The following is a 144,179-nucleotide window of genomic DNA, read 5'->3' on the forward strand; positions in this document are numbered from 1 at the left end:
TCTTTTCTTGGCTTTAAAACGGAGCAGAATATTGTGGAAACTAGACTTTCGACGTTTTATCCCATCATGTGACAAACAAGACGCAAACCCTGCATCCCGGGTTGCTGATTAATCACTTATTAAGCTGTCTCTTTTATGAAGTATCTTGAAAGGTTAGAATAATCCACTCTTAACTTAAAGGTCATATCAAATTCTGTGTCCTTTTGCTGCGGAATTATTTGCCCTCATTTGAATAAATGCTCAGAGAATTGTTCTCTGTCAAACTGTCAGGAGGGAGCAGCAAATGGGTCTGCTGCAGTGCTAAAGACGAGGGGGAATTCCACACCAGCCTCCACTTTATATTGTTTATTTCCCTCCTCCTCCTCCTCCTCCTCCTCCTCCTCTCCCACACCCACAGAGAAAACTAGCACTTTTCCCATACATCGCGGCACTAAACACACACTGACCCGTGGCAGTAACGCTCACGGTCGGCCATAAAAAACTGGTAAATGAAAAGCTTGACTCAGTGCAACAAATGACACTGGTGGGATCGGGTTCTTTTCAAGCGTGTTATGAAAGTTATTTTTAGGCTTTTTCTCTGCCACACAATGCCTCATAAAAAAAAACAAAGAAACAAAAAAAAAATCGGCTTTTGTGCTCAGATCTCCCTGGGTGTGGGTATCGTAATACATGTGACTTCCAATAAATGATGTAGAGTACGGGATGTACTGTAAGAGTGCCCGGTTATTTGAAACTGAGATTTCAGTCAGGAGAGACGAGGGAATGAACAATGAATATGTTCTAGATGAAATGGAATAATGTGCTGAACGTCTTTAAAGAGTCTTTGACATTAAGAGGGAGATGAGGGCTTCTTCTTCTTCTGAGCAGTGACTCTGGTGGTGATGATGGTAGTTGGTGACCTTATGAGACTAATGATGGAGTAATAATGATGGATCAGATGAGGCTGCAAAGGCTTGGTGCTAATGGGGAGGTGCCTGGTAAGGACACAGGGACTTTGTGTGAAATATTATGTATAAATGTAAATTTTGTATTGATTTGGATGAGAAAACACAGTTACAGCCATAAATCAAATGTGTTTCTCTCGATGGTAAAGAGGCTAAGACGTGTGAGGTGCAGAACTTCTCGCCCACATGTTAACTGATTAAATGTGTGTCCACACTCTCTCCACGTGGCGTGTGACTCGCGACTCGTTTAAACTCGCAAAAATTAAAACTTCTTGCCTATTTTTTTCCACTTGAGTCACATTGCATCTCACTAGCAATTAGTATGACCTTTCACCACAGTGTCAGCGTCTATGTTTGTTTTAAAGTAACAGTCCTGTGGTGTTTTCACTTCCCTGATTGCATTTTTTTTGGGTGAAATATGTGCATATGACTGACCCTGGTATCTAGTTCAGTATTCAGAATGTTTTAAAGTATGTTTTCTTATTTTCAATGGCAAAATATATACACATGTTGGTGTAGTAGCACTTTTGCCTGTGCAGCAAGAAGACCAGGGTTTACAACCCAGTCAGGACAAGGGCCTCTCTGCATATACGAGTTTGCATGTTCTCCCCGTGTGTGTGTGTGGGTTTTCAGACAGGCAGAATTAGGGATTAGCCAAATTGGACACTTCATTGTGAGTGTGAGAGTGAACGGTTGTTTGTCTCTATATGTGGCCCTGTGATGGACTGGCGATCTGTCCAAGGTGTACCTCGCCTATCGCCCTATGTCAGCTAGGATTAGCAGCACCACACGCGATCCGCATGTGGAGGTTAAAGCGGTAGAAGATGAATGAATGGAATGAAAAACATAGCAGAAGGTAAACGGCAGCTCCACAACAGGTGTGAATGGAGATATGTGAACTACAGAGCTATCGATCAGTTGCTGCTGCACACACACGAGTGTCAACCCGTTAAGGGTGCTTTCACACCTACAGCATTTGGTTTGGTTCGTTTGCGTAGGTGTGAATATAATCTTGGTACTTTGGTACGCACCGAATCAACCGGTCCGAGACCTGCCTGAAGGGGTTGTCTCGGACCGCTTTATCTGCCCTACTTTGGTTTGGTTCCTCTGGTGTGAAAGCAACCAAACCAAATGTGACGAAACCGTATAGTTTAATGCATTATGGCTATTGGATGAGATATGGGATTACGTCGGGAGCGCCGTCCTTTGCCCAGCGTCAATCCCCACCGGCCTAGCAAGCCATCGATCAGCTCCGGTGACCGCGACGCTGACGTTCCGCAGCAAATCAACCGCACCCGGTGGAAATCGGGGGTTAGTCTGGTTCTGGTGCCGATGGTCTTCGCAGTCTATTTTGGGTGGTTTAGAACTATGCACATGTGAAGGCAAACCATACCCAGGTCTGTTGACTGAATTGTACCATTTTTCTGACTGTTGCCGACCAAAGCAATCGAACTATAGGTGTGAAAGCGCCCTAAGACTCTTATTGGAACAGCTTAGACATGGATTGTGTGTTTTACTTTCACCATTATACTGTGCAATCATCTAAAACATCATAGAGCTATTTAAGCTTAAACGTTGTTTATTCCTACTTCGAAACAAGTTTGCCAACAATCAAGGACGAACCTTCTATTCCCTCCAAATATCTACATCCTCCGCCGCCTCCTTGCCGCGTGTATGTAAACACAGAAGTCACTGTTGCCCCCTCAGCCTCCACAGTAACTAATCACTGAGACAGCGTGGCCGTGCCCTCTCATTAACACGCTGTACGCTGAAAGCACCGCAGCTAATGACTCGGCGTCGCCTGTTACACATATAATAGTCTTTGATGCTGTAATATCTGTGACACCTGACACAGCTGCTGGTTGTCTCTGCAGTGAAATGTGTTGCGGCGTGAACGAACGGTGGAAGAGTGATGTTTCCCGCTATGCGCTAACTAGCTGCTAAATAGCACTCACTAGTTAGCGAGTGCGGATTCTGTGCTTTTCTCGTCCATGAACAGAAGAGACTGTACACATGCAGAGAGCTGAACTTAAATCCCCTCTCTCTCTCTCTCTCTCTCTCTCTCTCTTGCTTCCCTCGCAGTGCTCTCCAAACAATACCTATACTGTTCCAGACACTTCACATCCCATTCGCTCAGATGCCGGCGCTGTCGCTTCACTGTGGGCTTTTTTTTTTTTTTTATAGCGCTCGCTGTCTTGTGCTGTCATGTCGCTTGGCCCGTATGGCCGCGCGGAGCTCATCTAATTCCAGCTTCCCCTCGCTTTTCCTGAACCTGACACCGTCAGCCGAAGCACGCGAAAGGATTCACGTCAGCAGAAATTTCGCAAAATGATTGTGTAGCTGAAGGTGAAATTCTGTTAGGAACAGGCTCATGAATACAATGAACGTTCCTCAATGTGATGTTATTGACAAAAGTCTGTTTTTGCAATGTTGCACCTGCTTTTTGAACGTTGTCTATTGAAGTCTTTTGAATTGTCTGGTGCTGTTAGAAACAGACTCAATATCTCTGTCTCAGAGTGAGATGTAGCTTATTGACTGTCTGAGTAATTCAATCACACATAATGTCCCAGAGGAGACGGTGTGTATGTTTGCAGTTGTATATACAGACATGTATACAATACGGTTACATTTTTGGTCGCCGAGGGTTTGGTGTGCGTGTTTTCGTGCCTTTTGTCAGTTTCCATGTGCAGACCTGAAAGCTCTGCATAATCAGCCTCCTGGCAACAAGTTAACAGAGAACCACTGAGTTCTGTTGCGTCTGTTCATCTTCAAGGTCCTGTTGCCCCGGGTTACTGGTTGCTAGGGGAAGGATGGACAGACTGGCATCACCAGAGTGCCAGTGAGGCACATGGGCTCTCTGCATTCTGATTGATTCACTATTCCGTTTTTTCCTGAGAGCTGTCTGATTTTTATTTTTTTCCTTTGATGAGTAAAACAGCTACAGTTTTTCATCTGAAAATTCATTTTTATGAGTTGTGTATTTACACTTGTTCAACTACTCATGAATACAAATGAACTCAGGCACGTAGACATGATCGAGACAACCCGCTTAATTTCAAACTGAGCATCAGAATGGTCGAGTGAAAGAAAGGCGATTTAGGTGACTTCTTTGTGACGTGAATTAGATCTGCTCCTGGCGAAAATGCCGTGTTGATGCCGCAGGTCTGAGGAGAACGGCCAGACTAGTTCAAATAGATGGATAGAAAGGCAACAATAAGTTGAGACACACAGAAGACCATCTTTAAACGTGCAGCATGTCAAACCTTGAAGACATAGACCACAGCAGCAACAGAAGTCCACACCTCTAAGGAAGTGGCAGGTTAAATGTCCAATTTGTGTGAATTAGTGACTTTTAATGGTGCAGATTACAACAAATGGAGAACTTCTATTAGAAGATTACAACTTCTATCTAGAACTTCACCCTATTGACACGGAACTATATTGTTCTTTGTTTGCATAATAATTTACCTCTTTAAAAGGCAACAATACACGCTTCCCTAAACGATAATTTGCGTAAATTACATATAAAATGTTTATTCTAAGTCTGCGAAAATCAAACAATTTTTGTTTTTAATTGGGTTATACACTTATATACACACACTCTGTCAATAAGCCCTCTTAAATATTACACACAGGACATTTAAATCACTGCCAATGAATGAGTTTCGCAGAATATTGATTCATCTACAGGTTCATGGTCCACCAACTATGACCTGCAGATGGTTCGAGTCCAATACCAGACAACATGGAGAAGATGGAGCTAATTAATTGATTTTAAATATTCAATACATCAAAAACAACTGCTTTGCTCGCCACTAGTTGCGTTGCGTACAAAACAACGTGCTGTGACGACCCCGCCCACGTTGAGGAGTAATGGAAAATGCCTGATACCAAACCGAGTAGAGTAGGGTTGGGTAGTGCTAGAACTGTGTCATGGAAAAAGCGTAAATAGTGTTAAATAAAGATGCTGCCTAAACAGGGTGTGTTCTATCGATATAAACAGGAAGTAAGCATGCCGTTTCATCTTCCTCCTTCTCACGTTCAAACTTTCTCTTCGATCGGAATTGGCAGCTGACGAATTGCACGTGCAGTAATGACCGAAGTTCCTGTTTGTTTGCAGCACTCGAGGTCGTGTTCTTTATTTGCGGGTGATTGAATGACTTTATTATATTAATTTATTATGATGACAGTTAAGTGCATAAGTAATCATGATGATCCACAGGGATGGATGTTGTCTTAAGTTGTGTTGTGGTTCTAGTGTGTGTGTGTGTGTGTGTGTGTGTGTTTGTGTGTGTGTGTGAGCAAGAGAGGAAAGGAGTGGAGGTTTGAGGCGCCAGCAAAGAGGATATGTCTGGCAGCTGTGTCATTTTACAGAGTAAAGGCTTATGGGAGCATTACAACAAATGAGCCGCTGGACACACACACACACACACACACACACACACACACACACACACACACACACACACACACACACACACACACACACACGGACACGGCTTTCCCTCTAAAAATGCGTTTGCGTGTTAAAAACTGTGAGTGAGCCTGTGTGTAGAGTGTTCACCGCTCGGTTGATGCAGTGACTGGCCGACCCCTGGCATCTACAGCAGCTGTGGCACTGCTCTAGTCTCTTTTGTTGAAATGAACACAATGACATGAAGCCACATCATGCAAGATGAATGTGTGCATGTATTTTAAAATACTTTGTTTTTTTTTTTTCGTGATGCGTAAACACAGGTTTCTAGCCTTCAATAACATAAAATACAACATAAATTTACCTCTTTTTTCCCACTCGAGCTGATCAAATATAATACTTTAATAATATCAAATATTTAATCATATATTTAACCCTATAAAGCCCAAATCATTAAATAATGGACAGAAAAATCAAATTCTCTGAAACTGGAGCCTTTATTGGTCCTTCTGAACAAACAAAAAAAAACAATTAAAACATAAATGTCCATATAGGAGTTTTAATTTGTATCATATTTGATACAGCGGGTCACAATGATAAAAGATATTTTTTTTCTTGAGCAAAAATACACAAAAAATCAAAAGAAAAACAATGCAGCAATGGAACTGGCAGGGTGGAAGTTTGGAAGACATAACATTTCAGTTATTTTTACTCATTTTGCCGTGCACAACCTTTTTATTCTGAGTGATGGTAGGCTTGAAAACAGTTGTTCAGACAAAGATGCACTCTGCATTTCTCACATATGGTGTTATAGGGTTAATATAGAAGTACACAGACATAAACACACACACATAGACACACTCCAGTGAAGTTCAGAGTCAGTCAAGGTTGTTTTACATCTGTCAAGAAGACGTCTCTTTGCATTCCTAAGGCTGATGTTATGCACCGTCATTTTTTACAGCCTGTTTCATTGACGGTGCTGCTTTGGTGTGACAGGGTCTACTGAGCTCTAACAAGGCCCAGGGAGGACGTTCAGCCCATGAACATCAGGAGTGTTGTTAACAAGCTTCCCTTGATCCCCCGAGTGTATGTCAGATGACACACACTCGTTCACTTCACATAGTCTCTCTCACATGATGGCATTAATCTGTGTGTGTGACTCGGAGCATTCTTTAAAATTCCTCTGAAGCCATATCTAAAAGTCATTGAATCAGTAGCAACTGGGCGCCTCATAGATGTCTTCACGATGTTTCCTCTCTCATCCATGAGGCTTCTTCACTTCTGAAAGTTGGTGGTGAAACCTGAGAGTAAAACCCTTAAAGTTTCAATTCCTGACCAACAAAAAATATATATATTTTGTCTATGTCTGGTTGAAATTGTACAAGATGAATTATCTCAAAGTCAGACTAACACACCCAGATTAGGGGATTGGGAGTTAGAGATCAGTTTCCCCCCCTAAGATGGACTCATGCTGGCCTGGTCACCTTACACATGCTCCACAGTTTCTACCCGACGCTAATTCCTGGAAATAGAAGAAGAAGAAGCAGCCAGGAGACAGAAGAATAACACTGTGAAATTCAAGCTGCTGGGTCTTTAGACTGAGGAGGACACTGATTTTATTCTCTTTTATTCTTAACTGTGACCTGGAGGAACGAGAAATCGACACAGATACACTTTGGACCCACAGCTTTCACACTCATATTGTGAGAATGAGTGAGTATAGTTATATTGTTTACTGTTACTGATTCAATTATGGTCATTAAATATTCATGTTGATGGTTTTTACTCACAAATTATATATTTTCTGTGTTTACAAATGTCAGTGTTATGTTATCACCCTTCACTATGTCTTAAAGCTCCCATAGAACGGAATAGAACGGTGAGATTTCAGTTTGAAACACCGCGGCTGACGAGAGCTTCAGCGAGGAGAGATTTCTATTGGCTCATTTACAGCAACTAGGATAAACAGGTTAATGTATGAAAGTAGACCTCCATAACTCACATATGTGTGATAGGACAACTCTATGGGAGCTTTAAAATACACATTTAAAACCTTTAATTGGTAGCTTTATGGACTAAAGTGTCAAACATCACAACAATCAGTGTTAAGTTAACAGATATTTTCTTTCTCAACCAAGTGATTGAACATGTCTCTAAAATATATGAGAAAAAATACTTTTTCACTGTGTCTTTTTCTGACCAACTGATGGTTTGTCATCGTCGTTGTCTCAAGGGAAACTCGTGCAAATCTAAATTTGAGAAGCTAGAACCACAAAGGTGAGTGAGCGATTAATCAACCGGCAAAATTGTCGTCAGCCTACTTTTTTTTGTCGTCACCTGACATATTCATTAATCATTTTAGTTCTACGTGTGAATGTAGCACAGAGCTCCAGCAGGGAATCCTGCAAATAGCAACTCACTTGTCCAATGTGTCATATGTCAATGAGAAAGTCAAGATACTGAAAAGCTGTTGCAGGCTCACTGCCATGGCTGTATTATTGTAAGAAAATTAGAAGGTCGTCCACAAAGTATGTCTGTATTTATATTTCCATATGTCCACATTTGTCTCCCTGTTACTTTAGGCCCATGAAGCTGCATTAACATCATGTTTTAGAGCAGGTTGTAATAAACCATGTCCTTGTTGTCAACACAACCTTTGCATCTGATAAAAAAAAAACAATTTCCTCTGTGGAATTACCTTCACACTGTGATAGAGCTGATTTTCAAATCATCATATGGCTTCTTATGTGTTAATCATTTATTCAGAGGAACAAACAAGTTCCTCCTGATTTAGTTCAGATCATATACCTGTGTAAACATTAGCTGGACATCTAAAATGACCGTCTATGGGAAGGTTTTTGCGCTGTGATTCAGCAGCACTCTCTGGGGACTAAACTGTGTCCCCCAGTGTCTTGTTGTGCTTCAGCAGTCAATTCATGTCTTCCTCCACTTCCCTTTCACTCAGTCTCTTTCATTTCCTGTAGAAAAGTTAAGAGGACAGGGCAGGGGCCTTTTTGGAATGACTCCAGCGTCTCATAGAACTCCCCATACTTTTATAGATCCCAGCTTAACATCCATAGTTTTAGTATTTCTGTCTCATTTAATGCACCAAAATGACCTTTAGACCTTTTTAAAACATGAGGCTATTACAGGCCGAGGGAAACAGAGAGTGTGTTGTCTTGTCGTCGTATCGACCATCTCTTTCTCTCCTTTTAATTTTTGAACCCAAGGAATCAATGGGATAAGTACTTATAAAGCGTATTGATATTTGACACAGAAGTCTGGAGAGGTTGCTGAATGAACAGAGACATTGGAGTCAAGGCAGTTTTACAACACTGTTTTCTACTTTTAACTTGATATTCACCCTTGATAGTTAGAATATGTTTTGCTTCTCTCCTTGCACTACAAAAAAATGTCAGTGGTGAGACAAAATTAGCATAGTGGGAAATGTATTTAAACCCAAATATTGTGTTCCCTTGTGACACTTATTGTGTTCCCTGGTGCAGGGGATCGTGGAGCTCTGGGGAGTTCTCGCATGGAGCTAGGGAGCTAGCACCAGGGAGGGGAAACTATTGCGAGGGAAAGCAAGATTTCAAAAAAATATTTCCCATAATGACCCTAACCAGGCTCTGTAGAATAAATATTTACACAATTTTTAATACAAATAGGTCACAAATGGGTTTTTTCTGAGCCTTCAGAAACGTTATACTTAACCCTTTAAGTTACGCACCAAGAAAAAAGCAAATTATTTTTTTGCATCTTTTATTTATTTACTTATGATAACAATAGCGACAATCAATATATATATACATATATATATATATGTATATATATGTGTATATGTGTATATGTGTATATATGTGTATATGTGTATATATATATATGTATATATGTGTATATGTGTATATATATATATGTATATATATGTATATATATGTATGTATATATATGTATATATATGTGTGTATATATATGTATATATATGTGTGTATATATATGTATATATGTATATATGTGTGTATGTATATGTATATATGTATATATATATCTGTATATAGATGTGTATATACATATATATATAAATATGTAAATATATATGTATATATATATATATATTATTATTATATTTTTTTTTATTAGACCCATAGTATATTAGATACAGGCCTCTACCAAATGGTTGAGATGTCTGTTCATAATAAACCTGGTTTGCATAATTCATAAAGTACAACATTCAGAACAAGTCACATTAATTTAGTGTTAGTGAGTTCAGCTTTTTTCAATGAGATGTAGTGACTTAAAGTGTGGTCGACCAAATGGTTGAGTAGTGCCTTAAAGGGTTAAGATGTGAAAAAAGATGAGATGCTCCATGAGACAAGTCCACTTCATAGCACCATTCAATGCATTTGAATCCACAAGACGCCACTTTCCCATGGCACTCACTTGATATTTTTTCTCCTTCACTCGTGAGGTTTTTCTAAACAACCGTGTGTCAGCGTCTGCGTGGACACATGTGCAGACAAAACACTCAGTCCAAAAGGACTTGAAAGCCCGAGCGAACCCAGCGTCTCTCTCTTCGCTGAAGGGAGAATATCCCTCTCCAAACAATGGGAGAAACTTCAAAAAGCCCGTGGGCCTGTTTTTAGTGTGAGTTGTTGCTGTGTTTTAGACCCAGTGACATTTTTTAGTGGCTCGTCAGCAGAACAATAGGGAACCACACGCAGAAGGAAGGCTAACGCCGCTGCGCTAGTGACGATGCTAACCATATAGAACGAGGCCAAAACACAGGAAATTAGCTGTTTACTTTCTCATGTCTAGACTTGTTCCTACTAATTAAGTGCAAAGAATCCCTTTGTGGATTCCTGAAATCCCAGAACTGAGCTCTGAAGGTCACTGCAGCATGTTTCATTATTTATGCTACTTTAAAAAAAACAAAAAAACAATGGAGCACGTGTTTGACCCATTTGTTGCCCCCCCAAAGTGTTAGCTGTTGTCGTTAGCCTTATGGTAATCCACTAGCGCCCCAGAAAGTCAGTTCTAGAACAGGTGGTTATATGGGTCATAAGCCTAATAACACAACAACAGTGTCATATGAATGATGAAGTGTTTAAGACAGCAGGATCTGGGTCATTATTTAAAGGCATGAATGGCCGATTTGTACTTGATACTACTCTTAAATAGAGTTTTTGTTGTGCCTGACAGTGTGTTTGATGACAATTTTCTTAAAGCAGCTGTTGGACACACGCACGCGCACACGCACACACCCACACACACACACACACACAAGCATTCATATACATAATGCATTTGCTAGCCCCTAAACTTAACCATCACAATTAAGTGCCTAACCCTAAACTAAACCCAATTCTAACCCTAACCCTAAAACCAGGTCTTAGCCGAGAAAAAAAGCAATTTTTAGGGATGTCAGAATGTAAGGACCAGCAAAAATGTCCTCAGTTACTTAGTTATGTACGTTTTTTGGTCAGGGTTTAGGCTATTAGCATATAGCGTGCGCTAATTAGCATATACCGCGGTACTTTTGTTCCAAAAAAAATGGCGAGAAAGCGGCGAAATTTCCCGCTGTCGCGAAAAGCGTCATGTAAAGTGGGCCTAATTCTAACCCTAGCCCTAAAACCAGGTCTTAAAGCCCGGTAAAGGTGTGTGGACCAGCCAAAATGTCCTCACAAAGATAGATTTGCTTGTTTTAAGACATGAGAGACGCACACACAGGATTACAGAGATTGCGGGGTGTGACACCTTGTCGGGTTTAACAGGAGAAATACTCATCTAAACCATGGGATTAGATGATGTATCACTTGTGTGTGTGTGTGTGTGTGTCTGTGTGCGAGAGAGAGAGAGAGACTATGACTAATGAGTCGTGTTATTAAGATGAAGGATAATGAGAATAATACTGTCTGACTTTTCGGTTAAATCTTAAATCTGTCTCAGGCGCAGTCGTGTCATCTCACCCGTAAGTCTTCATCTTTTTTTTTTTTTTTTTTTTTTAAATATAAACTGTTTTGTATAAAGCAAAAGGGTTGAAGGTTGACATGTTTCCCAGCATGCAGTTGCACATTCCCGCAGCCTCTCGTGGGGATTTGTTGTAGGACAGTGTGAGGTCTAACGGGGTAAACCAGAGGACAATCGTGACAAACAGCTCTGTTCTCTGGGGCATCTTTTTCCACATGAAGCCTTCGTCTCGTGGCCTCTGATCAAGCAGTGTGTGTGTGTGTGTGTGTGTGTGTGTGTGTAGCCTGTTTACATTCCACTGATTCCTCGTGGGGATTCTGCTCTCCGTCCTGTGTTCTCTGGTTTATTTGACTGAGAAGGTGCTTGTGCCTTTGCGTGAGTCTATTTTTATACTTTTAGATTCTCCTCAGACTAACACTTACTGCCGCTCAAAGTTCCTTTCTACATCCTGACCGACTCATTAACATCAGAGATCCTCCTTAATATGTGTGTGAATGATCTGCGTCCACCTTGGTCCTCGCAGCTTTTTGCCGTGTTTGTGCACCAAGAAGAAAATGGTTAGATTTTGGTGATATGGAGTCAGTTTTGTGACTATTCTACATCATATACCTTGAGATATGTTGTGATTTTCCCATAGCACTGTGGTGTTTTGGTATGGTGTGTACTGATTCACGAAGACTGCAGTTGCAGTGATCTTCCAGCTCCTTCCTGGTGTTCTGTGCAGCTGCTCCCTCCAGAGCCGCTCATCCATCTCTGCCCTTTAATCAAGATTTCTAGGAAATCTTACTCGGCATATTTGTCACTGGCAGTGTGGAGATTGTAACTGACATTTTCTTTAATCCCCTTCTCCGGCTCTGTTCGCTGTATTAAATCCTCCTCAGGGAATGATGCCATGCTCATTGCTGTGTCAGCTTAGGTTCAACTAGTTGCTTCTATTTCTGTCAGGACGCAACAATTGCACCAACTTTAAGATTAAGACTTTTGTCAAGACGTTTGCATAGAGTTTAAACTGTAGCTGTAACATTTCATCTGCTCAGAAAGCCTGACAGAGCAACAGGAGCATTAGCACCCGAGAGTGTGTGTGTGTGTGTGTGTGTCCAGGGCTTCCCTAATGGTCTGATGAGTTTGTGGTCAGGAGAATTGAGAGGTAATTTGCAGATGCTGTAATGTAATGGTGCTTTAATTTAAGGAGCACTCAGTGAGTGCTCGCTGTGTGTTGTTTGGGTTCAGATGTGTGTGTTAAGTATGTCGTACCCAGTGGTTTATGTGTGTATTTGAATTGTGCTTCAATTTTTTTGCAGACAAGGGTTTGCGAGCCGGCGTCAGTGGTGTCTGTATCACCTATGTCAAGTTACATTAGCTGATAGCAGGTTAGACACTGATGAGAGACCATGGACTGATTCATTAAAGCCTAAATTACACCTGTATCATCAATATAGCTTCATGAATCATGCGTGAATTTCTTTTATTTGCAGCTACAGTCTGTGTCAAATGTGTTGACTGTGCCAACAAAATATGCAGAATATGAACAGATTCAACCAAAAACAGTGTGCATTGTCCATTTGTCTCTTATTACCATTATTTTTGAAATATATAATGGTCATACTTGGTAAGACTAACTGTCATTTTCACACAAAATCATGATAATTTGACCTTATTTTCTTTTTCTGTGTTTTCTCATGTTCAGAGCAAACTTTTGGAGCCAGTTATTTTTGTTAAGTACTCAGAATTTCACTATAATGCTGTTATATAACAGATTATGTCTCAAATTCCAAAATTAAATTTGTATATTGCATTTGGTATTGGGCAGCTGATTATGGGAATAATAACTCATTGACCTGAACCTGAAACTATTAGAATTTATTGCAGATTTTTAAAAAAATAAAGTGTCTTTAAACATGAAATTTACCTTAAAATATCTATAAAGTATTGCATATTGTATAAGTCTTTACTTACAATACCTGTTTAACCCTGGGATTCCACTTAATACCTGTGCTCTATTTTTGCCAGATGACGAGCAGGACGGGAAGTCAAACACCATTTAACAGTAAAAGCGTTATTTTCAGAATAAAAGCCCCCATTTAAAAATAATCATTTTGTTTCAATTATTTATTTATTTATTTATAAGTCATTTGGGGCCATAATCGTCATTGACACGCAAGTTTCGATCAATCGTCCAAATACAATCGGTCATACATTTTTGATTATTTTGCAGTCAGTTGTGCAGCCGTGATCATTGTCATCCATCATAAATATTAAACACACACCATCTGCATGCTCCCACAGCACATCTCATAATGTTTATCCCAAATTGCCAGCCTTTGTGATTCTTTTATTGTGTTGTTTTCAAACTGTCGTAGCCCTGCACTGCGTATACATAATATCTTTGGTGTAAAATCATTTCCCTCTCAGTCAGTCAGTGTCGGTATGAAATGACAGAGGGTCGCCTCTGTCTGCCTCACATTTGTGCTGCATTATCTGTGCATTGTTGCCTCCTCAGCTTCAGTGTGTCTCACTCTTTGGTTTCCTCCCTCTCATGGAGCTTTCATGTGTTCTTTCTCTTTTCTTTTCTCTCTCCATCTTTTTCCTGTCACACTCAGGTGTGTCGCCTGCTAATTGGTTCATCTCTGTTTGGATGAATTTGTGTGTGTCCGTTTCTCACTCTGTTTTTCTATCTGAATCCTCGAGTGTGTGTTGATGTGTTTGTGTGCAGTAATCTTTTACATGTGTGTGTGTGACTGACAGCAGATTTTCCGCCACCGGCAGACATTCTGTTTGCCGCTCTGTTGCACACGTCACTTGGTTCATTTGGTTTTCAGCTTTTCCCCCCTCGGGACGCACTGAGCCCATCCCGCATTAACTGATTTGAGAAGGGCTGTGGCAGCCGCTGCCTCTTTGTAAATATGTCTTCTGCCACGTTTATATATCGATTATTCATGATTTACGGCTCCGGCTCATGTAGCTGTTGAATATGAGGAAGGAGTGTGTCAATAAAGCAGGTTTAGCTGCGTGACGATGCAGGTTTTTTTTGTCGTGAATTATTCTTCTCTGACGGCTCGTTATAAATTTTGGATGCATAGATTGATTTTTTTGTTTTTTACTGACTCACCTTCTTCTGACTCAGAGTTGGATTGGAAATGATATGCCATTATCAATCATGCCAAGCGGCCTTGAAATCATTTTTGATTTCTTTTGCAGATTTTGTTACCTTCAAGTTTCCCGCCGTTGAACCAACAGTTTTCACACCTCCGACTCTGTTACGTTGTCGTATTTAAGGCAAATCTGTCTTAAAAATAAAGAATATTGTGTTTATTCTCTCCATTTTTGCTGCTGGTTGTGATTCATCCTCCTCTCCGACCTGGAGTGCCTTGTCTTCACCCCCTCTTTGGTTACTGCCAGAAAATAAATAAAGAATCAAATGGAATTGTGAAAAAGGGCAGCAAGGCAGCACCCCATCTGCCTCACACAATCTCCCACAGTTACTCAGCTGGCAGGATTGAAACAGAAATCAAAAGATTGCGGTCAGAAGGTTGCCATGTCTTGCAGCATCCTCCCCCCTTCCCTTGCTGTTAAGGACGTTGCCATGTATTTTTTTTGTGGCTGTAACCCCCCCACCCCCCCCCCCCCCCCCCACACTGACTAAGCAGCCATCCACCCCCAACCCCCATTTGCTGTTACCGATGTTAGATGTGCCCTTTCAGCTCCCGGCAGGCCTCCATATTTTACCATATATTTGTGTGAGGCTAGCAGACGTGTTGAATATGCTGTATGGTCTGGAGAAGGTTGAAGCTGAGGGCAACGTGATGAAGAGAGACGGAGGCAGGCGTGAAGAAAGAAAGAAAAAAAAGATGGGAGATGGATAGAAATAAGGGAAAGAAAACAAGAAGAGAAGGTTCAAGAAAGTATCTCTGCGTGTGTTTTTCTGTTACATCATTAGTGCTGGCTTTAAACAAGTGTTTAATTCACTTCTGGGTGAAATTACTCTGCAAGGCACGCTGTGTTTTATCAGTTTCAGCTGCAATTAGTATCGGTAGGTAAGAAAGACCCAGGTGAACGTGCAATTTTCTTCTTGGTTTGCTCCATCTTTGCAGGAGATTTCTGGTGCAACACTACGACAACGCTCGTTCATCTTTCAGCCGTATTTTTGGAGGCGGCATTTAATATTTATTTGGATCATCGAAGCAATTGATTTACACAGAGTCTCATGGTTTTATCCCCTAAATCTTGACATTATCAGAGAAGGCTATCGATTTGTTGTTTTTATTTCCTCTGACGTCACAATTGACGTCACAATTCACTCACAGGTTATGCAGGGGTTTAAAATAAAATAAAAAAACTACAGATAGACCGATTATCGGCACATATCGACATCAGGCTTTTTTTAAAAAAGCACCCAAGTTTTCATTTAACGTCATAAGACATGCTGCTGAGGCTGGGGGCTTTAAATGTCTTTAAGCATAAACATATGCTTAAAGACATTTAAATGTTAAAGCGTGGGTGTTTGTATTATTCAACATTTTAAAGCCAATATTTTCACTTTTACTGCTAATCAACATCGGCTCCTAATATCAGTTATCGGTATCGGCCCTGAAAAAAACGATATCGCTCTATCTCTACAAAGAAACCACAGGTCACGCCAACCACTGACTTTTTCTTTGCTGCTTCGATGGTGACTTTACAAACCTCAGCTGTACCTGCTCATTTTTCTGTGAAAGAGGCGGTCGAGTGTCCGGCCAGTAGAAATATGTCAGAAAAAATACCTCACAGCAAAAGGTCAGCAGGCCTCAGCCTCCACACACACTTCTCCTCTTTTTCATTCCCGACTTGACTCCGTCTGCTCTCTCAACCTCTGCTGAAATATGCACACACACACACACACACACACAAATATCACCTAGTATTAAATCAGACGTGTGCTCTCTCTTCCTCTCAGCCTCAGTGTCTTTACAGTCCAACATTACCAAGCGTTGGACCCCTGCTTCTTTCTTTCACCGTCCTGGTACACGAATAAACTCACCCCTGCTGTGCTGAGGCTTGTAAAGACAGATCATATTTCCATTTTAGTTGTTCATCTCCTCACACACACACACACACACACATGCTCACACACCTCTGTTAACCCCCCCCCCTTCTTCATCTCTGTGCCTTTTGTCCAAAACGTTGGTGCTAAAAGCAGGAGATGAATGAAGTGTTGCTTTTGCAGTTTTTCTGAGCAGCGTCTTGGGTTTTTGCAGCTCAGGGCTGAGTCTGCCAGTTTTTTGGGGAAAAAGTAAAGAAAGCAATCTTTGATAGAAATGGTGTGGGTTTGTGTTGTTGTAAAAATGTGTCGCCGCAGTTGTGTATTCGCCAATGTGTGTGTGTGTGTGTGTGCGTGTGTACAGGCATTTGTTGCATCTCATTAACAGCTTTTACAATGAATTTCTTCAGTGCATCTCTCACACACACACAGACACACAGACACACACATTCATCCTTTTTCATCCTGCTAATCCCTTTATCTTGGTGGCTATTCAACACGGAAGAAGCCAGTGTCACTGAATAATGATGTGGTCGTATCTGCTCCTCATTCACCCGAATGCTAATCTTCATCTCAAGGTGACAATGATGGAGTAATTCCATGCACGCAGTCGGTCATTGTTGAATAAGTCTAATCTGAGGTGTCTGGCTGTGTTATTTTGTACAGTTTTTAATTTGCATTTTTTTTTTTTTTTTCAAAAGTGGAGCTTAGTTTTCAATTTAGTTGGAGAAGCCGGAGTCCATAGATGGACACTGAGTACATTTACATGAATTTTAAAGTAGACATACTACACCCTATTTATACAAGTCAACCTGGTGTCCTAATGAACATGTCAGTGACATGTTTTGGTCAAAATAACTTTTCAATCACCTGTCTCTTTAAACGCAATGAGACACAGGAAACTACATCCAGCAGCTAACAGCAGTTAGCATTTGGAAAAGCCATCATTTGCCGACTCTAGCCGGCACATCGCCGCCATATATAAAATGTATCCACTGGACACGTAAATCCTCTGAGGCTGGTAGTTTGTGTACAACTCTGTGCTGCGCTGTACAGGCAAGAAAAGAACACTTCACAGACTATTGATACTTGTGTTTTTAGGGACAAAGGAGAGCTCCACGAGACAACGATTCCATGATTGTCTTATTGTGACGTAGCAATGAGTGCGGAAGTCGATTATCTCCTGTACTTAGACTGAGGCGGACCACAAAAACATTGTCTTTTTTCACACTTTGGCGACTCATAGGGCCTCCAGAGTCCCAAATATAAGTATTCAAATGATTAAAAAGTTGATTTTGCACAATATGTCTCCTTTAAATGAAATGACTTGACTCAAACCTGTTGAAATAATAGAAGAAGAAAACGGCAAGAAAAATAAACCCAGAGTTAGAGAGCTTTTGAAACAGGGAGAATGAATAAGTGGATAGATAAATACACGGAATGGCACTCGATCTGCTGCCAGTTTAAGTTGTTCCAACGTCTCTGACGTTAGCAGAAACCGAAAACATTCCATTCAATAAGTCGATTAATCCCCACTGGTCCCTGTATTCTGGGACAAGGACAGTTCAATTAAAAGCTATATCGACGAGCTCCGAGCTCAGCGTGACTTAACAGCGCGTGGAAACAAACCGACTCTTTATTCTGCTCACTCTGCAGTCCACGTCCATGCCCCTCCCGTCCCAAAGTGCCATAGTTAAACAGTTCAGCGCCACCTCCGTCACTGTTTGCCAAGAAGGTCGCTAAGAACGTGCGAGTGACAATCCCCGGAAAATCATTACAACAAACACACAAACCCTCTTCTTTCACACGCTCCACGCTCTCTCATTTACATATTTGGACGCCCCACACGCGGCTGGTTTTCTTTAATCGCGTAAATCGCTCTGCGGCACGGTTTCTGGAGTCGGGGTTTTGTTTTAGCATTTTATTATTAGCCGAGCGGCGGCGCAGTCACAAAGCTAATCAGTTGGAGACAATGAAGTGGGAATCAAAGTGCCTTGTTGGGATTTGGAGGACAAAAATAAAAAAAAAACGAATTTGGCTCAGGCCATTAAATGTTCATTTGAACTGGTGTTCAACGCCATTTACGTAGTGTTTAAAAAGTTTCTTTTTGGCTTATTTTTAGTTGCTGGCTGGGTGAGGTTCTTAACACTAACACCACACTTCCCCTTTTCCAGGAGCAGAGGGTGTGTGCGTGTGTGTGTGTGTGTGTGTGAGAAGAAGAAATGAAATTGAAGTATTCAGCATGTGTGAGGACGACACGGAATGAGCCTGCTGTTTTCTTTCGTGAGGGACGAAAGAAAACAGGGAAGAGAGAAAAGTGGAAGTGAATGTGACGAGAGAGACTCTCGGTGTTGAGCCCGAGTCTGAGGCAGAATTAACTTTCAGAGAGGCTTTCATCCAACGTCTTCTTTTATGTTTGAGAGAAACCTCTGCACCATCCGTGACCTCAGGGTCATCAGTGTCCTCGAAATGCATGACAGGAAGACGGGAAATGTTTCCTTTTCCCCCGGGACTGTGCGACATTAACTAGACACAGACACACACATGTTTACATGATCCTTCACATACACACAGTTTCACTCAGCTATCCTTTTAAGGACCACACACTGTTTTCCATTCACGTAGATACCTTAACCGTAACTAGTAAATATCTAACTTAACCAGTTCCTCAGAAATGATGTTCTGTTTCATTAGGACCAGGCTTTGGACTACTTTGTCATATATGGTGAAGCCAGAAGACGAGCGTTGCTGCTGTTTCTGCAGCATCTCAGCAGGTTTACAGTAAAAAAAAAGCAGTCCTTGAAAGCTGAACCTTGTGTTAACCACAACACCACCCTGCTTTCTTTGTCAAGTGCAGTTAAATGAGATTATTATAAAAACATGCACGGTGTACACATTTTGTAATGTTTTGTCTTAAGAAAAGAGAAGATGGTTTTTTATTGGGTTGCTGTGTCTGAGACGGTAAGAGATGATGTTTGTCTGCTGGTGGAAAAATGCCTCATGTCTCCTTTATGCGTCCCCAGTGGGAGTTTGATGTGGATGCTGCCTGAAAGAGGAAAGTAGCCCAGCCTCTGCATATGCACTGAAGATAAAAATGCAGATATCTGTAATATGAGAGAGAGAGAGAGAGAGAGAAGGGAGGGATGGAGGAAGTGGGGAGCTTTGCTAAATTATGCAGTTTCAACTTCCCCATTTAGGGAGGTTAGATCAATTTCTCATGCTAAAACCATTAACCCCTAGGATGGGCAGTGTTGCCAAGGCAACGCGAATGATGTCCCTTGCTCGGGAAGCACCTGTTTTCATGCTGGTGCAGTTGCACAGACACGGGGCGCACATGCAGAGACGGCGATTAGTAATTTAGACGGAGCTCGCGCGCCGTGCTCCTGCGTCTGTGCATGTGATCTGACACTTGTAGGTTTCTGTCTCTGCGGCGAGTCATTACTTCAGCTGATATGAGTGGATGTCTCTGCACGTTCATGTGTATGTGGACACATGATCTGAGTCAAAGCAGAGGGTCCCTCTTGAACCACAGCCTGTGGGGACTTGTATTTCATCAACTCTCCCAGGGGAGGGGTGTGTGTAAAGATGGATGTGTCACTATGACTATGTATCACTTTTCTCTCTCTATTTAATTTGCTCTTTCTTTTTTTTCCTCCCCCTCCCTCTCACTAAAATCTAGTTTCTCTCTTAATTTTCCATTCCGTTTTCTTTTCTCTTTCCCAGAGCAGTCCCATATATCTCTCTTTTTTCCCCTCCCCCATTTCTCCCTCCCCCACCTTTCAAATGACCCTCAGGTCAGGACACAAGATGGTCAGTGTGTGTGTGTGTGTGTGTCATGTGGTGCATTCATGTTCTATCTATCTATCTATCTATCTATCTATCTATCTATCTATCTATCTATCTATCTATCTATCTATCTATCTATCTATCTATCTATCTATCTATCTATCTATCTATCTATCTATCTATCTATAACTATCTGCCATCCATCATCCATATTTACCTACCACCATCCATCCATTCATGTCTATCATCCATGCATCCATCCTTCCATACATCCCTATCTACATTCCATCCATATCTATCTACCATCCATCCATAGCAATCTTTCATCCATCCATCTATTCATACATATATCTACCATCCATCCATCCATTTATATCTAACTTCCATCCATCCCTATCTACCCTCCATCTTTCCATCCATCCTTATCTATCTACCATCCATCCATCCATCCAAATCCATCTACCATCCAACCTTCCACCATCCATATCTATCTACCATCCATCCATAGCTATCTTTCATCCATCCATCCCTATCTACCATCCATCCAAACTTCCATCCGTCCATCCAAATCCATCTACCATCCATCCATACACATCTATCTACCATCCATCCATCGCTATCTTTCATCCATCCATCCCTATCTACCATCCATCCAAACCTCCATCCATATCTATCTACCATCCATCCATCCATCCATCCAAACTTCCATCCATCCATCCATCCATATCTATCTACCATCCACCTAACCCTCAGGTCAGGACACATCTACTTACCCTACCTACATAAAGTTACATAAAGTATCATCCTGCAGTGTGTGTGTGTGTAGCAGTGTGTAGCAGTGTGTGTATATAATGTATATATTCATATCCATGCTGCACAGGAAAGAAAAATGGCTAATTCGCAGTGGCACTTCTGCATATGATGTGCTTTTCTAGTTTCTAACACTTGCAATAAAAAGAGTCTGTTCAAGTGAAGGTAAAAAAAAAGAAATCCTCATTGTTTGGAGGAGAAAAAAAAGTCCCGTCATCATTTTTCTTCCCTCCTAACTTCTTCTCAAAAAAATTACTTTGAGCTTCACAAAAATCCTGATTTTTCAAAGGCAGTTGAGAGTTTTCTCAAAAAAAAGAAAAGAAAAAAAAACTGGGTTATTATTTATTATTGTGGAAATGCCTCTGGCTCTCCTTTGGAGAAGCTTCCCGGGGCTCATTTCTCAGCAGCCGTGCAGCTGTAAACCTTCCCCCTCCCCGTCTGTGTGCAGACGCTCCTGCCACACAGACACACAGGAATCCATAGGACCTGAAGCTCCTGAGCTCTGCCTGTGGCTCTTCACTCTCTGCTTGTCCCACTGACAAAGACCAGCACTGGTGGAGCAGCCTCTGTCTGGCTGCCGTGCTTCACTGCGGTGTCAGGTGAAGGGGCTCGGCCTGGATTTCTTGCCTCCTTGAGTTCAGTTTCTTGGTTGGGAGGTTTTGCCTTGATGGGTCTTGTGGTTCATTGTGTGTGTGTGTGTGTGTGTGTGTGCAGCTGGGTGAGGGCAGAACTTGGATGTCTGCCTTCCTCAGTTCCCCAAACACATGCCTTTTCAAATCGCTTTTCCAGTCAGTTATTTTCTATGGCATGAATCAGTGGCCACTGATTGTCTCTCAGAGGCATCTGTTTTCTTTCATCGCAGCCTGAAAGCGCCAGGATGAAGACAGTGACAGCATAAGAGAGCACAGTTGTAGTCTTTGGCCCCGCTGTCTGTCTTGTATCACACGCCGGTCGCCTGTAAGTCGTTTTCCACTCTGAGGAGTTGGACTCGGAGCATAAAGTGTCAGGAATGAGTGGTGTTTTTTACTCCACGCATACTTTCTACTCGGCAGAGAAGTATGTCAGAAATGTTATCCAGACCCGGATCTGTGTTTGTGCTTAACAGGTTCTTCATTCCATTTGAGCTAAGATGGGTTTTCTTATCACATAGAGTGGAATGAAAGGATTGTGCTGTAAGGCTCTTGTAAGGCTATGTCTTGGCTCCATAAGTCAGTGATGATCATTTTTTCACTGCAACATCTATCATACAGTCGCTGTCTGAGTCCTGGCTCCTGATGAGACAAATATTTCACTTGCAGAACCCTCAGACTGAATCGGTTCTCAGACGTGAATTAGGGAAATTTGGGTGTGGACATGCTCTGGAATTTGCTATTGACTATATGTGATGAAACCAGCAGGAGACGGGAGGAGTCAGACACTTCAGCTCCGTCCAATAGCTTTTCTGTGAATTATCCGGAGCTTCACTCGTTCTGTTTTGTCCTCACATGGCCTCACTTTGGACTCAGGGGCTGGCAGGAGAAATGTCCAGGGTGAATTTTTGTGGCCATTTGCATTGTGACTCCCTGTAGAAATTAATAAGCTGACATGAATGTGATTATCATCATTTCTGCCATTGGATCTCCATAAATCCCTCATGTGTGTACTTTAAATGAGGACAAATGTATCATTTCCTGTTGGTACCTTACCTTATGATAGTTTTATGTCTAAATAATCAATAAAAGGTTTAAAAGTAGATCACTTTTCTGTTTTTATGTAATCATTAACAGTGAAAGTCTATGTTTAATTTCTCCATCTCCATTATCACCTGCAACTTGATAATGTTGATTTATCTTTCCTTCACAAGTCATTTTTTGGCATTTGTGTCTCTCTCTTCCACCGTAAATAGCACTGATGACTCGACGGGCATGTTGCCATGGCGACACAGCGCTGTGGCTGGCAGTAATGATTCTGATTTAGGTGCCAGTGGAGGCAGCACACTGTGACCCACTCTACCAGAACTTTCTTTTTCCTTTTTTCATTACTCATAAAAACAAAAGTATGTTGACCACATGTGGGCAAGTGAAACTGGTGAATCATGATGAAGTGCACAAAAAAAATACACAGCAAAACAACACGACATCACTGTCTTACATCACAGTGCCCCCTGCTGGATTATGCACTAAATACTACAGACACTCTGCTGTGCTTTTAGGCTGTATATACTTGGTTTGGGGTCACCTATACATTATTTTTGGCATTTTCCATTAAAACTCACATTTTTATCCATCAAAAGAGTTGCAAAATTAATAGAAAATATAGTTAAGACATTGACAAGATTAGAAATAATGATTTTTATTCAAAATAATGTTGCCCTTTCGTCAAAGAACCATCAAAACTCTTTTCAGCTGTGCTAACATCATTGCACAAGGGTTTTCTAATCATCCAATAGCCTTCTAACGCGATTAGCAAACACAATGTACCATTAGAACACTGGAGAGATGGTTGCTGGAAATGTGCCTCTATACGCCTATGTACATATTCCATTAAAAACCAGATGTTTGCAGCTAGAATAGTCGTTTACCACATTAACAATGTAAAGAGTGTATTTCTGATTCATTTAATGTTATATTCATTGAAAAAAGGTGCTTTTCCTTAAAAAATAAGGACATTTCTAAGTGACCCCAAACTTTTGAACGGTACTGCAAATTGAACTTGAATAGGTTTTTAGAGTTTGGGGTCAAGTTTGAATGGTTACAACGTTAGTGTGTGTTCACCTTTATGGACAACACAAAGGATTCCCATAGTCACATGGTTAAAGCCTGACATGCTGCTGCCTGTCCCCATGACACCCAACAATGTGCAGAATACAATAAATATCATGTTCTATATCAGGTGATGTCACTGTGTTGTAAAGCTCTCAGTTACATGGGCTGACTGGTCAATAAAGTATGTGTGCTTCACAGTACACACACACATACTCCAACACCTGTAAGGGATAATATTCAGTGCAGTGATTTTGATTTCCTCTAAGCAATAATCCCCCACCTCTCTCCGCTTCTTTATCAGCTGCCTTCCAGACAAGGCCAGCTTAACTAATCATCTGTGGTGTCAAGGTGAGGTTGTGTGTTTGCCTCTGACCATCCGTGCAACATGAGCCCTGCTACACACACACACATAGACTCCTGCAGGGGGAAAACACACACACAAAAAAACAATCTAACAATGTTAAGAAGAAATTCCTCAGTGGAGGAGAAGTTAGAATCTGCACAAAAATAGGAGAGTTTTTCACCGACGGCACAGAACACACACACACACACATGTATTCTGTGCACACCGGAGTTTGGAGTAAATAGATTCGAAGAAGATGGATTGTCATATTTGTGTCACTGATTTGTGTCCGCTGTGACTGATTGATGCAAGGTGAAGGACATGTAGAGAGATGATCGTGAGAAAACTCCTTCTTAGTTTGTATGATTCACCTTCTCTCTCTGCGATCACCTCACTGACACAATAACATCCGTGTTTTCTCGATCACAGCCACTGCCGTCATAAAACACACACACCAACACACATCCTTCACCTGGTGTGACTCATACCAAAAAAGAAACACCGTCCCATAAATCAACTGTCACGACACAGGGAGTTCCCGTGGGACGCAACTTTTCCGCTGTCGGGTGGCGACGTGAGGAGGTTGCTTTATGCCACGAGCAGAGCAGACACCAGCTGTGAAGGCTCTGAGCGTTGAGGTGTGATGGGGCCACTGCAGCAGAGCTGAGGCACTGCTGCTCTCTGTCTGCAGTGCAGGTTCTGACTCTGCTCTGTGCTGCCACCTGCTGGACAGACATGGTCACAGGCTGCAGTCGAGCTTATGGTGAATTTAAATTCTCTCGTCTGTCAGTCTTTGCACATACTGCTTACTGTATATGGCTGTAATTATATAATACACTACCATCTAAAAGTTCTGGGTCACCTATACAATTTCTTTGTGTTTTCCATTAAAAGTCACACTTTTATTCATCAAAAGAGTTGCGAAATGAATAGAAAATGTATTCAAGACATTGACAAGATTAGGAATAATTATATAATTTTTTTTTTGCAGCTAGAATAGTCGTTTACCACATTAACAATGTATAGAGTGTATTTCTGATATTTATTTATACATTTATATATATTCATTGAAAAAAGTGATTTTCCTTCAAAAATAAGGACATTCCTAAGTGACCCCAAACTTTGGAACAGTAGTGTAGTTCATTTCATAATAGACCTGCAAGAGTGTCTGATTCCTCATTCCTTATTGTTTATCTTTCGATAAACTGCTTTTAATCTTTCACCAGAAGTAATAGTTTGCTCAGTAATGCAGACATCCCTCGAACGCTATGACGTCTATATCAAACCTGGGAAGGTTAATGTTCTCAAATGTCTTGTTTTGTCCAAAAATGATTCAGTTTTAATGATACCTTTGTCATATGGAGCAAAGAAACCACAACATACTGTCATTTAAGGAGCTGAAATTCCTTAAAAACACTCAAACCGACGATTCAGTGATCAAAATAGTTGACCATTCATTTAGTAATCGATTAATAATCAATGAATGCAGTAATTGTTTGAGCCCCAATGTCCACAAAGCCAAACGAGAGCCTTTTAAACTTGTGCAATATGTCACTTTTTTGTTGTTGTTGATGTTATTGTTCTGCTTCTGGTTGGTCTTTGAGAACATGTTTTATTATCATGGATCATTTTACATCAAACCTCGCTCTGAACAGCCAGGTTTTTCTCGCCATAAATGTTACTTCTGAAACTTTTAGTCACACTCCAACCTCTTTGTCGCTGTCTCGCTTTACTAGCCCAATGTTGCTGTTGCCTCCATCTGTCTTGAGACCTTTGCTTCTTTTTAAAAGTGACAGTGTGAACCATTTGTTAAAATATGTTCTTAAAAAAAAAAAAAAACTGTTTCTTCCTCAACAGGTACCAGCCCGATGTCCTCTCCTCCTCCTCCGACAGTGTGATGCATCATGGCTCCGGTGCTGAGCGGAGTGTGGTGGGGGCCGGAGGCCGGTGTGGTCGGGTCGGGCGCAGCAGCTGCCACTGGTGTGGCGTCTTGGCTCGGCAGTGAGCAGCTGGTGCTGGTCATCACCCTCAGCGCCTTCACTGTCCTGCTGCTGGTCTCTGTGCTGCTGCTGCTGTGTGCGAGCTGCCAGGGGTAAAACAGACACTCTTTCTCACACACACACACACACACACACACACATGCGTCAACAGTAATGACCATAATGATTACTACTCTAGGAAACGCACATCGAGAGGAGGTCGGGATTTTATGTAATGAGACGTCCTCCAGGTGCCAAATATCTAAAGTGAATGTGTGTTTTTTCGGAAACAGCAGCTGTGGAGCACTGTTGTGTTGAAAATAGCTCAAACACCTGAGTGTGCATTCTTAGCTACAGTAATTATAGGTATATCAATGAGGAACAGTGCTGCGAGGAGCAGTAAGGAGTAAGCCTCGGGGGGTGGTTTTAGCTTCAATACAGTCACATGATTATTTGAGCTGTCAAGATTATAATAGAGCGGTCTTCAAATGAAAGCACACACAAGAGTGTTCAGAGTGTAAGGATTTGAAGAGATAAATAAAAGTTGACAGGTAGTTTCTGTTAGAGATGATACAGATAATACAAAGTCCTGGGAATATGGGAACAGTTCTTTGACGTTCACGTGATTTAATATGTGAATCAGCAGCTTTGTTTTGGCTCTGTACTCCATTAGACGGGGACTCAACCGATGATCAATAAGTGCGTATATATGTATATATATGTATATGTATGTATATATGTTCCATAAAGGTCCTGTACAAAATGAGCCTTAAGGTAATTGTACATTATATCTATATATATATGTGTATATATTTGTATATATATATATGTATGTGTATATGTGTATATATGTATATGTTTGTATATATGTGTATATATATATATATATATATACATGTATATGTGTATATGTGTATATATGCATGTACATATATACACACACATATACACTATACAGTATATATTTGTGTATATGTGTATATATATTGCTATAAACTATATAAACATATATTTACATATATATGTATATACTGTATATAGTAGAGCAGTAAATAAAGACAACAGTAATGCAAAGACGTACTGAAATTCTAACAGTATGGCTGAAACAGCGATAATATAATATATATATAATATAATATATATAATAGAGTCATGACGTCGTCACATAAATGCAGATACATACATGTTTTCATTCAATCCAAAACAACCTGTCCTCACATCTATCTCCATAAAGCTGTTTCAAGATCATAGTTATTGATCATTTAGGTGTTTAAAGGACAAAACGACACCATCGCTAACTGTGACCTCAATACAATATCATATTAATTACACATTGTGATTAAAGAAAAGATTTTGTAGAAGCTTAAAGCCCTTGAAACCTTTTGTAACCTCTTGTAATATAACAAGAAAAGCATAATTCACTCTATATCGCTCTGTGTTAACTTTACTCTCCATTCGTCTGTCTCTAGGCAGAAGAAAACAATCAATGGACATCCAGCAGGAGACCACGACAACCTCATGAATGGAGTGAGTAAATCGTCCAAAAGCATAGAACAGGCAACAATAAATAAATGAAATAAAGGGGAGACAGATACATGTTAAGTCTGGTTCTAGTATCATGTTGCTGTCATGTGGGGGGGGAGGGGGGTGATTGGAGCTAAATTAGGCGAAATATTTTTACTCACACCTGTTCTCTGTTCTAACAAGTGGTGACACAGATGGAAGTGTTCGCACATCACACACACACAACATCACAGTTGTCATTAGGATGCATACATGTCTGTTATCAGACTGTGTCGTTAATGATGCTGTGTACACAGATTCACAATGGCTGAATGCCTGAATCACACACACACACACACACACACACACACACACACACACACACACACACACACACACACACACACACACACACACACACACACACACACACACACACACACACACACACACACTGTCTATCTCTCTTCCTGACCCAGAAACCTCCCTTTGCTCCACCTGTGACATCCTGTGGTTGTTGTTTCTCAAATGTATGAATTGAAGATGAAGCAGCTGATGTTAAAAACCCTCTGTGTTCATTATTCAGAGAGCTCGGTCGTAATGATTTAAGTGTCCTATGGAACATTGCTCCATGAACACTGTCATTTCCCACCCAATTCAGTCACCAAGAAACAGTTAAGTGTGACAGATGATAGTATTACACAGACTAAGTGACATCCACTTAGTCTCTTTTCGATCACTTCCTCTGGGGGCGGTGTGTGTGTGTGTGTGTGTACGTAAGAAACTATCTTTGTGAGGACATTTTGACCCCACAACTTTAAAGGGCTTTTTCAAGGTTAAGACCTGTTTCTAGTTTGGTTTAGATTAAGAGTTAAGGTTAGTGTAAGGAGCTTGTTAATGCCGTATGTCAATGATGTGTCCTCACTAAGATATAAAAACAAGTGGCTTCATTCATTCTGACATTTGATGGATATCTTCAGGAGCCGTTTAAATGAAAAGGTCGCGTCACAGCCTGAAAGGTTAAACGGGGGTCATCATGTTATGTGGATGATCTGATTGGAATCTGTCCCACTGAGGACACGTCCTAACACTGTAAAGCAGGGGTATCACACTCAAATGACCTGGGGGCCAATGCACATCTATCGTGGTCATGAGGGGGCCGGCTTAGAGAACAAAAAGTGGGGGGGGGGGGGAAAACTGTTCACAATATTGCATCAGGACACACACATATACTATATGATGCAAAATGAATGTGTTAATATCAAAAATAGACATTTATTTTCAATTACATAAATAATAGTGTGGACAACGGACAGCCGTTTCGGCCACTGCTATTAATGGCTCTGGCCCTAACAAGTGTATTTATATATGTAATTGAATGTTGTATATGATGCATTTAATAATGGGATAATTATGACTAAATATATATATACTATCTTATTACTGTTATAAAAAAAAACTTTGCTAGAAAACATATATTATATCAACCTCGCATTAAATATTATAACATGATATTAAGTGGGGGGCGCATGTAATCGATTGGGGGGGGCCGCATGTGGCCCTCGGGCCGCCAGTTTGAGACCCCTACTGTAAAGGAACCTTAAAGCTGCAATATGCTCATCTTAATGCCATGTTTTGTCATAAAGAAATACATTTTCACTTAATTATGTTGTTTCTGTGATAACATATTGTTGTGGTTGTTCCAAAATGCGAGAGTTGTTATTTTTTTCAAACAAAAATATACTAATTTTGAGCATTATGTAATAATTATATTAAAAATAGTTAATATTATTTATTAAATAATAATTAAAACATTAGAACTACATTTATTTTGAGTATTGAAACATGAATCTTAAAGTATTACCTAAGTAGATATGTGGCAGATATTTCATGAGTCAAAACTACATCAAGTATAAGTGTTTTATTATGATATTAGAGTCTGTACGATATAAATGATTCAGACCAATTTAAACACCTGAAGATTTGGATTAAAAACACCTCTTTTGATTCCTTCTCAAAACCTTGTGACCTTGTGTCCAGGAGGTTTTTTTCCTCCTTGTTTTGAAAATGGGAAACAAAAGAAAGCCATTCGGAACACTTGGGTCACAAAATAGTTAAAGATTACATCATAGTCATGAAGAGCTGCTGTGACACTACATGACCACTAGGTGGGGGTGTGTGTGCAGCCTCAAACTATGTAACATGTCTGTGCTCAACAACAAACCCTGAACAAAGAGAACCATAACTAACATCAGTCTCTGCAGGTTGACAGAGTTTCTAAGCTGTTAGTGACATGAGTGACATCCTTATATCTCTGACCGTTAATGTTTACAGTGTGTGCTCATTAATCACGTCTGAATCAGCAGGTGCACGGCTCAGCTAATCAGACGTGGTATGTTTGTTGATTCGAGCGTTTGGAGGCCGATCAAAGCGGTTGTGCTGATTTTTGGGGGCCGGGTTTGGGACATGGGAAACAGGGAAACAGGGAAACAGTCTTCCACTGGAGGACATGGACTCTGCTGAAGTGTCTTTGCTTGAGCTCTGAATTCCCTGCAGAAGGAAGAACTTATATCTTTATTGGCTCCCATAAAGTTTAATTCTCAGTAAATCTTGCCACGTTAAGGAAACACTAAAAGAGTCGATTTAACACCAAGGTCGATTGGGACAGAATAAACTCAGGAATTGGTTTAATTTAACTCTTAAGTGTCACTTTAACACTTGCATTTTAGCATTTAGAATGTAGCTATAGGGATTAAACAGTATACCAGAGTGTTTAACATGACTCTTTTAGAGTCCTGGACTATTCTTTGGTTTAAATATTTCCCCTTTTCACAAGGTTATAAGTCATCACTGAAGCCCCCTCTTTTAAAACAATGTGTCTTTTAGCTCCACTGTCTGTTTGTTGTTTTTCATTTAAAATCAGATGTGTGTGATATCTGCACATACAGTTGAGGCGACAGAAACTGAGATGAGAGCGTAACTTGCAGCTACTTTCTTGGTGCATTTATTAAAGCGTGTGAAAAACGTGTGCTGCTGCCGATGAGGATGAGCTTTAGGTAAAGCCTAATGTGATTGGAAAAGCGTGGATTAAAAAAAAAAAAAAATATATAAAAATAACAGAAGGGCAGAAATTGTAATCAGTGCTGCAAAAATGAGTTCCGTTCCCCAAATCCCCCAAAGATCCGGGAAATAATTTAGTCCTCCACTCTGCTGCCAGCGGTTTGCAGGATTGCACAGAGGTGTGAGAGTCTTACGTTTCTGTGCAGATGGATTTCTGGTCCCTGTGGGAATTGAATATTCCAATGTGACAAGCAATTAGCATAACCAAAGACAGGATTCCCTTCTTTTTTTATTTTCCCTTTTTCTGAACAGCCTGTGACCACATCTTGTCTTTGTTGTGCAGGTGTCGGAGAGAGACACGATCAGCCAATCGGCAGACAGTCCGGCCACGGACATGGCCGTAAGCAGCTCTCACAACGGTCCTTTAACAAGCGGTACAAGTAAGCCAAGCCACAGTCCATGCACTCAGCCATTTAATTATGTTAGACCATTATTTTTATATTCATAAACTGTGCAAAATGTTCACTCCGTTATGCAGCAATAACTCTGGCTTTTGCAGCCACTGTTATGCAACATGTTTGTGTAATGTTCTGAGTCATAGCTGTTACTCATTTTACCTGGACAGAAAAATAATAGCTGCTGTATTATTTTATTGTCATGAGAGAAGGAAACAGTGACTCATGACAAAACTACATTAATTAAAGCTCCACTGTGTGATTTTGGGGGGTTTTTGTTCTTGTTATCCTGCCTCTGTTCGGACTTCATTGGTAGAAACAATTATTTTTTTATATGATGAAAACATGCTCTGTCAAGCACTACTGTGAGACGTGACTTTGGGTGTTTGTGTGTATACACCCTCAGAGCAGGGTCGGACGGGGACAAGAAGCTTTTTTTTTATTTTTTTTAACAAGTGCAATTTGCATTACCGTAATTACGCAACAGTTTATGCTATTTGGAAAAATTCCAAAGGTTTCTGAAAGCTGAGAAGTTGCATGCCAATGTAGTAATTACGGTAATTTCACTCGTGTTGTTGCAGGAAGCCGTGCTTTTGACACCAGAGAGTGGAAAAAACACCTGTATACTCAATTTCTTAGTCTCAATTTTTGGCGCGCTTTTGGACATTTAGACAAAAACACAAACATTTTTCATTTTAAATATGTTTTACACTGTTCAATTTTCAGATTTAAACGCAAAATCTGGTCTTCGTGTCCAACTCCAGTTGTTTTTGTTTTCAAAAAATGGCCGACTTCTGGGTGGACAGAGCTAATGGAAGCACATAAGAAATTAGTTTGGAATCATGAGAACAACAACTGTACCAACTTTGGTTCAAATTTAGACTTATACACAAAAGAAAAAAAATGAAACATTTAGCTTTTTATGCTAATTTGACCATTTTATCTCTCGTCAAAAATTCCCCAAAATTCCTCAAGAAAATTTGGACTAACCCTAACACACTCACCAAATTGCGTCCAGATCGGACTACTTTTGTCTGACCATAGTCTGACTTCTGGGGGCGCTATAGAGCCCTAGTGCTAGGCACGGGTTAGGGCCCTATGCCACTATCGCATTTTTTGCCTACCTCCATGCCAAATCTTAAGAGTTTTTATGCATGTTAACCCCCTCAAAATTGACGTCGGAGAAAAATGACAAACTGAACAGAAACAGGTTCCTCATACTTTGTGCCAAGGCCCAAATAACTGCAGGGATATGGAAAGGATATGGAAAAATTGGCAAAAATCCCTTACTCATGGGACATTTTCTAGCCCTTTTATGGTTAAAATAAGCACAAAAAAATCCAGACAGACATTCTGAGGCTCATGTGTTAAAAGTAATATCAGTATAGAATTCATTTATGAAACATTTCGTCTACATTTCTTTATACTCGAGGGCGAAATCATGTCACAAAGTGTTTTTGTGACAAAAGTTACACACTGGAGCTTTAATGAAATGGTCAAAAATCAAGTCTGATTCTCTTCTTTCTCTGATTCGAGAAAGAAGACGTTCACTTACAGGTGTTTTCTGATCCTCTAGTCCTCACAGACACACAGGACACCAGTCCTCAGCCCTCTGAGGAGTTGCTTTCCAGCCAATCGGAACTCAGGTCCTCCAAATGTCCTCAGGACCGCGAGCTTCCCAGCATCCCTCCCAACAATGCCCTTATCAGTGACGGACCTCCAGCCTCTGGGGACAGCACCTATGAGGTCAGTATTTACACGTGTCCTTACTTACACTCAACTGGAACGTGTCAGCGGTGCAGATTACAGCTGTGGTCAAGACACAGAGAATGTTGTTGAATCGATAGATAGATTTATGTCGCTTATTTCGCAACTATATCAAAGAATCCATGTCTATTTCTGTAACTCAGGTGGTTAAAGAAATCGCAGTAGCGTCACGCGACGTCAGTGTTGAAGACTCTCTGTACGAGACGGTCAAGGAGCTCAAAGACCCCGCCGCACAGCCTGGCCTCCCCAACGGTACCGTGCAGCCGAGTCCAGACGAAGCCCCCCCTCATCCCCCTGCCCTCTTCAACGGTAACCTCAGCCCGTGCACACCTGAGCGGGTCCCCCTGTGCGCCGGCGTGGAGTACGCCTCCGTCGACCTGAATAAGAAGAGCCGCCACAGCGCCGACATGGAGGCCAAGCGGCGCTCAAATAATGTGGCGGCCGTGCCTTCCCACAAGCCTTTGCAGGAACCAGAGGAGGACTTGCCCCCGCCAGTGCCGGAGAAGGTTCTGGACGAAAACGACAACCAGCCGGTGGTGATGATGAATGGGCTGGCAGGGGCCGGGCTGCACAACGGAGAGGTGAGGACGTGTGATTGCATGAGTGAATGTGTCGGATCACATCTGGCAGCGACAGAGTACAGGTGTGCAACATTTACGGAGGATGCGTTTGTGATTGAGAGGCAGTCTGATGGTTCTGATGGTTAGCCACATTCTACTCAGCTGGTTTTCCCTGATCAGTTTAATTCCAATTTAAAGGACGACTGACTGGAAAAAGACGCGTGTGATGTCATGTTTACGTGTTTATGTTAACTTTGTTTTTTATTTATTTTTAGTAGTGCTGAGCACGTGAACGCACATTAATGCATGACGACTGACTGGAAAAAGACGGGTGTGATGTTTACGTGACGCGGCACCGGAGTCTATAGGTGACTTCCGATTGTTTTTAAAAGTTTAGCGTTACTTTAGACTCATTTTAACAGAGGCACACATACGCAGTCCACAGGAACGCTGGTTATTTCTAGCGCTGCTCTTTTCGGCTGTAGGTGCGCTAATGGCGCTAACTGGTAAACGGTGCCTGGACTCCAGTGCTGCAGCACGTAAACATGATGTTTCGCACATCTTTTTCCAGTCAGTCGTCATGGAAACGCGCCATGTGTTAATGTGCTTTAACGTTAACGCAGTTAACAGCTGTTAACTTTGTTTTTTATTTATTTTTAGTCGCGCTGGAAACGCGCCATGCGTTAATGTGCGTTAATGCCGTTACCCACTGTTAGCGCGTTCATTCAGCATTCATTTTTAGTTTTCATGGTGAAATATAGATCGTTCTGAATCAAAACAAACACCTTTACGTTGAACTTCTGTCAAATATCACCATGAATATCTTAATTGCGATATCATGATGGATTACTGTGCTTTAATTTTAGGTTCTTGCGACTGAACATTTAGACCGACCCCCTCTTGATTAGACTAGATGCTCAATGGGCCCCCAGGTCATTTGAGTTTGACACCTCTGATTGAGAGTGTCCAATTTGCCTAATCCCCATATTGCATGTTTTTGGACTGTGGGAGGAAACCGGAGAACCTGGAGAAAACCCACACACACACACGGGGAGAACTCCATGCAGAAAGACCCTTGATCTGACCGGGATGCACTGTAAATTCTGTTATCAACATTAGCTGCTGCATATTCATCTGTAAATGCAAAGAAAAGTTTGTCCCTTCATTGCATAACTGTCCCACAGTTTGTTCGACAGGCTTCAAACTTAGGAGGTGACTCATGAAGGGCACCAGTGTGTGCACTGCTGACTTTGGTGGTGTTTGGATGAGAAAATGCATATAAGAGATATTATTGGTAGAAATTTGTAAGAAATGCCTTTTCACGCACACGCCGCTGTATTTTATATGAATCTGTAGGCTGGTTAACCAGAGGAGGGAAATGCATATGCTGCTTTTTTTACTATCAAGGCCTTGTTGGGTCAACTTCCTATGTTTTTTTCTAGCCTCTTATCTTACAGCACAAGGTCAACCACTCAACTTTTTTTTAAATGTTCCCAGAATGAAGTCAAAATTTGGTCTTTCTCCTTCTACACACCACAGACATGGAGGGAGCTTTATGGACCGTCATGAAAGAAACACGTTGTTGTTTTAAATAAATTTTTTTTGAAGGGTTGGGATTAACTTTATTATATCTCTCTCTTTTTACTCTCCTACTTTAATTGCCTCCTTTGAACTTTTATGTTCTGTTGAGAGTTTTATATCTGAAATTGTCTTGTCTCATATTTCTCTATGCTGGGATCATGACTCCCTGGAAGACGAGATCTCGTAGCTCAATGGGAACTTCCTGGCATTTTATGTTTTAAAACTTTAATTATTATCCCAAATGTTATCAGATACTTTAAGCCCAGTCATGTGACTGGTCCTCCTTTGTACGTTATTAGCATTTTGACATGTTAAACCTTAGAAAAACAACCTTTAGCCAATTACAGCTGACATCATATGAGAGGCAGACTTAACCCTGGATACAAGACCACAATAAGCAGTATGGATACTGATTAATGCAGCATGAATCACTAATGCTTAATATCTGACAAAAGTACACATTTCACTTATTCCTGCAATAGTCAGTGAGTCACAGCAGGCTCTCCCTCTCTCTCTCTCTCCTGTCAGCATCCTGTTTATCCTCATATAACCCTGAGTTGGATTGGTCCGCTCTGTAACCATGAGTAGAAGAGCCACTGGTGGCTTGAGAGAGAGCGAGCGAGTGGGAACGGGAGAACAAAGAAGAGGGGAGAAATATCGTCCTCGTAATTATCATTTTCTAAGCTGCCAGCTCATTGCAGCTTTAGGGAGAGCGACACACCGAGGGGAAGAAACTGGAGATAGTGAGAGGAGGCAGTGTGGGAGTGACGAGAGGAGACGAGGATGAAAATGTGAGCTGGAGTGGAGAAGTGCACGAGAGAGTAATAGATGAAATAGAGATAGTGATGAGGAGATGGGGGGGAGAAATTGAGTTAAAAAATGCTGAAAGGACCGGGAGACATGAAGGAGTGAGACGTAGAGAGGAGAGTCACGAGTGAGAGACGGCGGTAAAAGAAAGGAATAAGAAACCCAGCAGCATACAAATGAAGACGTCTGTAGTGGAGAGGAAGGTAGCGGGGGGAATAAAGGAAGGATGACAAAGAAGAAAGTATCGATCTAAACATGCATCAAATGTGGCAGCTGAATAACGAAGGGCACCAGTGTGTGCACTGCGGTGCCAACTTTGGCAGAGTTTGGATGAGAAATGCAAGCGATGTTGGTAGGATTCACTACCATTCAGCCCGTCGCGCACAGCATGTGTCAGTGCGCGGCGCGGAGCTGCTGTTGCTCTCAGCACGCCGCCTTCCACATGCAGAGATCCATCTGAGTAACACACACACACGCACAAACACACTCTCCTGCTGCCTTTATCAGTAAGGTGAAATGTGTTGTTTCATGACTCAGGTAAATCGGATGGAGGGGGGATTTTTCAAACACCAAAGTGACACAAACTTAAATGAAGCAACAGCTCCTGTGGCTCAGTCTGCTGTTTACAAACTGCAGTTTCCAGCGGGGAAATTATTGCTAATGACGTGGAGAAGAAGCAAATGTATTATGTTTAAAACGTCATAGACTAAAGTTGTCGTAGACTTTGTGAACTTGGCTCTAAAGCAGGGCTCAATGACCTTGGGGCCACTGTGCGTCAAGTGTGGCCAGTAGGGGGCCAGTTAAGGGAAAAAAAAATTATGAAAACATTCATAAAAAAACAACTTTTCAGAAAGAGAGAGGGGGATATGAGCTAAAAATTATGTCGAAATTCCGTCATGATATAGCAGTGCCTCTGACTTGCAGAGTGCCTCAGGGTTCTATTGTTGGGCCCCTTCTCTTCTCCCTGTATTTACTTCCTCTTGGATGACAGTCAAATGTATAGGTCACTAAAACAGGAAAATACATATTCTGCAAAACAACTGATGCAACTGTGCATTGCAGAACTAACTTTGCACTTTAATAATAAAAAGACTGAGGTCATGTGACGCCTCCAAGGTCCATGTTGATTTGGATTCTTTAAAGGGCCCATATTATGCAAAATCAACTTTTTAATCATTTTAATACTTATATTTTGGGTTTCTGGAGGCCCTACCAGTCGCCAAAGTGTGAAAAACTAAGACAATACCTGACACCTACAGCAACAAACCTTGATGTAAGACTGGACAGTGATCTTAAACTTGATGCACAGATTAGCTCAGTGGTCATATCCAGCTTGTTTAAACAATTTGCCAAAGCTAAGCCATTTCTTTCTCTGTATCACTTTGAGATTTTAATCCATGCTTTCATCACGACTACTTTAGACGACTGCAATTCACTCTATATTGGGCTTAGCCTTAAGTCACTTGCACGCCACTGGCTCTTGGTTCATTTCTGGATTGATTTTTAAATTATTTTTTTTCTTTTTAAACATCTTCATGGTCTTGCCGACTTGCTTCAGCCGTACGCTCCCTCACGTTGTCTCAGGTCAGCAGATCAGTCACTGTAAGTCGTCCCTGAGACAAAGAGGAAGCTCAGAGATGGCACATTTTCAGTCTCTGCTCTGAAACTGTGCTTTTGCACACCAGGCAGGCCGACTCACTTCCTGTTTTTAAGTCCTCTCTAAAAACACATTTTACATCACTTTGGCTTTTAACTCAGTGTGAGATGTTGACTTTTACTATTTTTTTTGTAGTTGTCGTGTCTGTGTACTGTAGCACTTTGACCTACTGTGTTGTTGGACTGGATATTTCCCAGAATTTCAAAATAAAAGTGTTTGTGTTGACATGGAAAGATGTATAGCTCACAATAACAATGTTTTCATGTTGCAAAATGAATCTATCACTAAAAATATTACTAAAAATAAAATGCATTATTACTGGTGAGCCACATGAAATGGCCTGGAGGGCCGTGGGTTTGAGTCTAACTACCGCTTGAGTTCAGACTGACATAAATGAACAACCGCTGATGGATTGCTGTTGGGTTTGCTCTCACGGTGAATGCAATACCACCCCTTAGCCCTCCCCCTTCCCCCTACCCCTTTGTCGGAGTTCCCCTTGGCCCTCAAAACAGAGTTGAGGGAGCGAGGGGTACGAACGTTCCCCTAAGAAATGAGACACACCTCCATTACGTCATCACGTCGTCCGGACTTGACGCTCACGGACTGCTACATCAACAAGCCGATGCGATGCGATGCTTGTTGATGTAACAATCCAAAAATGCCGTCCTAACAAGTAATGTTTGTAATGTTTGTAATGTTTGGGCTATTTTTCTGTTTTTACGACTGTCAGCTGCTAACCAACGACATCGGCGGCGACGCTGTGAGGAGTGTTCACACACACACAGTTACAGCGACTGCAGACCCGCTGCATTACCATAGCCACACACACACACACACACACACACGGTGCAGAGGGAGAAAGCTGCTCGCAGACAGAGCGGAGTAGAGCGGGGACAGAATCTCCTGTTCTGTCCTGAAGACGTAACTGTGCACTCCGGCACAATTTGTTAATGTTAAAAAAATAGCGATAGCAGCTAGCTAACCACTTACGAAAGGAACGCCGGGATAGCATCGGCTACGACTAGCTAGTAATTCAAAACAAACTTGACTAGTGATTCAGAAACACCGTTGACAATTGAAGAAGACCGCAATACAATCATTACACATGACTGTCTTTATTAAAATACTGAAAATACATTTGTGCGAGTCTTTAACGGCCAGCTTTCAAACTTCGCTGACAGGTGACGCGGCGGAAGCTGCGAAATTCCTCAAAGCCCTCCGTTTCAAGTGTGGTCCTGAGGAAGCTTCGTTTCGAGGGCTACGTAGCCCTACGGCTTGGCCCTACCCCTTAACCCTTATGAGAAATGAGACAGCCCTACACCTCACATGAACGCGCAAAAACAAGGGGTAGGGGGAAGGGGGAGGGCTAAGGGGTGGTATTGGGATTCAGCCTTAGTCTCACCCTGGCGGCGAAACTGGAGTTAGTGGACTTGATCGATTTGGCACGGACGTCCTCGTCCCTCTCAGGATGAATTGCGAGAACTTTGGCGATCTCTTCTCGTAACTGGTCTCGGGCCAAGAACATCAGCGTGTTGCCGCTGTCACTGTGTGCCTGTTAGCATGCGCTGATGATGGCAGCGTTTTGGCCCAAAGCACAGCTGTGCATAAGTAGCCTCGCACAGCCGCCGTCATCATCATCATCATCATCATCAGGCTGGCTGTCGTCCCAGGTGTAGTTAAGAAATGAGCCAAAATTATTTGGAGAGAAAACAGAGACCAAGAGTTAAATAGTTAGCCTCCCTGGCCATCGTAGTGTGTGTGTGTGTGTGTGTGCACTGTTTTGTTGCGCAAAAAACATTTCAGCTTAGTTCACTTTCAATTTAACCTCAAATACAGTGGTTATTTGCCGTAGATTTTACTCGCGTAAGCATGTTCATGTGAATGCAGTATCTCAATAGCGTCGTGAGAGACATTTACTGGATACATTTTGGCCGTCAAACGTCAGGTATTATGGTCACTGTGACCTCAGAAATCATATTTTAACCTTAAAAACACAATATTTCAGGAACAGCATGAACAAAATCTTTACCATTTTGTTGCAAACTTTCACTTGGTCTTATTAAAATTGGTCCAGGGTCATTTTGACCGTACAACCCTTTTTTCCCATTGTGCATGTGTTGTCTTCAGAAGGCCTCCAGACAATCCTTTTTTTGGATTAACTGCTGTGATTTTGGCAGCCGTCGGTCAAAGCTCACTAAACATGTTTGGCCTTTTGAGCGTTTTTAAGTTAACGCGAGCATGTTATGAGACTTTGTTTTGGCAATGGTTCAATTTTCACTGATTGAGCAGTTACTAAGTGATAAAAATAACTGCCAGGCCTTGTTGAAATGACATTCTTGACTATATTCAACTTCCTTTCCCTTGTTTATTTATCTTTTACTCTCCTCTGTTCCTTTGTCCCAGGTATTGCAGCCAATTAGTTAATCACTGCAGCTCATTAGGACAGCAGGCGAGTCTCGCCTCATCTGACCCCAGTTTGCATGATGAAATTTTGGTCTGCTGAGCTACAATCTATCTCAAAACCACACTGGTTGCCACACACACACACACACACACACACACACACACACACACACACACACACACACACACACACACACACACACACACACAGAATGTGCTCATTTATATTCACACCTTGTTGGTGTGTCTAGTCAGCATTAATGCTGTTCCCCCCCCCTCCATCCTCCCTATTACACACACGCACACATACCAAAAACATGCGTGTGTTTACATACATAATGCTACACATGGACTCCCTGGGGCTGATTTAAGGTTAACCCCGAATGTTCCCGGCTCCCCATGGTTTACGCCCGCGTATGACCAGGAGCCATTAGCAATTTGTCTTGTCAGACCAAATGTGTGTCTGCGTGTGTGTGTGTGTGTGTGTGTGTGTGTGTGTGTCTGAGTGAGCGCCAGCTGGCCACCATCACTATGACAGTTAGTCTGGTTTCATGATGGATGATGTGGACTATAGCTACTCTCCTTCTCTCTCGCTCCTTCACTGAAGCACACACATAGCTATGTTAGTGAGGACACTGATGGACATCATGCTCTGCTCTGCAACCTTTAGCATTAAAAGAGACACTTTTGTCCCCTCTCCACCCAAATAACTGTGATCTGGAGCCGCAGAACCTGTTTGAGCCATAAATGAACATAACATCATGTATAATATACATGTAAAACGTTTATATTATAAAGTTTTACATATGGATATAGTATATAAAAAAACATAGTTTGTTGCATTTATGACTTCATTACTGTTTTCAAACATTACATAGGATGTCGCGCATATTTTATTGGACGAAATATTAAACCACTTTCATTTAAGTCTTCATTTTGAAAGAAATAATGAAAGAAAGACGTAAAATAGAGATAAACATATTATTTTCAAAGCCACAGGGGCTACTACAGCTTTACCTGTACACTAACCTTAACTTTCACAACTAAAAGCTTAAAGTCTTTACCCATAAACGGCCCTTTTAAGGTGCGACAGAACATAAGGAAAATGTCTTTCACAAAATGTCATCGTCTCCTGTCTACGCAGTGCATGCACCCAGTATGTAAATTTCTCAGATGAATCCCCTTTTAGTGCCAGCTCGGTAAATACTCCTCCGCAGCTGAGATCGGGTTTTCTCATAAACACACGTTTTTTTCCGTTCGTACACCTGGTTTCCACTTTAATATTTTTACTGCACCCACACTCACTCGCTCGCACCTTTTTTCTGTGACCTTTATTCACATCCTCTCTGATCCTGTGCACTTGTACAGTTATTGAACCGTCATGAACGGCAATAACACTTGTTTGCAGCCGTTTGACTCTGTGTGTGTGTGTGTCGCCTGTGGGCTCGTCATAGTCGGCGCAGGAAATGAATTTGACCCCCCGCCTGTGTGCCGCTGGGGTGGGGGAAACACAGGGGACATGGCACAGGTAAAATGTGGCTGTCAGCATGTCAGCGCCGTTGAGCTGCTGGATAAAACCTCGGCATTGCTTTTGTTAGATGCAGCGTTTGGATATGCGCATATGTGAGTTATAGATATATAATTGGAGTGTGGGTTATGACTGTTTGCATATCCACAGCTGCTTTGAATGTGTTTAAAGCGCTGAATGAGGCAGGGAATGCAGATAATACCAGTTTAGGCTGATCTGTATGCACTTCATGACCAACACCCGAGGTGCCCATCCTCTGGGGAGACTGTAATCAGTTTACTATCATACTCGCATGTCCTGCGTGTTATTGTGTCCCCTACATAAACATTTTCCAGGTTATTTTCTCTCACGCACATGCATTCAACACATCACAGATAAAGTGCTTAATGAAAGAAAACCCAGTATTCATACCATCGTGCAGTAGATGTTGATATAATATTACGTTTGACATCTGATTTTATATCAAATATGTATATAAAAAAGTACTTTATGCCAGACTTCAATGCACTGGTTACCACTCTTTGCAGCAAAAAGACCCGGGTTTGAGATCCAGTCAGAACAAGGGCCTTTCTGCATGGAGTTTGCATGTTCTCTGGATTCCTTCCACAGTCCAAAAACATGCAGATTTGGGGATTAGGCAAATTGGACACTCTGAATTGACCGTAGGTGTGAATATAAGAGTGAATGTCTCTATATGTGACCCCGCCTATCGCCCTATGTCAGCTGGGATTGGCACCAGTGCCCCACATGTGGAGGATAAAGCAGTAGAAAATTAATGGATAGAAGTGTTTAAAGGAGACATATTACGCAAAAACCACTTTTTTGAACATTTTAATACTTTAATATTTGGGACTCTGGAGGCCCTATGAGTAGGCAAAGTGTGAAAAAAAAGATGACTCAGTCATGTTTTTGTGGTCCGCCTCAGTATAAGTACAGGAGATAAAATACGCAATGTTGACTTCCGCACTCATTGCTACGTCACAATTAGACATTCCTGGAATTGTTTTTTGCGGAGCTCTGCTTTGTCCCTAAAAAACGCGATAGTATCCGGAAGAGCAGAAATCTGTGACGTGTTCTATTCTTGGCTGCACAGTGCAGCACAGAGTTCTACACAAACTTCCAGCCTCAGAGGATTTACGTGTCCAGTGGATACATGTTATATATGACGGCAATGTGCCGGCTAGAGTCGGCAAATGATGGCTTTTCCAAATGCTAACTGCTGTTAGCTGCCAGAGCCTCAGTGACGCTGGCGTCGTTTCCTGTGTCTCATTTGCATTTAAAGAGACAGGCTCTCAAAAGTGAGCGTTCTGAAAAGGGCTGTTTTAGCAGAGTGATTGAACTGCTGTGGTGCTTCATCCTTAAGGTATTTTGACCAAAGCATGTCACAGACATGTTCATTAGGACACCAGGGAACTAGGTTAATTTGGAGAAATAGGGTATAATATGTGTCCTTTAATGCTGACTTGGACCCGACTAAATGAAAATAGTTCATTATTTACCCCCTGATTGTTGAGCCAAGAATGAGGAGGTTGCAGTTTTTCGATGAACAAATATAATAAAGTGCACTTGTAGGTGCAGTCACTGGGTCAGGTCACTCTTCACTCTGCTTAATTGGTTAAGGGTAACTAATGCAAAATGGAAAAAAATGCATCTGCTGCACTGCGGGCAGAGTTTTGCCGATTATCGATGATCAAAATAGTTGACAATTAATTTAGTAATCCATTAATTGTTTCAGCTCTAGATAAGATATCGATGCTGCAATGCAATTAACAATGTGGTGACGCCAAATGTCAATAATCACCAGTATAACTACTCCATATATCTGAATTTACCCTTTGTTTTCAGGTAGAAAAGTATTTTCTTAGAGAAATGCATACAATTTTACTGTATTATGGACAATGTTAACTTGGATATCGAGGTTCTTGTTAGACTCCCGAGGTGTTCCAATCCGCTGCCACATACGCGTTGTTGATTAATGGCTTCCCCATCGATCAAAAAGGCGACGTGTGGATGCAGACCGTGTGCAGGAGCGTCGCGTTCTCCGTCACTGCCTATTGACTTTCACTCTGTCATTCTCCTAATAAATGGGTGCTTATATACAACGTTAGCTTTGTATGTATCGGAGCACAAAGTGCAAAATGCAGAGCGTGTTTTTCTCCCACTGCGGGGAATAGTTTTTGAGTTCGGTTTATTGATCGGTTACCAAGACGTTCACAGTGTTTGTCTGGTCAATAGTTTGCCAGTGTGCACGCTGCTTTTGATTAGAACACAGACTACAACAAGCCACTGAATTCTTAAAGATAGAAAATGTGTGACAGCCCCTCAGATGCATCTTTACACCCGATTGTGGTTGCAGTAAAGCACCCACCTTGTTATTGTTTTAAATATCTGATTCTGCTCTCCTTTTCCCCCCAGACTGCTGTATCTAAATCTACCTTTTTTGTTCTTTTCTCCTCTAGTTACACTCCCCCCTGTCTCCTCCGCCAGGGTTCAACAACCACATTCTGTCAGACAATGAAGTAAGTGTCTGTTAAACCCCCTTATTCCCCAAACTGCCTTTTCCCTGTCCCGAAATGGGAGCACATTTACACCACGAGTGCCAGTGCTTCGAGCACCCAAAAAAAGAGGAAAAGCAAAAGGTAAAACTAGTAGAACATCACACAACTTGCTACGAGGGAAAAGCCTAGCAGGGACTTTTTGATATAAACGTCTCAATGACTGCTTCTTTTAGTGCTCTCATTCATGCGATCTCGATAAACGTAGATGTAAATGTCTCCTCTGTCGTCCTTTCAGGCAGCGGTGTACTCCACAGTCAACAAGACGCACTGTGGCGACGCACTCGAGGAGGACAAAGAGCACGACTACAGCAGCATCGCCGAGCTCAAAGGCCTGGTCCCCGCGTCTTCCTCCAGCGACCTCTACGCCACCGTGCGAGACATCTACGCCCAGCCCGACGACGACCCTCAGCTGGGCGACGACCAGATATTGGACAGCACGGATCCCGGCTATGAAACCATCCGCATTCCAAAGACTAACGGCGTGGACGATGACCGCGGGGCGAGGCCCGGAGCGGAGGGGTCAGACGCTGCCAAAGCAGAGCCCGACTACGAGAGCGTTGGAGAGTTGGGTCTGGACGGCGAAGCGTCCCGCCTCTAAAGTGTTTTTCTATCGTCTTTTGTCATGTGTGGCAGTTTGGGAGAAGCTTCTCACAGATGCCACTGTTTGTGCTTTGAACCTGCATGACTCAGGGGCGGGGGGGACGGGGGGCACCAGCAGAAAACGGCTCAACACAACCAAATCCATCATCAATGCATGAGTGTCCTCTTTACAGCTTGGGTACGGTTTATAATAGCTGATCTGTTCATGCGTCACCCAGGGTCAGTGTCGTCGGTACTGGTAGGCCGAGTCGTAAATGAACTGCAGGATCTCAGTCACTGGGCGTTAGTCGTGTGGAAGATTGCATTTTTGGGTCTTCATTGAATTTTTGACGGTGCAAAGAAAGATTTTCTATCATGACACAAACATAGCGGAGAATCCTGTGTGCCTGTAATGTAAAAAAAAAAAAAAAGAAGAATTCGGTGCCATATAACTCATGAAATTCCTGCACTTACTGTACATACGAAGGCAACGTTATATGTACTCCCCGCTTCCAGCTGCGAGCGTCTTTCTAGCTCCTTCCCAGTGACTGTCATGTATTATTGAGGTGTCGTGGTTTTTATTTCTTGGCTTGCTTGAAATTCCCTTGCAACAGCGACCGCGGCGCGGTTAAAAAAAGAAAAAGAAAAGTCTTATCTGCGACCGCACTACCGTCAAAGCACATCATCCAACACAAATGAGGACACTTTAACTGCGACACCTTTTTTACAGCTGAGACTGTTTAGGTCAGGGGATGTGAAGCGAGTCATCTGCAGAACCAAAAATGGAAACTTAAAGAGCTTATAGGCTATAAGGAGGTGGATTTCACACGAGCTTGCAGTTTCAACAATACATTTTTTAAAATGTATTTTTAAATGTTTTCCCGTGAGGTTCCTATTTATTTAAAAGATGCTTATTGTGATGTAGTTGTGAGACGTCACTAGTACGTGTGTGAGGGTTGTATAGAAGTTCCTAGCGTTTCTATTGAGATTCATACTAAATGAAAGGGTACGCTTTTCCCTAACTTTAAAAAAAAAAAAATATATATATATACATTCGTCATTTTTGCACAATGGTCTAAACAAATTCAAAAGACTTGTAATGTGATAAAATGGCACAGCCTTGTATTGTTGATATTAATACGACCTTTTTGTTGTCTTTATGCTTTATGAGCCCGACGCTTGGTACAGTTTGCAATCCTGGATTCTTTTAAAGCACAAAAAACGTTTAAATACGATGGTACTGCATTTATGTGTGTAAGCATTTAATGCCAATCGGTTATGTCTCTGCACAATTCTCAATATCTGTTTTTTTCCCCTTTTCCTTTACTTACTAGCAACACTCTGACAAACAACAACGTATCTGTTTGTAGCTTGTGCTGACGACATGCCAACCAGGACGTGTGTATGTGTATGTGTATATATACAGTAGTTAGAGCACTATTTTAGGTATTTACGTAAGCTTTAACCTGTTTGTACAACGTTCAGAGTGATATACTTTTAGATTTTAGTCTGACAAGTGCACTGATTTTGTGTCTGGCTTGTTTTAAGGGGGAAAAAAAACTGTTGAAAACCCATAGGCTTTTGCCTTGTAATGTAATATTTGTCAAATTGTTTTTTGGAACCCTGCAAAGTAGTCAGAAATAACAGGTGACAGAGAGTTATGGTACAGTTTTGGTACGTGCATTTTAAGAAGAAGAAAAAAACAAATACGGTGGTACTTCATTTTATTGTATAAAGACATTTGTTTAGCTTATATTTGTTGCTTGTAAATATACTGCTTCTCCACTACTGGTATCATCATGTTCCTTAACATCAAACTATTGTAGCTCTGGCCTTCGTTCACGAATCACTGGACATGCAGGAGCTTGTTGGTGACACTGCCTGGTATTAGACTCGTAAATGATGTCAGATATGTAAACTACAATCTGAAAAGCAATCAATTCTATCCTTGTTGTTGTTGTTGTTGTTGTTTTTAAACCAAGATTGTTAGTTTCTGCCTTCGAGCACATTGTTCCAAACACCTACAAGCGCCGTGTTTGTGTGTGTGGATCAGGGTGGTGGTGGTGTGCCATCATTTAGAAATAATGGCATTCACGGCGCACTATAAATGACCTTTAAGGAAATAATCTACCAGAGGGAGGGAGGGGGGGGGAGGATGTTTTAGTGCCAAATCTAATCAGGACAGCACATACACATAGTTAATAGATACTTACCTAAAATCACTTATTCTCTCTGGCGGTCTGTCTTGGTCATAAACACACACACACACTCATTCCCCCTGTATGGGATGGGGGGTGTTGTAAGGGTTCGGAGATGCTGCCTCTCCTTCAGCTCCACTACTCCCTTAATGAGACCATTTGCCACCCCCCCACCACCACCACCACCACACACACACACACACACACACACACACACACACACACACACACACACACACACACACACACACACGCATAACAAGCAGACACAACTCCTCTGTGACGCCCGCCTTTGATCAACAGGGCAAAGCCAGTTTTGGCAGTTATGGCCACATCTGTCACTCCGCTCTGTCCAGTTTCCATTCTCTGCATGTAAATATTTTATGATGACACAAATTGTTCTATTAAAAAAAAAAAAAAAAAAAAAAAACACGAACATATATATATAATAAATTGTGTCCCGTCTTTTCATTCACCGGGGGTGATATTGTGTTTAAAAAAAAAAACCATTATGTCGGACATTAATTAGGCCATTTGTTTCTGTGATAACACTCTTTGTTAGATTCACTGTCACTGCTGGTTGATAATCACAGAGAATGAATGAGATTTCTGGTTCAAGCAGACAGAGATTGTTTTAATCAAGAGGGACATGTTGGATTATCTTTGTCTTTTCCCCCCAGAGAGCAACAACGTCCACCACGTTGTGTGACGCTAAATGTTACTTACATTGCAACGTTAAAGTGAGGAGTATAAAAATAAAAATAAGATTTACGAATGTAGGGTTGATACACAGTCACGTTTTAATAATTAGCACACACATACACACACACATCTCCATCAAGGCTGCTCAATATACTCAACTGGTGATTTGTATCTGGATCACCAGTAAAAAAAAAATCTAATCAGTTCCTCCTTGGGCCATAACCTACATCTCCAGATACATTTAAACCAAATCCGTCCTTTACTTTTTTGAGTTACAAACAAATGTGGCCGATAACATAACCTTGTGGAGACGGCACAAACCTCCACCAAGGCCGCTCAGATTCACACAGTGTCAATACACTCCTCTATCTCACAAGGTTAACTTTCTTTTACTTTTTTTTTTAATATTGACATATTCTATCACCACCAAAATCGAATTATTTTCTCCTCAGGCTATAACCTACATATCTTCACTGTCCAGACAAATGCAGCCAAAAAACACATCCTCCTTGTTGAAGGAAAGATATCAGTTCATTTTTGATAAGGCCGATTACTGTTTCTAATGCATAATATTTACATTATATCTTGGCTTTATCAGGCACATTAATGTCTAACCCTTTTACACCTGTTCCTATGGGCATTGTTTTTGCTTATTTTGACCATAAAACACTGCAGTTGTACACAAACACCAGTTAAATGTGGAATTTGAAACGTGTCGTCCGTGATATGATCGGTGTTAAAGGGTTAAAAAAAGTATTGTTTGTTTACAACTGCCTGCAGTTGCATTACATGCAGGGTTGGTGTTGAAACATATTCACCCCAGAGCACCCCATGATAAGTGACTACAAAAAAAAGAGAGCAAACATTAATTGTGTTTACATTCATTAAAAACAAACCAGAGCAGTCTATTACTTTCATTTCAGAGACAAGAAACACATGTCCCTTAAAAAGTGGGTTACACGTCTGCAATAACTAGGTTATATCACAGACCCTGTTTGTCTGGCAGAAGTTTTTTTCCTTTCCTTCGCCTAAATTCCCCCCTTTTTCTTTCTTTCTTTCTTCCCCTCTGCTTTACCTCCTCCCTTCTTGTTTCCTCTCCATCTTTGCGTCATTGTTTTGAATGGAGCATCCTCCCGGCTTGCATTACCTTCAGTCGAGGGGGGGGGGGGCGGTGGGGGGCTTGTGGAGGCGTGTGCTTCCCCGACCAATTGCAGCCCGCCGAGGCCGCCGGACCGCACATGTTTATAGGCAGCATTCCGCCGGTAGAGCCTCTGCACGGTCGGAGCTGCGCGCGGACGGGATCTCCCAGAAGCCGGAGCTGGAGTCACACCGGCCTTATTTTGAAGCGTCGTCGACCGTATATAGTTGGATGTCAACGTGAATAATGGAGTAAAGTGAAATTATTCGACGCGTATGCTTCCATTGTTTTACCTCCGAGGTGTTTTTTCCCCCAATAGGTCGTCATTTTGTCAAATCGTGGTCAAATGTCCGTTTGCTTCCTGGATATGGCGGTTTCTCCGTGTTTTACCGCCACCCGCTGAGCTGTGAGGGAGCAGCGAGGAAAACAAACAGGTCGAACGGAGGGAGAAAGGTAGCCGGTTGAATGTGGAGGTTGTGTAGCGGCGAATGAATCGTTATTGTGCTGCGGGATTTGGACGAGTGCTAATTCAAAGTTTCCCCTTCAGTTTTCGGTGCTTTTGACTTGCGGTGCGTTCACGGACGCGGTTAGGAGTCGTCGCCTTTCCGAGTATGTTGCAGCTTTCTAACATTTTGCCAAGACTGTCGAAGCGCGTAGTCCACCCGCTTCGGTTTTGCGTTTCCCTCGACGTTGTTTATCGGCTATAATTCGACGTTAAATGCTTTAATTCCACGCCGAATTCAGACAGACACTCTTTTAGACATGCATACGAGACGCCTGGTGAAGCGGTCGATCCTAGGCAGCCGCGTTTATGCGCCGAGTCCGACCGGGGACGGTGCCCCGGTGACAGGAGTGGTCCAGGCTGTCAAGCAGGAAAACAGAGACGTGTCGGCCGCGGGGACCAAACGCAGCGTCTACACGGTGCTCATGCAGGACGGCAGCCTCAAGGAGTTCACCGAGGAGGAGATAGCCGCCGGCTTCAACCACACTACAGCTAAAGGACCGCTTAAATCCAGCCTGAAGGTGCGTTTGTGTGTGTGTGTGTGTGTGTGCGTGGAGCGCCCCGGCCGGCAGGCAGCGCTTTACTGTTGTTGTTGTGCGGTGTTTTGCAGCGTTTAACCGCTTCCTGCACAGAGCGGATTGAGCGGCGCTGCCGCTTCTTCTACTGCTTCTGACGGCAAATGTAAGCATGTGATGGCGCACGGCGTCGGTCAGAAGGGCCTTTGGTGCACATTTGTTTGCAAATAGCATCAAATTGCGGGCTGTCATGATGACATTTTGCGACATCACATGAATGGGACAAAGGGCTTGATACAGTAGGCCTGCGCAATGTTTGTGTGATCCAGTGGGTGGGTAAGCAGAGGCAAACAAACACACTGTGTGACTGCAGCCTTTTTTTGGGGGGTTGATGGAGATAGAGTACAACATATATATAAAGGATTTTGCACATTGCTTTATTTATAATTCGTGTGTCACTATGTGCACCATGCCTTTTATTGCACATTTACCCTCAAATAACATGTTTTGGACTTAAAAACATTATCACAACAAAACAAATCACATCACAAATGTGGCAATTTCAGATTACTGTTCGTTTGTTTGTCCTCTGGGTGAAAGATACATTGAGGTTTTTTACAGTTTTCCATGCCCAACAACAAACATTTTACACATCTGTGGTAAAACATTGGTCAAAGTGATATCTGTAAGTGTGGTTGCACAGTGAATATGGTGTTTATTAACCCTTTGTTGCACTTCTATTGAAGAAAATTGTATCCCAGATTGTTATTGATTCATCGCTCAGCTCTATTTGGAGATTTTCACTAAGAGATGATGCAGCTGCACACACACCTGGCAATATTAAATGTATTATTCCTTCATCGTCATCTAGCAAGTGATAGAAATAGTCTGGGCTTTTTTTTTGTGGCAGCAAAAACATGAAACCCAAAATCTGTAGTTGTGATGTGGGTCTAATTAGCAGCACTGACCTAATTTTCTGTTAAATAGATGAAGATTGCACGAGGAAGAGAAACCGAGAATTTGTCCTTTTGATATAAAAAAAACATCAGTTTAGTGTGTGTGATTTTTGTGCTTTTTATAGTTGTGGGAGGGCCTGAGGAATTCCTGTGACTTAAAAAAATGACTTGTTTACAGTCCTTGATTTATTTCGATTGGTGCGGTTTCGTGTTCCTCTTCACATATATGTGTATGTGTGTGTTTGTGACTGGATTATGCTTTTAAAGAAGTAACTTGCTGGTTCTGCCCACGTTTAGTTTTATTTTCATAACCAAAGAAAAAAAAAAGACTGGCTACTGTTTGCTACCACTCATGCACATTTCATTTATGTAAATGTGAGATCTGTGTGCAGAGACACCAGCAGCAACTCACATTTCACTCCATGTTTTTTTTAAGTCATGTAGAAATAAATGTAACTTTGTTAACTTGACACAAACTTAATTTTGAGTGTCGGAGCTTTGAGTGATGGGGGAATAGTGTAAACTTTGGTGCTCTTGTGTCCTCATTTGCACATTTTCTGTATGCAGCAGCAGCAGCAGCACGCTCACAAAAGCTGTTGCACAGTATTGTTGCAGTCAGCGGTGCAGCTGAGGCTGAGCGTGCAGTCCTGTCAGCACAATGGTCAAGTCTCTTTCAGCACGACTCAATTCCCGCTGAGGTCGAAAACAAGCCATAAAATGAGGAGGAGGGGTCTCTTCTGTGTGTGTGTGTGTGTGTGCAGATTCTCGTGTGTGCATCTGTGTTGCTTTTTGTGCGCATAGCTTGGATGTGTCGTCTCCCACATGTACATTTGAATGTGTAAGGGGTGAGCGCCGCGTTGACTACTTAAAAATTTCAAGTGGGGGTTGTTTGTGAGGGCATTCTGCCCCATTTGAGTTGCAGCTGTGCAGCCAACAAAGCAGGCACCCCCAGGTTGGCAATGGGTGGCATGTTCCAAAGAAGCAGGATGCTTGGCTCACTGCCCGGTATGCCAAATGAAACCCTCCTATTCTGGGGTAGGGAGAGCGGGGGACAGGGGGGGGCATCAGGATTGCCACTTGTTGACTTGTTGATTTCTGTGAGTGTGTGTTGTGTGAGCAGCGTTGCACAGATTTCTCACTGTTAACAAAGAAGCATGGGTTGTTTTTTTGTTGTTGCGCTGCATCTTTTGTTGTTGTTGCTGTTGTTTATGTTGAACACCAGCGTGGTAGTCAGTGAAACAAGCTTGTTGACAGGAGCTGAGTGACTCTTTGTTCTGGAGAGTCGATCCCAGGCTGGCTGATGTCGACTTTTCTTATTGGTTGACTGAGCATCATCTGCATTAAGCACAGTGTGAGCACAGGGTCAAGTCTGAATGCCCTTGCATTGATGTGAGGATTTCTTTTAGAGCATATGTGTATTCCACTTTGAATCCCATTTAGAGCTGCAACTAACGATTATTTTTCTAATCGATTAATCTGTCGATTATTTTCTGGATTAATCGATTAATTCTTTGGTCCTCAAAATGTCAGAAAACTTTAAAAATCGTTGATCAGTCAAACCTGGAAATGACGATCTTATCGAATGTCTTGTGTTATCAACAAACCAAAATGATTCAGGTTTAATGATTTCTTTGTCATGTGGAGCAAAGAAACAAAGAAAATATTCACATTTAAGAAGCTAAAAAAAGCTTCAAACCGATTAATCGATTATCAAAATAGTTGACGATGAATTTAGTAATCGATCAATAATCGATTAATTGATTAACTGTCTCAGCTATAATCCCATTTTTCTTATTCACTTCAGCTCAGGGCTGCAACTGACGACTGTTTCACGATCCATTAACGTGTCGTTTATTTTCTCGATTAACTGATCGTTTGTTTGGTCCATAAATTGTCAGCAAATGTTCCCAAACCTTGAAATAATGATGTCCTTAAGTGTCTTGTTTTGTTCGCAAACCACAATTTGTGCTTTAATGATTCCTTTGTGTTATATAGAGCAAATATACCGGAAAATATTCACATCTAAGGAGCCAAAAAAAAAAAAACAACCTAGGGAACTTGCTTTAATTATTCAAAAAACACTGAAACAGATCAGATGATTATCAGAATAGTTGGCGGATTATCAAGTCATTGATTAATAATTGATTAATCGTTGCAGCCCGACTACTTCTGCTCATTCATATCATATCATTCACATTTCTGCCTTGAAAAATGTCTCAAAAGGATGGTTGTTTAACGGTTAGTTAGATATTATATTGAGATCATTTTAAGTAGTTTGGGCAATACATGGAACCAGTCTTAATTAGCTTTTAGTTCCAGTAAATTTTAATTTTTCAGTTTGAAAGCGAGAAACTTGAAATATTTTACATTTTTATTGTTAATCAATTAATCATGAATTTCTCTAAATGTGATCCTATCTATGAAATACTCAAAAACAAAAGCTTACCAGGGACAAAGATTCATATGAGCTGAAAGACCGTCTGTTGGGGGGGGTTATGACATTCACTCTATGGAATTAAATTTATGTCCGCCTGCTTTATTATGACCTTTGACCCACAAAGGTACGAGAATCTTAACGCATGACAAACTGCTGCCCAAAGCAGGTAGATTATGAGTTTGTGTGTGTGTGTGTGTGTGTTTGTGTGAGAGAGGTAGAATTAGCGGGATAAAGGAGGATGGTGTGGTTATGTACACACACACACACACACACACACACACACACACACACACACACACACACACACACACGCACACACGCACACACGCACACACACACACCAGATGCATGCGACTCACATTTCACAACAGATTTGGTATGCTTCACAATTTCCTGGCTCCGTGAAATGCCATCATTCATAAGACCGGTGAAAGGAAGGAATTGCCGTTGGTTTTATCAGACGAGTGCACTGAGCACGCGCACGCACACACACACACCTAATTCTCCCCGAGCCTGTGCAATCCATCTTGTTGTTTTACCCGTGTCTTGTGTTTTCACGGGCATTTTGCGCACACAATTGAGTGTTTGTTCAAGCTGCCTCTCTCCGTAAGCGATACTCGATACTTATTTCTTGTGTGTTTGTGTGTGTTTCATTGTGTGTGTTTGTGTGTTGGAGTTACTAATCACGTTACAGTGTTTTGAGATAATGTTCTGCATCACACACACTCTTACATTAGAAACACTGTGTGTCATACTTGTCACCACTCTGTTGGCACAGGCAGTCGTGTGTGTGTGTGTGTGTGTGTGTGTTTTTGGCTTTTTCTCACAGTGTGTGTTTCAAAGAGCCCGATGGCTTTACTTACCTACATAAATGTGTGTGTGTGTGTTGGTGTGTGCGTAGGTGCTTCCAGGTATTTCTGTGTGCAATCTTTGCTATTGTGTAAGAGAAAAGATAGAACTTTTTTTATGTTGCTACAGGTAGGCGTTTTCAGAGCATACTGATAGGGGGGAAATAATTTTGTGTGCGATTATGTGTCAGTGGGCTGTTTCAGTTGGTGAGTGTGTGTGTGTGTGTGTGTGTGCAGTGCTAGAATATGCAGTCTTGTGTAATGCAGTCCTGTGCGGCATACGTTTGTGTGTTTATTTGTGTGTGTGTGTGTGCTGCATGTGGTTTTTTTTGAAAGCAGCGGAGTAATCTCTGTGTGTTTATGTTGGTTGGATTAACTGTCTCAACCACGGACGTTTACACAAAGGCCTGAGACTCACTGGTGCTTTTACAACTTCAAAAGCTGTGTACCATTTAGTTAGAAAATCTGTGCAAGATTTAAGCAAGTCCCAAAAAAAAAAAAAAAAAGATTCATGTTCAAGAGTCGATCGATGTGGGTGTGGATGGAAAGAAATTGAGATAAATAACACAAAATCTCACGTTGGGATTGGGACATATGTATATAAAATGGTCATAGTTGTCAATTGTGAAGCTTAGAAGTTTACAATTTGATCTGCGCCATGTCAGTTTTTGTAACAGGAAGTTCATCACAACACAGGCATCACATACATCTACCATGCACCTATTGGACAATATTAGTTTTGAAGCTCACTGGTGTCCACCTATATCAATCTATCAATCAATCAACAAAATTTTATTTATATAGCCCACAGCTTACGAAACACAGTTTGTCTCACGTGGCTTCCCAGGGCTGGTAACATCCTCTGTCCTTAGACCCTCGACCAGGGTAAGGAAAAACTACCAGGGAACAAAAAAGAGGTAGAAACCTTAGGGAGAACCACAGGTGAGGGATCCACTCTCTGGACGGACAGAGATGTGTCATGCTGTATTGTCTATTCTCCTCCAAACTGGGACATACTTTACAGATTTGACATCATGTTCTATTGGAGAAGACCTGGACATAGCAATTGAGACCATAAACTCTTCAGGAAAACTTCTACTGATGTTGTTTCTCCATAGGCTTCCATTCAGACTTGACTTCTGCTATGTCCGTTCTTCTTCCTAGGGTTCACTTTTCAAACTGGAAACATCTTTATATACAGCCTATGGGTGAATACATTATGGATAATAAGGACTTACAATTATTGCAAAACCTTACAGTCAGTAAAGGGCTTAAGAAAAAACAGTCTTGTTTTTTTATAACTGACCACAGTGCATTTTTGAATTCATCCAATCTGTTTTGGACCGGCTTTCTCGACAAGAGGTTAGGCTGTTTTCTTAAACCACATTGGACCACGTACTCCTTCATTTATGGTGTAACAATAAACAGCTTTAAAGTTTGGATTACAAGATTTGACAGACAGAGCCCAGGCCTTGATCTAACTGATGTTTTATTGAAAAACGACATACATGTTTGTAGTTTTTCCAGCAGGATTTCCTGGCGCTTTCCATTAGCGTTCCTGACGTATTACTGTCTACTCACTTGTATATTATGTCTCTACAACCAAGCATTCACTTATTTCTCTTTGCACCTTTCTTCAGCAGAGCTATAGTAACGGAGCTCCGGAGGGACACAGAGTGGAGGGCGGCTCACTCAGCCCAGAGGCGGTGGAAGAGCAGCGGCTGGCAGACAGCAAGCGCGTTGGCCGGGACCCCGACACTCGATCAGTGTCCCTGCTAGAGCAGAAACGCAAAGTGGTCTCATCTAGCATCGATGTGCCTCATGCCAGGTCAGTCAGAGGGTATTTGTGTGTGATGAAACATGAAAGCAATAGCTGTTCCGCCACAAAAACTTGAACCATATTTGTTCTTATGTTTACTTTGGCTGCAAGACCCACAGTTATTAGTCTCCAGTCTATGGTCTCTGCTGTCAAGCAGGAAACGCATACAAGAGGGTAACTGATGCGATTTACTATGTTAATTGACTCTCATGGCCTGGAGTCTATGTTGCACCACTTCTACAATTTGGAAAACCACCAGGGAAATGTAATTTAACCATAACCATAATTGCTCCACAAAGTTGAGGCAACAACATGGGATTAATCCAAAAATGACACTTAACACACAGCCCCTCAGTATTTAGGACAGGGATACTTTTATACACCAACCAAACATGTACATTCATTTCAGCAGGATATGCTCCATGTTAATCATAAATGATAAAATATACAGCGTGTACTGTATGCGGACATTACATTCAATGGCTTCAAAGATCACACGTTAAAAACAGGATGTAAGCAAAGGTGAAACTCAGTCCTATTTATGAGACGACACATCCATGTCATTAACGTTTGATGAGCTAAATCCAAACTCCCGTGAGGAGAGGAATGTTGTCAAAGCACTAACACACAGGGAGAAATCTTATTTTAAGATGGTCAACATTATTAACAACTGAAGCTTGTCCGCTATAGTGCAATTACACTTTAATAGGCGCCAGTGCACGGCAGTGGTGCCCAGTTTTAAAAAAAGAAACAACACTGTTTTACTATTAAATGTGAAACACTAACCCCTTGTAAAGATGTGCACTGTTATCGAGCCTCACTCACATTACTCGTCTCTTGCTGTTGTCCAATCGATGGCAACTTGTTGAAATAAAAAAGTACATTAAAATTGAGCTCCTGCTCTTCACGCTGAGCTCTGCTTTAAATTTAATACTATTATTTGCTGATGAATGATGGATTTGATTGTCTTGTGTTGTTCATAAAGGGAATGAAGCCTGTTTTAAATTGCATAGATCTATTAAATGCATTGGACAGAAGTTGTATACTTGCCCCATGATAATTACTTCCTTGCATAGGAATTGCAATTATTATTGATATTTATATGGTTATTGTGAAATGGCTTATTGATTGTCCCGCTGCCTTTGAACAAATTAAGCTCGTTGCTACAGCTTAGCAACAACCACTTGTCTTGAACAGATACCATCCATCCATCTTCTACTGCTGTATCCTCCACATGAGGACTGAGGGGGGAGCTGTGTCGATCTCAGCTGACATAGGGCGATAGGCGGGGTCACACCCTGGACACATAGAGACAAACAATCGTTCACTCTCTCACTCACCTACGGTCAATTTAGAGCAGGGGTGTCAAACTCATTTTCACTGAGGGCCACTTCAGCATAATTGTTACCCTCAAAGATGTAACTGTCATACAGAATAAATGTAACTAAATGTAACCAAATATAATGTAAAATAAAGGTAACTACTCCGTAAAATATTACTAAATAACTTTCAGTATTTATTACATATTCAATTTCAATTGTCACACGATGCATATACAATGATACACTGCGATCTAGTGGCAGTGCCATCACTTTGCGGGTAACACAATCGCCATGCATTGTGGGAAATGCAGTTTATGGTCAACACAGGCCTTAAAGCAGCACAGACCTATTTTAACACAGCTTTTTAAGGCCAATTAATCACTCGCGGGCCACATAAAATGACGTGGTGGGCCAAATTTGGCCCCCGGGCCTTGAGTTTGACACGTGATTTAGAGTGTCCAATTTATCTAATCCCCATATTGCATGTTTTTTGGACTGGGAGGAAGTCAGAAAACCTGGAGAAAACTCACACACACACCCAGAGAACAATGCAGAAAGGCCCTTGTTCTGACCGGTTGAACACGTGTCCTCTTGCTGCAAAGGCAAGAGTGCTTTAATAAATGCCATATAAATCAGAATTCACCTTTTATCTTGCAGACATTCTGATAAAAATGGTTAAGAGAAGCCATGCCCTTAATTTAGTAAAAGCAGTAAAACATTTTTTAGTTGTCCTGAGATATCTGTAGAAGTGAGCAGTCATCTTAATTTCATACTCAAAGTTCGTCTAGTTCATCTAGTCTTTATTTCACTGCAGTTTCTAATTATTTTGTGTAGCACTTCAAAGCTTGGTATCTGAAATCCAAGAATATATTGTGTTTGTCAAGTGCTAAATCAAACCCATTGCAAACCCAGACTTCAGGGGAAAAAAAATCAATCAGCTCAATTTATAAATTGCATTTCCACAAACAAGAAAATAGAAAGTTTGTTCTTTCCATTTCTTAGACGCAGGTCAGAGCCAGAGCTCTTTTCTCATATCGAGACCTCTTCAGTGCACAACACCGATATTGCTTCAAGATTAAGATCCATGTCTCTCATCATCTGTACACCTGCGACCCACTCCCAGGCCTGAACTGGCACCAGTGGTAAAAATGGTGTCACTCACCACAAAGTAGCGTTTATCTTTAATGGCGACACAGGAGAGAAGAAGAAGAAGAAAGGCAGAACGCTTGGAGCGATGGTTGAAGAGGGGACAGGGGAGTAACCAGGAGTGAAGTAAATGCCTGTGTGTCGAGATGGAGAGAGCATAAGTAAAGAGTATGTACCAGGGACGGTGACGGTGAAAGAAGAAAAAAGGGAATGCCTGAGGAGATATAACTCACCAGAGAAGTCTGACCTTGAGGATGTTAATTGCACTCTGAAAAGTTCCCTCTCTGCTGGTGATATACCAGGAAAATATCTGGCTGTTTGATGGCTCTCCTGGTCCAGTGTAACCCAGATACAATATATATATATTTTTTTTTTTACCTCACTGGGAGCTGCTGAAGTACCCCAATGTCTGGACAATCATTTAGAAAATAGAGGAGAAATGACAGTGTGCCGTATAGATGTTAGACCTCCGGGGTTTTGTGTCGCTACATTTCATGGGCCTGTCAGCCGCTCCACCTCCCATTACTTTATCGAGTACATTTCCTTCATTGCATTTGTTTACAGCACATTTACTTCACCCGCATTTCATCAAAAAAAAAAAAAAATCAATATGTGTCATTTGATGATTGACCTATTTAATGCATTGCCTCAACCTCAACTCCCAAACGTCCAGAGAAATGGTTTTCCTTGATGAAACATTTATAAATGTGCTGCGTCGAAAGATGCAGACGCAAGAATTAATTGCCCAGTGTGGCAGATTTTTCTTGATGTGATTGATATTATCTGATTTTGTTTTGCGTAGACTGCTCAGGCATCTCTGACAGTGTCAGACTCCGGTCATTGCCAGCTGCCTGTTCCTGTGTTTTTTCTACGCAGGAAACAGTCAATTGTAACAAGAGCTGGTGGAGGCAGACCAGTGGAAACGAATGGCTTGGCTTTTGACAAATAGTGTTCTGGAGACTAATTGCTAACAGGGGAAGTGAAGTATAGCTTTAGCTGAAGGGGAAATCAAGAGAAGGCTCGCTGTATTATCGCAAAGCCCCCAAAACAACAGATCTGGGGGGTTGAAATCGTCTCCCCCCTCAGACCGCCAACAAACAATTTTTTTTTTGAGTGAGAAAAAAGTTTATATTTCTGGAAATAAGAGGACATATTACTGGCTCTTTGTTTTTTATATTTTCAAGCTCAACTCAGTGATCTCATTTAATTAGCTGTATGGGAACTTATCAACATTTCATGCAGCTGCAAGTTAAATCAAGGAAGCTGGTGGGAGTGGGAATGATAAAACCCAGTGTGTTGCCTAAGCCAGATTGTTTTTGATCACTTTTTATATTCTTTTTTTTTTTTTCACTGTTGACACTTGGCTGAGCAAGCCACATTTTTTTTTGTTTTACTGCTCCTTGTGCACCAGCCAACTCACACAAAGTTTAAGACTGAGCAGAAAAAATCCCACAGGGACGGTCACATTGTTGTTTGATAAAGCAACACAACTCCATAAGCTGCTTGTCTTCTCCCTGCTTGTGGATTTGCGTCTTTATGGCCTTACCTATTTGGTACAGAGTTGCTCCTGTTTTGCACAATGTGTTTGTGTTTGTGGCGGAGGATGAGGGCGTTTTGAATTTCGAAATAAGAGAAAGGAGGGGAGGACAGGGCGTGTGCGCGAGAGCAGTGTGAGAGTGACAGAGATGCTCAGCGTTTGCCAAAGAAAACAGCTTTCTTGGTGTAGATGCCAGTGGAGTTCAGAGACCATGTGATTACCATCTGAAAAGACAGCTCTCATGATCTCTCATGCCTGCTCGCTCCCTCTTAGTTCAGTGCCTCGCTCTCCCAGTCTCAATGTGTTATTATCTGATTCAATACTGAGATTTTTTTTTGTTTCCCACAATAATTTACTCGACCAAATCGAGTGTGGCAAGTCTTGTGGTAAAGTTTATCAGATCGGACTAACTACACACACGGCTAAAAATATCAAATAGAAATTATGTCTGTAGTTGTAGAAAAATTATATTACCCAACACTGGTAATAGAGGGTTCCTGTTTTTGAGCTACAGTAATGGCTACTAGAATTTTTAAACATTATTTACTACCGTTCAAAAGTTTGGTATCACTTAGAAATGTCCTTATTTTTTAAGGAAAAGCACTTTTTTCAATGAATATAACATTAAATGAATCAGAAATACACTCTATACATTGTTAATGTGGTAAACGACTATTCTAGCTGCAAACGTCTGGTTTTTAATGGAATATGTACATAGGTGTATAGAGGCCCATTTCCAGTGTTCTAATGGTACTTTGTAGGGGTGGGGGGAAAAAATCGATTCACATAGGAATCACGATTCTGAATGGATTCATAAATTTCAAAAATGTATTTAAAAATGTTTTTTTATTTTTTTTATTTTTAGTTTCTATTTTGAAAAACCACACAAAACACCAGTTTGTGTTATTTGTGTACAGTTTATTTTTGTAACTTCTGGGAGAAAAAGGCAGCTAGCCTAAGCTTTTATTTATATTTTATATATATATATATATATTTATATTTATATTTTTTTGTACAGTAAGTAAGTTTTTATTTGTTTTGAATGAATAAATGTTAACTGTTGTCTTAAGTTTGCCTTTGTGTGATCACATTATCACATTACCTTAAACAAACGGTATTGTTTTGATGCCATAATTTGCCTTAACACACTATGCATTGTATCAATTTTTGAATCGAGAATCGTTTGAATCTAGAATCGTATGAATCGAGAATAGATTTTGAATCGAATCGGGACCCTAAGAATCGGAATCCAATCGAATCGTGAGCCACCCAAGGATTCACATCCCTAGTACATTGTGTTTGCTAATCGCATTAGAAGGCTATTGGATGATGTGAAAACCCTTGTGCAATGATGTTAGCACAGCTGAAAACAGTTTTGCTGGTTCTTTGACAAAAGGGCAAAATTATTATTTTGAATAAAAATCATTATTTAATCTTGTCAATGTCTTGACTATATTTTCTATTAATTTTGCAGCTTTTTTGATGAATAAAAGTGTGACTTTTAATGGAAAACACAAAAACATTGGATTGGTGACCCCAAACTTTTGAATGGTAGTGTATTTGTGAGGTAGTGTTTTCTAAAGGGCATTTTTGGAGAGGATCTTGCTGTATTTTATGAGGGAAATGGCAAAACTATAACTCGTTAAATAAATGAAAACATTGCTCTTGGGTGCAGTTTGGCAGGTAATCTGAATATTAACCGCAGATTACCTGCAGACAATTATACAAAGCAAATAAAGTCAGTGGCAAAAAATGTAATCAAACATGCTGAATAAAGACAGGAGCTAAATCAGTGTTGAAAAAGTAGTCTGCATGAGCTTATGAAAACAGTTTCAGCTCTGTTGGGGGAGACACTGATGTTGTTTTTTGTCTTGGCTTTAGAAAATCCATCAAGGATCAACTTAAAGTCCCGAGTTGCTCATGTGGGCTTTTCGTGCCTGTGATGTTATCTTGGCACCAGGTGCATTTGTGTTTTGAAAGGGATCAACAAAATCTGAAAATCAATTCCGGGAGTATCAGCTAACCAGTGCAAACTTTTTTAAAATCAAGAGTGATATGATCTCGTGTGTGTCAGGGCTACACATTAAATCTTCTGTATTGTTGTAATAACCATTCTCCAGCCTCCCACTTTCCATCCTCAGTGTCTCCGCAGATAACTTGGCTTAATAGGACAAAATGAGATCCGAGTCTCTGGAAAAGAATGGGCGACGCAAAACCAGCTGAGACAAAAAGACCCATTGTGCCCTCGGTCATCATGGAGATTTTCTAGCTTGATGGATTTCAGCTCATCTTATTGAACAATTGCCGGTATGGATTACTTAATATCATATCATTGTATATCTCCACAAGTGTGAACCAGTAACAAATGCTTTGGAGACGTAGATTAAGGATCCATTGGTTATTTTTGCTTTTGTTCTGATCTTGAAAACCACCTCATTCGATTGTCCTGAATCTCTAATCTCAGATACAGTTGCTGATTAATTATGGGCCATCCCGCCCCACTGCTAACTCCGCTTCAGATTAAATATAGATGAATACAAGCCTCAGCCCTTGCTTTTTGCCAATACCCATTGGATTATTGCCAGAGATGCATCAAGTGAGTGTACAATGGCTTATTGTTCAGGTTTTTGGCTCCTGAGGAAACCACCACCACTCCTATGATTATGCCATAGGGGTGGAATTACGAGTTCAAATTTATATGCAAATCGGCTCTTTAATTAAGTACGCTGAATATCATCGATGTATGATTTGTGGAATGGTTAACCGCGGATTAGTCAACGGCAGCCTAAATTCACTGTGTGATCTTTTGTAGAGCCACTGGACCGCGACGAGCATACAGAAGACTTCCACTGACATTATCCTGCATTCTAATTACAACAGTGAGATTATCAAAGCGTCTTTACCATTTTCTTTGTGACGCTTCGATGCATGCAGTCAAAATGAAACCTAGGTTATCGAAATAAATTATTGTGCACCCTAAAAGCCTAAGCTGACTTTGGTGCTATGAGGAGAATTGACTCTTCGTGTGTAAAATTACATTTGAATCTAGCTATAATTAACAGTTATTGATATCGGAAATATACATATATGGTGTTCCTAATTTGAAAACACTTCAGGGCTGTCAAGGGAGTGTGACTAAATGTGTTGTCCAAAATCAATCTAAGAAAATGTCACTAATCCAAAAGGGATTCTGATTTTAGCTTTTATTTCAAGGTATTTACATCAAGATAGGTTAAACATCATAGAAGACCTCATCTTATGTTTAAACCCAACCATTTTTCAAGTGAGCAACTATTTGGAAATGTACTGAAGAGGAACAAAATCAGTGGTGTGCTGAGCAACTGACGTCAACCTACACTCTTAGAAATAAGGGTTCCAAAATAGTCCTTCTACAAGGGCTGAGGTTCTACCTGGAACCATTTGCTTCTGAAAAACAAGGGTTCTTGGTAACACTAATGGTTCCAGTAAGAACATTCCTGAATAAAGGGTTTTAAAAGGGTTCTTGGTGGAACCTTTATAAAATGTTCTACCTGGAACCAAAAAGGGTTCTACCTATGAGGACAAGCCGAAGAACCTTATATGGTTCTATTTAGCACTTTTATTTCTAAGAGTGTAATAGACCAAGGAAAACATCAGACGTTGATGACAAAAACTTTGTTAGAACTATAAATAAAAACCATCAAGGCCAAACTCTAAGGCCAATTTCCCCCCCAAAAAAAGTCCAGAGACGAGGCTGAAACGCTCTGGGACAAAGTTTTATGGACTGATGAAACAAAGAGTAACCTTGTGATTGAAAGGCTGAAGTGTGGAGAAAGAAATGATCTGCTCATAATCCCAAACACACAAGCTCTTCTGTGAAACATGGTGGAGATAATGTCATGGCTTGGGCTTCCATGGCTTCTTCTGGGAAGGGCACTTGATGGCGGCAACAAAATTAACTCAGACGTCTACAGCAACCTTTTTCGTCCGCCAATTTTAAGAGGGACAGAGGGAAAGTCCTTCGTCGTGCTGCAAGAGAACGACCTAAAACAACCAAGGAGTTCATAAGGGGAAAGAAGTGGAAAGTTTTCCACTGGCCAAGTCAATCTCCAAAATTAAACCATGTCGAGTTTGCAGTTTACCTGCTAAAAGGAGACTGAAGGGGGGGAAAAGCCCTGTAACAACTGGAACAGGCTGTGGCAAAAGCTGGACGTGATGCCAACGGATTGAAGGCTTAGATTTGCAACTAAATATTATGTTGTTTATCAAAATCTAATTTAAGTCCATCAGTTCAGGTGCTTTTGCTCAGTTCAGTTACAAATGAGTCCATCTTCTAAGTTGTTTTCCACATCTCACTGTAAATAAAAGCTGAAATACCAATCTCTTGTTTTATATTCAGCAACAATAAAGCAATCGGGCAGTTTGTGGTAGTTTTGTGTTGATTCGTTGTTAACCTACCTTGCACAGTGCAGGTCTCAAATCCAGTGACAGAAGGCTCTATTGTTTCAGACTAATCTGTCGTCCCCAGCTTTAATGGACTCGTGGCACTGAGTGCTCGAGGAGGAAAAAAAAAAGCTCTAATTGATTCTATCGACAGATGTGCATTATGGTTATCTATGGAATATATGAGGTGGTACTAATTGATGGCAAGTGTCCATACAGAAGCCTCAATGAGGAGGTGAGATTCCCTTTAACGAAACGACCATTCTTTTAGGTATTAGATACTAAATAAACCAACCAAACAGCCCTTTTCTTAGAGTAAGAAAGTATTTTGGAATCAGGATCGTGCTTGTTGTTTTGTCCATCATCTGAATTTGTCCCTCGGGGGGGTGAGACTGTGTGAATGCCAAGCTCTGCTTCACTGTTGTAAGCCTTCTTCTCATAGTTGACCTGAGCTGTGGCACGATGGCAATCATCATTATGGCAATGCCACCCTTGTGTGCAGAATATGTGCAATTTACTTTGTTTTGGCTGCATCAACACAATCAGATTTGGCACACGTTGACATGTGAAGGAACCGTGCAATGTTCAGGCTTTGTAGGCTCGTGCACGCATGTGGGAAATGTGAAGCGACTCACCCCACGGGTGTTGTAAGTTTGACCCGGCCCTAAGTTGAAGAGGGTCGGAGCCAAAAGTAAATCAGATGCTGTTTTTTTCACAGCTTCGTCATATAAATGATTTGTGTTTCAAACTGTTTCAAGTAAAATCGTCTTTGTTTTGAAGACCTTTTATCTTTTTTTCTGCAAAAAGCAGAAACACAAATTATAAATTTTACAAGATGAGTTACTTTGGGACAAAGACACAGTGGCACCATATGGAGGCAACATGTTTCTGAAGTGTGATGTATTTAAAAACAAAGCAGACCCTGCAGAGGTATCCCCCCATCCTCACAGAATTATTTCTAATTATGGTCATTAATGTTCCACTCACCTGTCTGTTGTGAATCATTGATATCTGTCATGCTGACAGGCTTTATTAATTAAAACGGAGATATACTAATTAAGAGCACGGCATGAGGGTGATATAATTGTAGCCGAGTGATGCTCATCAATTTTATCGCAGTTTACTAGAGTGGGCGTGGCACGACGCAGTGGCCGAAAGTAGGGTGGGGGTGGGGGGGGTATGCATGTGTTTGAATATACCCTATGTCTATAATCTTGCCATCATTTACCATATTAAGTACTTGAACTTGCCTTTTTCCTCATTGCAGATGTAAAAATGGCTTCCTTCCTTTGTTCATGGCAGGTTGCATGAGACCATTGATTATTTTTTGACGGGCCAACAGAAAATATCTGCTGCTCAACACAACCTTAATCCTTGAGATGTGAAAGAATAATGGTGAATAAAAGTTCTGGACTGTTTTAGAGTGCTTTGGTAACTTGCCTGTGTCTCATGCACACACACACACAGTCAACAGGGAACGATATGATTCCTCCTGCTTGACTCTGTTCTTGGAGTTAGACCTGGAAAAATTCTTGGAAGGACAGTGACTGCCAAACATTGTGCTCTGTTAAGTACTCTGCAGTTAGATCTGTTTATTCACATTCATTTTACTTTGTGAAAACACTAAACATATTGATCTTATATAATTAATAAATAAGCTGTGCAGTATTTATTGCTGCCCTCTTGAGTTATATGAGGTCAGAGCACAAATCCATGTCCCTTCCTAACAAATGTTGAGTTGAAGATAAATCTCACTTCTTGCCGCGTGTCCTTTTAGTCCCTCAAGCAACGTTTTGTCCACCACAATCTGTCGATAATGTCAATAGTGTCTGTACTAATGCATTCACAGGCGTGTCATTGACAGTTGTGCGGCACCAATTACCTGCTAATTAGCAGCATGGAAGGACAAGATGTAATGCCGTCCTGATAGAGAGCTGACCTTGAGTCCCCTAAGTGCTTTCCGGTGTGGTCAAAAGAGCACACGTTAGAAAGTAAACAAGTAAACGTCAATTGTTGTCAGCATCCTAGTCAGGCTGGAAGATGTTATGAGGCAGTAGATCGGTGTGTGTTCCTGTACATTTACACAGTCACCGACAATTCAAGCTGTCTAACAAGCTGTGTTTGTAGACGAGACTGTGCCTTCATATGAAACTTGTAATGAGTCAAAACCACGACGCCTACATGAGTGATAATCCACCTTCTGTGCTAACAGATGTATGAAAGATATTTACATCTCCATAATAGCAAAAGAGGAGAGGACTTTTATGCACAGATTTATAGGGCTGCAACGAATACTCGAGTGATTCGAGTAACTCGATTACAAAAATTCCATCCATCCATCTTCGACCGCTTATCAGAGGTCGGGTCGCGGGGGTAGTAGTTTGAGCAGAGAAGCCCAGACTTCCCTCTCCCCAGTCACTTCGTCCAGCTCTTTCGGGGGAATCCTGAGGCAAAAACTCTGCCTCCAGTATTCGTTTAATCCCTATCTCGCACGGCCTGTTGAGCGCAGGGATCATTGTTCCACACGGAACAGTTTGAGCAGATGCACACCACACATCCGGAGACAGAGAGTGAAACAGCCCATAAAAGGCAAAAAATGTCCAAAGTGTGGGACCATTTCACGCTTAAACAAGAAGCCAACAAGGTGCAGTGTAACCACTGCAAACTACAACTGGCGTACCACAACAGCACGTCATCCTCAATGATCAGCATCTGTGCCGAAAGCATCCAGTTGCTAATGCTTCCTGCACATGCTAACGTAAACATTGATCTTAGCTGATTTAATGTAGCTTACTTGGGCTGCAGCTATCGAATCATTTTGTAATCAAGTATTCTTCCGATCATTCCTCGGTTAATCGAGTAATCAGATTAAAAATAAAATATATATATATATATATATATATTCTAAAAAATAAATAATAAGAAGAATTTTGCGTTTTGCGACTCGATTACAAAAAAATTTGATAGCTGCAGTTATTTATTATTCTCACTTGGGTAAAATCATCCGTCCTACGTTGTGTTCTGTCAATCAGCGTCTAGGCTACCAAAAGTGATGACATGCAGCAGCATCTCAACAGTTGGCGTCATTTGAATTGAGCTTATTAACGCTGTTGAACCCAGTACAAGTCAAAAAGGTTCCACAGATGTCCCCCTCAACAAAGAGAGAGAGGCCGTGTGTTGTGAAGAGGGAGCAATTAAGTTAATTGAAAGTTAGCCATTTGCTGGTCTGACATCTGAGGGCCATCTGCTAGGACCGATCTCTAGACATTGTTCCCTAATAGTAAAATATCCTCTTACCTCATTATCCATTGAGGGGCATCCATGGTCTTTGGTGTCTCCAAAAGTAAGCAGTGCACCAGAACAGTGAATGCAGCACACGAGGTGCTTCTAAAATAAGATTTGAGGTGATCCATCATCTGTTGGGTTTCCAGTTCACACTTTTATTCAAACATTAAAGCGTAACAAAGGAAAATGAATTCAACAGCTCGTTCCTATTTTATCCTTCCTTAAGTTGGAACTGTTAAGGAGTCAATTTGTAATAAAGCAAATGTCTTATTTTTAAAAGGTTACGCATTCTCCTTTCATGTCATTTTTTTTTTTTACCATTGTTGCTTTGATTTTTCCCTCTGAAATCAACATTTAAAAGCCTCAGAATACATATCAACCTCTTTTTATGGAGCCCCAAAAAAAAAAAATCATCCAACATTAAACGGCGAACCCCAGCTGTTCCACCAACGTACCAAATCATAATTGGCCCTTTCCAAGCAACCACCCAACCTTTCAAATAAGATAAAGCTTCAATTGTTGTGTCTCTTCTCTGTAGGGGTTCTGTGTAACGTTCCCTCGCTCCGTCTTTTACTGACACTCACTTTCTCTTTGTCTTTCTCTCTTCCTCCATCGTCCTTTGTTCTTCAAAAGAACATTTGTCATTAGCTTCACCTGCAATCTGACAGAGACGGTAGCATAGTTAGCTCTCTCTCTTATGCACACACAGACACACACACACACTGTTCTCCACTGTTCTGCTTGTCTTCAGGTGGTCCCTCGTCACTGTGCAGAAACAGCTTGTAAGGAGGTAAACTGTCATCAGTCGCACTTTTAGCTTTGGGGCTTATTATGGTTTGTTCGTGTATATAAGTGTACACTCCAGAGTGGTGCTGGTATTCAGAAGACAGCTGGTGTAGTTGCCCCCCAAATCCCCGTTGGGAGAGGTCGTTCAGGCGGTCTCCTGCTTTCCTACACACACACAGACACACACACACACACACACACACACACACACACACACACACACACACACACACACACACACACACACACACACACACACACACACACACACACACACACACACAGAGTAGTATGAAGCTCTTAATATCGTCAAGGCAGCATTTTTGCCCAAACTACCCACTTATCACCTCCCTGCCTTCTTCTCTGTAAACAATAGGGAGCCAGTGGCTTCGGTCATGTGACCTTCCAGCATCTGCAGGCGAGGTTGTTATTGTTTTGATTTGGGCTCCACATGCTGAACTTGACTTCCATGTGAGCAGCAGTGTGTGTGTGTGTGCGTGCGTGCGTGCGTGCTTGTATGCAAACACTTGTGTGTGTGTGTGTGTGTGTGTGTGTGTGTGTGTGTGTGTGTGTGTGTGTGTGTGTAATCTTTTTATGGGTTTAAGTCGGGTGGGTCTCCAATGTTCTGCCAAACTTGAGTGCTTCCTGCAGAAGTAGTGTGTGTGTGTGTGTGTGCTTGCCTCAGTGTGTGTTTGTATGTGTGTAGATGGTGGTAGCTTTGGCAGCATTACCTCACTTTGGGCTGAAAATGGATGTGTTTACCAGGAGCTTCTCTCTCACACACACTCTCTCTCTCTTTCTTTCTCTTTCTTTTAAACATCCCTCTTGTTTTGTTTTTTTCCCTCTTGCAGCACGTGTTCACTGCCTAGATGGAGGCAAACATAACATCTCATTAGACACACACACACACACACAAAGGCGCTGTCTGGAGTTTAGGTTTGTAAACATTAGACGCGCAGACATACACTCACAAAGACACATACCATGTTACGCAGCAATAGTCTTCAACATACTGTAGCATGCATAATTCATGACAGCCGTTAACGTCTGTGTAAACATGGCTGCTTTCTTAAGCTGCTCTGTAGTGGGCCGTAGTGGGAGAGAGCGGTTGAGTTAAGTCAAATACCCGTTTATTTGTTTCCAAGCATGAACACTTTCACCGGGGAAGAAATCATATTTATATCCTCCGCTGACTTTTTGCCACGCTGCATGTCAGATAAAACCGCAGCAGTTATATTCAACGTTATATCAGTGGTAAATAACACAAATCCTCACCCTTTTGTCTCAGTTACTTACTTGTGTACTTTCCCCCTCTCACTGTCCATACCTCACCCTTTTCCTTTTCATTCCATCCGTCTCTCTTTCATCATACCCCTTTACCCAGATGGCTGAATGGAGCGTTCCATTGTTGCTCCCCTCCTCGTCTTTCTTTTTTTTCTTCTTCCTTCGCTGTCCTGCTTTCACCTCTCCACACACTCTCTCTCTCTCTCTCTCTCTCTCTCTCCACTCTTCCTTACGTGCTCCATCTCTGTTTTCCCGCTCATTTCCCCCTTCATTCCCCCATGATTCTCTCACCCTCCCACACTGGAGCCCTCCCTCTCTTCCTTTGTCTCCTCTCTCCACTGGCTGTGTGTGTGTGAGAGAGACTGTTTTTCCTCCTGACTGACAGAGAGAGATGTTAGACCTCTGCTGAGCTATTTGCTGGCGTTGTAGTAAAGCCAGTGTGGCTATCTTACTCTAGCATAAGAAATCTCTAGTAACCACCACAGTAGGGCGAGTACAAATTGTTTGTCTCCTCTGACAAACAACTGTGTCCTACTTTGGCACCAAGTCATTCTCAAACTTGGAATTGTGCCTGCCTATTCCACAAATACGTTTCACGTGTATAATCGCTTCCAGTTGTTTTCACAAGGGGGAATATTTCTTATGTAGAAAATGGCTGTAATTAATAATATACACGTGATATTTCATGTGGTATGCCCAACATGCAAACACACCCACCCATAAGCATTTCTCATTATGTATGCAAATATGCCAATCATTTGTGGTTAACCCCCAGAGGAACAGGGTTAATGATTAACAATCAGTGCAGACTCACACATTTACAACCGATGATATCATACACGAGACAACAACAAAACAGTCATCCTTGACTCTCATCCTTTTTATGTCTTTTAATGTTGTGGTTGTGTTTTGTGATTGCTGGCAGACACTTGTGAACAAAGGCATGCTACACTGACTCTAATGCTAACTGACAACTGGCACGGAGGTGACCGAGACGTCCCATCAATTTGATGCCTCGCCCGTGGCTGAGACAAACGCACACAAACACACACTTCTTTTGGAGATTTCAAGCATTTCCCTTCACTATTAAGAATGAAAGCTTAATAATCAGTGGTTAGTTTGGCTCAATTTAAATTTAGTTCATTAGTTGTCTGATGTCCATGTGACACAAATCCTTATTTAAAAGAAGTTAGCTCTTGCTTTGAAAGACACTTTTGTCATTGGAGTTTCACCCCAACGAATCGAAACGGACCTTGTCAGTTAATTAATTACTTTTTTTATTGTTTAAAAATTCTTAACAGCAATTCATCAACCAATAATTAATAAGTCAACGTATCTGTTGTTTTCATTTTCTCTGGGGCTCATTTGGAAAATTGTTTTTAAGGTGAAATCACCCTGCACACAGAGGCTGATTTTAGCAGAAATGCTGATAGCCCACAAAATAAAGAATAATCAATAATGCAACAGTAATGTGAAGCATTAGTACTTTGAGGGACTTATTGATTCCAATTATACCTGCTGTTTCCGTCAGCTTCCTGTGCCTATATCTCTTGTTTGAAAACCAATATTTTTCCCTCTTAAGAACCCTATCCAACAATGTTTTTGATTCTCAAAGTGGTTTATTTCCAGAATTACAGTTTTAGATTTTTAGTGCTCCACCTACCAGTTAACAACTAGATTGAATTGCTAAACTTGGTTTTATTACCCAGTGTTTAAGTTGATGAGAAAATGTACGTGGAAAAAGCACATAAACGTTAGCGACTAGCTTTGTGTATTTTTACCCCCAATTTGCTGCTTTACCTGGTGCTAGGCAACGTACAGGCATGCAGCCATGTCTGTGGGATTTCTCGCTGCATAGGAGTTTTCATATTCTATCCATCCATTATCTACCGCTTTAGGGACATAGGGCGATAGGCGGGGTACACCCTGGACAGTTCGCCAGTCCATCGCAGGGCCACATATAGAGACAAACAACCATTCACTCACACTCTCACACCTACGGTCAATTTAAATTTGCATGTTTTTGGACTGTGGGAGGAAGCTGGAGAACCGGGAGAAAACCCACACACACACGGGGAAAACATGCAAACTCCATGCAGAAAGGCCCTTGTTCCAACTGGGGCTCGAACCCGGGTCTTCTTGCTGCAAAGGCAAGAGCGATAACCGCTACGGTAACCGTGCAAAACAAAATCTTAGACGGTGCTTTTCACAAGAGAATTGGATGATTTATTCATAGTCTTATTCAATGAAAATGTCTTTTGTCGTGATTTTTCAGGTATATATATATTAAAATCTAATAAAATGACAAGGCAAAATCCAATACTATTTCGACCTATACAGATCTAATGAAAGGCAACAGGAGGTCAGGTGATTGTTGCACAAGCAACTGGAATACATAAAAAAAATCTGGAATATAAAGCGACATCAGGAAAAAGTCAGATAGGATCAGTCACTTAATCAAGAAATGAGCTGAAGCTCATGATCCCATGCTTCTCCACCATGGCATCAAAATAAAACTAGTGTGATTGAAAGAGAGATGGTAGTTAGTTGGTGGAGATATGTACTCTTACTGGCTTTTAATGTGAATGATGGACCAATGACTCAGTCCATGACAGTCAAATTGATGCTTATTATCGTGTTAAAGCAGACTCTTACATTGATAATCTTTAATCTTCGTCCGCAGCCCCCTTTCATGCTACTCTATCTTGTCTAATGAAGCCAAAAAATACCTCTAAAAAAGAAACGTGAGCACTAGTCCTGTGTGGGTGCATCTCCACGGGATAATGGAGCAGAGGAATCTTTGTGTGGACTTGTTGACATGGTTGAGAGGGAAGAGGTGCTCTCTCTCTCTCTCTCTCTCTCTGTGTGTGTGTGTGTTTTTGTGTCCCTTCACGCTCTGTGTCACATCCTCATACCACACAGCAGTAAATTAATCAGAAAAGATGAAGACCTTCCTCGAAAACGTACCCTTCTTCTCCGTTTTTTTTCCCCCTCTCTCACATCTTTTCTATTAGACTCAAACAGAAAGGTCATCCGAAACCCATTTGTGACTCGTATTGATTATGTGACAAGTAATTAGTGATTCTTTCTCTCCCTTAATAATTACTATTACGTTGGCAGTGGGCACGGCAGTTACTGGCCACCCTGCTGTGACACTGTACAGCAGCTTTAACATCTGTGTTATTGTAGGTACCATCTGATATGTGGTATGAACGGCGAGTACATCTTATTTTAACTTTGAAGGTTAAAAAATATACCGCTCGTGAGTAAACCGGGGGGTGCGAGAGCGGACGAGTCGGGGAGCGGAGAATAAAGGGGGAGGTGTGTAAGTAAAAGGCCTTTAGGAAAATGTTGAAGTGGCGGGCAAATCCTTTGTCCTGCCTGGAGGCTGTGTGAGGCGATTGGACCAGCTGATAGGCCTTTTATTATGCTCTCCATCAGCTCAATCTCCAGGGCATTTATAAGCACCTTCAGCAATCACACACACACACACACACTCGCATGGACGCTGACACACACACAGCTACCCCCTCCTTCAAGGTGTAATTGGGAAAGAGGCCCCTTCCTCTCGTGTGTGTGTATATCGCTCTCCTGGGAGCTGAGGGGCTGGAGGTGTGTGCATGGAAGTGTGGGTGGGTGGGTGTGTGTGTGTGTGTGTGTGTGTGTGTGTGTGTCTGCTGTGGTTACAGCCAAGGTGTTTATAATCAAGCTCAGTGGTGATAAAAGGGTGCTTGTGTGTGTTTATGTCTGTGTGGTTTATGGTTCTTATTGGCAGGTTGTGTGTGTGTGTGTGTGTGCGTGCTTGTCTCGAGGGCAGGTGGAGTGAAAGGATCATTCTGGGGTATCTTATGCTGCTCTTACAACCTCCATTATCACCAGCACTCTTACCAATAAACGCTGTAATGACAACACACACACACACACATATACAGTGATTAGGTGAAAGGTAGCTGAAGGAGGAGATTTCCCCCCAATCCTGGTGTGATGGAAGGAGAAAAAGGCAGGAGATTAGGGTCAGGCGCACAATCTCAATCATAACAAACACAACAGTCGTAGCACCAGCGACACCTTGTTATAATGACTTTATTTACTAAGCCGAAAAAGCACAATTCATCTGTTATATTGTATCCTTCAGTATTACAAATTAATTTAGGTAAAACATTTTTAATTATGCTTCTTCTGTGTTTTTCCGGGTTCTCCTATTTCCTCCCACAGTTCAAAAATATGCAATATGGGAGATTAGGTAAAGTGGACAAGTTATCCACGTTGTACCACACATTTTGCCCTATGTCATCTAAGATTGGCACAGCACCAGCCGCAACACTCATGTGGAGGATAAGGTGGTAGAAGATGGATGTATTTTCATTTTGCAGGATTATAGTTAAGATAACATTTATCCTTTGTAAGCATTGACAGTGACTGAAACTTTACTTTGAAAAGACAAAGTCAGTGCCGTGGGCTGAGAGACAGTTTGGCACATTCAGAGGTGCTGGTGTTTTTTTATTTTAAATGTGCTTTTGTACAGAGTCAAGGTAACTGTCTTTATTGTTTGCAGTCCTTGTGCTAAGCAGATCCTAAGAGCTGTTGGTCGTAGATGCATTTACGGAACAGTTGTAAGAAAAGATGGAGGTCTACTTATGAAGGCACGAGTGGGTTTTTCTCTGATAAAATGAACAGTGATTGCTAATGCCTAATTGCTTTGCATTTGTTTAAAACTATTTTGTATGTTTGCAGTTAACTATACATTGAAATAAAAGGTCTGAGGTCAGAAAGAGTCGCAACTATGATGTAGAAAATGAGACAAATCCTAACATAACAATATGGTGAAGGAAAAACAGCAGAACAAAGAGACAGAGAGAGAAAAAACATGCTCTGATGTTCGACTTCCCCCAGCTGCACACTGGCTTTTTCACTTGCTCCACCTGCTTTTGTTTACTCCAAGGCTGGGTGGACAGTACTGATCCAGTGATGAAGGAGAAAGGGAGTTATGGGATGGAGACAGACAGACGAAAGAGATGATGGGTAAAGGGGAGAAAAAGAGAAGATAGGGAAGGGAGGATGGGGGAGAGAGTATTTACCAGCTAGCCGCTCTAAAGGTCGTCATGACTCTCATAGCCTTTGTTCGCATCGTTGCTCTCTCTCTCTCTCTCTCTCTCTCTCTCTCTTTTTCTCCATCGTGTCACATACACATTTATATACGCTAACATTTGCCCGGCATGCTTTCAGGCATACACGCACTCAGGTAGTTGCAACATCTCACAGAAAGTGGAACGGCCTCACACACACACAAACAAACAAAACCACATGAGCACCTTGGAGCAGTGAGAGCCAGTGTATTCCCTCTGCTCATTAGACCATAGAGCAACATCAATTCAGGGGGAAGCCCATCACTTGCGCGTGTGTGCACGTGTGTGTATGTCATGAAGGGTTATTCCATCTTGCACCTCCTCTTCCCCTCTTCGTCTTCCATTCCCATCATCATCATCCATTATGTGTGTACAACAATTGCATTAATTGTTGCCGGTGCGGTTTCATATTTTTGCCTCAGAGTTTTGGCACTACTTTAACATTTTTGTGGCATTATTTCCTCACTGTTGTATCATCCTTGTGTTTTTCCTTTAGTTTAACAATCGTGATATTTTCTCTTGCTTTTAGATATGATTAAATAGAGAGACTCACAGTGGGGGATGCGGCAGTTAGATCTTAAAAAAAAAACACATTACTGTCTTCCCCTCTAAACTGATAACAATGATACTCTGCCTCCCTTTGTAAAGGACTGCTGCTGATTATGACCATATTTCAGTGTAATATCGTTTGCCGACATCGGTTTGCGTGAGTTGCGAGTGCAAAGGCCGATGCATCAGTGGCTACTGTCAGTGGGGATTAGTTCACTGCGTGGACACAGCGATCCTGACTGCAGGTGTTACAATATAAAGCAGTAAGTTTGTGGGGAGACGGCAGACATCCGTGGCCTCAGCGTTGGGAGAAAAAAAACAATTACCTCTGACAGCTTTAAGATTGAAGCTAATGCATGTTTAATTTCATTGGTTAAACCTTTCCCCCCTGCTCCTCCACCTCACCGCCCATCACATCTCTGCATCCATCAAACTCTCTACCAACATCCAGGTCTGTTTTCACTCACTGCCTGCATCTGCTCAAGTAGTTTTTGATAGAATTGTGAAACTTTGAGGGGAGGGGGGGGTCGTTCTCTCTAAGCCAAAGGGCTGTATAGAATATAAGTAAAAAGCCTATATAGCAGAAGTAGTGTGTCAAAAGGTAAAGTGTAGCACAAGGAGTTTATGATTATTTCTCTCATTCCCATCGCTCCAGGGGTTAACTCTTTATGGATGTGAAATGACACACACACACACACACCTACACACCTTATGGCACGTCTCCTATAAGAACACTTACAAACACTACCTGAAGGCTTTCTTTCACTTCCCATTGCCTACTACGCCATTCATGTGTTGTTGCACAGAGTCTGGCTCACTTTTTTGTCGCGACATGTTTACCTTGAAGTTCAAACATTAACCGTTCACACAACATAGTCTGGCACACACACTCACACACACACACACACACACAGACTTAAACAAACATTCCACATTTTATGTCCTTGATTTTATTCGTCAAGTGAAAGGAGGAATGGAGCGCAGATAAGGTATATTGGCCTTTTTTGTCACTCGGTGCTCACAAAGACGCAGTCATACTGATGCTTAACCTGATCTTGTGTCTCAGTTTGTCATTGAAATGCTTTAAAAAAAAAAAAATCCATGAGGTCATTCATTAACACTTGCTGCTGACGCCTCATTAACTCAGTGTCCTGTCCTTTCTTTTATAAGAAACATTTTGACCCCTCTTCCAAGTTGTTATTGTGCGTATAAATCCAGTTTGAATGGTTGTGTAAAAAAAAAAGAAGAAAAAAACCTCTTTCAGACGAGAAAATTACCATTCAGTCAAACAGGTGATGCTCACCTCTGTAAGGAGGTAAAAGAAATAGATGAGAGGCACATATACACTTAAGATAATTGTTTCAGACCTTTCTGATAAGTCATGGTCCACCACAAGTCAGACAAAAGCTTGTGTGTCTCAAATACAAAGGTAGTGTATGTTTTGAATAGGGAGACATCTTCATATGTTAGTGTTTGCAGGTCAAACACAGCGGTTAAATGATTGCACACTAAAATATGCTAATACCCAATCAGCTAAATTAGCTGCAAGCACATGCTGATGATTAGACGAAGTGTGGCTCTCAGCAATAATATTATTGAGTCTTAATGACTTTAATCTATATGTAGCCTGCCCTTATATGTTCAATTAAACATTTTCTCATTAGTGCATTAAAGTTTCTTGGGTTTTTTCCAGGACATAATTTGCGTCAGTGTTGTCAGTGGAGGTGCATTCGATGGAGATATTTCACATTCACTGAGACAAAAACAACGTTTTTTTTTCTGTCCTCCCTGAGGGTTTATTAAGAAAATCAATACCTCATATTTTGTTATATCTGCAGAATAGTTTGTTCGCTGGCTTTTTATTGACCTTTACCGTACAAAGAAATTTCTATTAAAACAGCCCTTGATCTTAAACGCTTTGAAAGTCAGCGAGGACTCATAATAATGTCTCCGCTAATGAAAGTGAATTCCAGCGTCTTCTGAGAATCGGCAAGCTTTTATTCCTGCAGTGGAATAAAATGGACACCAAGTAACTACCTCGTCTCATTTTCTAGTTTTGTACTTGCTGTTCTGTATATTATTGTGCAAAGAGTCTGCATCCAGTAAAAAGCTAGTTAATCCTAAAACACTACAGGATTTTCACAGAAGAGTTTTGGCACGTGTTAAATATTAATAGACACGACCTGCAGAGACACGCCGAAACCTTTCCGATGCTTCGCTGACTCCGATCACACGCAGACTGTTAAGACTCAAGACATGACGACGGCACGGTGTGTGTGTGTAGTAGTGTGGGATGCACGGGGATCCTGCTACTGTGAACGGCGTGCAGTGTGAACTTGGCTTTAGCCTCGGGGCTTGTCAGGCAAGTGAGTGGCTCTAGGATTTGAGATCATTTGTAGCACGGAGGAGGTTAATTATCAGGCAGGTGATAGAGCAAGAACGGAAATTAGGGAGTGGATTACCAGAAGGCGGGTAAGCACGGTGAATAGCAGACTACAGACATGCAGCGATGTTATAGAACCCATAGACCGGAAGTTCCAAGTAACGCTGTTTTTTGGTGTGTATCCGCGCCATTACCTCGTTTATGAAGCCCTAAAGTTTCGAAACAAACAGTTCAGCCACTGCTGAGAACGCTCCTGAACAGCAAATCCTCCTGGTCCGGGCACTAGTCCTGGTACATCCAGTTGCGTACACTGAACCGCAGAAGAAGAAGAATGTCTGTTGTGGAGGTGTTTCACTTGCGACAGTGTCTTCTAACACTGGGTCTGATTCCAGTTAAAAGGCGTAAAAGGGACTGCGGTGGAAAGTTGTGACGAAGCCATTTTTAAACACTGTTAAAACAATGTTTTGATAATGAGTAGCAGTGCATCCACCGTTCCAGAGGGGGGAGCTGCGCTTCTGAGAGCTGGCGTGCTAATTACGTCACTACCATGTACCTGGCTAATCACAAGACGGTTGGGAAAGCTCTCGTTGGTGGACCAATCACAACACAGTCTGTCTTCTGGGGGTGAGATTTATGTCTGAAACAGTGCAGCTGATGAGAGCTTCAGTCAGGAGAGATTTTGATTGGCTCATTTTACAGCAACTAGGAGGTTTTTGACCATAAAAACAAGTTAATGTATGTAAGTAGACCTCAATAACTCACATATATGTGCGATTGGACCACTCTATGGGAGCTTTAACGCGAGTGCATCGACGTTCAGCAGCACGACAGTGATGTATGTGAGGATATTGTGTTGAAAATGAACTTCCTTCAAACAGTTTATACTCTTTTTAGAGCTTTGGCATTCACCCCTGAACTGTGAATAAGCAAGTTTTAAGTCCCATCTTGCCAAAATGTGGTTTTCATATTAAGTGTTCTACTCATAAAACAACATGACTCATACTTCTGGAAACTTAAAATAATAAGATAAAAGTAATTCAACAGTGGGTTAAGGAATTGCATCAAAAAGAGTACAAGCTGAGATCATTGGAGATGCTAATTAAAATACTAATATGAATCCTCAATAGACTTTGAATAAAAAATATAGCAGTAGGCGACTGTTTTGTTGGGACACTTCAAAGTACCTAGATTCCTGACAGCAGTTTCAAAGGCTCAGTCTATGAAAAAAAAAAGATTGAACTTTGATCCTTTCTCAGTATGTGTGTAGCTTTATAATAATAAAAACATGGAAATCTCACGTTTTACAATTATGGAACCTTGTCAGCCTTAACCCGGTCCAGAAATGTCTGACGTTTTTCCCTTTAAAAAGAAATAACAGAACGTATTCAACTACAAACTTAACTGTAAAATCATTTCTCCATGCAGATTATAACTTGGTTTTCTGGTTATATAACGCTCAGGAGGATTCGTGTCCCAGAGTTTTCTTAGGTGTTGTCTCCTGAAACCATTATCAAACGTTGAATGAGGGTATCTTGAAAGTTTCGCAAAAAGGGGTTGATTTTTTTTTTTTCTTCAGCACCGGAGGATCTGGGCTGCAGTTGTTTCTAAAGATCAGGTTACAGTGACTAAGATGTAGGTTTGGCACCGCTGCTTTAAGAGCTGCGAGTGTGAAGGGAAAGATGCCAGAGGTGGCTCTTATTTCAGGGAGCTGGCTGTCAGATCAGTGCATATGTTGTTATGGCTAGAAAGATGACTGTGTGTGTGTGTGTGTGTGTGTGTGTGTGTGTGTGTGTGTGTGTGTGTGTGTGTGTGTGTGTGTGTGTGTGTGTGTGTGTGTGTGTGTGTGTGTGTGTGTGTGTGTGTGTGTGTGTGTGTGTGTGTGTGTGCGTGTGTGTGTGTGGCCTTTAGCACAGATGTGTCGCTCAGAAACACAGTGTGTAGATGCTAATTTCTCACAGGCGATGTTTACCACTCTCGCCATTGTTGTTTAGCCTCTGACTGAGCTGAACCGTAAATGTACGAAAAATAAAAACCATCACTTATGCTAATGGGAATTTAATAGGCTTACTAAAGTAAGTATTTGGCCAAAATATCAAAGTCTGTATGAACCTTCAACATCTGGAAAATGTTTGTGTGCCATTTCAACAAATCAAATCCAAATGAAGACATTGACTTGCAGACAGCATTATGTTTCCTTTTTTCTTCTCTGTTTGCGTTTCCCCATAAAATTAAGTTTAAAAACGATCACCAGGAGGAGGAGGAGTCATTATTGTCTATCAGTGCGTGTTCTGGCATCCGTTGCCAACAGCGGTCAGTTAGTTTTTTATAGTCTCGTTGTATAAACAAGGTTAATAAAACCACCAGATGACACCAAAGCGGAATGATTTATTTTGGATATCCCGCCCATATTGCATCAATGAAAGTGGATTGTTCTCATAAAACATGTGCTTGACTTAACAATAAGGCCAAAAAACCCCGACCTGCAGCTGTTGGCAACACCTGTCCAAACCCACATATATAGACCTGGACTTCCCGCATACAGCTGCGGTACTCTGCACAGGAAATTGAGTCGGCTTTACAATGCTCTGACATTGCTTCAGGGTTTCAAATACATTCAGTTTTTGTGTGTGTGTGTGTTTTCCAACAAAGGGCTGAATGTTATCTGTATCGTCTCGAGGGTCTGAGCGATGCACACGACCACGTGAAAGAAAAAATTCCTGTGCGTCCTCCTCTCATAAACATCTGCCAATCAATGGCTGTGCCCTTCATGCATGTTAGTCCCATGTCATATGCAGATTCCTTTTGTGGTTTTGATGTCTTCTGTGTGTGTGTGTGTGTGTGTGTGTGTGTGTGTGTGTGTGTGTGTGTGGGAGGAAGAGATAGAGCGGATAAGCACATGCTTTAAGAGGAGCTCTCTGATTTATAGGAGCTTATTGAGGAGGAAATAGGCGTCATAGACCAGTGGCTGTAATAAACGAGTAGACCCCGCTGCACCACCAGCATCAAAGAGACACACACACACAGCTGCACATACACACACCCTACTTCTTGCTCTCTTCCTTGCCCACTTACTTTACTCAAAGTGTTGGAGCGAGAGTGAGCAAAGGCCGAGGGAGAGCGAACAAAAGTTTGGTCAATCTGACCGGGGTGAAGGGAGGACGAGAGGAGAGGGAGAACAGGGAAGTGTCGGAGGAGCGAGGGCTGTTGCTTGGTAGCGAGCGCCGGCCCGTTTTTTCAGGGGAATTCCTGTAACCCCACCACACCTCGCAGCTGCCTTCATTAGAACTGACTGATAGTTTGCGGGTGACATACTTGTTGAGACTACCATGCAGTCGGGCTTGTGTGTGTGTGTGTGTGTGCGCACACCGCTGACCTTGGCCCACTTCAGCCGAGGGAGTTTGGAAAAAGGGAGTTTATTAAAAAAAGATTACACGCTGACATTTCCCTTGTTAGTGCCGCGTTCCGTGTCTGCAGCGAAATGTGCCATGACGAGCCAAGGTAGATCCTTCATTTGGGCAGAGTTTTGCCATTTTTTTTAATGACCGGTGTTGGCCAAGTATTACTTGTTGTGCAAGTGTACACTTTATTGTTCTCAGAGAGATGTTACATGCTGCTTAGTAGTTAGAAACTGGATTTTCTTCCAGTATTTCTGTATTTTAGCTCTGCAGTAGAGACACATCCAGATTAGAGAGTGAAACCATGAGTTTATTATTGCATTTCACGTTCATTTAAGGAGACAATATACAGCACACACAAGTGAACATTCTGGAGTTGGCAGAAGCTGCTAATTTAACTTCACAGTTCCTTGGCAGGTGACAGACAGCACATGCAATGATTTTTTTTTAAGGATTGTACAGACAGCCTGACACATGAATTTGTTTTATTTGCGCACACACTAATTAGTGAGAGTGAATTTGTCGGAGCAGTGGGCAGCAAGTAGCTGCTCTTGGCAAGCAATGTGGGATTGGAAGCCTTTCTCAGGCATTGATTGACCCCTCCTGGGATTTTGAATTGGTGAACCTCTGGTTAAAAGCCCAATTTCTTTCCTCTTGAACATTGGCTACCCATACTTTATGCATAAGCATTGTTATATAAATGTTAAAGTTGGAAATATCAGGCAGAAAAAAAGCTGTGTAATTTACTGTTACTAGTGCAGTGTCAATGCAAAATCTTTGTGTGTGGTTTTAGTAATTCTGCCAAAAAGCCGGCTTATCCTCTCAATGCTGTGTGAGTGAGAGGGGGAGTGGCTACAGTAGAGCTTCTTTCATCGATATATTTAACGTTATCTTTTGCATTACTTATCCAAACAACGGCATTCGGCACTGCACTTACTCGTGACCGTAGCAAGACACCTGTCAAGTTTGAAATCAGTCGGACCATCGCTTGGAGAGATATGCGAATAAAAAGATGGACAGACGTTCCTGCAATTTATAGATAGATGTATGAGTCAGGAGTCTGCATTCACCATGAGAATCCAAGAAAATCAGCAGTTCTACTGAAGTTATTTTCACTTCTACTTAACCCAGTTTCACATTTTCATTTCTGTGCCTTCAAAGAACAACGATGCCCCTGTTGTTTTCTCCTGAATATGAACATGATTGGAAAAACAAAAGGGCCCACGCTTCATCGGCTCCTATCTACCTTGTCCCACTAAGATGACCACAGTAATATGAACCCTGTTATTGTCTCTCCATGGCCGGTGTTTTGCTTGAAACTGGACACTGCCTGTCCCCCACAATGGTGGCAAACTGGTACACACACACACACTCTCTCATCTTACTCCCCCTTTTTCTTTTTTCCATTATATAGGCCCTTTGTTTTGTTCAATTCACCTGAGGTTCCTTGAAATAATAAGTCGGCACATCTGTCTGGGGAAGTACAACAAGTATCGGCACATGTCACACATGCACACTCGTACGTACACCTACCCACTGCCCGTTGGCAGATTGGCAAACAGCCATATCTCCACCAAGCTCATCAAACCCCTCATCAAACAGGGAGCTATTGTTTCCCCTCGCCCTCAAGAGGTGAATTCCAACGTATCCTTGCTTTCTAATTTTAACTCCCGTAGTTTGTAATTTGTGTCATTTTCAACACGTGCTTGTGCTTTTCTGCCAACATTCCACATCTTTTTCTATATGTTTGTTTTTTTATCTTTGTTGCTCTTAAACCGTTGCATAACAAAAGGCCATTGCTCATTACCTGCATCTGTTTACTTGCTCTCAGGTTCATGTAAGCTCTTGAAAATCTAATTGTGCAAATCTGTGCATGGGAATTTAAAAGTAAACAGAGGAAAAGGTCATTTGATTGTCTTGTGTTTTGTAGTCGCTTTTAAATGTGAAGTAATTTGTGTGTTGGAAGACTAAATAGCTACACGTGTAGCTTCAAAATAAAAATACATTCTGTATTAGCCTCTGTAAATCTGAATATTGTATTATATATTTTGCTGCTGCCACCTGAACAGAATTAATCTCAACTTAATATCATATATAAAACTTTTCCTTGAAAGGCATCAACAGCTTCTACACTGCGTTGTTTTGAACCACAAAGATAAACACATTTTTCATTTATAAATAGCCTGCGGCAAGATCAAAATTATGTGCATCAATTTTAATGCAATCTGCTGCTAGTAAGCAAGCTCTTTAGGGTCTCACTCGTTCTCAGCAGATAAAGTAATATGTCCGCGATCATGTTCATCTTAGAAAGCCTCGGGGATCAGGGAACCAGTTATTTCATTGCAACTTAGTGAGGTAAGAATATTAAAACACACACACACACACAGACAAAAGCTCATTTATCAGAATTCACTTACCAATCCATTAACCGCACTGTGTCACATGACTCTCTCCGCTCCACACATACAGTACATGTTCTCAGCGTGTGGAAATTATAGCCCGTAATAAGCGCTTGAACGCAAACTAAGTTTGACAGGGCCACTAATGAAAAATGTAATTTGGGGAATTCCCCTTTTCCCGCTTCTCTTTCTCCGCCTCTCATACATCACATCTTAATTATTGTTGCGCCTAATGTGTTTTTTTTGTTTTTTTTCTCCCAGAGATTTACTCTTTCATATTTCAAGATAGACAAGAGCACCAGGTAATTGTGTTCTGTCACGGTTGCCACGGAGATAATATCTACAGTCACATGGTGGCCTCCCAAGGTGACCAGGAAGTGGTTTTTACGGCGACGTTGGGCGGGTGTGGAGGGGGTTAAGGGGGTAAAAGTGGCAGTTGTGTGTGAAGCTCCATTCCTTGATTTATGGATCGGCTCTAATGACATCATATTATAACGGTGGAAAGGGTAATAAATTAGATATCAGCTAATGGAGGACAAGGCACTTTCTTTGTTAGCCGACGCTCTCCTCCTCTCTCCTCCTCTCTCCTCTCCTCTCCTCTCCTCAGTCATTTGTACACAGGAGTTTGTCTGTAACTTTAACTCAGTCAAAAGTCTATTGAACCGGAACGATTATTTTCGTAATCGATTAATCTGCCGTTTATTTTCTCGATTAATCGTTTGGTCCTTAAGAATTAAAATGTCAGAAAATGTTAAATCAGTGTTTGTCAAACCTGGTAATGACGATGTTCTTGAATGTCTTGTTTTTGTCCACAAAATGATTAGGTTTTAATGATTTCTACGTTATGTGTAGCAAAGAAACAACAAGAAAAATATTAACATTTAAGAAGCTAAAACAATCAGAAATCTTGTTTTAATAATGGAAAAAAACGATGAATCGATTATCAAAATAGTTGACAATTAACTTAGTAATAGAGTCGAGAATCTAGTAATTGTTTCAGCTCTATTATCTTTAACACAACATTTACAAGAAAAATATGATTTTGCGTGTTTATTTCAGTTTATTTGAACAGTTTTCTGCCTGTGTGTGTGTTGCATTGTTTACCAGATATAATTGAGCCTCAGCCACTATTTGATCTTAGAGACTGGGAAACCTAGCGATGGCTGATGTCATGTTTTTGTTTTGTTTTCCCAAGGCATCGGGGGATTTTGTCATTGTAATAGAAACCACACACACACACACACACAGAGAGAGAGAGAGTGCATTAACAGTGAGCGTTCACTGTAGGTATACTGTCGGTGATAAACAGATTGACATCCCTTTGATCACAGGCCTCGCCTTTCTCCGAGGAATACATGTGAGCGGATTAAGACGCTTGTCTTCCACTGTGCACCAATTAGAAGAGACAAACGTACGCGTTGTGCGCGTGGTTACAGTCTGTCATAAAGCTCGACTCTGCTGCAGCTGCACTGTGTGAGCTGGTGTTTAGTCTAGTCTAGTTTTAGTGTTCAGTGTTGGTGCTCTGTGTGAATCCTGTGTGGGTGATCACAAATGACTGCAGCAGTGTTTACAGTTAATTTATTATTTCACTGTGTAACAGCTATGTTTTATTGAGCTGTGTTCACTTCAGATATGTAGATAGATGGATAAATACTTTATTGATCCCCCATGGAGGTAATCCACACTGTCCAACAGACAAAGATACAGAACAAGTATGTAAGATGTACAATATGTATCACTGTGTGTAACAGATATATAGTGAAAGGTGGAAAAATTGCACTGTTAATTGTTAAAATTTAAAAGAGACCAGGAACTAAATAAATACAGAAAAATAAAATGTAATTTGCACTTTTTTGTTAAAAGTTAAAAGAGCAGAAACTAAATAAATATAGAAAAATAAAATGAAAATTGCACTGTTAATTTTAAAAGTTAAAAGAGCGGGAAAACTCAATAAATAACAAATATAAAATGAAAATTCCACTTTTAATTGTTAAAAAGTTAAAAGAGCAGAAACTAAATAAATAACAAAAAAATAAAATTAAAATTGCACTGTTAATTGTGTGTGACTGGGTGACTAGAAAATGCACTATGTTCTGTATTTAATACAAGATAATGCGAGATTTTATCTCTCTCGATATTGTAAATAGAAATCTTATCTTTGTCTTCTGTGTTTTTTTATTTCCAGGCGGTCGGAGGACGAAGTGGACATGGACAAGGTGACAGCAGCCATGGTGCTGACCAGTCTTTCCACCAGTCCACTGGTCAGGAGTCCGCCTGTCAAAGTCAGCGGTGAGCATCGTACCTGCTCAAACACATTATTAAGTGGAAATACTTATGCTAATGTATGCTTAAAACTTAGCAGAGCAAAATAAGTCTTTGACTTTGATGTATTATTATTTCATTCATGACTCCATCACCCCAAAAAAAGAGAGAATACTTTGCCCTAAGCCAGACATTTGTCTGCTCCGCTATAAATCAACTCTTCATTCCCTCGTGGCCGTTATCTTGTGAATAAGTGTTGAAGCTTGAGGTTGATAAATTGCTGCCACCTGCTGTGCTTTAAGGAACCCGTCAAAAAAAAAGAAAAAAAAAGGCAGAAAGTCTGGATTTGTGCCACTCGTCTCCATGGCAGAGAATGCGCTGTTGCTGCAAACACACGCAACTTCTTACATGTTCTGTGCAACCGACCGACCGAGCAGCTGTTCATTCAACGTGCAGTCGACCGTCCAACCGCCACGCACACACGTTAATGCATATGTTCAATGAGCCCGTATGTTATGCACCTACACGCTGAGTAGATTTTAAATACTGAATGTGCGGTTTTATGTCAGTGTAGTTATACGGATGTCACACCCATGATGTTGGAGATCAAGAAGAGTGCATTTAACACAATTTAACACAAGTTAAACACAAGCAAACATCAGTGTCACAGTTGACTTTTTCCCTCACTCTCCACTATGTAAGAATCCTAAGGAGTTTGAAATACATAAAAATCTTTGTATATGTAATCATTTTAATTAGAGGAAGAGCAATAAGTCTAAGTTTAAGTAATTTTTTCAGTAAAATTAATAAAACAATAATCTGCTGATTATTACGTCTAAGATTTGGAATAATACACAACTCCTTATGTGGACATCCTGGGGGTGTGTGCTTATAGGTCACATATTCAGGCTTTAAAAATTAGTTTTTTTCCATTTTCTTATGTGTTGTTGAGTCAAAGTTATGATTGATTTTATATCACATTTTTTATAAATTAGCAATAATTGTGCAGAAGTCACAAAATTAGACCGCTTGAACGAGTTGAGTGAACTTTGAACTGTGAGGTATTTCCAAATTTCACAAATTCAATCTGAGTTTAAACGTGTTGAGGACTTTTTGCTCAGGTATGTTTATATAGTTAGTGAAAGATTTTTTTTTCATCAGATTGTCTAGGTTGTGCTGAAAAAAGGATATAAGACACTCTATATTGCACATTTGTATAGCCTCTGTATATACTGTATGTTTAAACATAGCATTTGACATTATTTAATGTTTGATAATAACATTTTCTGTTATTATTCAAGTGTAATATTATATCAGATAGAGGGAGAAAAAAAAGGCCAATCATACAGGCTGAAAAAATGGTTGGTCAACCTCTAATTAAAAGGTTAAAAATATTTCCTATTTTATGAAAGTGCTTTTTCACATATGAATAGGAGTCATTTGGTCTGTATCAGAAAAACCAAACAAGCAGCTGTTTCCTTTATATTAGTGAGACACTTCCTCTGTTACGTTGCACACAAACAGCATTCACTCCCACTCTGACTCGTTCACCCTGTCACAAACACACACTTTTTACACACACTCTGCCCAAAGTCTCCCCCTCCGCCGCCTCCATCTTCACAAGGCGATATTCAAAAAGAAACTTTTCTTTCATCTACAAAACAAAACCTTGGAGAAGTCTCAGTGGAATCACAGAACAGGAAAGGTAACCTTTCTTTTCATGTGTCGCTAACCAATAGCTGCACTGTGGGGGCTTTTGTTGTGTGAGGTGCAATTAAATGTCTAGGATCTTCATTCAAAATGTTGATCTCCTAACCCTGACTGGGGGGGAGCGCCCACATGTTTTGCTGCGGTTGAAGCTGCTCCAAATGCGACCAAACGCTCCTCTTTTCTTCCTCGTTTGTTGTGAAGCATGAGCCGAGAGATGCTCTGTATTATATAACAGAGAAATTAAAATGTAAAAACTTGTATGGCAGTATGGTTTTAAATGGCTGGTAATGCTAGATAGTAAATGCATCATTTCAGTTTTTTAAATGTGAATATTTTCCGGGTTGTTTTTTGTTTTTGTATTATTCATATTTTAAAGGTGCACTATGTAATAAATTTAAATCAACTGACCATAAAATCCTCCTAATATGTCACAGAGACTCAGGAATAATATTCATTTAACAAACTGAACTCACCAACAACAACAGTACAGCCAAAATATTTGCATTAAAAAAAATATATATTTTGCAGACTGCAAATCATGTTTATGTTTTTAAATCATGTTTTGGCATGTGGCGCCACCTACAGCCATCTACCAATCATTGCAGTCAGTAGAGTCTCAGCTACCGAGCAAACACGGGTTGTCGTTACGTCTGAGCTACAATGGCGGAGAAAACGAAACCTTAAAGAACCTCGGTATTTTGAATTTGAGTGTAGTAACCGTTTTTGGCCACATTCTTACGTACGGCGCCTTTAATTCTTTTGGTTTGTGGACTAATCAAAACATTTGAGAACATCGTCATTTCAATGTTTGGAAAACACCAATCAACATAACCAGTCTAGTACTTGACTGTTCAAGAAAATAGTCGAAAACATAACCTACTAGAAAAATAATGGTTAGCTGCATCTCTGAATGATTCCGCCCAAATGTGATTGATAGTTTAAACCAGTGTTTCCCCCAATCCTGGTCCTCAGGGAACTCCAACACACCTGATTCAGATGAACAGCTCATCATCAAGCTCTGCAGAATCCCGATTGTGAGCTGTTGATTTCAATGTGTGTGTCTAAAACATGTAAAGCAGTGTTCCCTGAGGACCAAGGTTAGGAAACACTGGTTTAAAAGATGTTAAATGACTGTATCGGGGTTGAAAAAGTGGGGTCAAGCCATGTTTGTGTATGTGATGCTGCTGCTCTTGATAATCCTAACCTCGCCCTCCATCCCTGCCTCTCTCCTCGCCTTCATCTTCTCAGAGGGACTAAGTGGTTCGTGGAAAGATAATGGCTCAGCAGGACCTTTTACCCCGTCCAGCAACAGCTCCTCGGGGGGTTACTGGAGCTGGTCTGCACCCAGTGACCAGTCCAACCCCTCCACACCTTCCCCGCCGCTTTCAGCCGACAGCTTTAAGCCCTTTCGCGTACCCAGCATAGGCGGCGTGGGGCCCGGCCCTGCGGGGCCCGAAGACCCCAGCCTGGACGAACAGGACGGCAGCAGCCTGCTCTTCGATGAGCCCATCCCTCGCAAACGGAAGGTAAAGACTTTTAGACGTGTTAATGGCAGTTACTAAAGCAAAGTGCTGAAGCTTACAGGGAAGAGAAAAATGACAATGAATCCTTATTTTCCTCAAAGATTCTTTGTGAAGAATTTGTTTTGCATTTTCAAATCAATGTCAAAGAGATTGGCGTAATTAAGTTGTCTTTATTATGAGAGTGCACGCAGAGTATAAACAAGCACAAGGACAGTAATCTAGAGCATTAAAAACAGAAACTGAAGTATAAAAAGTAATCATGTAGAGAATAAAGCATTTATTATGGGCATTTCATTTGTGATTGAGCACAGATATGAAGGTCTCTTCTTGATTGAACACATTTAAAAGAAGCGATCAGAGTGAGTTAGAAGAACAATGCAGTTTTTTCTCTTTATACTGAACCTTGAGGCTGGCATGTCATTATTTTTTGGAACAAATTATAACTAAAAGCATCACAAAAGAAGAAAATCATAAAGAAATATTAAATAAAATAACAGTTCTAAACTAAACGGAAGAAAATAAAGTGTTCTGTGCCACAGAGAAGTAGGTAAGTGTGAATTTAGCCCGACTGTGACCATATTCATGTGAACCATGCAAACAAATATTATCAGACATTATCCACACAGTGTGTTTCCGTGTGAACCTATTTAATGATGCTCATGTTCTCACTTCACCATTAAGATTGTTCCCTAATTTGACTGAATTATGGCTCAGAGTAGATTGAGAGCCAAAAGTCATCAAAAAGTTATTCTGGAAAAAGTCTGAATAGCTTTCAATAATAATTCACCGCTAAAGATCTCACTTTTAAAATCTCTTTTCGCTAACTGGCTTTTCAAGCGCCTGCTAAATTGACCAGTTACCACTTCACTTCTCACAGCACTTTTCTGAGACATGAAAATAGTTGTCGACCTCTGAATTAGTCGCTGCAGCACTGTGGGATTTTATGTTTTATATATACTTCTATATACTACTTATAAATCATCCTCTGCGTTTAACCCATCGTGTATTTGGAACCGAGCAGTGAGCAGCAGAGCAACGTGGGGGTTGAGTACCCCAGCCCTTTGACCTGGTGGGGACTCGAACTGGCAACCCTCTGTTTGCAAGCCAAGTTCCCATGGGCTGCCCTAAATCAAATACATGCATATAATAATATGAATATTCACAGCAGCAGCAGCAGCTAAAACATGTTACGATGAAAAAAAATGCCACTGGACAGTTTTATTTTACCCGTGCAGACCTGCCACAAAGTCACACACTAAAGGGGATTTAAAAGAGAGTATTTCTTTGAATAAGAAGAGACTGAGATGCTGTCACAGACTGGATGATTCTCTGTGATATTAACCAGTGAGGATGTGGAAGTAGTTCAGGCTCTGACTGAGTGATGGGCAGAGGGGAAGCGGGACATACAGCACATAGTCACTGTACACTCAAATCCCTCTATACACCACTGACGCCTCATCACATTCAGTGTCGCTCATTATTTTACAGGTGTATATTGATTTGCATTCCTTAATTCTCTCCATCTCCTTGTTAGAGCAAGTTTGTGGGCTAGCTCTGTCAGCATCATCCATCTCTCCCTGCTATGACTCCCTCGTCTTTTCCACTGTTCTTTTGTGTTCTTTCTCTGTATGTGTGACCTGTGTCCACACATTTGCTGCTCTTAATTACCCCCTCAGCCTGCGACGTGCAACTGCTCTAATGATTTTAATACCTGCTAAGGCCAAACATAAAGATCCTGCATAGCTACCGCCACGGCGATCCACCACAAATCAATACAGACTCTTGGGCGAGCTCCACATCAGCACACGGCACTGTATTAATTGGGGTGGAATCGTCACAAAGGAAGAAAGATATAGGGGTAGAAAAAGAGAACATATAGGAGTAACACTATAATATATTGTAATATAGTCAAATACTGTAAGAAAGTGTCATTAAGTGGCAACATTAATGGTAATTAATGGTAGAAGACTTAAACGCAGCACATAAAACTGCTGTCAAGCATATTTCCATGTCATTATAATGCCTCAAAGAATCAATTCAGTATTAATATTAGGGAGGGGCATGAATATTTGATTATTCTATTATAAAAAGTCAATTAGTTAATGTCAGTATATTCAAGTGAGGCATTGTTAAGAGCTTTCTGTCTCTTTGTGGTCCTTCCTGGTCACATGGTGTAGCTTTGCTTTGAGTATAGATCTGAGTGCTGCAGGAGGATTTTCTGTCCAACAGGTTAAAGCCACATTTACTTTCATTTTGAAGTTATTTTCATAATTAATTTTAGAGAAATGAGATGAGACGAGAGTTGACGCGCACACATACATTTCCGGTGATCTAATGTGCTGCTCTAGTGCTCTCGCGTCTCTCTTAACGAATGGACACAATAGTGAATGGAGCTCTCATTTAATTTACTGTGAAATACGTCTTTAAAGGGAATAACACACACACACACACACACACACACCAAATATGCTTGTGTTACCTAAAGACAAAAACAACACATGGGGACCAGATGATTGTTGTGTGTGAGCAGGGGGGGGGGGAATTAATAATGTCAAAATGATTACAGCCCCCCCCCCCCCCAACAATAGTTTGATGGACGGGTGAGGAAGACAACGTATGCACGATCAGAGCAGGCGAGCGGGAAGAGGGCAAACAGGGGAACGCACACAAAGCCTGTCACTCCCCGCACAAAACAATGCACAGTCTCAGCGGGAGGCCGAGGGTGTAATTACAGTCGACGGATAAAAAAGATACAGGAGCGTCGTCGGATCGCAGCCGGAGACGAATGTACTGTTATTTAGCCTCGCTCTGCTTTTAGTTAAACATGTGACAAACAAAATGAAGCAACGTGAAGATAAAACAGTGTCTTTATCCTCACATTGGCTTTTTAAATCCAAGCATTTTTTTGTAAAGCGACAGTGATTTAAATCCAATATTTTATTTTCATTATGGTGCAAGTACAACCATTATCACCACTGTGTAGACGATTCATTTCTTGCCAGGCATGGATCGGCTCCTCTTCCTGCTCCACTGTACGTAAATCTTAAATAAGACACACATATATAGATAGATTTAAAATAAGGTCACGTCCTCATATGTCTCATTTCCACTGAGAATTATTTGCATTTCCCGCTGTCAAACATTGAGAAAGATGCCAAAATAACTGATCCTTACGGTCCCAGTTTTTGGCATCCTCGCAGTTTGGTACCAAGGTCCTAGAGGGAGGAGCCAGACATAGACGACATAGAATCGTCACTTCTGTGTGTTTTTTTCTCGCGATTAACAGCCTCACGCCAAGAAGAAAGAAAGAACACAGACTGTTGGATGTCATCCACTGTTGCATTATTTGTCTTTGTGGTATTTATTTTTACTCATGTGCGTCTGCAGCGCTGATATGACATCACACTGTTGACATAGCAGCTTTTTTACCATCCGGCCCACACAAGTCAAGCCACAATGGAAACGCGAGCCAGATCAGGATGTACCGTTCCAAACCGCACTGTTGCAATTCTGAACTGTACTGTAATGCTTAGTGGAAATGAGGCTAAAGAAAGATGGAGACTGGCTGTGATAAATGAGGTTATAAAACTGTGTTTATCCTCAGTTGAGACACACAAACAAAAATACTACACGAGCTCCTGTGTTTACTGTCTGTTTACCGTCTTTGTCTTTTCACCACAGAACTCCATGAAGGTGATGTTCAAGTGCCTGTGGAAGAACTGTGGCAAGGTGCTGAGTACTGCTGCGGGCATCCAGAGACACATCCGCACCATCCACCTGGGGTAGGCACACACACACACACACACACACACACACACACACTGGGTACCTCAGCTGTCATCCACTCAAACCCTCAAGAAAATGTCAGATTATTGCCTGATGGATTAGTGCCTCTGTAATTACTCCTGTATTGGGCACCGGTAAAGGCCACATTATACTCCTCCGACTGCGTAATGCGTTGTCCGACTGCGTAACCACGGAGACCCCTCGAGCCTTCATACTTCGCCGTCGTGGTGACGGATACGCACTGCAATTTCCCGCCCGATCAGTAGGGGTCGCTACGCAAGGTTGTTGAGATTTTGGCTACAGTGAGCAATGGCGTCCGAGAGAGAAAGACTATTGTTGCGGCGGAATAACAGTGGCCGTTTCTCACTCACACTCGCAGTTTTAAGAAAATTTGAGGTGAGAAATTAGCCATTTAGAGTCTAAACATGTGGATATGAGATATAAGATATGACGTATTTATAGTTTGGCAGCGACGTTGTCGGCGGTGATCAGTTCCGCCTCTGTGGACGCTCGTTGCGCACTGTGGCGGCACAGAGCAGTGTTACCTCGGCCTGTCCTGAGGACCAATCGCAGCTCTTGCCGTCTCCGTTGTCCCTTGATGAAGTGACGGACACTTAAAAAATATTTTGTGCAGCCGGAGACGACGCAGAGGCTCTTCGACAGGCTCTCCGTCGACGCAGAGGGCTCCGTGTAACCTACGTAGAGCACTTTACGCAGGAGTATAAATTGGGCTTAAGCAGTGACAGGTTGTACAGTTACATTCACTCACTGGCCACTTTATTAGGTACTTAGGACACTTAACATAGTGAGTCAGTGCTTTGTTGTGCTGCTGTGGTCCATCTGCCTCAAGGTTTCATGTATTGCGTGTTCAGAGATGGTCTTATTTTCGTTATATAGTTGTTGGAGTTACTGTTGCTTTTCTATCACCTTAAACTCTGGCATCATCTCAGCGAATCATTTTGTTACTGCCATGTGATTGGCTTATTTTTATTAAGTTTTTTTTTAAAACGTCTCTTCCTGTTTTCAGGCGTAGCTGCGACTCCGAGTGCAGCGACGGCGAGGAAGACTTCTACTACACGGAGATCAAGCTCAACACGGACTCGGTGGCCGACGGGCTCAGCAGCCTGTCCCCCGTGTCTCCCTCCGTCCTCTCCCCTCCCCCTCTCCCCCTCCCCTCCCCTCTGCCTCCTCTCACTCAGCCGTCGGACTCCCACAGGCCGCCGCTGCTGCCGCCGCAGCCGTCCGACGCCAAGGAGCCTCACACCGGCGGCATCACCCCGCTCAGCCGCTCTGCGCCCAGCGCTCTCTACCTCATCCACGCGGACCACGCCTACCAGGTGTGTGTGTGTGTGTGCGCACTTACACAAATTAGGATCAATGTACAACATACACGCTCCCACTCAACACGGAGGTGAAGGATCAATGCTCTCTGGATCGATGCACACACTGCAGCAGTTTGTCTCTCAGGCTCCAAACTGATGTGACTGTGTGTCAGTGTTACAACAGTGTTCTATCCATGTTTTTTTTCTTTTCAGCCAATAAAATAATATTTTTTATTTGAAAATGAGTTGGTTAGAAGTAGAAAATAATGCAGTACTAACTTCTGATGTTTAGGCGACAGCTCCAGTGTCCATCCCGTCCAGCAGCAGTAACTCGGCGAGCTCTGGCTCCACCGGCTTCACGCCCACCAACAGCTTCAGCATCTCCTGGCAGTCGCCACCCGTCACTTTCACCGGGAACACGGTGAGCAAACGTCATTGTAACAAAAGCTCATTTACATACACTACTGTTCAAAAGTTTTTGGGGTCACCTATAACCATTTGTGTTGTGTTTTCCATTAAAAGTCAGACTTTTATTCATCAAAAGAGTTGCAAAATGAAGAGAAAATATAGTCAAGACATTGACAAGATTAGAAATAATGGTTTTTATTCAAAATAATAATTTTGCCCGTTTGTCAAAGAACCAGCAAAACTTTTTTCAGCTGTGCTAATATCATTGCACAAGGGTTTTCATGGGTTTTCATCGAATAGCCTTCTAACGCGATTAGCAAACACAATGTACCATTAGAACACACCTCTATACACCTATGTACATATTCCATTAAAAACCAGACATTTGCAGCTAGAATAGTCGTTTACCACATTAACAATGTATAGAGTGTATTTCTGATTCATTTAATGTTATATTCATTGAAAATTGAAAAGTGCTTTTCTTTAAAAAATAAGGACATTTCTAAGTGACTCCAAACTTTTGAAAGGTCGTGTACACTTGCTCTTCTTGAGGATGTTCATGACCCTCAGTGCTGTCCCACCTCTCTTCAGGTGTCTTCCAGTAAAAGCCAGGGATTTGGTGAACAGCGCTCACAGACCATCGCCGTCCTCTCGTCTCCTCCCAGAGCCACCATCGCTCTCAGGTGCCAGATCTCAACCTTAAAGCTTAAATTTAGACCTTAACAAGGAAGAATGATTATGTTATTTAGGACACAAATGGTCATGGAATCAAAGACGGTTGTTTATTTGCAATTAGCAATAAACAATATGTTCCTTTGTCATTATGTCTAAAGGAATAGTTAAAGGAATACTTCACCAATTTGCATTTAGCTTTGTATTACTAGAATAGGGGTAGTATTTTTGAAAAATTGCACTTCCCAACCTCAGTTTCCCCTGAGTCGAGAAATATCATCATTCTATTTTTTTTTTTGTACGTGCGCCCACCAGTGACACTTGGTCCTGTTAGCATAGCTGTTAGCAAAGATGGCGGACACTGTTTACATTCTGGGAACGACACCCGTACCCCTATGGGTGGGTCTAAAAAGTGCTAAATTATTGTTGCAGTTTCAATCTTCAGACCAAGTGTCACTGGTGGGCACAGAAACTGAGGTTGGGAAGCACAATTTTTCAAAAATACTAACCCTATTCTAGTAGTACAAAGTTAAATGCTAATCTGTGAAGTATTCCTTTAAACTACGCTGGCACCCATAACACGGTTGTAATCAATTCTGTGTCACTGCAAATGGGCCCTTTGCTCTACAAATGATCATGAATTAAAACAGGACAGCACTCCATTATAAGAGAGTGTGTTGTCCATTCAAGAAAATGTGCTGTTTGTGCAGCGTGTTTTCTGGTTTCTGTTTTAACACAATAAGTATGGTGCGGTCATTTTTATTGTGCATCATGTATGCAGGTTGTAGTTTGACTGAAAAGCGTGCGTCCATTAAAAGTAGCTCAAAAAACCGCCATTGAGCAGTTTGATGGATAAATGGTTGTTGACGGAGCCTGTTTTCAGGTGAAGGACACGGCAGATAAATAATGTTCCATCATTTCAGTTTACAAAGACCAAACTGAGGCAGAAAAATGAAAAGTGACGCACTGCAGATTCAAGGAAGGTATTTTATTTGGCGACTCAAACTAAATCTGTCTGTGTGAGAATGACTGCTTTGATTTGAGTTAGGTATAAAAAGCGTGTTACTATTTTCATGTCTGTCAAACGAAATATAAGTCTGTTTTATCTCCTCTCCGCAGTCGGAAGGTGCGCGGCGAGGGGAAGAAGTGTCGCAAGGTGTACGGCATGGAGAACCGCGACATGTGGTGCACCGCCTGCCGCTGGAAAAAGGCCTGCCAGAGATTCACCGACTGAGTGACGCTCGCCAACAACGCGACGGCGCGCACGCGCCCTCGCCAACAGGCTTCGCTGCCTTTCGCCACAGAGACGGCGGAGAAAGAGAGAGAGAGAGAGAGAGAGAGCTGTCACTTTGCATGCATTTTGGTTTTCTTTAGCTCTAAAAATCTCAACTGTCCCATCAAGCTCAGCCCCACCTATCCATTCCAGCTTTGGAAGCTACCACAGGATTGCCGTCCTAGATTCCAAGTACTGTCGCCATTTCCATCATTCCCACTTTTTCGGGGGAGAAAAAACCCAGTGCAGCTAAACAATGTAAAGAAAAAAAATATGTTGGGTTCAGTGTTGCATCTTTCTATGTTTTGTAAAGTTTTAAAATGGGAAGTCGAGTCAAAGAAGGTCCAGGAAAAAAGTTTTTTTTGTGTGTGTGTTTTGTCGAAAGAAAAGAAAAGATCTTCACTTTTTTTATCCAAAAGGAGAAAGAGCCTCTTTGCCGCAGTTTTTGAAAAACGTTACACGAACGCACGGAGGCAGAGCACGTTGTTTTGGTTCTTCCTTCAACATCATCATCATGTTTTATTTTTTTCCTTTTTTCTTTCTGAGGTGGTTGTTAAATCACCGCGTCTCCCCCGGACTCTCACCTGATTCTGACTCCTGACAGCCCAGAGGGAATGTACAGCAGAGCCGGGGGGAAAAGAAGACCTGACCCACAGGGAGAAGAAGAAGAAGGAGGAGGAGGAGGAAAGAGAGACTCATAAGCTGAATGATCAATGCAAAAAAGAAAGAAAGAAGATTTAAGCGCTCAGTCAGGGAAAGCAGATGGGCCGTGCCAGCAGTTTAACACGTATAATCTCAACAAAAAAACACACACACGCACAGAAACAGGTATTTTCATACAATCATAACAGGAGACAGGAACAGTTTTTTTTTAAATGTCACTTTTTTAAAAATCCTGTTGATACTTTTCTTTTGTTTTATCAGGGATGTGAATCTAAAGAAAGCAAAAACCAGCAGCTAACAAAAACCGATGTAGGGGGCGTTTGAAAGTGTAAACAGCACTATCTCAATAGCTTCTCTCTTTCATTTCATCTTGACAACTTTGCAACCAAAAACTCACGTTGTTCTTTTTGTTTTGTTTTTTTGTTTTTTGTAAATCCTGTGTAGGTGCCATGTCGTCGATGTAGTTTTTTTGTTTTGTTTTGGCGCTCCCAAGACTGTTAACCTATCAGCTGCTCACGTAAAAGAGTGTTAAAGACCTGCCTGAAAACACTGGAGGCACGTGGTTGGCAGCATCAAAAACACATAAAGACATCGTGCCCTCCTCCTCCTCCTCCTCCTCCTCCTCCTCCTCCTCCACACTTTCCCAAAGGGAACAAAACAACTCTGTGTTTTTTACGTACAAACACCACAGAGGCGACGTCCTGATCGTCTGTTAACCAAAGGAGGAGGGCAGCAAAACCAAAAGTGAGGCACTCGCACTGTACGTGTAGATGACGGAGCACTTTTAGAAGAGTTGAAAACGTCTTTGAATATCTTCCACTGGACTCTCTCCCCATTCTAGTGTCTAAAAGGATGCAACAGTGGATTAAATTAAGGCTTCTCCCCACTTTTTCAACCATTATTTTTGCTCTAAGTGGAGGGGAAAAAAAAAATTAACTGGCACTTGATTATTTGTTGTTTAATGTGCACTGCACCTTTTTACCCCGCAAAGCGAAGATTTTGAGACCTTTTGAGTGACCGGCACGCTGAAGAGATGATAAACAACCGCCCGATTTGTCGTTTGAATGTGTTCTTTAAAAAAAGAAGAAGAAGGAAACCACAAAAAAAAAGCCAAATTGTTTACAGGTGTTCACTCCCACAGTGTCCCCGTGTTTAGGTTTACTGACGGGATCAGAGCGGATTTGTTTTCTGCAGTCATGCGAGATTAGTTTGAATGCACACTGAAGTATTTATCCACATCTCGGTCTCACACACACACACACACACACACACGGAATTATTCAAAACCAACACCAGCTTATAAACTCACACACAAGGTTAAACATTCAGCTCTTTCTGTTTCGTCTTCGTTGTTTTTGTTCACGTACATACACGGCGCTCTTGTATGTGCAGAAACCACACAGGTTCTCAAGAATGAAACTTTTTTTTTTTTCTCTCCGAGGATAGAGATTAGCCTTAAAGTCACGCTTTGAAAAAGGAAAAGAAAAAAAAAAAATTGTGCTTCTTCTCCCATGTCCTTACATTGATGTTTCTGTAAGAAATATTTAGATGATCTCAACGTTTCAGTTTTTCCCTCTCCATTGTATTATGTGAACGTATTATTGTTTAAGAAAAGACAGATCTATATATACGTATGTTCAGAGCAACAAAAAAAAAGATGTGTTAATTTGGCAGTTTTTATTTTTCTCACACACACACATATATATATATATATATGAATATATAGTAGCCTATACTGTATCAATTTTGTTTTCATGTTCTGCTGAAGGAAATTGTTTTGTTTCTAACTGTAAAGAGGGAGACGCTTTCTTTTCCCCCTGCAAGCCAAGCTTGTTTCCAGTGAGAGTGACCACGCAAACTCCCCCCGACCCTGACCCTGCGCTCCGTCACCTCACGCTCACCGCCGCTGCCCCCAAATCCTGCCTTATTCCCAAGTCTCTTCTCCAACTTGCAGTTATAGTTTGACTGACATATCTGTGAGCGTGAGTGACGGAGCCACGGGGGGGATAAGCGTGCGCTCTCCTCCTCCCCCTGGTCTTACAAACCTTTATCAAACAGCCCGTCGAGTCCACTTCTACTCCTGAAAAAAAACAAAAAAACAACACCACTTAAGAGTTCAAGGATGTTTTTTTCCTGGGTAGAGACCTGAGTGGCCACATGTGGCTCATGTTTGAATCTTTTTTTTTTTTTTTTGTAACTCCATGCACTTCCCACTGCCCTTTCTCCATCATTGTGGTGCTACATGTTTGTGTTCAGACCATAGACTGTGTACTAAAAATAGACGTAGTCTTCCGGGTTGCAAAGCGTACTCTCGTTTATGGAAGTTTGAGACTCTCGATTTGACTGTCCTAACCTGAAGTAACCTGCAGCCACCTGTTACCTGGTGTCAATCACACTGGTGATGAGGTTTGCTGGTGCCAATCCCAGCCGACATTGGGCAAAAGGCGGGGCTACATCACAGGACCACATAGAGACAAACAACCATTCACTCTCACGCTCATACTTACAATCATTAGAGTATCCAATTTGCAGAATCCCCAAATCTGCATGTTTTTAGACTGTTAAAGTGGATCCAATTCCAACCAGATCCCAATTCCATGTCTAAATAGGAACATCCCTCCATCTTCTACTGCTTTATCCTCCACACAAGGGTTGCTGGTGCCAATTTGACAGCTGAAATAGGGTTGAGTTCGCCAATCCATCACATGGACACATGGAGACAAACAACCATCCACTCTCACACTTAACGATCATTAGAGTGTCCAATGACATGCAACTGGAGTTTGACACCGTTAACTCTAAGATGTTTACAAACTGAGTGAGAAATCTTTGTTTTGCAAACCAGTTGAGTCGCCCCCTGATGGCTAACTGCTACTTCCGTCCTACCCCGTGGGCTTCACTCTTCAAACAAAAGACTACGCCCCCGTTTTGCGTGCACAGTCTATGGTTCAGACCATCTCTTCCGTCGGTGTGAGGCAACATCCGACAGCCAACCCGATCTTTGTTTTTGTTACGTGGGAGCATCGCCAGGCAGCTAACAACAAAACTAAAAGAAAAGAAGAAGAAGAAGAATCTCTCTTTGGACGCTCGATTTAGGTCATTGTTGTCTTGATCCGATGGCTAAGTTCAAAAGAAAAGTAACCAAAATAAGCTACGCTCCTCTCTAAAATTCATCCAAAAGGATATTTAAAAACCGTCCATTTCCTCTCAGATCAGTAAGGAATTCTGGGATTTGTTCATGTGACCTGACCTGTACTGTTGTACTGAAAACACCTTGGTCCCGTGACACAGAGACGGCCTTAAGCATGAAGGTGCTTTCAGAGACACTCAGCCCCAGGTCTGTGTTCTGTACAGTACTGTACTCTACTGTACTGTACTGTACTGTACTGGTGCTGTGGCCTCGACACAGGGGCGGAGACGTGGTGATGCAAAATAATCCCCCCCATACGGTGCTGTTTCTCCCAGGTGTCCTCTGATCATACTAAGTCCATTTGTACACTATTATGTGATGCTGTAGAACATGAAAATAAAAAAAAAACATGCCTCAAGTCGACTGAGTGTCCCGACACGAGTTGGTCAGGAGGGTCGTCCCTCATCGGTTTTCCTGGTTTTTTTTTTGTGTTTTTTTTGTCACTCCTTTTACTAAAATGTTTATGTATGTAAATGTTTAACATAGGACCTTTAATTTAAACTAAGCAAAATCTCTGAAAATATTGACATAAAAGTAACAATAATCCTGCAGATTATATTACAACATTATTATTATTACAGTAACATTTCTTTGTTGTTTGGATTATAAATCTGTAGAGTAATAACTGACCAAATGTGTCAAATAGAATAAAATTTAATGATACAGATTAAGTTTACTAAGACATTTTAATATTTATTCTCTAAAGCTCCAAAGACTAACTGTATTAACTGAATTTAAAATACTTAAGAGTATTAGGGCCACATGTAAAAATAAAAAAAAAGATAAAACGGCATGAATTAAAGTGATTAAAGTGAGAATTCTGAGGTTAATGAAAAATGCAGAATTCTTGAGATTAAAGTGAGAATTCTGAGATCAAAGAAAAAGTCAGAATTCTGAGATTAAAGAGTCAGAATTCTCAGATTAAAGAAAAAAACTAGAATTGTAGATCAAAGAAAGAATGCGATTACAGGCAGAATTCTGAGATTAAAGAATTCTGACTTTAATCTCATAATTCTGCTTTATTTCTTTTTCTTTCATTTTTTTTACACGTGGCCGTAACATTCTTCCATAGTTTTGAATGTGACATAGTAAGTTTTATTAACTTTATTTGTAGTTTCAACCAAACTCAGTCTACACATGATTTCATAACTGTAATTTATGTCTCCCTTTATGGCAAAAACATGGCTGACGACACTCGTTCATTCGGCTCCTAAATGATCGAACATGTCAAACGGTGTCGTCCACAGAATCTGATCACTGGACTCTTCGGTCTGCAGGGAGCGAGCGGCTAAACGTGAACACGGCATCACAAACACGTTCGTGCACAGGAATAAAAAAGCAGCATCAAAGAGTCACAACATGTGGTCTCGAGGTTGATATGAATACTCAGTGTTTTTTCTCTTTTTCTTCAGATAGAGCAGCTCTGTGTTTTGTTCTCTGCTCTGTCGATCCCCCCCCCCTCTCTTTCTCATAAAGGGCTGAGTGTTCAGCTGTGATTTATAAGCGGGATAAAATAAGACGGCGTTATTCTGCTCAGAGATGGTGTAAAAATCAACTTTGGAGTTATGAGTTATCCTGGATTTACATTACACACACACACACACACACACACACACGACACAGCCAGTGTTGTTTACAGCACTTCACGTGTTGACAGTTTTATAAGAATCTCCGCTTTTTTTGTGTGTAATCAGATCAATATTTCACACGTGACGAGACCTGTTTGTGACATGTGGCTGACGCTTTATTATATCACACCTTATATCATCCACGTAAAGGTCAATATATGCTACATTATATAGAGATTAAGATGCAGTGCAGTATATCTAAGCTACAGTGTCGGTGTACTCATGTGAAGTTCTCGCAAAAGTTCCCACAGTAAAAAGTGACGGTGACTGTGCCTTAAGCTGTGGATAAAATGTATGACCCTGATGACCTACAGTAGTACCGCCCTACAGTGGGCTCACAGCAGGTGGCACTCTATGTCAGAAATGTAATAAGAATTATTTCAGAGGTCCAGTGTGTAATAATTAAGATTATTTTTACGGTAAAATTAGCAGCTATGTTTGGGATTTGGGCAATTCAGCTCAGCTCGGCTTAACTTTTATTTTGCTTTTCCATGAGTGATATTACCTGGTACTTTCTTTAGTACCTGCTCTGGCCAGCTGATACTCAGCTGTCAATCAGCTGTGCATCAGTCAGCTGTGGTCAATCAGCTCCTGCTCCTCACAGAAGAAAAAATGGAGGGAGGCTCCTCACTGTTACTGCTACTTCGAGAAGCTGCGCGTGTTTTCGCCGTTGAATGAAGATGGACAAGGAAAAACGCATTGCAGAAGAACTAAATTGTGGCTCTGGCTGTACTTCTTAAAGAAGACAGAGGCTTCTGGTCATACCTGCCATCTCACTTCTGCTATGCTAACGGACTTTATCGCTCTTGCGTTAGCATGTACGCTAGTGGACTTTATTGCTAAAAGCATTAGCATTTAAGCTAGCAGACTTTATCGCTGAACGCTTTAGTATTTAAGCTAGCTGTCTTTATCGCTAACCCATTAGCATTTAAGATAGCGTCACAAGCTTTCTCCAGAGATTATACACAACAAACGGATGGATTATTTAGCGGCCGAAAGAGAGCAGGACATGAGAATAACTGGACACCTTGAGGCATGATGACATGATGAAAAAGGAAGCACCCCGAACCTCTTATTAACCTTCTATCTTCTTGTGGGGTGAGTTTTCATTAACGTCGTTAATCTACATTTGTGTTCATTCAAAGTCATGTACAGGGATTTAAAAAAAAAAAAAAAATCATGCTGGATGCTGTTTTTAATAATCCACTGTGCGTTTCAGAACGTTGTGTGGCTTCATTGTTATTAGATAACTCAGCGCTGTTTTAAAATGCAAATGAAACAACCTGATGTGCTTGAATAATGTGTGAATGACACAGCTTTGTGTATGAAGTATTGACCGTGATGCTAATGATTTAGCAACGAGCTGAGCACGTCAGTCAGGAGCTCATTCAGCAACAGACTGAACCATCCACACTACAACACAGAGACACTTAAATGTATTTTATCTAATTTGATCCTTCTAACTCTTAAGTATATTGCCTTTCTTGTTGTTATTTTTTTTTTTAAATTTATATTCATATTTCTATTTATTTTTCTCTGGGAACCCCCTGAGACCTCTCCATAGAACCCTCGGGTTCCATAGACCTGCAATTGATTACCATTGTTCAAACTATGAGGGCTAACAGATATCAGATGTCACTGACCGCTAGACCAGGAGGGGGTTGTGCTGATGTAAATGTGATGATTCTTTCTCTTGGTTCCCAGAAGGTATAAATCTTTGAGGCTAAAATTCTCCCTAAAGCAATTTGAGTAGTGCCTACATTCAAATGGGCACACCTTCAAATATTTTCAGATTTCCATGTGTTAGACATTGATGGAAAGCTTAGAAATCACACTTTTGGAGTTTCGGAAACTCAAAATATCCCTCAGCATACTTGTTCCTGGTTTGTCCATGGCTGGCCAGAAATGTCTAAAGTCTGGTGTATTTAGTGACAGCACTGTTGAAAGCCAGTGATCATGAGCCTAATCACAATCCGTCTGCCTGTATTTCAGTTCAGTGACTGTGCTCCGATCATGCAGGAAGTACTGAAATAATATTTTCAATGAATGATTCCAATGATTCAGTTGCAACGGAAACAACTGCTTTACAAGTCACTAGTTTGTGTGTTTGTGTTGCGTATATAAAACAACGTTACGGCGGTTTCGCCCACGTTGAGGAGGGTACTATAGTCATGGAAAACCAAACCGAGTAGAGTGGAGCCGAGTTGTGCCGAGTAGTTATTTCACTTCATCAGTTTCTGCCAGTAATCTCTTCTTAATGTTATACACTGGACCTTTAAAACTGTATCTGAAAGGACAAAGAGAAACTGGACTGTGCACCTTTTTGACTTCACCTGAGTAGTCACTGCATTGCCTCGCTTACTTCTAAGTACAGACCACACATCGGTGAATCTATACCCACCGACCGTAGAGCTAGTTTCCGTGGTAACCATGCTGATGGACAGGTTTGTGCGTGTCTGTTCCTGTCCATCACCGCCAGTGCCGGGGCAGTATGATATTATTGTCAATAAGAGGAGGAGGAGGAGGAGGAGGAGGAGGAGGCCTTCCTCCCTCTCTCCATCCTTCTATCATTCATTCATTCAGGAATGTGGAGGAGGAGAAGGAGGAAGGTTGAACACAGGGTGAACTGGCTTCTGCAAACACTCTGAGTCTGTTTGAGGGGTTTTGTTTCCCTTCAAACTGCAGTTGAATGAACCTGACGTGAAATCCTCAGCCCGTGTCTCCACAAACGTCTTCACCCTAACTGTGGTTGAGCTGCGGAGAAGCACAGGGAGTCGTGAATGTGCCTTTTATGAGCGTTAGAGTTTTCCTCGAGCGGACCTCAGCCGTCAATCACCACGTGATGTGTGGACGCTGTGACACGTTTAAAATGATGAAGGAATGTCTCTGGTGCTCGTGTGCTTGTCCCGAGTTCTGCTTTCTTTATTTCTATCTTTTCAAAGACACAAAGAAAAGTATTGTGCGTTCGCGTCCGCGGCCCCTTTTGGCCCTTTGATGGTTCTGGAGAGATGTTTGACTGAAGGTGACTTTTGTACACTTTGCTGTGAACTCTTGTTTTTCTATATCTTTGTTTTTGTACACGGGGTTGTAGATAATGTATGTGGATGTGAAGAATCTATGTTGTCTGGAAGTGTTTGGGGAAATCAAGGAAGTTTCTTTTTTGGCGAGACGATCCATTTTTAGTGCGGAGCTGCTAATTGATTTCAGCGGGAACCTGAGGAGGCACGACTTGTGTGTGAAGGAGAAGCAGAATAATCCCGAGTTTAATCAGACACACCGAGAGAAGAGTTCTATACATGGATTCAAATATTAAAAGAGAGCTCGACTCGAGTCTTTCATTGGTGTTCGCACCACGGCTCCTTTGAACTGGATCATCTCGTTTACTGGTTTATTCGAACCCGATCTTAATATTGACCTCAAGAACTCAAAGACGGTCGCACTGGATTTTTACACTCTTTTTTTCACACAGTCCAAACAGTACTATGCTATATATATGTATTTTTTACCACTGCATGTGCATGCAAATAAGGAGTTGAATTGAATTTAATATAAATGTGTTCTATTTGTGCTGCGGCGGCCATGACGGTGGTTGAGAAGCAGCCGCTGTGCCTCATTTTCTTTCTTTTGAAAACAAACTATATCCTGTTCTTTGGTATATGAAAAGAAGTCTCATGTTTTTTCAGAAGTGGGTATTTTATTTTTTATTAAAGTACCTGTGGATCCATGCTGGCACAGAACAATTTGTCACAGACAGAGTGAAAAACTCTCTCCATCCTCTGTGTACTTTAACAGAGAGCTGGTCCTGAGGGAGAGAGACACTGGTAGGGTATAGGGGGGGAAAGACAACTCGCACTAGAGAAGCAAGAGTAATGAAAAGTCCAAAGTGTAGAGTCTCATTTGTCTTCCCACCTCCTGCATCAATGACCCCGCGATAGCTGGAGTGGAAAACACACTCGAGAGCTTGAAATTGGTCTTTTCCGTCTGTGTGCGATCAGAAGAAGCCAGACTGTCGTCTTATACAGAAACACTCACGTTATAAAACATCATTTTTTTGTTGGGTTTCTTACCCACAAAGTGTCTCCACAGGCAAAGATTCTTCTAGGCAGTGGCTGCTCTCCACCCTTGTGAGGTCGTCGTCAGTATGTTATGTTTTCTATATCCTTGAAGCCTCTTCATGTAAATGTTTCATGTGTGTTTTCCAGACTGTGAACTAAACTGTAGACGCAACACATTGTCCTGGTCCAGATGTGTTCACAGACACCGCTTTAGGTGTTACACAGTTGGGTTTGTGAGATGTTGACACTACTTTGTGTGACCTGAAGGGGGGGCTGTGATGGACTGGTGACCTGTCCAGGGTGTGACCCCGCCTTTAACCCTGTGTCAGCTGGGATTGGCACTAGCGTCCCCTGTGACCCCTGTGGAGGTTGAAGATGAGTGAAAGAGTGAGGTGTAATCTGTCATCAACGTTGCATTTAATGTCAAAGTATTGATAAAACTTTGAGGAACACCTCTTTATGTGCAGATAAATCAAAGACCCAGGTCACACTTTCCACTCGTGCGTCCACAGAGGTTTTTTCGTTCCACAACTGTACACGTCGGCCGCCGCACGCTCCCTGTAGTACAGCACTTTTCAGTCCAGTTGTTGTTTGGGACAAAGGAGACAATGAAGAAGATGGTAACCATGGAAACTTGCTTGCACGTGTACACGTGTTTGAGGCAGTCTTGCCAGTCTACCAACACACAAACAACTCCGTGCTTAGAAAATACAAGGACGTACTGAACAAACCAGGTCAGACGACAAGCTAAAAATCATCGCCACTGATTGAAACGTGAGCTTGAGTAACCCTTGTTTTATTATGAATAGACCCACAGCTGTGTATTTATTTATTTTTGTACTTTTTATTCATCTCCGTATAGGGAAATTCATCCTCTTCATTTAACCCATCCTCTTTTAGAAACCTCCCTAGAATTAGGACCCCGGCCCTTTGACCTGAAGGGGATTCAAACCCTCCAGTTACAAGCCAAGTTCCCTTTCCACTTGGTCATGGGCTGCTGTAAAATTATGTGTATGCATACGTGACGAGGGGCCTTTGTGGACACGGAACGTGGAAAATCCAGGTGACGGGTCATTCTACTAATTTGTTGAGTTTTTATTGTGAGATTATGCAGTCATGAAGCTTTTAGCAGTAGCACGGGGGGCCTCATGAAGAGGTTTGTGAGCGTAGTGATGTTGCAGTGAACAGAATTTAAAGGTGCCATATGTAAGAATGTTCCAAAAAAACGGTTACTGTGCTCAAATTCAAAATACAGAGGTCTTTTAGGTTTCGTTTTCTGACATAACTGGCAACCCGTGGTTGCTCGGCAGCCGAGACTCCAAGTGACTGCAATGATTGGTAGACGGCGGTAGGTGGTGCCACATGCCAAAACATAATTTCAAAACATAAACATGATTTGCAGTCTGCAAAATACTTTTTTTAATTGCGATTATTTTGTCTGTACTGTTGTTGTTGGTGAGTTCAGTTTGTTATATGAACATTATTCCTGAGTCTCTGTGACATATTAGGAGGATTTTATGGCCAGTTGCTTTAGATTTATTACATAATGCACCTTTAATGTAGTTCTCACATAAGTTGTCATGATGCCTCCTCTTAGCTTGTGCCCCCCTCGAATTGCCTGCTTTCTGTGGCCCCTGTTGCAAAAAAAACCCTATATTAGTACAAAAAGGTAGGAGTGCAGCACAAGAAATTGAAGAGTTAGAGAAGTTCAAGATGTTTGTAATCCATTATTACCAGCACAAAAATCATTACGAATCATTAAATTTGTGAAACTCTTTCTCGATAGCCAGGGATTAGAAGCAGATGTTGTGCCGCTGCCAGCCACTGCCGCTTCATGCCTCGCACAAAGGCCAAACTAAATATTCTCACCGTGCTCCGGGGCGAGTTCCCTGAAAATGGAATCGTCTCGTCGCCGGTTCTGATCCAGGAATAACAAGCCTGCAGAGAGAGAGGGAGAGAGAAAAGCGGAATTATTTACTGATATCTCAGAGTCTGTCAGCTCTAAAAGGAATACTTTGTCTCCCAAAGTCTCTCCATGCCAAGCCACAAGGTTTATATTCATGTGGAGAAAATAAGATGAGCTCCAGCCTGGAAGCTCTGCTTCCTCTGGGGTCATCAGGCATAATCTAATGTTTTCTTACGAGACAGCGTTTATCAATCTGGACAGAAGATAGGAAATGGCTGAAAGAGGAAATTGGGTCAGACAGTTTTGGGAGATGCAAGCTGTTTCTAAATTAGCGAGCCCTTTTATTCAGGATTCACTATTAAGGACAAACAGTTGCAGCATTCATATCAGGGGCTGCATCATTGATCAAGTTTCATAGACGAGCATTTGAACGTGCAGCCAAACCTCTGAGCTGCAAACACACACACACAGTTAAAGGTCCCACTGTGTAAAAGCCATCATTGGGGCGATATGTTACTCAGTAGCTGCTCGACATATGTCCCCGTGGCTCCAGGTCCCATCCTGTCATGATGTGAAGAGCCGTTCACCGTCTCACCACACGGCGCTGCTCCAAACGCTCAGCTCTGCCAATGACTTGCTCGTGTCGTACCCCTGCGTGTGTGTGTGTGTGTGTGTGTGTGTGTGTGTGTGTGTGTGTGTGTGTGTGTGTGTGTGTGTGTGTGTGTGTGTGTGTGTGTGTGTGTGTGTGTGTGTGTGTGCACTATGAGCTGACACAATGTGTTGCCAATGACCACCCGAGGTATGTCCCATCTGCTCCGTGTTGCATTGACACCTCATCTTTGTTTTTCTGTGTGTGTGTGTGAGGGAGGAGAGCGCAAATGCACATGCAACAATGTGCAAGCTGTCATATCTCATACATTATCAAGTAGAAAACCCGACATACCCTAATAAATCCCCCCCCAACAGCCCCAGCCTGTGTGTGCTTCATGATCATAAACAGTGGAGTCTGCAGAGCATCATTCTCCATCAGTTGACCCTGAATGAAAAGTAAGTGAAGGGGTTTTTCACGTGTGTTTATGATGCTTGACTCGAGGTCACATGCTGGCTTTGTTACCTGATGCAGCAATTGTGCTGATCCTAAATCCAGACCTTTAGGCCCTGGTTCAGACCACATATGGAGGTGTTCCATGCTGTTATCACAGCCGGTAAATAAGTCTGGCACTGACGTCATTGTCATTGCATCTAGAGTGAGGCAGAAGAAATCTGATTTGCGCAGCTAGTGCGTACAGACTGGGACGAAATCATTAGCAGAAATCAGATTTTAATTGCATTTCTGCTCCATGTCTTTCTGCATGTTCTCCCCATGTGTGCGTGGGTTTTCTCCGGGTTCTCCGGCTTCCTCCCACAATCCAAAAACATGCAGATTAGGGAAATCCCTGGACTGGAGAACTGTCCTGGCTATCGCCCTATGTCAGCTTGGATTGGCACCAGCGCCCCCCGCGACCCTCATGTGGAGGATAAAACAGTAGAAAATGGATGGATGGATGTTTCAGAGCCATGTCCCCAACATGAGTATGTCTTCATCAGTATCAAAGCAGGTCATGCAGATAAGCAGGTCATGCAAACCTGATTTGATCACTTATAATTTACATAATTACCAGGTGTTTTAGTGAACGCAGCCATTGATAGATCCTGGTGACGCAGACTGAGGCGAGGCATCATCGAGTCAAGCTCGTAAAAAAGATGTTTGGCATCTCAGTGGAGCATAGGGAGCTGTTTACATGTGCGCGTCCCCGCCACTGAATAATTGATGAGGGAGACGAGGAGCAGCGCATGTACGACAGGCTCCATCTGTGACCTCAGCTGATAACCATCAGTCAGTCCGTGAAATCGCAGCTTCCCTTCACCGCGAGGGCGCAGGAGGTTCACAGCAGTTGGGACGGAAAGAGGCTCATATGGATCAGTTTAATACAAGCAATAGGGGTTCTTACTCAGACAAGGGATTTCTTCGGTCACAACAACAGGGTCTGGCTTTAAGAAAGCCTCCAACTTTGTTTGCACAATAGCATTAACGTCTCAAGTGTCTGCAGTCCAGTTGTCACAAAACCTGTTTTTCACCATAATCAGCAAGAAATGCTTATTTGTTTTCTGAACAATAGCTGACATCACACAACCATAGTAATACCATCTGACAGGAAACCTCTATAGATGTACATGTATATACTACACCACTGGTTCTTAAACTTTTTATACCAAGTACCAACTGAGAAAACATTGAGCTCTCAAAGTAACACCATGATCTCCACAGAAGGCAGATTTATTCCCAATAAGATAATTTGCTCTCTCATCATCCTCCTCTTCCTCACATATACTTCACATCCTGTTATAATGACATTAGATTAAAATGGAGCGAGAGATAAGGTGACTATTTCGTTATTTGTTTCATTTCCTCGGCACTCCAGTCAAAATTACTCATCTCCACTCCACGATCACATACCCTGGTGTAAACAGTAGAAAGGTATTTCTGATTTTCCTCCAAGTACCACTAGAACAACATTGTGTACCACTGCTGGTACACGTACCGCAGTTCGAGAACCATAGCTCTAGACAACACGTAAATCAGTTAACAGATCTCTCAGACAGGTCAGGTCTCGAATAATGTTGTTTCTAATCATAAAAAGCAGCATTGGGAGGGCCCTCACCAGCAGGTGGCGCTATGCCTTTGACTCAGTTTTCATGTGCTTATGTTTTTTCCGGCCGCGTCTCTTATCTTGCGTGTGAAATTTTGTGTAGATCGGTGAATGTACAGCAAACTTACGGGGCACTTCCTGTTTTGCGGCTAAATTAAAAATGGCTGACTTCCTGTAGACATGTTCAGGGTCGGCCTCTTGTGTCGCGTATGAAGTTTCGAGCGTTTCGTGGGCGATTCGCCCAATTCTGATGGTTGCCGTGGCCACGCCCCTTTTTAATCCGCAAGACCTTTTTGATAATGTTTTATCTTTGATGTGTTTACTACAAATTGACGTGTTGTTGTTGTTTTTTAAATGTCGCTACGATAAACGACTTCCTTCATTTACAACATTTACAAAACATGGAAATGGCCAAGATGGACGCCAAATTAAAAATGGCCGACTTCCTGTTGAGTTGAGGCCATGGTCGCAATAGACTTTTTTGTTCGTCTTGGGCTGTGACGTGTTTCTGGGAAGTTTCGTGAAATTTGGTGCAAGTTAGTTTTGGCTGTCTGAGCCATTTTGCACAACTTTTATGAGTTTCACTTATTTTATCCAATTTTTTTATTTATTAGAACAGTTTTTTTCCTTCTTCTTGAACGTTCTAGCTCACACATATTAAGCCATGTTAGAAGTGAATGTTTTATTTCTGCACATTTGAAACACACAGACTGAGCTCAATGTACCGGAAACACGAGCACTTGCAATATCTGCTGTAACGAGCACTATACTCTACTGACCAATAATGTTTTGTTTTCCACAATACGTAAGAAATCAAATGTGTTCTTTTCTCCCAGGAGAAGCATTAATGCACTCTGACTGTTAACTCCTGGATCAGTTTTATTTCTCTGATCCAGTCTGATCCGTGTGTTGTATAAATTACCATTGTTCTTGTTGTAAAATGGTTGTTTACTGACAAGTTGCGTTTCCGGTGCTGCTGTTGTTATTGTTGTTGTTTGATTCGGTGTCTGGTTTTGGAAGTTTTTCTCCAGAGACGTTTGTGAAACTTTAAAAAAAAATAAAAAAAATAAAGGACTCTGGAGGCATCAGGGTTTTAACTGAATAAAGAGTTGTTTTGGCAGTTGTTTGTTAGCCGCTGTCACTGTGTCTTTCCTCATGACCATTGTGTCAAAACAGGAAATGGATCATTTTATGAGGACATTGACTCTGTTACTCTAGAGGGATTTGGATAACTGAGGCTACTTAAATATTAACCCTTACTATGTTCAAACGTATACAGAGGCTATAAAAATGTGCACTATAGAGTGTCTTATATCCTCTTTTTCAGCACAACCTATAGACAGTCTGATATCATAATATTTCTTAAAAATAATTTTCACCAACTTTAATAAACACACTTGAGCAAAAGTACTCAATTTTCTTAAAAAGTCGGATTTGAATTTGTGAAATTCAGAACTGTGTCACAGTTCAAAGTTCACTTGGCTCGTATTTATGAACAAAAATAAATCTATTTAGTTATATATATATGAATATGTGTGTATATGTGTATAAATATATATGTATATGTATATATGTGTGTGTGTGTATATGTATATATATCTGTATGTGTCTGTGTGTATATATATATGTATATGTGTATATATATATATATATGTTTGTGTGTGTGTATGTATATGTTATTTTTTAATATGTGGTACCAAATTAATCATAATTTTGACTCAACAACACATAAGAACATGGGAAAATGCACCTATAAATATATATATGTGTGACCTATAAACACTCACACCCCCAGGATGTCCATATAAGGACTTGTGTATTATTCCCACTGTGATTTACCAAGAGTGCACCTGTGGCACAGATAATGTGCGCTAAGGGCTAATTAACAAAGGAATTTTTTTGGATTAAAATGTTAAATTTAAATTTCTTGACACATAAAATATACTACACTGTCGAATTGGTGCTCTTCTCTCCAAACTACATTTGTATTATTTAATGATGTTACATATAACAGTTAAATAGGCTTTCTACTGCATGTTTTTACTCTTTGAATTGTTTAATTTATTGCTTAAATAAAAGTCAGAACATTTCCAGCTGTCCTGAGCAAGAAATAATCTTCATGTAATTTATGAAAAACATAAAAATGTGTTTTCTTTTAACTACATAATCTCCACCCTCCTCTTTTAACACAAGGCCTTTTTTGCAACATAACTTGTTGCGTAGACAGACTAAGAATATCAAATGAACTAGAACTGATTTTCCTTGTAGTTTTGAAGTCAAATCTATCTTATGTTTTAAATTGTTGTTGCTTCCTTTAAATCTATGCGTAAAAACATTCAATGTAAACCGTCCCGTAAACACTGTCCCTTTATTGTTAACGTGAATTGCTCATGAGCATGCGAGCAAAACAGACAAATCCAGACGCTCACAACCTCAGTTAATCTGCGTCATCCGGACCACTTGGGTGTGGTGTGATGGACTTTGATAAGAGACCGCGTGGAGATACAAATCCTGATTATTGCACAGAAATACCACACCAGCACCATAAACCAACACCAGGACATGCATTCCTCGTGTGTAATAACACACATTTATACTGGAACTCTCTTAGAAAGTTAACTTTTCTCCTGTGGTTTTATTTTATGTAAATATCACAATTAATCACCACCTCTTTTCTGTGAGTCAATCTTACAAATGAGCAGCTTGTTCTTGGCTGCCCTCTTGTGTTCAAGTTAGACAGTGCAGATAAGTGACCAATTTCAAACAGTTCTACCTCACTGAAAAATATAGAGACAAAATAATGTGTAAGGTTGCATCAGAGCTACTTTTAATAATCTATAACAACTAAAAATAAATCACACTCGCGTATCTCTGTGACGCAGTATTCGTGATTTATTACACGTACATATCTCACTGCTGATATGAAAAGGCTGTAACGGATTTTCCTCCATGATCTGGGTCACGGCAATGTCACATGAGGACATACATACAGTATTCATGTTAAAAACACACAGGCTCAGCATCTCGCTCTCGTGGAGTTCTCCCAGAGCACTGACCGATTTGGATTCCTCGCTGGTTTGTGTCCAGCTGGTCGTCCACCAGCAGGGGAAGACGTGGACCAGCAGAGGCGGAGGTTTGACTCTTGTGTGCGTTTGCCCTTCAAGTTTTGTTCGTCCTCTACTGGTGGCATGAAAGTTAATTTAAGGAAAATATGTGTGTGTTCAGTAGTTTTAGCGGCCTCAGACTTTAATTCATTGTTATCTCGATATTATCCAATTCATTTTAACAGTTTTGAAAACACTGTGTGTATCATATTGGAGTTTGTGGAACAGAACGTACCAGAAATTCCTCAAAACAATAAACAGGAGCAGAAGAAAATGTATATAGAGACAGAGATTACTGGTAAACTTTGGTGACCCCTTACTTTATTATAACATTACCCCTTTATCAGTTTATCCTTCATCAAATTTAAAACAAGTGGGGCATTCTCTTGCCATGAGGAGACTAGGTGTAGCCTCCCTAACAGAAACAATGGAGAAGTGTTGAAATATAATATTGATATTGGCTCTGGAAGAAACATTTGTTTCACTCCCACCTCGAGGTCGAGGCCGAGCCCGTGACTGCGTTTGCTCTGATCTCATATAACGGCCTTTATTTATTCTCAAATGTGTCTTAAAAGAGCAACTTTAGCTAAAAAAAAACTGGTTATGAGAAATCATTCAAATTTTGAACACAGTGTTAGACAAGTGAAGAGAATCGTTTGGTTCCAAAACACTTAGTAAACCAAGAATCGCCCTCCAAAATGGTGGTAAAACAATAATAATAATAAATCCAGCATATCATAATGGGCCATGCAGAAGCGCCTGGTTCTCACACACACGTACACATAAACATAAACATAAACACACAGTGACGTTTTTAAGCGAAAATTCTTAAAGTCTAATTAAGTTTGTGCAGTTACTTCATGCAAGCGTACAAACACGTGACAATCTGTTATTACAGAAAACTAAATCAAATTTGGACCACATTTGGCAGAGAAAAAAAAAGAAAGAAAAGGAAATGACTGACAACAGACTGTGTGTCTGCTCCTAGCCCACACACCCACCCAATCAGCCTGCTTTCAGTTTCCACACTAGTGAGTGAACCATTCACACGAAGACACCAGACACAATTAGAAGACAAAGGCGGCTGGGGTTAAGTCATTTGGTTTTCAGTAAAAAGGGAGACTGGCACAGGGCAGTTTGGGGAAAGAGGGGGCGGGAGGTCAGTGGTGATGGTCCAGGGGTTAGGAAGTGAAGTGAAGTGAAGTGAAGGGAGGGAGGGTGAGTGGATCAGTGTGGGTCGGCCAAGTCTCAGTTCATCGGCATCTCCTGAGTGGGTGAATCGTCCGGCTGAGAGAGCAAAGAGTCAGAGGTCGCTCCGCTGTTGTCCGGCTCCTCTGGCTCAGTGGCAGACGCTGGTGGAGTCATTTTGGTCTGAAGCAGAGAAAAGAGTTCTTTAATTTATTCTCAAAGTTCTCCATGTTTATGTTTACGCACAATATCCTCAGAACACAACAACAAATGTATTAATATTTGAACATAGAAAAAATAACTACAACTGTATAATATGAAACGTGACTCTGAAGTTACTAGATGTGACGTTTTCGACATTTATTCACGTGTATTCATTTATATAACTTAAAATAACAGGTTGTTAAAATGTTACTTTAAAAACATTATAAAACAAAAACGATAATCACAGATTCCCTCAAATTCAAGAAGGGAATCCGATCTTGGTCAAAGTCAGTTTTGTCATTTTCTTTGGAATTTCCCAGGCATCGCGTTGACATTTGCTGTCCCTTTGCTCAACTTTACTCGCTCATTGTTCTGCATGGAATCTCGCGTCAACCGCAGATCGAGACAGTGGACAGTGTCCACGACACCGCTAGTAATTACGACTCTACGTTTGTTAGGCGTAGGCCTAGTCTGCGTACGTTAAGCAACGCAGGGCATGAAACAGTAGGTGGCGTCGTTACAAAGAAAGGGGACAGTTTCCAAAAATACACAAAAATGTCTATTTAGGACAATTTTCAAATACATTCAAGGGCCTTGAAGTAGTAACCGTGTATAATAGCTGTTGGATATTTTTCTAAAACACTACATATATATTATAAATATATAGTGTATATATATATATATACATATACATGTATATAGTATATACGTATATACACGTATATATACATATGTAATATGTATATGTGTTTATATGTATTTATACATAAAATTGTTGCTCTCAGACCTGTTTACCTGTGATTTGGGGTGAATGTGTTATATTTGTTATTCTGAGGTGACATATACTCTGTAGTGCTGTGATCTGTACTTTTCCACATTTTTGACACGTTCTCGTTTCCTTTCAAACTGACTGATTCAAACCAGCAGCTGCCGGTATATCCTCATAATCATAAACTAACAGTTGCTTACTTCTAAATCAGCGTTGTAAAGCTTTTCTCTATTAGACATCAGGTCACGTCAAAGTGACCCCCATTCACTGAACAAAGAGACGCATTATGTGCCTTTATTCTGTGATTAAAAGAAGTTTTTTCGAACGTTTTTTGAATGTTGATTTCTCTTTTCATGAAAATATGCGAAAAACCTGTTGACCTTTTGTGAGGAGTTAACAAAGCTGTGAATGTGATGCATTGATTTTGTGGCAAGGTCAATACAATTAGTATGTTTTTAAACAGTGTTTTTGTGTTACATGTAGCGAGAAGTGCTGCTTTTAATCCGTTACCTTCAAAGTCTCCACTTTCTCCTCAAATGACTTGAAAGTTGGTGCATTTCTGTGACAGGAAAGGGGAAAAAAGAAAAAGACATTAAAGCAACAAGTTTGCAGACGACCCAAAACTTCATTTTCATAGAGTTGCATTAAAGTTTAGGAAAGAGAGACACAAGTATCCGTATTTGTGGAGCAGAACTTCCACTGTGATCACACCTTTTAAAGGTCATGTTATCGGATACTCGGCACAGAACAATGCAGGGTTTTCTAAAGTGACCCCGTTCTACTGAAAAGCCGCTATTAAGTGTTGGTTTCATGCGGGGAAAACATCTCAGGGGGAAACAGTTGACACAATTCTTCTTCTTCTTTAGCACCAAGGAAATGTGTGTTTAATTGATTCAACTTGCATGCGGAAAAACCCACATTTAAAAAGAAATATGGAGCAAAACCAGACTAATGTGGTCTCTGTCATTACAATAGCAGTTAGTTGCAGCTCTAATCCCATAAAACCAGACTCTGGTTAAACTGTGGTGGTTACTGGTGAATGTGCGTCTTCTACATCAATTGAAAAACCAAAAACGTATTCTTAACGTAGGTGTTTCTGTGTTTTCTCTCAGCGTTACTAGATTTTTCTCGCTGGACCGCCGCGAGCGTGACGAAAAACTAAAGTCTGGTCACGTGAGATTGACAGAGCTGCAGCCTCGCTGATAAAGCACGTCTTGATATCCAACCAACTGCACACATGCTTGTTATACTACGACATGAAAACACTCGTTTTTGTTTTCTACAAATCTCTCATCTTGTTATACTGAGGTGCTGTGGCTCAGAGGAGCCACCGACTGACACGTGTCCCCTTACCTCATGACAGGCATGCTAGTGGAGTGCTGTAATGAGCGCACGCTATCCCGACAGCATTACGGAGGAGAAAGGAGGCATTAGTGAAGACAAAAAATACAGCAAACACCTTCATTTATTCAACTGTAGCGTACATTTGGAGAGTATTCTACCAACTGTATTAACCCTATTAATCCTGTTTTATCCCATTTAGATCAATTGTGCATTAACAAAGTGGGGAAAGGGCTAATCCTTGACACCTGTCAGGTCACTCCTCACACCCCCTCCCTCCGTCCTCCAAGCAAGCTTTGTGTAGCGGGGCTCATCCATGAGGCTGCAATTCTCAGCACACTGCAGCTTTGAAAAGGCCTTATAATCTTGTTTGCGACTCAGTAATCCACAGAGAAGAAGATGACAGGGGAGAAGACGAGATTAGGATGCGTGTGCTGGGGTGAGTGAGTGAGTGAGTGAGTGGGGGTCAACCAGGGCTAAATATGTTATTGCTTTTACTTTAAAACTGCTGATATTGACAAATCTATTGTATCCTGTGAGTACACAACATAATTTCAAACGTGCACTTTGAGTTTGAGTTCAAAATCCTATTAAATAAGTCACTTGTTTCTCATTAAGCAAGTTGGAAAATAGGAAACTGGTGCTCCAGAAACTTGTAATTGTTAAGAGCAGGTCCAATCACGTCTCACCTCACATCCTCAAGCTTCCGGGTGATGGCTGAGCCGACGTTAGAAAAAGCTGCCGAGGCCTTCAGACCCGCCTGAGACAGTGTTTCAGAAGTCTTCCTATAGCTGAAAGAGAGAAAAGAAAAAAGACCAGAGAGAGAGAGAGACAGGGGGGCAGGGATGATGGAGGATATGAGAGTGATGAAAACAGACAGAGATCAAAGCGTAAAACAGCAGCATCAAGGTCAGCACTAAACCTCCATTTCTTTTTCCATTTTTAAAAATATGCTGTTCATTTCCTGTGACACAAGAACTCAGAAAACCACAGAAAACCTGTCAAGAGCAGCGGCGTCTTTATACGAGAAGGGGAAATACCCTTTCTTCATGCTTTAGGAGGAAATATGTCATGATGAAATGAGATGAGGATAAAAAAAAAAAGAGTGTGTCCCCATTGTGGTACTCATAAAGAACTAATCTGGTTCTATCTCGTCTTTATCAGAATCCTGCGATGCTGGTGGACGGGGCACGTACGCGGTGGAGGTGGTGACCTCCTGCCAGGTTTTGGTGATGTTCTGCTTGAGCTCGTTCAAAGGCGTGATGCCCAGCTTCCTCTTAATGTCGGCCAACTGCCTCTCCTTGGCTGCCAGGACCTGGGACAGAGTCTGGATCTCATCCTCCACCTAAGACACACACAGGTACACACAGGTACACACACACAAGAAAAGCAATACACATTATTGTGACCATTCAAAATGATATAAGCTCTTAATTTTACATGTGTTTTCCCCCATAATGTCCATGTCATGTGACACACTGAATCCAAACTATGCCAAATTGTATTACTACCATGGACACACCTCTTTCTATTAGATTGGACTGTTTATTATACTGTATTATATATAAGTATTTTACAAGTATTCAGTATCTTCAAGTATCTTCAAGGATTTACAGTTTATTGATACAAACTGCCAGATTAATTCCCCTTCCTGACCTTGACTAACTCTTCGTGCAGCTCCTGCCGCTCTTCCTCCGTCATGGCGGGCAGAGGGGCAGAGGGACCGACTGACGTGGCTGCATCTTCTCCCACCTCCGGAGCTGAATCCATGTGCTGCTGGAAATCTGGAGAGCACAGTAGGTCAATGTTAGATAGACAGATTCCTTGTATGATATAAGTCACGGTCACATGATGCGACTGCCTTATGTTTGCTGTCTCTGTGTGACAACAAACACGTGGCGTTAAAAGGAAGAGGCTGATGTTGGTCGACAAATACACACACACAAAAAAAACACCCCACAGGACACAACCCTGTTTGGTGAGATAGGGTATATGCAGGAATCCTGAAGTTATCTTCAATACCTTTTTAACTTACAAAACAGCTTTGGTTTGCAATTAAATCTATAGAGCACGACCACACAAAGGAAGTAACACTTTTACTCAAGTATTCAGGATTTCAGATATCATTTTGTGCCGGGAAGATGCACGACGTAACGGCAGGGCGTTGTTTTTGACAAACGCGGGGAGGAAAATAAATACATTCATGCATACTTTTTGCAGTAAAACTCTATGGACGAAATTTAATAGCTTATTGAAATCGTGATAAAGACTTTTTAATAAGGGCCTTCATTTCCCCAAAATTGCTTTATCAACTTTGAATACTTTTTAAGATCATTCTTAAACTGACCTGTCAGGCACAGTTTCACACACTTCACTCAATAATTTAAACATGAATAGTTGCTAAACTACTAAATAAAATAAATGTTATTCTAAAACTAACCTGAATGACATCACGCAGGGTTTCCCCCAGAAAACCTGCTAAGCCCGGTGGTAGGACCTCTCGTGCAGCCCACGGCGTTATTGTAAGACATTTATTAACAATACTTAAACTATAGAGTCTTACAGAAAGACACACTTTTGAAATTAAATAAGTAATATAAATTTTTTCACTTAAATACTAATTAAGTAATCGGCCAGTGAATCTTAAACCAAGCCATGTAATGGTTACATTTAAAAGTAAAATAAATCAACAAGGCGACCTTGAGTGTCATGAACTATAATACATTATTATTATTATTATTATAATAAATAAAAAAGTGGTAGTGCCCCCTCATCTGCCTCATCTGGTGCAGACAAACGGCCCTTTTATTTCTGCGCTCCGCCCCTGCGCTGTTCTCTTCTGCCGGTCTCTTCCAAAGCAGACTGGATAATTTCTGTACGTGTTTTATCCCCACATAAAAATAATGATCTTTATGACGAGGATGGAGTACAGCCAGGCTTTACTTGGGAAACCCTGCATCACGTATAGTGTTTTATAGAGTATTTTAGACACCGACATCAACTGGGATTTTCACAAACAACCAATTTCTGAGTAAAATCATAAAACGGCAACTCAAATGACCGCTAATTACAACCAATCAGGTTGATCAAGTGGACACTGGGTGAACTTTAAATAAAATCCACACTCTTTTTGCTAAAAATTGCTTGCTTGCCGTGTTAGGAAGAGTTCAGCAACCGAACACCGCTCCCTTCCACAGCCACAGTCATAATTTCACTCCACACACACACACACACTCACATTTACAGTACACAATGTACACACTCGTCTTTGATGTTGCCGTCTCTGGCAGAGCTCTCTGCCTTGTAGGGAGCAGCGGTGCATCAATAATACATAGACATTTCTAGATGGAGACATCCTGGACTCAGACGGCATGAGAGAACACGAGCAGAGAGGTTGTTAGGATCTGTCAGTCAACGGCGGGTCAGGATGTGTCGAGGCTGAGCCGAGCTGGAATCAGGAGACCCAAACTGGGCCCGCAGGTCAATTTTTCTTTTCATCCTTTAGAGGAACAATAGGGGGAAACTAAATAAAAAAGTGTGAGGAGCAGGAGATATCTCTGGTGTATAATCTCATCTCAGCAGGAAAGGAAACACAACTATGAACAGAGAGGAGAAACAAATAGTAGAAACACAGGCTTGATTCTACTCTGCTCTCCATCATGACTCCAGTTAGAGCTGAAACACTTGGGGGGAAATGTCAGATATTCTGACAGATGTTACAATCCAGATGATATATTTTGTTTGAACATGGAACAATCAAAATAGAACGTCTGTCTGTTTACCCACGTAAATAAACTAAAATACACTGCTAGGCATTCGATTGTTGATCTTCAGAATCACGTGATACTATGAGTGAGTTTAGCTTTGTTCATAAAAAGGAAAAGCAAGTAAGAATGGAAAAAGTGCAAGGTGGGAAAACATCTTACATCTTAATGCGCATCTCAAAGCCACTGAAAATGATAATGCTCAAACTTTACACGGGCAGGTAAACAAACAGATACTCAAGTGTTGTAATGTCACTTAGGTACAAAATTCACATATCGGTACTTTCCTTTGTGTCTTGCTCAAGGACACATGTAGACTAGCAGAGCCAGGAATTGAACCCAAAACCTTCCAGTTGAAAGACAACTTGCCCTACCGCTGAGCTAACGTTGCTCAAAGCTAACTCCTCACCGTTTTAATACTTTCACTTCTAAAACTTGAGCCCATTTTATATCAGAAAATGACATTTGATACTTAAGTACAGTAAATATCATATACTTAAAGGTGCATTATGTAATAAATCTAAATCAACTGGCCATAAAATCCTCCTAATATGTCACAGAGACTCAGGAACAATGTTCATATGACAAACTGAACTCACCAACAACAACAGTACAGACAAAATATTAGCATTAAAAAAATATATTTTGCAGACTGCAAATCATGTTTTGGCATGTGGCGCCACCTACCGCCGTCTACCAATCATTGCAGTCAGTAGAGTCTCAGCTACCGAGCAACCACGGGTTGCCAGTTATGTCAGAAAACGAAACCTCGGCATTTTGAATTTGAATGTGGTAACCGTTTTTGGCCACATTCTTACATATGGCGCCTTTAAAGACTTTTACTTAAGTAATATAAAAAGTGACTTTCTGGTAAGATACTTGTACTTGTATTTTTACTCAAGTATCCATTTTAGCTACGTTATCCAAGACTGCATATACTCTATAACAGGTTTGAATGCACTCCTCTTGGTGGTGGTTGTATCTCTGCTAATTCCTGCACATTTATTAGACATACACCAAAAATCGCTAGTTATTAAAACATATAAGCTAACTCACAAGTACACAACACTAACACACAAGGTTAAAAAGTCCTTTTGACAGCAGTGTTAACTGGCGCTAAGATGTTCTTCATACTTTCCTTGTAAAGGTAACTTTTCTTCATTTTAAATATATTTAATAACATGCCACTTTAAAAACTATTTGGACACAGTACCAGGCATCTGCTGTGACCTTTGAATCACTTTTTTTTTTTTTTGGACCATTTCCTCTCCTCCCACCTCATTCCACACACACACTCCCTGCACTTTCAAAAACATTTTAGCTAAAACACAGGGTTGTTTGCAGAGGACAGAGAGAGAGAGTGAGTGAAATCAAAAAGAGTCTGGAAGTATACAATCACTCCCCCACAGGCTGTGATGGTATTTGCACACAGCTGCTTGAAGAGCTTCTGGTGAAATGACACTTCCTGGTGTTCCAAGGGAGCAGCAATGCTCATTTTTTTACATGTAATTAACAGCACGGGAATAAGCCGAGCTGACTGGATACGCGTCAGAATATGCTGGAATTATAGTGGAGACAGAGGCGGATAATGGCGATATATATAGTGGAGATAGAGAAGAGAAATGGAGGAAATCCACTTTTCAGGCCACGGAGCTCGAACCACTCTACTGCTGCTGCTGCTCTGAAGTGTCACACTTCATCTGCCTTCGGGCACTTTTCCCTTTCGTCCGTCTCCTTGTCTTACATTTGCCCTTTCCTCTTCCTCTCGCTGGCGACACAGCACACTGACACACAAACACACTGATACACACCTGCTTACAGAGACAGAATTGTGTAACGGACACTCGCTGCGTCTCAGCCAACAACAAACACAACAACGCAAACGTCCAACCTGTTTTAGCACATGACTCTAGTAATAAAAAAAAATCACATTACAGGTTACGGAGTTGTTGAAAATCGGCTTCATTACTAAAGCGGTTTTAACCACTTATGTTTAAATAGACAGTGTTTATTTACTGGGCAGGTGATCACTATAGGATATTGCACACAGTCGGGTGCTTTAGTGTGACTCAATATGTGATTTGTATGTTCAGTAAAAAAAACACTCAGGCAAAAGGCAAGACAGCTGAAAACATGAGAAATGAAGGAACAAACGAATCAAGTTAGAATAACCAGAACAAAATAATCCATGACTGAAGAAGTTGAATGACAAACTGCAGTCACACACACGTTCAGTTGTTGTTCTCTCTCTCTTCTGGTTCCTGCTCCCACAAATATCCCAAACCCATTTGTCCCACACACACACACTTGCACACACACACACACACTGCCCTCACATCCTTCATCCAGCCTCTCCCTGTCCTCCTTGTGATACCTCTGGTTGTGACAGCTGGCGAGCTGGGCGGCGTGTCACAGTAGGTCGGGGAGAGGTAGAGGTACCTGGTGTTGACTCCTTGCTCAAAGTCAAACGGAGAGTGGTATTCCTCCAGAGGATCCATGCTCACGCAAGTTTGTGGAGCGGCTGCTGCTGCTGCTGTTGACGACCACCAACCTCCACCTCAGCCAAAGCAGCCAAGTTTGCTGATTGTCTGCATGTGATGCAGGCGCGTGTTGGCTGAATGTCCTTGTTTTAGAGCCTCCTGGATTCTTTGTGTGGCAGACACACACACTTGGTGTCCAAGTATGTGTGTGTGTGTGAGTTTGGAAGGAGACTTTGTATTTTATCTCAGGTAGTCACAGGGTCAGAGTCATAGTCCAGTTTCCAGTGCTCCTGACTTCCTCTGCTGCTTTCACGCTGTTAATAAGTTACCTGTGCATTAAAGCCGCCGTTACAGGAGACGCACACTAATAACTCCCAAAGTACAATCTCAGTTTATCCTTCAAATATCCATTTTGCGCCATCCTCGCCAGTTTTCATATGCTAGCCACTGTTAGCAGAGCTAGCACTGAAGTGACATTACGTGACACTCCAGTGTCAATAGACTCAGGTCTCTATGTCGCATCCCTACCTCCCTCCCACACTCGCTCACTTTTTTATCATCAAGCCTGTCATACAAGGAGGAAATAAAAGAGGGTCCATTTGTGTTGGCTAGTCACGTGATACGTGATACGTGTGTGTGTGTGTGTGTGTTTGTGTGGAGGGGCATTAGATGAAAGGCATAATCTGCAGTGTCCCAGATTACAGCAAAGCGATAATCCAGGGACGGGCCAGTCCCTGAGCACCAGTTAATGCTTTGTCAGTTTGAATGAATGGGAGGAGATGCCTGAGGCTGCACTAGATATCTATGTACTATCTATGTGCTAAAGTGTGTGTATGTGCATCTTTATTTATTTATTTATTTCGGCCAAATAATACATTTTTGTTCTCAACAAATGTTGCTCAATAAAACTTTAGTTAAAAGGTGCATTATGTAATAAATCTAAAGCAAATGGCCATAAAATCCTCCTAATATGTCACAGAGACTCAGGAATAATGTTGATATAACAAACTGAACTCACAAACAACAACAGTACAGACAAAATATTTGCATAAAAAAAATATTTTGCAGACTGCAAATCATGTTTATGTTTTGAAATCATGTTTTGGCATGTGGCGCCACCTACCGCCGTCTACCAATCATTGCAGTCAGTAGAGTCTCCGCTGCCGAGCAACCACGGGTTGCCAGTTACGTCAGAAAACCAAACCTAAAAGACCTCGGTATTTTTGACTGACTCCGGGTCAAAAGGGTAAAAGTTAAAACAATTTTCTGATAATGAGTAGCAGTGCATCCACCCTTCCAGAGGGGGAGCTGCGCTTTTGAGAGCTTACGTGCTAATTACGTCACTTCACTAACCATTAAACCGTTATATTTTATTAATAGGCTAATAAATAGATGAGCCATTGGAACACATTCAAAGTGTGCCAATGAGCAGCATCATTCCACTCGTTCCAGCTGTCATGGTACAACCACATGTCTTGATTTAAGTATAAAAGGAAGAGGGAATGAGTGCACACAAATATCATTGTCAATACTAGTGCAGAGGAGACCAGTCATGATCTGTGCACTGCGTTTAGGACCTTGTTGCAAACATTCCTCTGTTGCCAGACCAGCGTGTTTATGTGATCTTCTCCAGGAAATACCCGATACCAGGAGAGACACGTGATACACAATCACAGAACGCCTCGCAGCGTTCAGGATTCACAAGAAAACAATGGTGGTTTTCACTTTCTACACTGGATTCATGTGACACTTGTTCAATTAAAAAAAACATGCAACTTACTTATTGAATTATATGAATGAAAAATATCTTAAATCTTAAAATGTTGTGTTGAAAATAATCTATAATCCAAACTCTAATGTACATACACTTAGGACTGTTTGATGCACTTGATTAATCAGAGAAAACAGATTTTAAAAAGCTGATCCATGATGACACCCACCCACAGGATGCACAGCCAGCCATTTTCAAGTGGTTAATGAAGCACAGCATGAGATCAATTATCTTACTATTCATGACATACCCTGTCACATGATTAGTCTAAAACAAGAGTCATGAGACACGGAGGACTGTGTGAATGCAGCGAGCTTTGCGCGCACAGTTGCCGTTACATGTGCATCATGGGAAAACTGAGGCGAGGAGCAAATATAGAAACATGCGTTCCCCTCGCGACAACATCACAGCAGCGTCAACATTATCTTATAGACTCTCTGTAGACCAGCATGAGTAAAATTAGCAGATTTAAAAACACAATATGTAAATATTATATATATATATATATGAAAAACAAAGACAGTTTGATGAAGTCGGGAAGCAGCAGGGGATCATGGGAGTTTACAGGGAAAGCTTGCACTGGTGACAAATACAAACAATATGGTAAATATCTAGTACCAAATATTTAAATCCTCAACTGTCATTTCCTTGAATAGTAATTATGAGAGTGTTTTTTTGCTAATGTAAGTAAGCTAGTCTTTTTTGTCATTTGTAAATGAAGAAACATAGCATGTTGTATAAGAATCTACCATTCTTTTATTGCTTGTAAAACTGAACCTAAGGTTAGCCGTCATTTAGCTTAGCTTTCATAGATAGGGTTTGGCACCTGCAGAAGTCTTAGTCCAAACATCACATATGTTGTTTTAGCAATGCCATAATGAAATAGAGTGTAATTATTTCTCTATCAACTCATTGGAACACATGCAGAATATGGAAAATATGTACACAGCTTTAAGATAACTATATTTTCAGGTAAAAAAAGACTACAAGGCTTCTATAGGATGAAGTGTCAAGTATTTAGTGTGACGTTCCAACACTATTAAACATGATCCTAACTCTCTTAAACCAGGCGTCTTAGTCCAAAAACTGACTGACAGTTTGCTAATATCACTGCAAACTGTCTGACCAACTTCCAGTCACATCATTTCAATCCAAAAGCCAATTATCATGGAATTTGCCATAAAAACAACAGAGCTGGTGGTGCCCTGAGACTTTTGTACATTACTGCACATAACACAAGCAACGCTGATGTGGAAGAAGACGAAGTAGAATAAGAAGCAGCAGCAGCAGCCTGTCTCTGGTGATAAGAATTTCTCACGTACAATGTACACAGTCCACCAGCAACTGTCAAATCAGGGCCAAGTGCACGTTGTCGTTCAACTAAATATAGGAATAAAGGCAGGTAAAGTTTTGTATTCTTCAATTCTTTCAATAGTTATATACTCAAAGCTCTCATTTATCAACAGAATACTGGAAGTGATGTCAGACTGATTTCCACACTGTTCCCTTTGACAGTTGGGCCTAAAGTTTCTCTGTAGAGTGTCATGCTGGAAGACACTACACACGTGTGTGTGTGCTGCCAGAGTTATCGGACAGGTGAGAGCTGAGCTCAGACAAATCTCACAGATTATTGAAGAATTCTCCTCAGAGAAGCAGAGAAAGCAGACGAATTAAATGGTCACTGCAGCGTAGGCTAGGGTGCAGCGTTTAATCTTTGCGATATAAAATGCAATTCACTGATGCCAGTGTTTTGGTGCAGACACTTTTCAAGGGAAGGCTACAGATTCTGGGAAATGTGCTTAATTCAGTAATGATAGGCATCAAACCCTGTGAGCACTTTGTGTCAGACATGACTGTGCTGAAAAACATGTATTAGGTAATGTTTTGAAAAAATATCCTCATTTAACATTGATTATGACAGATTAGGACAAGTGTGAGCATAGTTGATGCAGTATAATACAATGATATCACACTTATTATAATCGTGAAATTAGACTTTTACTAACAAAGCTAGATAAGTTACTTATTAGTACTGTGACAACATCCTGATATTGATATATCTTGTACCACAGTGTATTTGTAATCTCTAAACTTAGATACAAGTCAAATATTTTGTTCAAAGTTTTGAAACGAACAAGTCAGCTGTACATGCACAGTCGTGGCATGTTTCCTGTGACAGCTGAAAGCTTCCAGTTGTGTCTCATTCAAATCTAATAAGTCAGAAATGTTGGCCACGGCTCATGATCAATCTCATTAGACATTGGAGCTGAAAAACAACATGCATCGGTCAGCCTGACTGTCACATTTCTGAACATCTGACTTCAGCCAAATGTTTCCCTCATTAAGTATCATAGGTTTTCTGGAATATTTTAAAGAATTCTGAAGTAAAATTCCCCAAATCCACAAAGACACTGAACGAAAAAGTAAGCATTTCTGAAATTAATTAATTCAAGCAAAAAGGGACACAAATGATCCCAAGTCACGACTGGAAATCCTTCCTCGTGCAATATGATAATCGATATGCCAGGGCAAATATTGATATTTTAATTAACAAATTAAGGCGCCCTTTAAGTAAACATCTCAAACTCCACTGTGCAGAAGTAGGAGGATCGAGTCTTCTCATCACTTTTTGCTATAGTGAATCATGTTATCAGTGTTCCATCGATGAGGGCTTTTTATATCCTCATGCACAGGCTTCACTCAGGGTTACCTTGACTCAGAGTTGACTGAACCAAGTGTTATCACCTGTTCTGAAACCGAAAACTCAAGAGTTTGACAGCTCAGAGTTGGTCAACCTAGAGTTAAGGTTTTAACTCGGAGTTTGTTGAACCTGCTTTCTGAAACAGGCCAAGAACACAACAAGCAAAAAACAGTTAAACAAAAATGCCTGGATGTGTAAAGATAATTTGTCTGTGTAGGCTGGTGCTCAACAGCCGTCAATGACGAGGTAAATGATTCACTGCCATACCTGCATACAAGGTGTGATACTAAAATGGACTTCACTGTTGTCATGACAGCATGACTATTAAAAAACGAGAAGTGAGTTGTTCCCATGATGATATTTATGGACTTCAATTTACTTCTGCAGAGGGAAGAAAAACATTTTTTTGTTGTTCTGTCTCACTTTTTTGGCATGCAACGGTCCAACATAATCTTTGAATTGACGCACCACCACCAGCTGAAACCACTGCTAATGTAAACCACAAGGAAGCACGAGTATTGTGATTATGATTAAGATCGTTTTAGGACAACTGACATTTGATGCCTAAATTGGTGAACACACATCATGAGGGAAAACTAGTAAGGCAATAAAAGGAAGGAAACTTCACATCCCAAGAGGCGGTGTGATCACATGACAAGGTATTCACAAAAATAGTGACTAAAACACATGTTAATAGCACCAGTGTGAAATGCTCTTTAACTAAATCACACAAAAACAAATAGTATGAGATTTTCATTTCAAATTCATATTTCATATTTATTTGGACAGGTATTTAGCATAAACTATCAAATCTTAAAAGGCTGCCTACGTTGTCCCTGTGTTGATTTACAAAGTATGCTGCACCTCTAACTTTTACAATTTGTTTTAATATCTTGGGGCAAGAGCATGCAGACACCAGGAAATTACTCTATTATAATTTCTGAACCCAGGATTGAAGATTACGGCAGGTCTGTGTCATTTGTTTTTGCCCAGCATCTCCTCAGGATGAACAAATATATCAAAATATCTTTAGTCAACTAAACTTCTGACTCAAAGCAGCTCTGCTAATAAGCAAGTACACACAACACAGAGTCAAGACAGAAGCTGGAGGAATGAGAGGAATGGAAATGCTCAGGGAGTTACAAGAGAGGTTAGGGGTACAATGTATTTACAGCAATTCATACTTCCATGTCCTCTTTATACACTCACATACCACGTTATGATATACACCTGTTCAACTTCTTATTAACCCAAGCATCTAATAAGTAAATCACACAGCAGCACATTTTGGCATTTAGTCCTAGTCAAGACAAACGACTGAAGTTCAAACAGAGCATCAGAGCAGCAGGAGAAAGGGGATTATAGTGACTTTGAACATGACATGGTTGATTTGAGTATTCCAGAAATGCCTGTTCGAGGAGAAATTCCACACATAACCATCTCTTGGGTTTATAGAAAATGGTCCAAAAAGGAAATAAGTAAACCGAGGAGCAGATGAGACTTTAAACTAAACAAGAACAGGAGATCAAATAACCACTTGTTACATCCAAGGTCTGCAGAAGATCATCTCTAAACATGCAACATCTCAACTGGGCTACAGCAGCAGAGGGTCATACCAAGTCTCATTCCTGCCACTTTGACAGATGTCCTGTGTGATAAAGTGGCTGGTGAGAAAAGAATTCAAATCATAGTGTTATGCTATTCTATTCTGTTCTATTCTATTCTATGCTTGGCAGTCCCACACATGTGCTCAGGCCTGTTTGACCTCAATCACAGACTGTTAGAGAAGAGGAACATGCTACTTTCTTGCTCAAGTGTGCGCACCCGTGATTAAAACAGTGACAGATATGTAGACAGTGTGACCTGACTGGAGGAGATAAAATGGTGTCATTAAGAAAACATGTGGGAAGCTGTTAAAAAGGGTGTAACCTGTTTGTACAGCTTCTATTGACACTTAATGAACGCTTTACACGAAATAATGCAAGAACGAGAGATCATCAGTAAGTGTTCATTTTACAAACCAACGTGTCTGTTAAAGCTTTTAGGGCAATTTAAAAGTTCACCGCAACAACTTCCTTATTTATGGCTAACTGACATGACACGGTGCCTGTCTACGTGTTGGAACAAATGCTGTACAGTACTAATAACTTCCGTGTTATTTGTCATAAACAATGACCTACATTTATGCCTCTCGCTTTTTCAGTCTTCAAAAGCCGTTTTAAGAGAGAAGTCAGTCAAAAGAACCATTTGTTTTTCGAGTTTGAAAAGTAGCATATGTTGTCAACACACAAACTTAAGTCACTGCGCAAAGTTAGCCCTCTTTTGCTAACTTTCTTGTGCGATAAAAGTACTATGACAACATGATGTGTTACAACGCTGACATAATGACACATGCGAAGAGACGAGTACCTTTCTCTGTGTCGTCCATTTGTGCGGTGAAGCGATCTGTTTTCGTGCAGTTTTGACGTCCAAAGTGTGCAGGTTGCTCAGCTGGCTGCCGCTGCTGCTGCTGCTGCTGCACGCCTTCCTGTTCTCTCCCTCATGTTGCCAGGCAGCTCGACGTGCGGGGTGGGGCTCCACCGTGACGTCATCACGCAGCAGTGTAAACAGAGGAGAGCACGTGGATCCACTTTGAAGTCGTCAACACAGCAGTGGAGGTTCGAAATAAGCTGGAGCTTCTTTCTACTTTATTTGACTTTTACTTATAAAAGGTAGTGTTTTTCTGAAGGCTAAAAAAAATAAAATAATAATGTACACCTCACTAACTTTCTTGTTTTGAACAGCATCGTTTTTTAAATCGATTTTTTTTTAACTGTAAATTCAGTGCAAAATGTAATAGATGTTTTAATTACCAATTTAATCCAAAAAAGCAGTATTCCAAATACCTGATAATAACTGATACTTAATTTTAGGTGTATACTGTCTTTAGTTCACCCTTGTTACTGTTGTCACACCAACGAATATTTAGAATGAAAAGAACTTGAAAAGGACTCTAATCTGAATAGACAACTAAAATGTTTTGAACTAGTAAACAATTAAAACAATCTATTCCTCAAATGAATACATGTATCTTTATTTTTCCCCTCCCTGTACTTTATGTATTTTATATTCATGTTGTTTTTCCATGTTTCATAATTGGAAATTATGTTATTATGTTGATCAAATATATTTTTTAATTTTTTTTTTATTGATGTAAAGGCCAAGTTTTGTCCTTTTGAAAAATATTATTTGATTATTCCTTCTTAATTTTGATCTTATGTGTTTGGCCCCATAACACGTTTTTATCAAAAAAGTTTCAGTACAATAAAAATTAATACAATAAAATGTACTTGGTTTTCATGAAGGACAGAGATTAACTCAATGCACTTTTTTTTTCAAAAGGCAAATGCTGTTTAAATTATATATTATGTCTTTAGGCCATGTCATAAAATAGGATAAAATAAACTGCACTGTCACCTTGTTTGAACAAGACAAATTGAGTGAAAAGGAGGATTTATGGATATGTGTGAGTTCACACATGTGTAACTAGTCTGATCATGAATTTAATTATTTTCAGCCCTGGGATCTGCTGTGATTAGGCTTCATAATTTATTCATCTGCAATTGCTGGGTTCATTTTTGGTCCATTTCACTTCACATATTCATTGCTTTCCCTGATGTGTTTTCATTTATTTTTAATTTGATGGACATGTTCAGATAACTTATATGATATATATATGAAAACACTGGAACTTGAACCACTGGGCTGTTGTCCAGTGTAGTGGCAGTGACTTAATCACAGTGACTGCAAGGCTCAATTATATCATACTTGACAGACGGATACACCATAGCATTTCTCATTTCACTCAATAATGTTAAGTACAGCAATGCTTCTTTGTGAGCAGGGGGCAGTAAATAGAAAACAACATCACTCACAATGTGCCTTGAAGAATCCCGTTGAGAATGTATCCATTACAGCAGGGTATAGAACCCCCACCGTGTTGTAATCAGAACCTTCTTGTTCACACTCTGAGTATAAAGCCATTAATTGGACAGGATTGAAACTATACACTCAACTATGTCAAGTGTGTCTCTCTCAGGGATGTTGACGTGAAAGAGTGACACCTGCTGGACCCATGAATACAAGGAACGGCAACAAACTGGAGAAACAGTAAATGCTAATATGTGTGGAGAAAACTTTACTCCAGGCTATAACATCTCTCTTGACTCTGGTGCCAGTTTCACATTAGAATAACCACACGTCAATTACTTTGTTAAACTCACATATTACTTGTGTATCCTGTATCTGGGACAAATATACAATATAGTATGTGGATTTGCTATATGCTATATCATGGTGCCATAGGTTCTATTATCATTTTGTATAATTTGGAAAAAAGGAGCTGCCTTACCATAATGAAGTGTTGATATTAATGTAATACAGTATTAATTGACACTTTTTAAAAGAAAGAAATAGCAAGAAAATTCACAAACACACATTATATGCATATAGGCGCTTTAATCTGCAGCTGCTTTAATCAATTGATAAATGAATATGTAATATGTGTTGGCGTTGCAATGCAAATTATACATTTTAAATCGACATCAAACTGACTGTGGGCATTTATCAAAGTTTCAGAGAAGAGCAATGTCTAGATTTGTATGAATAAATAATAAGAGTTTGATAAATTAAATAATATTCGGCTAATGGTGATTCATATAAACATAATTTTAATGTGACTTCCCGGTAAAAAGAAAAATGGGATTAATAATTGCTGTTTTTGTTGACATTACTATACTAATATTTTTGATATTCTGGTGAATACATTTGTGAAAGTGCAACAGATATTGTACATGTGCAGAATTCCTGTAGTGATATGATGGTAGGTAACCCTGAGTGAGCAGGGGGAGCTTCAATGAGTAACAAAAGTCAGCATTTATGGTCTCAGACAGACGAAAGAAATAATAATAATAACAAAAAAGATCAAAAACATACGGGAAAATGGGTGCAGCCAGACCCCTCGCTGATCAACAGCACCCCCATCTTCCTTTAAAAGAGCCGTCCCTCCCTCTTCAACCCCCCTTTCTCTCCGCTCGAGGTGCATTGTGGGGAGGAAAGTCGTTGCCATTCGACCTCTGCGGGGCCTGCGCGGACGCAGCGAGAACCCTGAAATTCATTATGCGTTTAAAACCTTTATTTATTTCCGCATAACCTACATACTCTCACCGGGAGGGCCAAAGCGGAGAGAAGACACGACGACGGTTTATCTATTTCGGGGAAGACATCGTTTGCAAATACATTATTTTTTTTCGGAGGTGGATACTGTTGAGAAAGTGAAGATTGTAATACATATTAAGAAAAATGTCCGGTGAGAGAAACCGCAGGTCGCTGGCTTTCCGAGGAGGTGGATTAGCTGGGTTAACGGGTTCCAGTGGCATCGGAGGGGGGAACTGTAACAGCTGGGAGGCCCCGGCCTGTCAAGACCGACATTTTAACGGCAACAGGCCGGATCAAGAGGAGGACAGGGATCTGGGGGCGAAAGGACCGTCGCAGAGGAGAGTGGAGGGCGCTGGGTCTGTCAGCGACTGCACGGAACCCGAGGCGGAGGAAGAAGAGGACCCGGAAGGGGGCAGTTGGGCAGCCGGGGACGGCGACGATCGTGTCGACTCGGTGGAAGCCGAGACAGACGGGAATCGGGAGGGGTGTAGCTGGACAACGGGGAACGGTCCCAGCAACGCCGTCGTTCAGGAGTCGGGAAGCGGCGAGACGGGATCCAGGAAATCTGGGGTAGAGATGAGACCGCAGACGTTGCTTCAGAAACACTCACTCTTCCATGCGTCGTGGTTGCAAGAATTTCCATGGCTCAAATTTAGCCAGGAGACGGGACTCATGTCTTGTTCCTGGTGTCACAACATTGCCACTAAAAACAGCGATGAGCTGGTGAAAGGCAGTCGCAACTACAAGCGGGCCTTGTTGCTGAGACATCACCTGTCTTCTGAACACGGCAGGAATGACCCCACCAAACAGGTAACCGTTTAGCCTCACGTCCGTGTCGCCTTCGCTCACTTTACCTGAGTCGCGTTATATACCTTTGTCACAGCATGTGTCTCAGTTTGTGTTGTCACTTATAGTGTCCGTTTGTACAACTTTAAAAATACACGTAAGCCGAATCAAAGCTATTCTCACCTAAGCTCCACAAACCCCCTCTCAGCTAATTAGCTAGCACCAGCCTGCTAACCCGAGCTAACAACTAGCCCTGCTAACTAGCAGCTTGTAGCGTTGCTGTGTCGCCGGAGATAGATCGCTAATGACGGGAGGAGAACGCCCCTAACGAAGCTAATGTGGACGAACTGATTTACTGGACGGTAAAACACACCCAGTCACTTCTTGGCGTGGGTGCTGTGTTGTCTCTGGTTCAGTTTACTTATAAAATGTTAGTGTTTAAACATCAGTCGAATAACCTGCTCCAGTATGACACCTGCTAGCCACTGTCACACCGGAGGTTGCTTCCTGTATCGGGCAATGAGCTGCATGTCACAGATAGCTGTTGATAATAACAGCTCTCCTATTTAGTCATTAACGTGTAATGGTAAATAGCAATGATTCGGTGTACTGTGTTCGAGGCTCACTGTACAGCAGATTCTATTGTTGTATCAGCAGCTGTCTTGATCGCTAGCTCGCTAAAGGTCACTCATTGGCAAGGGCTCGACCCCCTCGGCCTTTGGGGAACCGCACCCCTTCCCAACCCCCTCGCCTTTGGCCTCCTCCTTCAGTTCTGCTTGGCTCCAAGTCCCGAGTGACCTCTGGCGCATTTCTTCCTCCTCGTACAGCACCTCCTCCTCCTCCCTTTGGGGGAACTAAATTAGAGGCATTGTGTTAGAATGACCCCCAAAAATCCATAGATGGTGTCACTTGCAGGGCTGCACAAGAGGAGCAGAGTAAATCATGTTGGACCCTGGCAGCTTGCTGGCCCAGAGGCTATGCAGCCCTTTGAATAGGTTTAAATGAGAGAAATTGATGTCAGTTAAAAAGACTGACATGGCATCACCTGACTGTCAACCCACATTTCTCAATTAATGGGCCCTAGAGGCACATCTTATGAGTAGGGGCCCTTCAATTATACAACAGACTGTAACCTTATGTCATCCCAATTAGAAGTCAGGGCTGTAACAATTGCTTTACCACATTAATTGTGAACTATTTTGACAATCTAATAATCCAGTTCAGTTTCTTTTGTTTAAAAAAGCTTCTCTGATTTCCCAGCCTGTTAAATGTGACTGTTTTCTACTTGTATATTAATATTAATATCTTGGGTTTGTGGTTTAAACGAGACATTTGAGGCTGTCGTCATATTGAGGTGCGAATAACACCAACTGTCATTTTTCACTTTTTTCTGACAATTTATGGACAAGAGATCTAATCATTATTCTAGTAATAAATCAGCAGCATAAATGATTATACAAATAGTTCGTTGCAATCCTGTTACAAATCACTCCTGCATTTCTTTGCCATCTTAAATACATTGTGGTTAATTCAAGGTAATGTCGTTGAGTATTTGTATGTTCTTAAATGAAATGTTTTTATTTAAAAATAACCGATCCAGCTTTATATTTGGCAAACAATCTCTAGGGACATGAGGTCTTTTTCGTTTATTTATTGTTTTTATTCAGTGTCAGTTGTTATTCTGTTTCTCCCATTATTTCTACATTGAAAAATAACAGTACTTTGTACATTACAGTATCTATACAGCATATACATATACAGCCTCATACCCTGACAGTAGTCTGACCTGGCAGGGGAATTAAGTGCAGGGTGCTGTTGGACTCTAATTTGTGAGCGAAGAGGATTGTACTACTACATTTAGTTCCTTCCCTTCCTCACGCAATCACTAATCAGAATGACTTAATGTGATCGGCTAACTTGTACACATCACTAGTTGGTAAGGAGAGCAGAAGGAGTGGATTAGGGGCTTGGTGTGTTCCCCCCCCCCCCCCCCGGCAACAAGGACCCCGTACACTGCAGTGAGAGGTTATCCAGGCCATTGTGAAGGATGGGGCCTGAGAGAGGATGTTCCATGCATAACTGGAATAAATCCAATTCTGATCTGTATTGGATCATTTTTGTCTTGATGTTCTGATTTCAGATTCCTCAGCATAATTTTTCCTAGACTGCATTTAAAGCTAGCTTTAATTCCCTTCATATATATGTACAACACAGCAGCAGTAATGAGCAGCATGTATGTTAAGCTGGACTGCATTGTGAGCAGTGTATTAAAGGGGGAATCATGGCGTTGCGTGGCAGTGTCCCGTTCGATTTACCCATTCCTGACGTTAGTCAGGCCTCCGCTGCATTTGTTAAAGTTAACTTGATTAGCCCTAGCACACCAGGGCAGCTGTGGTAAATGTGGGTCTTCTTGGAGAAGGGGACCGTTGTCCTTAATTCTCTAGATACAGTCTTGTGCTCAGATTGTTCCTTATGCTCACTGGCTAAGGGGTGAGATGAGGCGACATTAGACCATTGCTCCTCTCTGATTAAATGTAAGATACGATTATGTCTCTAAGACCTGTTTAAGTTGGTTTGCTCTCTAGCTAAAGCTTTTTCCTGTACGTTCATCGTTTGTGTAAAATGGCATGCTGAAACAAAACCCCTACACCCATTTCGTACAGAAGATGAGCCTGTCATGGGACTGACATATGTGTTACACCCATACTTGCTGCTACAGAGTAATCCCCTTTCTCCACTGTGTACAGAAGGAGACTGTTCTACAACCGTGATCCCACATACATCACACTCTGCATAATTATTACATTAACTTAGTTTCAGCCTTTCCTCTCCATATGCTTTTTCTCTCCGTCTTCACTCAATTTGTTCAATCGCAAATTAAATTCCCATCTCTAATAGAGACACCTGCACAAGAAAGCCCAACTACCTATGTTCAAGCCAGCACAGGAAAAAAGTACATCATCCTGTTGTATCATGTGTGGGGGACCTGTTTGGTTTAACAGTGTTTAACCTGTATCACATGGTGGTTTAAAGATGGTTTGTGATAAGATAACACACCACTTTGTTTCCCAGGAGGGACAGTCGGGTATGGGGGGGGGGGGCTGAGCGAGTAATTTTTAACCCCTGATTTCAGTTGAGACAAACACCATTATCATTGTTAACAATACGTCTCCCTACGTAGGGAAGGGGATCTACCCATTGAGGTCTGGTGTCTGCCAGATAGATGGGATGTTTATTGGGGGCCACAGGTCAGGGGAATGGGGTGGGGTGGAGCCAGAGGGAGAATTCTTCTTGTTGAATCCATCAGTATCTGTACCCTCCCCTGTTTCTCCCCCTTCTTTCTGCCTCTTCTGTTGAGGCATTGTTAGGAGGCCGGGAGACACTCGGTGCAGCCCTCCCACACCTTGGGCCAAATGCACACTGCAGTATTGTTCTGTGATCTACGAACAGACGGGTTGGGTAAACGAGGGGGGGGGGTGATTGGGGATACAGTAGATGCAATGAGTTAGGGAAGGACTGGAGCTGGCCTCTGGGCTGGGCAAGGCCTTGGGACTGGATTGATGCTGGGTGTGGACAAATGAGGGACAGGATGGAGGCAAATGTGTGTGTATGCATGTATGTGTGTTTAAAAGGTAAACAAAAACTGGCTCCAGTGGGTCATTTGGTTTGCATGGGCACATTACTGTATCACATGATCTGTTAGAGGTGTGTCTGAGTGATTGTCATGGTTCTACTGGCCTTGGGGCTTTGTGGTTTGTTTGGGTTTGTGGTTTATTTTTGTTGAAGGGCTCCGTTCTCCAACTTCACAGCATATCTTGACTATGGAAGTCTTGCACACCAATAAGGTTGAATTTATGGCCATCTTGGTTTGTTTAAAATCCACCTGTAAGTCGGGTCAGATTTGCCTTTCACTATAGAATTTTTACGAACTATGTTTGACCTAGATCAAAGGAGTCGTGTCTTTGAGATTCTCCTGCTGCTCCTTTACCATCTATGGCTCAAATACAGAGAGACCCAGCCACGTCATGACTGGGGGAGGCAGATATTGTCCCCACATTCCCCGTTTTTTGCCTTGAGCATCTGTTGTGCTGGGTTGGTCTGCTGGTTCCTTAAGCTCCCCGCTCACACGTGGCACATCTGGAGACAGGATGATGCTGCTGATGAGGCCAGTATGGAGCAACTTATCCAGTACCAGGCTGTCCTATCCTGACTCCAATCACTGTGTCCACACAAACACACATTTCATATCAAAACTGCCACGCAGAATCTTATCTCTCTGGCCCACTGTCTTGCTACGATTCGAATGGCTAAAGGCTGTGTGCAGCAATGGAGTTTGGAGGTTTAAAGTCATGAAAGGTGTGGGGAAGCTCATGGAACACTGTGTTTAAAAAAACAAAAAAACCAAATCCTACTTAACCTAAGACGGCAATGATTAAGCAAATTAGTTTTAGCTCTTGACAATTTTCTGCTTTATTTGCTCCATAAAACAAAGAAGTCATTAAAATTGAACAATTTGCCGGTTTTGACACTTGATTGTTTTTAACAATTCTAGCAGCACATTAAAAAACCTTCTAGGCGTAAACGTAACAAAATGGGAGTGACGATGGCACAAACGGCTGCAGAAACCAAAAGCATGTCCGACTCATCTTGTCGTGACAGCACTGCCCTTCACCACATCAATATATTCCACCAGAGGTACTCAACATGATCATCATGCCCCTCCAGAGGCTTTGATGTGTATATCATGGACATTTTTTTTTTCTTCCCTGCCCTCATCCTCCTCGCCTCACCCACATGTACTTACTTTCTGTGCTTGCGAGTGGGAGCTGCTGTGTAATAAGAGAGTGAGTGCTGAGCCCTTTCACAAAGGCCTACAGTGAGTGGACAATGAGCCTCAGGGAGAACATGGGCTATTGTAAAGGCTAAAATGGGGTGACCCATCTCCTCGCTGCTGCACTAGGTTTTCGTCCCCCTCTGATCCACATTCTCTCCTCCACCCTTTTTCTCAAGGCTCAATGTCTTGCTCTTGCTTTTGCCTCATTGCCTCTCATTTTCTTTGCACGTGTCCTGTCGAGCTTGCCTTTGTAGCTTCCATCTCTTTCTCTTTTTACGTTTATTTCTGTCTGCTTTTTCTACTTTTATATTATTTAGTTTTTTTCTGTCCTTTTCCATCTAGCCTGCAAAGCACACCCACTTTTGCCCCCCCCCCCCCCAGTCTGTCTTTCATTTTATCCAGTCCATCTCAATCTCTCCCTTATTCTGGCTTTCATTTCATCCCTTCTCTCCCCCTCCAGCTGTGGCAGAGGATGATAAGCCCCCCTATACTATACTGTGTGCCCAGGCCAGCCTGGACAAGAGCTGCAGTGTGGAGGGAGCAGGGGTGGGGGCTGGGTGGGGACGCAGAGAAATGGATTTAATCTGAATTACACGAGCTGAAACCCCAGCTGTGTGTATGTGTAGGCAGCTTGGTGTATGTGCGTTTTCATGCATGTGGGAGCAAAAATGCAGGGCTTGAGCAATATGAATTATTCTGGATTAGAACATCTGCTGTACTATTCTAAAGTGAGATGTACGCTGCTCTCTGCGTGCGCTGAGTTGAAAAACTGCAATATAAATTGCTACACGATGCATGTTTCTTTTTTTTCTCGTATATTCTGTCTGAAAGCCGATATACGTTCATATCAATCCAAGCTGTGTGTGTATATATGTATATACACTCTCCTCCCTTCTGCTCTGTACCGGGCTGGCCCTTTGCCCTGTTAGGGGGAGCAGGGGAGGAAAAGTGGTGCCGTTACAGGGTAGTTCTATGTGATTGCCAATAATCCTCCCATCTTACAGTCAGGTTGTGCCCTGCTTTGAATGCTTGCCAGCAGTCAATTTTATATTCAAGTTAGTTTTGGAGGTACTTACAAAATAGCAATGGCAATTATTATTAAATAACCAACACTCTTTTTGAGAAGATGATGTCTTAAACCAGGTTGTTCTCCAGGTTGTTAAATTATACACCTGAAAAAGCAGTACATTCCCTATTATCCGCTTAATTACAGTTGATTACAGTTAATCCATTAGTTTGTTTTAATTGTTGACAAGGAAACCATTTTCTTGGGCTATGCAAAATTCCTTGAAGTAATACACTTTACATTTCACCTTGTACACCCTACACCACAATAGAAGCCTGTCAAACTAGTTTAACCCCTAGGGCAGGTGCTTTAGTGTCACGCTTGGAACCCTGCGTGTGTGTGTAGTAGAGTGTTAATGCTTGTTTTTGCAAATTGCTTGCCTGATCATAAAAAACAAAAATCACTCATTGTCTTCCTTTCTTTGTCCCTAAAAGGAGACAAGGCCATCGGATAACACCAGCCCCTCCACTAACTGCTCAGAGGAAGACTACCGCAACAAGCCCAATGAGAACTCTTACTGTTACCAGCTTCTCCAGGAGCTGGACAAGCAACGCAAAAGTGGAATCCTCTGTGATGTCAACATAGTCGTGACTGGCCAGGTATTCCGCGCACATAAGAACATCCTGGTGGCAGGTAGCCGCTACTTCAAAACCCTCTACTGTTTGACCAAGAGTGAGGCCCAGGACCATGCCACCGTCACACACCTCGATGTTGCTGCTGTGCAGGGCTTCTCCGTTATCCTCGACTTTCTCTACTCTGGGAATCTGCTGCTTACAAGCCAAAATGCCATTGAGGTGATGTCTGTTGCTAGTTACCTTCAGATGACGGAAGTCGTTCAGTCGTGTCGAGCTTTTATAAAGGACGCTCTGAATATCAGCAGCAAGCAGGAGGCTCCAGATTCTGTAGTGGTGGATTACAACAAGCGGCAGATGGTGGCCAAAGAGGGACATAGAAGGCTGGACCGGAAGCCAAGCAACTTCTGGGCCACAAGCATCCTGTCAAAGCTGTCGATTAAGGCCAGCAGCCACCAAGTGAAAGAAGCGATTGATGAAGAAGATGAAAATGGCAGGGTGAAGGAGGAGACCAGTGACATAGAGGTGACAGTGGTTGGGAACGAGGGCTGTGCCCTGATGACCCCTGGAGCCTCTGGTAGCTGGAGCCACCACAACGACAACTCCTCTGATTCAGCAGAGACCAACGAAACACGGGCGGTGGGCGACCAGGCGCAGGTCTTCATCTGGAACGGGCCTGTCACAGGCGACGCTGCAGCGGCACCTGCAGCAATAAAGCGCGAGGCACCAGATGCTGCAGCTGGAAGCGGGCGGAGGAAAAAACAGGCTACCACGCGGCGATTCGTCTACAACTTCCCACCAGAGCCTGAAGAGGGATTCGATGAAGGGATGTTCATCCAGCCTTCGGCTTCCTACCCCAGAGAAGACTTCTCCTCCCTCTCTGAAAATGCTGGTAAGTTTGTACTTTGAACAACTTGCACACTCCACTCCCAGTCCTTTCTCCCATAAAATACTGCATGACAGTTAACTCATGAATTTCTTATTCCTCTTACTTCCCCTGCATACTCTGAAAGTGAAGTGTATTTTATTTTATTTTATTTTATTTTTTACTTTGGAGAGGTGCATAAATATGAACAAGACTTCACTTGACTTGAAGTTCTACATGTATGCGGTGAAATGCATGTTTTCCTCCTGGAAAACCTTGCTGAGACATAATAGTTTGAGACAGTGCATTGTATACACAACACTACGAACTTACAGCAAATACACAGCTTTGCATGTTTTTAAGTCTTTAGAGCATAAAGCTCAACAAATGATCTGGGTCAGAGAGCAGCACCATTCAAAGAGCTGGTGGTAGTGCCCTTCTGTAATAACCAATCCTGCTCTTTGCTTTTAGGCAGGAAATGCTGTGAGACTGAATTAATAAAAATAATTATCTTGACCTTTATGGTGAATTTTTGGCAAGAACGAAGATTAGTCTGACTCTAGGACAGTAGTCTCCCCTGCTCAACCTATTTGTTACGGAAAAAAATCCCACAAACTTAATGAACAATATTCCGGAGGTGTGTGTATGTATATATATATAAGTTTGTGGTCACCTATACAATGTCTTGGTGTTTTCCATAAAAGTCACACTTTTATTCATCAAAAGAGTTGCAAAATGAGTAGAAAATATAGTCAACACATTGACAAGATCAGAAATAATGGTTTTTATTCAAAATAATAATTTTGCCCTTTCGTCAAAGAACCAGCAAAACTGTTTTCAGCTGTGCTAACATAATTGCACAAGGGTTTTCAAGGATTTTCTAATTATCCAATAGCCTTCTAACGCCATTAGCAAACACAATGTACCATTAGAACATTTCTGGATTCTGGATTTCTGATTAATTTAATGTTATATCCATTGAAAAAAGTGCTTTTCCTTAAAAAAATAAGGGCATTTCTAAGTGACTGTTATTATAGGCATTATTTCAATCTAGTACCAAAGTGTTACCTGGGTGAGGCATTGCATCTGAAAATTTGAATTGCCTACCTCCATTTTGTAAACAAATAAACATGGAACTTGTGGGAATCATCAAATGCAATTTAGTGCTAAGGGTGTAAACTCTGTGATCGCTTGCAGTGGCAAACACTGGGCCAATCAATCAAATCATTGATCACAGTGGATTTAAGGCTTTCAGTCAACGTCCTGCTGTTGCACCTACGGTGTGGCTATTTGCTTGTCAAGCCTTTAACCAGTTAGTTACTCACTCCCAGTCATGAGCTCTACTAATCACTCTAAAGCAGGGGGCTTTTGTAAGGTACAGCCACCTGCAGAGCTGTGTTGCCACATGCATAATACTCCACTGTGTATTTTCAGCATCCATACTAACACCTGACATGACAAAATGAAGACATGCGATAAGAATTACTTACTGCTGCCTCGGGCCCTAATGAGAAACAAACATGTTAAACATTAAGAGCAAGAATTTCTGTTGAGAATGACAATGACATGAAACTGAAAGTAAAAATACAACAACTTTTTGTTCAAATCCAATGGTCAACTTGTGACCTATAAGAACCAGTGGGGGAAGTGAATGTGAGTTACTGTGTCATCGTTTGCAAAGGTCTCTCTTCTCTGTATGTTCAGGTAGTGTGGCTGGCTGGCATATCTGGAGAAATCTGTGTGCAGAAAGATTGACCTGTTTGGCTTTTTTTTATAGGAGAAAATATTTTAATTAAATACAACAATCCCAAAACGGAGTTAAACAGAATGCTAAAATGAATCCTCCTATAGTTTTCTGCAGTAAAGGAAAAGGCAAAAACCCCGGAATGCCTTTGACCTCTTTTAAGTGGCTTTCACTCATTCTTACTTGATATAACTCTTGCTCCCCTTTCCATATTCCCTCCGCCTGCTTACCCTTTGACACCTTGTGCTTTATATCTCTTAATCTATCCATCCTATCCGCATACAGTGCACCGCTTCTGATAATCTCCTCTCTCAGCGCCAGCCCCACTCCTTCTGTTGGCACATTAAGCATGGCACTCCATGTAACCATAATAATATCGCATGTCAAGTGGAGTGATGTGGACAGGGCGGAGGCAAAGTGTGAAGCAAAATGTGTGTTAAAAAAAATAGACGACTACAGTGTGTGTGTGTGTGTGTGTGTGTGTGTGTGTGCGCGTGCGTGTAAATGGGTGAGACAGAGAAGTCCTCCCTAATGCAGGATAATGAAGAATGCAGGGGAAAACATTTCTTCTCCCAGACCTCCCTAAATGCACTTGAATGCTCTTAGTGCCTCCAACTTCTCCTAGTGCTCACTTTAATGTGTTCACAAAGTGATTCTGGGCGTTATTGTAGCCTGAACAGATGATGCTCACTGACTCCCCAACCTTCTTGTCCTTATGTGTCTTTGGTATTTAGCTCCATGTCTGTAATGTAAACTACTTTTCCAAATAAAGACTATGAGTGGGCAAATGGGGAGAGTCAGGGAGAGCGTTTAAAAGCAGCTAGTTTTACGTGTTTTTTTTTTTTCATGAAGACGAGCTTACCAAAATAACTTTCTCCCAGACTTGAGTCAAATCACTTATTGCTGTTTTCAGAAACACAGCTAATCTGTAACTGAGGGATGCTCTGTTGTTGGAAGCGTGTGGAAGCGGTGGTGTGTCCAGAGGATTTGAGGCCAGAATGTGCAACAAATTATCTCTGACGCTCTTTGATGTCGACATGAGAGCGCAGCCTTTTTTACCCTTTTCTTATGCTAGCAGAGAGAAAATCAGTGGCACGTTGAGAAGTTTACATGTAAAAAGTTGGATTTCTATGGACGGATTACTAGCTGTGTCACACCGTACAGCGTTTTTCAGTTCCCTTTGTAAAAATAGGGTGTTCAGTTTTTCTCATTTCCCTTTAAGAGAAGTGTTCCCCATACATTTTTTCCATTTACTTTTTTAAAAACAAATGTGAAAGTCATGCTACTAAGTTGTTGTAACAACAAGGGACTAAAAGAGGCAAAAGGCAAACTATCATTGTTTCTCCCCTTTTTGAATTTATGTTTCTATATTTTTCTCCAGCGTGTAGCCTCTCCTCACCCTTTGATCATACAAATAACACCGGCTGAAATAGGTGTGTCGGTCTCCCAAGAAATCGTGGACGAGCTGAGTTTGGTGTCATCCAGCTGTGTGGGG

General features: G+C 41.4%; 4 protein-coding genes across 7 annotated transcripts in view; 3 read left to right on the forward strand and 1 right to left on the reverse strand.

Moving 5' to 3' along the window:
* The first annotated feature begins 25,911 nt into the window (after positions 1-25,911).
* On the forward strand, positions 25,912-44,558 carry pag1 (phosphoprotein membrane anchor with glycosphingolipid microdomains 1). Its single transcript, XM_083900272.1, has 7 exons — positions 25,912-26,117; positions 27,474-27,531; positions 30,911-31,007; positions 32,599-32,768; positions 32,933-33,370; positions 43,785-43,844; positions 44,119-44,558. The coding sequence occupies exons 1-7, from the start codon at positions 25,930-25,932 to the stop codon at positions 44,479-44,481; spliced, it is 1,374 nt and encodes a 457-aa protein (XP_083756398.1). The 5' UTR covers positions 25,912-25,929; the 3' UTR covers positions 44,482-44,558.
* A 4,704-nt stretch (positions 44,559-49,262) lies between these two features.
* znf704 (zinc finger protein 704) lies at positions 49,263-96,128 on the forward strand (the record flags this gene model as incomplete). Of its 2 annotated transcripts, none has more annotated exons than XM_083899367.1 (9): positions 49,263-49,523; positions 55,399-55,586; positions 85,397-85,500; positions 88,432-88,709; positions 92,388-92,488; positions 93,520-93,829; positions 94,107-94,235; positions 94,814-94,905; positions 96,014-96,128. In XM_083899367.1, the coding sequence occupies 9 exons, from the start codon at positions 49,263-49,265 to the stop codon at positions 96,126-96,128; spliced, it is 1,578 nt and encodes a 525-aa protein (XP_083755493.1). The 2 variants fall into 2 exon arrangements, with proteins under 2 accessions (XP_083755493.1, XP_083755494.1); XM_083899368.1 differs by having other exon boundaries at positions 55,402-55,586.
* A 17,051-nt stretch (positions 96,129-113,179) lies between these two features.
* tpd52 (tumor protein D52) lies at positions 113,180-130,114 on the reverse strand (the record flags this gene model as incomplete). Of its 2 annotated transcripts, XM_083899265.1 has the most annotated exons (7): positions 113,180-114,774; positions 116,075-116,123; positions 116,918-116,959; positions 117,595-117,696; positions 118,102-118,250; positions 118,562-118,689; positions 123,044-123,167. In XM_083899265.1, the coding sequence occupies 7 exons, from the start codon at positions 123,165-123,167 to the stop codon at positions 114,652-114,654; spliced, it is 717 nt and encodes a 238-aa protein (XP_083755391.1). In that variant the 3' UTR covers positions 113,180-114,651. The 2 variants fall into 2 exon arrangements, with proteins under 2 accessions (XP_083755391.1, XP_083755392.1); XM_083899266.1 differs by lacking the exons at positions 116,918-116,959; positions 123,044-123,167 and adding an exon at positions 130,031-130,114.
* Positions 130,115-132,961: 2,847 nt separating this feature from the next.
* The window catches only part of zbtb10 (zinc finger and BTB domain containing 10), a gene marked incomplete at both ends in the record, with an annotated part of 15,878 nt that continues 4,660 nt past the window's right edge, over positions 132,962-144,179 (forward strand). For both annotated transcript variants that reach the window (XM_083900202.1, XM_083900203.1), the window contains 2 exons: positions 132,962-133,627; positions 139,938-140,967. In XM_083900202.1, coding sequence (XP_083756328.1) covers positions 132,962-133,627; positions 139,938-140,967 — 1,696 coding nt within the window. The remainder of the gene's footprint in view (positions 133,628-139,937; positions 140,968-144,179) is intronic.

This window comes from Microchirus variegatus (genome assembly GCF_963457635.1).
Source record: "Microchirus variegatus genome assembly, chromosome: 13".
Classification (NCBI taxonomy): Eukaryota; Metazoa; Chordata; class Actinopteri; order Pleuronectiformes; family Soleidae; genus Microchirus; species Microchirus variegatus.

Coding starts and splice junctions, on each gene's coding strand:
- pag1 (XM_083900272.1), top strand. CDS start 25,930: ATGGCTCCGGTGCTGAGCGGAGTGTGGTGGGGGCCGGAGGCCGGTGTG. Junction 27,532..30,910: donor ACGACAACCTCATGAATGGA/GTGAGTAAATCG, acceptor TTTGTTGTGCAG/GTGTCGGAGAGAGACACGAT. Junction 43,845..44,118: donor ACATTCTGTCAGACAATGAA/GTAAGTGTCTGT, acceptor TCGTCCTTTCAG/GCAGCGGTGTACTCCACAGT.